The 116,654-nt window shown below is 46.6% G+C and overlaps 5 protein-coding genes across 8 annotated transcripts; 3 read left to right on the forward strand and 2 right to left on the reverse strand.

The window, feature by feature from the left end:
* Positions 1–1,317: 1,317 nt before the first annotated feature.
* Znf283 (zinc finger protein 283) lies at positions 1,318–18,139 on the reverse strand. Its single transcript, XM_076838198.2, is given in 7 exon segments — positions 1,318–3,294; positions 3,297–4,925; positions 10,649–10,775; positions 11,503–11,589; positions 15,662–15,761; positions 17,279–17,351; positions 17,810–18,139. Coding segments are annotated over 4 exon segments (1,836 nt in total). The 5' UTR covers positions 11,512–11,589; positions 15,662–15,761; positions 17,279–17,351; positions 17,810–18,139; the 3' UTR covers positions 1,318–3,223.
* A 21,685-nt stretch (positions 18,140–39,824) lies between these two features.
* Positions 39,825–42,989, forward strand: Lypd5 (LY6/PLAUR domain containing 5). Its single transcript, XM_076837508.2, has 5 exons — positions 39,825–39,882; positions 41,453–41,581; positions 41,993–42,169; positions 42,351–42,497; positions 42,730–42,989. The coding sequence occupies exons 1-5, from the start codon at positions 39,825–39,827 to the stop codon at positions 42,987–42,989; spliced, it is 771 nt and encodes a 256-aa protein (XP_076693623.2).
* Positions 42,990–54,322: 11,333 nt separating this feature from the next.
* On the forward strand, positions 54,323–65,898 carry Kcnn4 (potassium calcium-activated channel subfamily N member 4). Its single transcript, XM_076838853.2, has 9 exons — positions 54,323–54,481; positions 57,389–57,484; positions 58,797–59,218; positions 60,234–60,369; positions 62,422–62,532; positions 62,653–62,771; positions 63,103–63,172; positions 65,220–65,387; positions 65,823–65,898. Exons 1-8 carry the CDS (start codon positions 54,323–54,325, stop codon positions 65,382–65,384), a joined length of 1,278 nt encoding a protein of 425 aa, XP_076694968.2. The 3' UTR covers positions 65,385–65,387; positions 65,823–65,898.
* Positions 65,899–77,817: 11,919 nt separating this feature from the next.
* Positions 77,818–103,838, forward strand: Smg9 (SMG9 nonsense mediated mRNA decay factor). Of its 4 annotated transcripts, none has more exons than XM_076838015.2 (14): positions 77,818–78,055; positions 80,655–80,810; positions 83,571–83,645; positions 83,737–84,001; positions 84,095–84,192; positions 86,302–86,414; positions 90,508–90,619; positions 92,404–92,499; positions 92,894–92,979; positions 95,487–95,593; positions 96,287–96,394; positions 96,554–96,682; positions 96,954–97,098; positions 98,261–98,789. In XM_076838015.2, exons 2-14 carry the CDS (start codon positions 80,661–80,663, stop codon positions 98,337–98,339), a joined length of 1,563 nt encoding a protein of 520 aa, XP_076694130.1. In that variant the 5' UTR covers positions 77,818–78,055; positions 80,655–80,660; the 3' UTR covers positions 98,340–98,789. The 4 variants fall into 4 exon arrangements, with proteins under 4 accessions (XP_076694130.1, XP_076694129.2, XP_076694126.2 ...); XM_076838014.2 differs by lacking the exons at positions 77,818–78,055; positions 98,261–98,789 and adding exons at positions 79,668–79,806; positions 103,784–103,838; XM_076838011.2 differs by lacking the exon at positions 77,818–78,055 and adding an exon at positions 79,668–79,806.
* A 3,902-nt stretch (positions 103,839–107,740) lies between these two features.
* Irgc (immunity related GTPase cinema) lies at positions 107,741–109,135 on the reverse strand. Its single transcript, XM_076839215.2, has one exon. The coding sequence runs from the start codon at positions 109,133–109,135 to the stop codon at positions 107,741–107,743; it is 1,395 nt and encodes a 464-aa protein (XP_076695330.1).
* Positions 109,136–116,654: the final 7,519 nt, after the last annotated feature.

Below are 116,654 nucleotides of genomic sequence, written 5' to 3' on the forward strand. Positions count from 1 at the left end.
AGAACACTCACTAGTTCTTTCTTAAGCTGATGAGGTTCTTTTAATTTTTCCTGAAGATATTTTGTAGATGCTACTTCATAAGCCTCTTTAGCGAAAGAATATCCCTTCTTTGTCAAGTATTAGTAAGCATTCTTGAGACATCATTTCAGTGCTATAAGACATCATCTCCACATCTTCTGGTTAACATACAAATATGTACCTTGGGGATGGCGTGGGTGGGGGTAGACTACTAACTGATCAGGAAGGATGGATCCTATTATACACTTAAGTTTTTGCTTTGTGTCAAACGTAATTATTGAAATTGCAGATGTGTGGAATACTAGGTGGTGAATGAACAAGTGATACCCTGGGTGCTCTGTCTTCATAAAAAAGACAAGGGTAAGGCATAGATTTATAATGATGAAACAAAGGCATTTAGTTGTCCATACAGAAGTTCTGATGGAATGGTCATTCTATTTTGAAAAGAAATCATTTTTAAAGGGTTAACTTCTAGCTGTATGAGTGCACAAAGGCGCACTCTACTTCATAATGAATATGCTTGATGCCAGCACTGCCATGTCTCCAGAGAAGGGTCTGAGGAGTTCCCAGAGAAGGGTGGACTTAACTCGGGATCAGCAGGGTTCTTGATATACACGAAAAGAATTTCAGCACACACTAAAGGCCTAGATAGATTTCTTTAGGAAAATTTCCCTCATTGTACCAGGGCATGGGCCAATGGCAAGTTGTTCACATTCAAGATTTACAACTGTGCTTTCAACATCTCGATAATTTGTGGGCCTTTTCTTTAAGGTTCAGTATCTCTCTTTATTCTCAATCCCTTTCAGCACTAAGTCACGACAGGCACCTGGTTGAAAGTGATTTCAAGAGCCATTAATTTTAAGATGTATCCTGATTTATAATTATTTTAAAAAAATGTAATTATACATTTCCAAAAGTAGTTGGTCAAGTTTTGCCAATCCTACTGGTTGTATAATGTATCTTAATAATGAGGAATTCTTTAATCAAGTGATCAAACAGTATTGCCAACAGTGGGAACATAGATATTGTCTGCTTCTGATGTGTTGCAATATGAAGTACACATCACTATCTATAAAGTGTCCCAGGAAAATATGTTTAAGTCTTTAGCTCTACCTTCACTTTATGAGAGAAAAGAAATGCAGATATTAAATTTCACCACGAGAAAAGAAACAAGTTCACCACAAGAAAGAAACAAATACTCATCAATGGATTTAATGGAAACTAAATCCATCCAAACTCGACAATAGCACTATGAGGTAGTTACCATCTCATAGCAGTTTAAACATGATGCCCAAAGAGAATAAGCATTGTATCCACTATCCCATAGGTAGTGAGGAAGAAATGACAAGCATGATTGGACAAGGTCACTGGTAAGGGTTTTCCCATATGTGTTACACTGACAGGGTTATTATCTAGGATAAATTTGCTGAAGTTTAGCAACAATTGAATAGTCCCAATAGGCTTCTATATATTCATTAAATGAACACGTCTGGTATAAATTCTCTTATGCTGTCATGGACATAAGAAGATTGTGATTCCCTCATTTGCCATTTCTTCCTATAGTATGAATTTTTTGCTATTAAAATCAGTATGGTGCCAGATGCGATGGTATACTCCTGTAATCCCAGGGGCTCGGGAGGCTGAGGCAGGAGGATCATGAGTTCAAAGCCAGTCTCAACAATGGTGAGGCCCTAAATAAAATACAAAATAGGGCTGGGGATGTGTTCAGTGGTTAAGTGCCCTTGAGTTTAATCCCCAGTACCAAAAAAAAAAAAAAAAATCAGAGCGGTGAGCCAGGCATGATGGCACATGCCTGTAATTCTCAGCAACTTAATGAGACACTTGCAACTCAGTGATATGCTACCTCTAAATAAAATATATAGAAGGGTTGGTAATATTTCTCAGTGGTTAAGCACCCCTGAGTTCAATTCCTGGTGCAAAAAAAAAAAATCAGAGCAGTAACAAATGAAAGATTTCTTATTGGAATTCAATCATATTAACTTATATTTTTAAAAGTATGAGTGTTATTTCTAAAATTATTACTGGGGAAGGGCAAACTTTTTAATTTCCAATAGTTCATAGGCTGGTACTTTTATAAAATATAATGAAAATGTTATGGTAATACCAAATTTCTATAAAAGCTCCCAAATATTTGCTCTCATTTTCTGTATTTATCTCATGTTAGACAGAAGACACTGTCTTCTAGTGAACTTGCACTAGCTTCTGGAAAATACTTTGAACAGTACCTATCTAAAGGCCTTCCTACAGTTTCAAGTCAAAGAGTTTCTAATTTGGATGAAGTTTCTGATGTATTCTATAATATTAACCATGTCTATATGCCTTTGCACATTCCTTACAGTCATACAGTATATTTCATAGCAGTATGAATTCTCTGAAAGCAAGAACTGAATTAAATTCAGATCCTTCCCAGATTCCTTACCATTTTAAAGTATTTCTAACTTTTTTTTTTGTACCTGGAATTGAACTCAGGAGCACTTGACCAGTGAGCTACATCCCCAGCCATATTTTGTATTTAGAGACAGGGTCTGAGTGGCTTAACACTTTGTTTTTGCTGAGGCTGGCTTTGAACTTGTGATCCTTCTGCCCCAGCCTCCCAAGCCACTAGGATTACAGGCGTGCGCCACCTCATCCGGCTTCTAACATGTTTAACTCTCTGATGTTGACTAGACTTTGAGCCATGAATAAAGATCTTCACGTCTCACATGGAAATGGTTTCACATCAGTATAAATTGATGTTCATTAAGATCACACAAAAATCTAAATGTCTTTTCATATTCTTTATATTCAAAATATTTCTCACTACTACGTATCTGCTGATGACAAGTAAACTATCTATACACAGGAGGAAAAGCTTTTGCATATTCCTTACATTCACAGAGCTTCTTTTTCTTTTTTCCTGCTATATCATTCAAAAAATTGAATGAACCCAGGGTTGCTCTACCATTGAGCTACACCCCAGTACTTTTTATTTTTTAGTTTGAGGTAGGGTCTTACCAAGTTGCCCAGGCTGGCCTTCAATTTGAGTTCCTCCTGCCTCAGCCTCCTGAGTAGTTAGGATTACAGGCATGTGCCACCATTGCCTGGCATATATTCATATGGTTTCTTCCATATGGTTTCTTTGGAGTAAGCTCTCTACTCATGTTAAGCTGTCCATATACAAAAATGTTCTCTCATATCTTTTCAATTACAAGGTTTCTCCAGTATCAATTTTCTTGTCTGAGCAAGTTGTCCATATAAAGGCCTCCCCACATCTTTATATCTACAGGTTTTGATATTACCATGAGTTCTCTCAAGTTGATCCAAGTTTGCGCTATGAGTAAAGGTCTCCCCAAATTCCTCATGTTGATAAAGTTTCTCACTGGAATGAAATTGCTCATGAACATAAAGTTGATATCCATTACCAAAGGCTTTCCCACATTCTTTACATTCATAGAATTTCTCACCAGTATGGACTCTCTCATGTTTAACAAGACTTGAACCCCAGCTAAAAGCCTTTCCACATTCCTTACATTCAAAAGGTTTCTCACCAGTATGGATCCTCTGATGTTGAGTAAGATGATAGCCACGACTGAAGGCTTTCCCACATTCTTTGCACTGATAAGGCTTCTCACCCGTATGGATTCTCTCATGTTGAACAAGACTTGATCCACAGTTAAAGGTCTTCCCACATTCCTTACAGTGGTAGGGCTTCTTGCCAGTATGAAATATCTCATGTTGAGTAAGCTGATACCCGCTACCAAAGGCTTTTCCACATTCTCTACATACATAGGATTTCTCACCAGTATGAACTCTCTCATGTTTAACAAGACTTGAACCCCAACTAAAGGCCTTTCCACATTCCTTACATTTGAAAGGTTTCTCACCAGTATGGATCTTCTGATGTTGAGTAAGACGATAACCACGACTGAAGGTTTTCCCACATTCTTTGCATTCATAAGGCTTCTCACCTGTATGGATTCTCTCATGTTGAACAAGACTTGATCCACAATTAAAGGTTTTCCCACATTCATTACATTGGTAGGGTTTCTTACCAGTGTGAAATATTTGATGTCGAGTGAGCTGATAACCCCAACAAAAAGCCTTTCCACAAACCTTGCATTCATAAGGTTTCTTACCAGTATGGATTTTCTGATGCTGAGTTAGTTGATAGCCACGGCTGAAGGCCTTCCCACATTCTTTACATTTATAAGGTTTCTCACCTGTATGAATTATCTCATGTTTAGCAAGGCTTGAACCCCAAAAAAACGCCTTCCCACACTCCTTACATTCATAAGACTTCACACCAATATGAATTTTCTGATGTTGAGTAAGGTGATAGCCACGACTGAAGGCTTTCCCACATTCTTTACATTCATAGGGCTTCTCCCCAGTATGGATTCTCTCATGTTTAACAAGGCTGGATCCCCAACTGAAGGTCTTGCCACATTCTTTACATTCATAGGGTTTCTCACCAGTATGAAATCTCTGATGCACACTCAGTTGATAGGCACTAAAAAAGTTTTTCCTGCATTTTTTACATTCAAAGCGTTTTTCAGTTATATGAGTTCTCTCATGTTGAACGAGTTTTGAGCCATGACTACAAGTCTTTCCACATTCCTTACAAACACACAGTTTCTCTCTATCATGAATTCTTTCCTGTTGAATAAGAGACTTATTTTTTCTGTATGTGGGTATTTTTTCATAGCTGATAATCATTTGACTTAAGTATCCCTCTTGATGTTTCTGTACTCCTTCAAATTTATTTTTGCACTTCCAATTATTTCTGAAAATGGATGCCTCAAGACCCAGGTTTTTACTTTCTTCCTTTGTATCCCAGCGGGAAAATTTTATTTCAAAAATGTCCTTTTTGGAAAATATATTTTTGGTCTCATATGTTGAGTCCAAATCTGAAAGGAAAAAAACACATTTCCTTATTTCTTTTATCAGAAAAACAAAAACTTCTATATAGTGCAGAAGGGGGTTTGGGAGGGATCTAAGATAATACTTACCATAAGTAAACTGGATTAGATTTACTGAACTTACTCCTGAGCATCAAACTTATCCCCTTTTAATCAAATTACTTTTATTTTTCAGCTCTTGTGATCTTAATGATCTGACAGTTTTGGGGAGAATTCAGAGATCACATTGAGAAGCCATGCAGATAGTCTCTAAAACCAAAATGTGAGCTTCCATCAGTCAAGCCCTTATGTTCCTGGGTGTGGTTATCCAATGTCCCTTGCTAGGCATGAATCTTAATAGTGATCAAATTCTTACTATTAGGAACTTCAGCTGATTATGTTTTGTATAACCTGGTCGAAGTTTTCTGTAACATCTAGATTGTTTTGTTTTCCTCTTGCCAAAATCTCCTGAAAGACTTTATTCACTCCAGAGTTTGTTGTCTGAATTTCCAAACCTGATATACTGGTAGATTTATTTGTGTGGAATTTATTAGGAGATAAGGAATGATCTCTATTTTCTAATTGGCTTATATGCATACTGGGTCATAGAGCCCAGTGTAGCTGATTCACAGGAAATCATTGTCACTTTCTATACCTTATACTTGGCTCAAGTTATTGACTGTGGATTTTGGTGTCTGTAGTTTTGTAATGAATCCCACAGGTAATCAAAATTTGAGCCACACCCTATTCCATGGCAATATCACAATCTAGTGATTTACCACACTGCTAGACTGCCCTGACCATATAGTTGGCAAAATGTTCTTCATCAGTCTTTTTTTTTTTTTTTTTGGTAGTTGGACACAATACCATTTATTTATTTATTTGTTTATTTTATTGATTTATTTTTATGTGGTGCTGAGGATCGAACCCAGGGCCTCACACATGCTAGGCAAGTGCTCTACCACTGAGCCACAACCCTAGCCCTCTTCATCAGTCTTTACATCACTGATATCTCCTCAAAGCACAGAAATAATGCCTTTGTATATGCTCTGATTTAAATGAAATATCTGCAAGCACAAAACAACAACTTTAGGGCATTCAGCATTTTATATGTATATGCACTATATTTTTTTTAACTCCCAGGCATATCCAACAAAGTGGCAGCCTTTCATTCAGGATAATTTAGAACTACAGTAGCCATTTTTAGCAAATTTTAAATTTTAACATGCTTCTTCAATTTCATATAGCTCTAGAATACAAAGGAGAAAATTTTTTAAATTTTTAAAATCTAAGGAGCTACATTTATAGAGACCAACAAGTGCTTAAATAAACTTTTTTAAAAAAATATAATTCAACAATTATTTTATTTATTTTTAATTTTTAAAATTTATTTATTGCCATTGCATCAATATTATTGATTTTCATTCTGCAAAACTGGGATTGTGAACCCTCAGGTAGGGCAATCATCAGAAACCAGTCATGATGGAAGGTGGGTGGGAAGACAATCCTCAGGTAATCTGGCTGGGATCCACTGGCACCCAACCCGCTTACCATCTCCTAGACACAACGGAGACTGAGAAAGATACAGGGATACAAAAGATTTGGGCCTCAAGCTTGAGCCCTTCTTTCTCCCCAGTGCACTAGAGTGTTCCCAGGGTTCACGTCTGCCCTTCCCAATTCCCTACTGTGGATATAATGGCCTTGGGGAAAAGCCAGATATAACAGGTGTTGTTGGCCTCTTCCTAGTCAGTCTGGTGGGAGGTGTCCACACCTGTGCCCTTACTTGCCAAGACTTTACCTATGTAATCCCCAGTGGTGCCTGTAGCTGTGCAGATAACAGAGGAATGGCAGGGAGCACAGGGTAGCAGAAGGGATAGAGATGTGTCCTAGGCCCTCTTTCTGGACCAGGTGCTGGGGCCATGGCCCAACTTGAAACAATTTTTTTTAAGAGTTTTAATATTTATTTTTTAGTATTTGGCGGACACAACATCTTTGCTTGTATGTGGTGCTGAGGATCAAACCTGGGCCGCACGCATGCCAGGTGAGCGCGCTACCGCTTGAGCCACATCCCCAGCCCTTGAAACAATTTTTTAAGACAGAAAAAATTGACTCCCAGTGTTTAAAGTGTTATAGATCTTTAAGAAAATCTTTGGTGCTTGCTAGAGCTATATCTAAGGAAAAAGGGTTTGATTCCCAGTTAAAGTAATAGCTCTGTTTATAAGATAAAAAGAAAAGCATTGCTATTAGGTTTTCAAAGTTTGTAAAATAACTTCAAAAGTTTATGTGCTATGTAGATTTTTCTATATATGTTGTACTCATTAGATAAGTAGAGTTTGGCAGACTTTTTCTATAAAAGACCATACAGTCCAAACTACTCAACTCTACCCTCTTACCAAGAAAGCAGCCACAGATGTTATATAAAAATAAATAGGCATAGCATATCCCAATTCCCCTTGAATTACAAAAACAATGGCTTCCAGGACCATTCTTTGCCAAATTCTTGAGATGAAGCTAATGTTGCTTTCATAAATATTTACAATGACAAAAATGCATGCTCAATTAAATTTATATTTATTTAAATTAAGCCAGATTTGCATGAAAGGATTGATTCTGATAATGTCAGATAATGCTGCAAATTATGCAAATCTACATATTTACTTTAATTAAATAATTTTAAAGCCAGGCATGGTGGTACATGCTTTTTATTCCAGTAGCTCAGGAGGCTGAGGCCTAAATATGACAAGTTCAAAACCAACCTCATTAACTTAGCAAGGCCCTGGGTAACTTAGTGAGACCCTGGCTCAAACAACAAAAAGGGCTGGGATATGGTTCAGTGGTTAAGCACCCCTGGGTTCACTCCCTGGCACCAAAAACAAACTAACTAAATAAATAAATAAATTATAAGTTCTCTAACACACTCAGTGACAATGATCTTGACAGTAAATAATTTTTGGACATAATTAGTTCCTAAGAAGCTATTCATAAAACAGAGCAAATACTTTTAAGTTATAGTTCAGTTAGGTTTACTTATTTCTTGACTATTTTAAAACACATTTTCACTCAACTAAACTGAAACATCAACATCAATGGTGAAGATCAATGATGCCACACATCATCTTACAAAACACTAATATGCTAACTGTATTTTTTAAAATAGTTTTAGTTGTAGATGAACACAATACTTTCATTTTATTTGTTTTTATTTTTACGTGGTGCTGAGGATCAAACCCAGTGCCTCACATATTTGAGGCAAGCGCTCCACCACTGAACCACAACCCCAGCCCCTGCCAACTGTATTTTAAGATGGAAAAGTAAGTATTGTCATTCAGCATGTTATGACAATATTAGTGTAGTTAAATGCATCAGAAATGCCATGTCATGTCATCATGTACGAAAAGAGTAACAAAAGCATGAAATGACACAAAAGAACTAAGAGCAAAATGAAAACGACCTTGGGATAAACTGTCCCTCTCTGTAAGAGGAAATTCCTGTTCTTTTCTTCAGTATATATAGAAAATAAAAACTTAATTTTGCCACACCTCTGTGTATACTTTAGATTTCAAGACACTGATTTTCATGTTTTTGGCTACCTTCTACCACACATCTAAGCTATTTTTGAACAGGATAGGACAGAATATTTTACTAGTCCAGACTGTGTCTCTGTTCAAGAAAGCTTTCCCTGAACATCTTATCAAAATTATCCCCATTGCTTTCTATTCCTTTATACTGTTTACCTCTCCTGAATAACATGACTAATTACAGAATAGTATTTATTTAGTTGCTTACTTATTTGTGTTCCTGCCCCACTCACTATAAGGTAAATGGCATGAAAGTGGGCAAGTTCTCAATCCTGTTCATGACTGTATTGATAGCATCCCATGCAATGCCTGGCTAAGAGTGGGTACTCAATACGATATTTGCAGAATGTATAAATGAATACATATCTTCATTTCTCACTTAGACGCACAACTAAATTCAATATACAGGTAAAATGGTTGCACCAGTATAAATAGAATACTTTCCTCATCGAAATAGGCAGGAAATATGAAAAGAAATCAAAAACAGGTAAATGGGATGAAGATGATATTCTAGGCTGGGGGTGCAGCTAAGTGGAATAACACTTGCCCAGCATATGCAAGGCCCTGGGTTCTGCAGTGGAAAGAGAAAAAAGAAGTGACATTCCTTTGGTAGCTCAAACTGATATTTCTGTTTCCTTCTAAGTCTCAGGTCTTCACTCCATGGGTCTTAGTCCTTCACAGGGAACTTCCCAAGCCCCATCTCAGGTGCTCCTTCTTCTCTGTGACCTGAGAGGATGTTCCCTGCCTCTGCCCTGCCTTGCTTCTCCTGGGTACCACCTGCTTGTCCTCCCTCTCACACCATCCAGGGCTCTTCCCTTTCTCTAATAAATGTAGTCATATCTGCCTTAGGAACATTTTCTTAGCTCAAAAAATTTAGTGAAGTTTACAATAACGGTAAAATACAATACTGGTAAGTGCTTCAGGGAAGAGAAAATGACCGTGTTTTAGACTCATTCAAGGTTCTGCCTCTAGAGAAAATAGACAGTGATTGAGAACATATACCTTAGAACCAGACTTCCTAGTTCAATTCCTACCACTGTCTTCTACCAGCTCTGTGACCTGGCAAGTCATTTCAAATGTATGTGCCTCTGTATTCTCAACCAAAAATGGGGGCAGGTGGTACCTGAAAATGTTGTAAGGGTTAAATAATGTATTCATACTGCTTATACTGCCTGGTATATAGTAAAGCACAGTGCTATTAATATTAGCACATGATTATTGTTATTTTGCTAAGAGGAAAACCAACACATTTCATGAGATATTTTTAGGATTTAACAAAATGTGCAACGCAAAGTTCATAGGTTTGAACTTTGAACTTCAAATCTTTTGTAAGTAATGTGTTTACTATGAATTCTATTCATTGACTCTGCCCCTAAATAAAGTGCAGAGGTTCTCAAAAGTCAGAGTATATCAGGTCTCTCTTTCTAGCTGTTTTCCTTGCATGTGGGTCATAAAATAAACAAGAGCAGCACTTCTCACCTGAATGTGTGAGGATAACTGGGCAGATCTCATGTAAAGGCAGATTCTGTTGGCAGGTCAGGGTTAGGACCTGACATGCTGCATTCTGACCAGCCCCAGAAGAAGCTGATGCTATTTGCATAGGAGTTCACAACAAAAAGATAAAACTTAATGCCCACCAACCAAACCATGACATTGAAGCACTCAGAAAACCATCTATAATTCTCACAAAAAGCCAACACATCTCCCTATCATCTGGCTCCTACTGATCTCCCATACGAATTTCTTGGTCCTCTCTCCTTCACTAACTTTGTTCTGGCTTTCTTATGGTTCCTCAAACAAAAGAACCACACTTTGAGGAGCAAGGACCACATCTACAGAGAGTCTGAAAGTAAATACAGGATGTGACCTGGTTTCTCTGACCATGGTGCATGGAATGAATGTCCTCCAATGCAAACCAAGCCCCCTGGTCATTGAAGAAGAGAGGCAACTGCAGGGAAGGCCAGAAGAAGTTGTGAAGCTCACTGAGGGATGGGGAAAATCAAGGTGCTTAATGAACCTATCTCTAACCCAACAAAGTATTGAAACATTCTTGGAATTCATCTGTGTTCTTTGAAGATAGCTCTATAATGTCCTGTGGAGAAAGGTGATGTTGCAGAGAAGAGATTCTAAATTATTTCAGGCAGTTGACCTTACCCAGCGACACCCAGTTACTGTAGTTCTCCAACATCACATCCATGTACAAGTCCCTCTGAGCCAGGTCCAGGTACTCCCACTCCTCCTGAGAGAAGTCGATGGCCACATCCCTGAATGTCACCAATTCCTAAAACCAAAACCCACGTATTACTTAGAAAATGAGGGTATAAAGAATAAACTGTGAAGAAAGGGAAAATATATCAATCAAGTAAGTCTGGAAGCCTTTGACACAGCTAGGGAAAAATAAGAAAACCAGGGCAACCAAAGCAGAACGTCAATATTCTAGAATGATCCTCTTATAGCAGGAAGAAAAAAACTTCCTGGATGCAGTAAAATAACTCAGCTATCTAGATCTATCTGGAAATATATAAATAATCACAGTTTCTCCTCTATTAAATAAAAAGTGTGTGTGTATACATGTACATACAACCTATAAATTCCTTATAAATGTGAAGTGCTAGCCATCTTTTCCTTTTAAAGAATATGAAAAAAAATCACAAAAATTTTCAAGCATACTCACAAATGTACTCTAAATCTCTGTATTAGAAAAGTGATTTCCACTAAGTTAAGAATTATTGTCAAGTCTCAAGTAAATCATCCTGTTAGATTACATCTAAGATGTATGACTGAGCACACAGGAGATGTTGAATATTAGATTCAATGAATAAAACAATGATTGAAAAAGGGAGAGGCACTCAGGGCGGACACTGGGCTATTTAGCACCATCTTGACTGGTTGAGAAGTGGGTTCAGGGTTGGAGTTCTGTTAGGTAGAAAGCTTTAGGTTAACCAAGGGAAAAATTCATGTGACCAAAAAAATCAGAATATTTCAAGAAGAGAAAAATACCAACTTACATCAGTCATGGTTTTAGAATTGTGAGAGCTAATTAATGATCCATTGATTCCTCTATTGGTGAAGCACAGGATGCAGAAAAGCCAGAACTAGGGAAATAAAAAGAGTTAGACCAGCTATGCCTAAATTGAGCCCATCCTGACGTAAGCTGCCATAAGCTTTAATCTCCTTCATGACTACTTCTACTCCACACGCCACATGCTATTTATGGAACCTAAACTCTGGTCCCAAAGAGCCCCCAAGGCTCTTCAGCAGGAAGGTTTCCGGCAGCACCTGGTTCTAGGGATGCTACTCTGGACCTGTGATTAGACTACTCAGTCCTGCCCAGAGCAGATCTTCCTTCCACCATTCCCACCCCTCCAGGCTGAGAAGGGGCCTCGTGGTACAAATTAGAACCTCCTTCATGGGCTCAGGACTAAAAAAAGTTAGTCAAGGCTCAGGAGCTAGACAGTGAGGACAAGGAATTGTTCAGGAGCCAAAAAGTTGACTTTCTGAGGCATACAGACATTCATGATATGAAACTGATAAATTTTCTAATCAAGATAGACTGTCAATAGAAAAAATAGGTCATAGGATATACAGTATGATTACATTTATACAATACAAACATATATCAATAGAGAAAGACAATAAGTTGTCAATAAATGAAAACAATTTGGAAAATTACACATCTATATATTAATAATGTCTTCATAGTGATCATGAGATTCTTTTTGTTTAGATAGTCTGCTTAATTGTTGTAACCCTGGTTGTGTACTATATTAACTCCATGATTTACACATATGACCATGTTCTGCCTAGAAAAGTGGCTGAATTCTCCAAGCAATCTTTTTCATCTAATAAACTATGTCCTTTGATTAAAGAAAAAAAAAAAGAGGGTTTGCCTTAGAGACAACGGGAGACAATTAAGGTTTGTTGTTGCTGTTTTTAACTAGGGAACTAACATGAAAAGATTTGCACTTTTTTGCAAAAATAGGTATGTTTAATCTGGCTTAAACATTGCACAATGTGTACATGTATTGAAATATCACATGGTTAATATGTACAATTATTAGGGTCTGTGGCTCAGCAGTAGAGCACTTGTTTAGCTTGTGCAAGGCCCTGGGTTCAATCCTCAGCACCATATAAAGTAAAATAAACACATTATGTTTACCTACAACTAAAAAATAAATATATATATATATTTTTAAATATGTACAATTATTATATTTTTACTTATGCATTATAGTTACACGTAATAGTGGGATCCATGATGCCACAGGCACATGACATAATTTGCTCAATCTCCCTCCCTAATACCTCCCCTTTCCCTCCTCTACTTCCTCTCCCTGACCCACTTGTTCTACTCTACTGATCTCCTTCCTATGACTATTGTTATTATTTTCATTAGTACATTATCACTATATATATAAGCTGGATTCATTGTAATATATTTGTTCATGGACATAGCATAATTTGGTAGATTTAGTTCTCCAGTGCATCCCCACACCCTCTCCTCCTCCCTCCCTCTCTATCCCCTTCCTCTACTCTATTGGTCACCCTTCTCTTTGCACGAGATCCCCTTTTTTATTCCCACTCCCCACCCCATTCTCTAGCTTCCACATATGAGATAAATCATTCAATCTTTGATTTTTCTGGTCCCCAAGCAATGTTATAGATGTAATGATGAGATCTTGATCCCGTGTCCTTTTGTGTCTTCTTGACAGACCAGTTTATACATCTGAACTATCTTAGACATGACAGTCTCTAGATAAATGCCAAACTGGTTGATCCTAGTAGATTCAATTTGCAGCTACCATCAGTAAACTAAAAACTAAAAAAGTATAAGGCTTACAGAAAAATTCCATTTGCCTCCATAAAGTTGGTTATGATCTAACAGTGTTACCTACAGTTATCTTCTGGTGAGTTCTAAGGCAGATCACCTGTACTGCTATTGGCCTTTGTTGCTAGCTGCCTTACACTTATTCTAAGCATGTTATGCTCCCAAGTATTACTATCAAGGGTCTTGTATTGGGGACAAATTTTTACCCACAATTCCACTTCTAGAAATGTAAATGTAAGAAATAGCCAGTGAAGTACTCAAGATATATATATACAAAGTCATTTAACAAAAAAATAGTTTCAGAAACCCAAGAATTAGAAGCTATCTTAATAGTAGGCTGAAGGCTTAATAACTATGAACCCTTATACTCTCATTAGTTATGATAATACTGGCTAATATTAATTGATGAAGAAAGACATGCATGACCAATTCCTTATTGAGGTAGGCCACTTTGTAGCATAATGTTGGTCACATATATATGTTGAAATTAAGATAAAGACTCTGGTGTCAGACTCTCAGAATATGAATCTGAGCTTGATGGTTACCAATTTCCAATTATCAATGTACCTCTGTTTCCTCATCAATAAATGAGGGATGAGAACAGTGTCTACCACAGATAGCCACATTGAAGATTAAGTCATAAAATCCATACAAAATTCTGAATTGCATACAATAATTGCTTAAATATAAGCTTTAGCCATTATTATTAAAGATGAGGGATATTACTAGCCCTTATCCCATTATAATAAAAAAGAGACCTTAGACCACTATTTCCATTTTCCCCACTGTAAAAATGTGTGCTTCTCAGGTCTGTTTTTTTTTTTAATGCTTATTAAAATTGTAAAGGTCAGCCTTGAGCCCACTATTCTTCCTAAATAATAATATGAGCAAAACAAGTTCTCAGGAAATATACCTTCCTCCCAGAAGATCAAAAAGCTGGCGCATGAATACAACCTGGGGGCTGGGAATGTGGCTCAGAGGTAAAGCACTTGCCTGGCATGTGCTCCTACTCCTAGGTTCAATTCCCAGCACCACAATAAAATAAAATATGACCTGATTAGTTGTCAAGTAAAAACTTAACCAGAGGTTCAATCTTGTTCTACCATGCAAATTTGGGTTTACTTGAATATTTACAACTGTGTCCTTCTTACCTTACCTTCTATTATTAATATCTATCCTTAAACATTTTATTTTTGTAAAATAACTTAATGTTGGAGATTATTGCTATGTGGAAGTAACCCTTAAAATAATTCCTAAACATCTGTGTTGCCTTGGTAACTAATTTTTTCTTCTTCATATAATTATTACTTTTTTAAAATATATATATTTTGTTTTAGTTGTAATTGGACACAATACTTTTTTATTTTATTTTAATGTGGTGCTGAGGATCGAACCCAGCACCCTGCACATGCTAAGCGAGCACTCTACCATTGAGCCACAAACCCAGCTCAAATTATTACTTTTTTGAAGGGTGGGAGGTGCCAGGGATTGAACTCAGGGGCACATGACCCACTGAGCCACATCCCCATCCCTGTTTTGTATTTTATTTAGAGACAGGGTCTCACTGAGTTGCTTAGTGCCTCGCTTTTTGCTGAGGCTGGCTTTGAACTCATGATCCTTGTGTCTCAGCCTCCGGAGCTGCTGGGATTACAGGTATGCACCACTGTGCCTGGTGTATTATTACTTTTTAATAAACAATGCAGTAGATTAAAGATAATCACGTATTCCATCTTGTATTTCCATTAAGGGGCTCTCAATAGAATGCCTGTTCTGAAGGAAGCTGACTCCATAATATAAGGCTACACTGAAATGACCAAACAGAAATACCAAACCACATGGAGACACTCAGGAGCCTGGTAATTTTTAAATGGTATTTCTATAATCCTAAGTGTTGTAAGTACCTGAAGGTTTTCAAATAAGAAAGGAATCACTGATGCTTCCTCCCCCGTCCCTCTCTTTCTCTTTATTATATAGTTAAGATAAAACCCACATCTGGGTTAGATTTCTTTTTTAAGCTAAGATATAAATAGCCTTCAACTCATTTATCCACCAATACTGTGATTTTATTCTGCTGAAATAAAACCAGACATAAGCTCATAGGAAAAAAAGATTTGAATAAAAATACAATAAAATATTAAGAATGATTAACTCTAGAGACATAATTTTAACTTCTTTCTCACTCTATCTCCTCGATTATTAATTTTTTTCATTAATCCATAATGAGAAACATAAAGGCATTTCCAAATGTAATAAACTGAATGATAGAAGAAGTATATTCAATCATTAAAGGAACTAAAACAGCACTAACACTGAAAATCAGTGAAACAAATTATACCTACTAGCTCTGGAGCGTCCTTTAGCTGTCCCTCATCAATACAATGACACGTTCACTATCAAAATTCTTCAATCAACATGAAGTAGGTAAGCCACCTTCAAAGTCTATGTAACAAAATACATGCACATAAACAAAACAGTATTTGGTACACAATAGATGCTCAATAAATGTGACTATACCTCTGTCTTTCACTGGATTACCAATTAAAATAACTTTTGGATATAGTAGATTAAAGATAGTCTTTTAAAACCCTGATTTAGTGACTGGTATTCAAATATAACTTATATTCTTGAGTACTTTTATTCATGATTATAATGATTACTTAATATTATATCATTTATATTTTTCCTTCTTACTGATTATTTATAAACATAATTTTTGCTAGGTGCATAATATTTTATCACAAGATATACTGCTATTTACTTAACTATTTCCATATTAAAGGACACAAATTTTATGTATGGTCCTTCCTAGCTCCCAGAGACTTTGTTCCAGACCAATGCAGCCAGATATTTTTGCACATTTGACAGTCTCATGAAATTATAGACATGTTTTCCCACTTACAAAAACACATTTACAAATATTTAGAAAAAAATTATCTTAATTTTGAAAGGTTTATAGTCTCCAGGAACCTTATCAATGGAATAAGAAACCCTCAGTCTACGATTTCCTGTCTTAGAGCATTTGAGTGTCTGGCAACTTTTTTAACTTGCAAGCACTCATCATGATCAATTTCATATTTCTGTTGTTCCTGATCTATAACAAGTTGATGGAGAATGATCTAGAATCATAACTTTCAATATTCAGTAAACTCATATCATGGGGTAGACTCTGTTCTAAAGAGCTTTACACATATAACTCATTTGACATCCTTACAACCCCATAAAGTAGATATTATTTTGTCTGAATTTTGTAGATGTGTCAGTCACAGTCAACTAGGCTCCAAGAAATGCTCCAAACAGGTGAATAGATAAGAGCTGACTCAATTGTCCAGAAGTCCATGCAGCTAACAACATGCAGAGCCAGGATCTGACTACAGATAGTCTGGATCCATACCCTTACTCTTACCCTCAACACAATACTGTCTCTCAGAAATCACCAAAGCTGAACCTGAAACAACTCATGTTTGACAACATTACAGACTTTTACTTACAGATTATTTGAAAGTCTCTTATTGGTGCAAACCATAAATCCCTGCACTCAAAGCTCAATCATGTTTGTACTCCTAAAAACAGACAATACTGTCACTTATTGGCTGAAATCTTGCCTTCCTTTAAAACTCTCCTACCTTGCCTTACCTTAAATCATAACTGTGGAAAAGATTTTTTTAAGTTTGTACACAGTACCAGTATTTGAATGGTACTCATATTCTAAAATAAAGCTCTAACATGAATCTCCATATTTCTATAATGTTAGAATTCACTAAAAGAGTTAAACAGATGGATAATAAAACAGATGGCTAAAGATCAGGGGACTGTGTGTATGCACAAGGTGGGTAACTGTCCAGAAGGGAGACTCAGACTGACAATACTAGTCAAGATATTTCCAGCTAAGTAAAGTAAATGTTCTTTTAATCAGGCAAAAGTAATAATATGAAAAAGAAAAGAAAATGCAAATTCACCTGAATCTTGATTTCTAAATATGCAAAAAAATTCTTTCTTCCTCCTCCAGTACTTTTTAGGAACCTGGCAACACTGGTCAAAAATCAGGAATCATAATAAGACACTAGCATTTCTCCAAGCACAAACTGAAAAAGAAAAAATAAAAGCAAAACAACTTCGAGAGCCACATCTGCCTTCATTCACACAATTAAAAGGGAGACTGGAGTCTTATCTCTAAGTTGACAGCAATTCTCAGGATAGAGTCTGCTTGCAAGCAGCTCTGATATATGTAGCTGGTACCTAAAGAGCTCCTGGAGGCACCTCTTTAGGATCCTACCTCCAGGACTTCCCTATCATATCTTTCCAGGAGCCTGTCATGTGGTCACTTGCAGAACTAAGTCTCATTCTTCTTTTCTGAAGTCTTTTCAAGGACTCATACTTTCTTGTGGTCATTTATCTGTGACAAGCTCAAAGACAGCCTAAAGATAACCTAGAGCACGTGGCCGAAGTAAACCAGACCTTCGAATAAGATCACACCCGGTCGCACTCACCGTCACGGAGTCACCTCTCACGGTATGTCACGCTGTCTGTCACATACCATCCAGTTCAGCTGCTCGCGTGCACGCAGGCTTGAGGCTCTGGACACGACAAGCTGTCCCGGCCTTTTTACTTCCAGCAACTCCCGGGTGTCACCCGCATCCTCCTTGCCAGTTCTGATCCGACTCCGGCACAGCTCGCTGAGCCCTCCCAGTCACCCGGCGCTGATTTACTTCCTCGGACGCGACCGACTCAGCACGCAGAGTCCGAGAACCTTATGGACACTGGAAAGGGACCCTGAGACCGAGGTTAGTGTGGACATGGAGGCTTATGGGAAATTAGAACCGGGAAACCCTCGGAGCCTGGGAATTGGATCATAAACTTGTTCTCCGCAGGGAAACTCACCCCGCCCACAAAAGCTCTATGCCCCGGAGACTTCTGGGCAATGTAGTCCGCAGCCTGAGCGCCCCCGGAAGTTGGAGCGCGGGCGGCAGGAATGCTCCCGGCATGCAACTCGGCTGGCTTGTGAGAGCGCTTGCCCCGAGTCCGGGCCGTTGAGTTGGGGCGAGCCTCATGGCTCTGTGGTCTTTGAGGTGGTTGAAAGAGAAGCCAGATGTACCCAGCAAAGGCTGAGGAAGGCATTCTGGAGTCCAGAGCGGGTAGAGATGGGAATGGGGGCGTCCGGGGACTTAGGGCTGAGTGAAGTCCAAGGGAATGGCCTGGGGAAGACCTCGAGATTACCTGGGGGCCTTTGATTACCTGCCCCGGTGCCTGGCGGTTGCACAGATGGCTGTGTCATGGCCTGAGCTGGTGAATACGCTGTCGGGACACTGTGTGGAATTACGTTCCTGGGGTAGTGTCTGAGCTCCCGCCCTGGTGAGTCGGCTTCCTTCGGGTTTAGAGATCACGTCCCACTGGTGGAAGGTCACACCGGGGTCGTGAATGGATGAAATGACGGGGGGTTTGTGCGACGGTCTCTAGGACCGAGAGACTTGAAGAGATCTTTAAGATTCTTTCTGTTAATATCTGTAACCAAAGATGACTTCAGTATTTGTGAGATTTTTTTTTAATTTAGTTTTTAGTTTTAGGTGGACACAATATCTTTATTTTTTATGTGGTGCTGAGGATCGAACCCAGTGCCTCATGCATGCTAGGCGAGCACTCTACCACTGAGCCACAACCCCAGCCCCTGTGAGTTGTTTTTTTAAGTAGACATTTCTTGGTCTGCATACCATGAAAATGGATCACTGTCCAGCTGTGATTTTTTTTAAAAAAACTGTTCAATGTTATCTAATTTGGTATGAATTTAATTACCTGACTATTGGCCACTATGTGGAAAACTGTGGTTGTGTGTTGTGATTGTGAGCAGCAATAAACTGCAGTTACATTATCTGTAAAATATATTGGGTTATTACAATTTTTAAAAATTTTTTTTAGTTTTTAATGGACCTTTATTTATTTATATGTGATGTCAAGAATCAAACCCAGTGCTTCACACATGCTAGGCAAGGGCTCTGCCACTGAACTATGACCCCAGCCCAGTTACTTAGTGTGTGTGTGTGTGTGTGTGTGTGTGTGTGTGTGTGTGTTTTACTGGGGATTGAACCCAGGACCTTGCAGATGCAAGGCAAGCACTCTACCAACTGAGCTATACCTTAGCCCTTTTAAAAGATCCAATCTAACTAGTCCCTCTGAAGTGTGCAAAGGTGGAGAAAGAATAAAGAAGGAAGCTCACACGTAGGAAGTAAGAGTTCATTCAGCCACTGAGCCACATCCCCAGCCCTAATTTGTATTTTACTTAGAGACAGGGTCTCACTGAGTTGCATAGTGCCTCGCCATTAATGAAGCTGACTTTGAACTTGCAATCCTGTTTCTGCCTCCAGAGACACTGGGATTATAGGCGTGTGAACCTGGCTACATCTTACTGTAGCATCAAGTTTAAGATGCAGAAAAAGATTTGCAGTTTATCTGATATTATTTAGATATGTTTTATGAATCAAAGATGTTTTCTGGAAAGAGTGCAAATCAGTATATGTGGGAAGCCGTACTCGCACGTGTTTGGTCTACTTTCCTGACTGGGTGTGAGGCACTCAGACCAGCTGTGTCAGAGCCTTCCCCACCCTTTCCAGGTGCGAAGAGGGCTTGTCTGTGTGGGGGGTGTGACTGACCATTGACCTGGAAACCAATCACTGACCCTGACCTTGGAATGCTGTCCCCCTCGACCTTCATTGGATGAAATTTTCCCCTGAATTTTTTGTTCCCCAATAAAAGCCCACTCTCTGGCGTGCTCCTTCCTCTTTCCTGCTGGTCTCTTGTGTAAACCTTGCTATTGCCAGGTGGCTGGAGGCAGGAGCCAGGAGAAGCCATCTCTTAGCTGGGCAAGAAAAAGGTAAATTGAGTTTATGTGTCTGTATTTTGATCTCACTAGTTAACTTCTATGTTTGGAACCTCTAGTATGAAGCTAGCGTGCTGGTCGTGCAGCAGAAGTATAACTTTTAAAAAGAAAGAAGAAATCAAAGTAACATGAAGTCATGAAGTGGCTGAGGTAGGCTCCCATTCTTCTATAATATTGAAGGGACTTGAGCAGATAAGTTTGGAGAGCCCTGGGTTAAGGAATAGCTTTCCACTTGTAAAGACGTGGATTGAAACAGCCAGAATTAGGAAGTCAGATGTACTAGATTATAGGTCAGGTAAGGCAAAGAACCTTTCTGAGACTACATTATATGTAGTTATTCACCACATAACTACTTGCCTTATTTTTAAAAAGTAATAATTAACACGTTTTGTTACATTCTAAATATACAAAATGTCACTTCTATTTTCTAAGCAGGGCCTGATTTCTCTGTTGCATCTGTCAATTTTGACCCTAAAAATTTTGAGTTTCTTCTGACATGTCTGATGATCTCCTTTTATCTATCTGGAATGGAGGTAAAACCAGATGAGGCTGCGTGTGGTGACACACGTAGGAGGATCAAGAGTTCAAAGCCAGCATCAGGAACAGCGAGGTGATAAGCAACTCAATGAAACCCTGTCTCTAAGTAAAATACAAAATAGGGCTGGGGTGTGGCTCAGTGGCTGAGTGCCTCTAAGTTCAATCCCCAGTATGCCCCACACATACACACAAAAAGGAAAACACAAAGCTCCTAAAACTAATAAAAGATTATAACTGGGTTTTATCATATAAGGTTAACATGGAATTTGAAATTAAAGACATACTATCTTAATATTATTGTCTCTCCAAAATGAAATACTTAGTTATAAATCTGACAAAATATGTACAAGATCTGTGGGAGGCCAACCTTACGGGTGACTGAGTTACACTCCCCAGCTGGGTGCTGAGGTGCTCAGTCACAGAAATGGGTGTGTCTTGCTACAGCCCCATGGGTGAAGCTGTGCTCACCTGTTCCTTTGTAATATAACCCCTTGCCCTGTTTAGGATAGAATCTTCCATGGAAGTGCCTTGTATGTGTCCCCTCCTCTTACTGTGCCCTTGGGTGTGGCCTATCCAGGTGTCAGTCAACCTGCTGACAGTGGACATCATGAAAATAGACTCAGCCCCCTGAAACCTGACCCCTTGCCTCATTTGAATAGCTTCTTCTCAATAAAAGGGGTCAGCACGTGCTCTTGCTCTCTCTCTTTGTGCCGCCTCTTAAGGTCAGAGGAACTGTCACAGCAACCCCAAAGAAAAAGGTATTTGTGTCTCTTGTGTGGTTATTTCGTGCAGCCCAGTTAGCCCAGTTTAACTAGATTGACCCCTGAGCCTTTTAGTCGCCAGAACAGAAACCCGGCAAAGATCTATGAGGGAAACTGAAAGACCAATAAAATGAATCAAAAAACAAATAAGTGGAGAGAAATTCCATATTCACAGATAGAAAAACTCAGTCAGAATGCCGGTTCTTCCAACTTGATTCTAGATTCAATGAAATCTCAGTCAAAATTCTAGCAATTTTGTGGATATTGACAAACTGATTCTAAAATTTATATGGAGAAGCATAAGGCCCAGAATAGTCAGCACAATATAGAAGAAGGGAAAAAATCACAGGACCAACACTAAGTTATTTCAAGACTCTATAGTAATCAAGGTCGAGTTGAGTTTCTTTTGGAAATGGAAATGGGGATATAGCTCAGTAGTAGACCATTTGCTTAGTATGCATGATGCTCTGGGTTCAGTTCCCAACACTGCCAAAAGATAAAAAAGGAACAGGCAAATAGATCCATGGAATAGAAAAGAGACCTCAGAAATTGACTCATATAGTCAACTGATCTTTGACAAAGGGGCAAAGGCAGTACAATAAAGAAGAGGTAGTCCTTTCAACAAAATGATGCTGGTACAATTGGGTATCCACATGCAAGAAAGAAAAGAACACAGATATAGACCTTATACCCAATTACAAAAGTTGACTCAAAATTGATCAAAACCTAAATGTAAATTCAAAATTATAAAAACTACTAGAATATTGCAGAAGAGGAAATCTATCTGAGTGCAAGATCTTGAATCTGGCAATTATTTTTTAGATACAACACCAAAGGCAAGATCTGTAAAAGAAATTATTAAAATTCTGGAGTTCACAAATTATCACTATTTGCAGATGACATGATTCTATACCTAGCAGACCCAAAAGGGTCTACAAAGAAACTATTAGAGCTAATAAGTGAATTCAGCAAAGTGGCAGGATATAAAATCAACACGCATAAATCAAAGGCATTCCTGTATATCAGCGACAAATCCTCTGAAATGGAAATGAGGACAACCACTCCATTCACAATATCCTCAAAAAAAATAAAATATTTGGGAATCAACCTAACAAAAGAGGTGAAAGACTTACACAATGAAAACTACAGAACCCTAAAGAGAGAAATAGAAGAAGATCTTAGAAGATGGAAAAATATACCCTGTTCATGGATAGGTAGAACTAACATCATCAAAATGGCGATATTACCAAAAGTTCTCTATAGGTTTAATGCAATGCCAATCAAAATCCCAACGGCATTTCTTGTAGAAATAGAGAAAGCAATCATGAAATTCATATGGAAAAATAAAAGACCCAGAATAGCAAAAACAAGGCTAAGCAGGAAGTGTGAATCAGGCGGTATAGCGATACCAGACTTCAAACTATACTACAGAGCAATAATAACAAAAACAGCATGGTACTGGTACCAATACAGGCGGGTGGACCAATGATACAGAATAGAGGACACAGAAACCAATCCACAAAATTACAACTATCTTATATTTGATAAAGGGGCTAAAAGCATGCAATGGAGGAAGGATAGCATCTTCAACAAATGGTGCTGGGAAAACTGGAAATCCATATGCAACAAAATGAAACTGAATCCCTTTCTCTCGCCATGCACAAAAGTTAACTCAAAGTGGATCAAGGAACTTGATATCAAATCAGAGACACGGCATCTGATAAAAGAAAAAGTTGGCTACGATCTACATACTGTGGGGTCGGGCTCCAAATTCCTTAATAGGACACCCATAGCACAAGAGTTAATAACTAGAATCAACAAATGGGACTTACTCAAACTAAAAAGTTTTTTCTCAGCAAAAGAAACAATAAGAGAGGTAAATAGGGAGCCTACATCCTGGGAACAAATCTTTACTCCTCACACTTCAGACAGAGCCCTAATATCCAGAATATACAAAGAACTCAAAAAATTAGACAATAAGATAACAAATAACCCAATCAACAAATGGGCCAAGGACCTGAACAGACATTTCTCAGAGGAGGACATACAATCAATCAACAAGTACATGAAAAAATGCTCACCATCTCTAGCAGTCAGAGAAATGCAAATCAAAACCACCCTAAGATACCATCTCACTCCAGTAAGATTGGCAGCCATTAGGAAGTCAAACAACAACAAGTGCTGGTGAGGATGTGGGGAAAAGGGTTCACTTGTACATTGCTGGTGGGACTGCAAATTGGTGCGGCCAATTTGGAAAGCAGTATGGAGATTTCTTGGAAAGCTGGGAATGGAACCACCATTTGACCCAGCTATTCCCCTTCTCCGTCTATTCCCTAAAGACCTAGAAAGAGCATACTACAGGGACACTGCTACATCCATGTTCATAGCAGCACAATTCACAATAGCAAGACTGTGGAACCAACCTAGATGCCCTTCAATAGACAAATGGATAAAAAAAAAAAATGTGGCATTTATACACAATGGAGTATTACTCTGCATTAAAAAATGACAAAATCATAGAATTTGCAGGGAAATGGATGGCATTAGAGCAGATTATGCTAAGTGAAGCTAGCCAATCCCTTAAAAACAAATGCCAAATGTCTTCTTTGATATAAGGAGAGTAACTAAGAACAGAGTAGGGACGAAGAGCATGAGAAGAAGATTAACATTAAACAGGGATGAGAGGTGGGAGGGAAAGGGAGAGAGAAGGGAAATTGCATGGAAATGGAAGGAGACTCTCAGGGGTATACAAAATTAGAGGAAGTGAGGGGAAAGGGGAAAAAATATAAGGGGGAGAAATGAATTACAGTAGAGGGGGTAGAGAGAGAAGAGGGGAGGGGAGGGGGGATAGTAGAGGATAGGAAAGGCAGCAGAGTACAACAGACACTAGTATGGCAATATGTAAATCAATGGATGTGTAACTGATGTGATTCTGCAATCTGTATACGGGGTAAAAATGGGAGTTCATATCCCACTTGAATCAAAGTGTGAAATATGATATATCAAGAACTATGTAATGTTTTGAACAACCAACAATAAAAATTAATTAAAAAAAATTCTGGAGTTCATTAAAATTAAGTTTCTGGATTAAAGACACTGACAAGAGATTGAGAAGATTTGCCACATCCTGGGAAAAAAAATGACATAACAAACAAAGTTCCATTATTCAAAATGTACCAAGAACTCAAAAGAGATTAAAACCTGACAAAAACAGACAAAAGATCTAAAGAGACACCTCACAAAAGATACAAATTTAGCAAATAAGCACTTGAAAAGATGCTCAATATCATGCATGAGTCATAGAGAATTTTAAAAGTAAAATGAGATTATCACACCTATCAGATAAAACTCAAAAAACTAACAACACCAAATGCTAGTGAGGATGTGGAGCAACAGGAAGTCTCATTGCTGCTAGCATTGCAAAATGGGTACAGCCACTTTGGAAAACAGTTTGGCAGTTTCTTGCAAACTAGGCTTCTCTTACCATACAATCCAGCAATTGCACTCTCTGATATTTACCCAAATTAGTTGAAAATATGTTCACACAAATCTACATATGCATGTTCATAGCATTTTTTATTCATAGTTCCCAAAACTTTGAGATTTTTTTTTAATGTTTGTGTGTGTGTGCTGTGTGTTGAACTCAGGGGTTCTCCACCACTGAGTCACATCTCAAGGCCTTTTTTATTTATTTATTTATTTATTTTGAGACAGTCTTTCTATGTTCCCCAGATTGGCTTTGAACTTGCAATCTTCCTGCCTCAGTCTCTCAGTTTGCTGGGATTTCAGGTGTCTACCACCACAGAATTGTCAAAACTTGAAAGTAACCAAGATGTCCTTAAGTAGGGAAATGGAAAAATAAACTGGTAAATCCATGCAATGGAACAGTATTCAGCACAAAAATAAATGAGCTGATATCACAGCATAAAAAGACACTGAGGAACCTCCAATGTGTATTACTAGATGAAAGAAACCTATCTGAAAAGGCTACATACTATGTGATACCAACCACTTGACATTCTGGAAAAGGAAAAACTGTGGAAATAAAAATATCCACAGTGGCCAGAGATTAGAGGGAGAGGGAGGTATGAATAGGCAGAACATAGAAGATTGCTAGGACAGTGCCACTACTCTATATGATATCATAATGGTGGATACATGGCATTATGCATTTATTCAAACCCATAGAATGTACATTCTGTAAACTATGGACTTTAGGTAATAATGATTTGTCTGTGCTAAATCATTGATTGTAACAAATTTATCACTCCAATGCAGGATATTGATACTGGAGTGGCTGTGTGTGTGCAGAGGCAAGGGTGTTTATGGGCATCCCAGTACCTTCTGCTCAGTTAAATTGTGGACCCAAAATTGCTCTAAAAAGCAATCTTTAAAAAAAAAAAGAAGAAGAAGAAAAACTAAATTCAAATTGAAGTTTTTCTAGGAATGCAAGGTTGGTTTAACATCAGGAAATATAGGTATGTCACTCACCAAAATAGATTAAAGGAAATTATCATGATTATTCCATAAATAAAATTAGGATTTTGACAACATTCAACAATTATTCCTGACACAAAACTTTTGGCAAAGTAGGAAAGAAGTGGGAACCAGCCACAGAGACTAAGAAGAAGGAAACAGAATTGTGTTATTTCATTGACATCAAGGGGGGAACGAAGCAAGAAAGCAAGGATTGTTAGTTACAGATGAAGTCAAGTCACGTGGCACAAAGCACTGCCCATATGATCTAGTAAGGCTTGAGTTACTGAGTTTTATAGTGAAAATTTATACCGAGGCCAAATACTAAAGTAAAACTTTGAATTTTACTGTGAGGACATCAAACCTTTATTTATCTCAATTGTTACCCAGAAAAATTCAAGGAAGTAATGACTGTGCATCTTAATTATTAATCCCAACTGCCCTTGAAGGAGATAATTAACATGCTGCTATTTAATTATTTGGGTCAAGCCTGGCTCAATGGCACATGCCTGTAATCCCAGCTATCCAAGAAAGTGAAGCAGGAGGATCACAAATTCTTTGACTCTTCCTCCTAACCAGGATTGTTGTATCAGGATGGGGTGAAACAGAAGAATCTGGCAATGCCAAGAAACTTCAGTTCAGTGGTTCTCACGCTTTAGCATGCACCAGAATCACCTGAAAGTTCTGTTATAACAGATTTGTAGTAGGGTGGTGGCACCTGCTAATAGTCCCAGCACTCAGGAGGCAAAGGCAGGAGGATTGCTAGTCCTCTGAATCACATTAATCTAGCTTCAACACTCCACAGTCCTAACAGATGTTTAAAGTTGAAACTTTATCCCATGGGCGATTGATTGGGTTTCTTCTATCAGGGGTCTTTGTAAACTTACATTCATGTCCCCACCAAAAGGCCTTGTTATATATTTAAGATGGCATATAAATTTTAAATAATGTGACTAAATAACTACAAAAGTCCAATATTTTGAATATTTACACCTTTTAAATAAGACTTCTGCTGGGCACAGTGGCACATACCTGTAATCCCAGCAGTTCAGGAGGCTGAGGCAGGAGGATTTCGAGTTCAAAGCCAGCCTCAGCAACTTAGCGAGGAACTATGCAACTCAGTGAGACCCTATCTCTAAATAAAATACAAAATAGGGCTAGGGATGTGGCTCAGTGGCCAAGTGTCCCTGAGTTCAATCCCTGGTATCCACCTCCCCCAAAATAAGACTCCTACATAATTCTTTTAGGTTTAAATAATATAATTTTTTAAACCATCCGTATTAAAATAAATGAACAAGTCAGAAAGTGTATTTTAGCAATCAATGTATGTAAAATATTTCAACAAATCTAAGGTGCCACTGATTGTAGAAGACACTATTGTTTTATGTACCTCTTTATTACTCAAGGTTCAAGAAGGAATGAGAAATAATTTCAATTGTTTCACTCAGAAGTTAATACAGGAACTTGATTGCTTGAAAACCAAAGAAGCAGCTGGGTGCAATGGTGCATGCCATAATCCCAGTGACTCGGAAGACAGGAGGATCATAAATTCAAGACCAGCCTCAGCAATTTAGTGAGATCCTGTCTCAAAAAAAAATAAGGGCTGGGGACGTAGCTCAGTGGTAAAGCATTGGCATCCTGGGTTCCATCCTCAGTTCCGCAAAAAAAAAGAAAAGAACACAGAAATAATTTTCAAAATTAGAATAAACTTGAAAACTTACGAAACAGTCATTTTCCTGGCAAGCTATAACTACATTGACAGAAGAAACTTTTAGTAGACAGCCAGCTTTTAATGACATAGTATCAGTAGTTTAGAATTTAAATCCTAATCACCAGGTTTAGGCAACTGTGTGAAAGAGCTTAATTAGGGTTCATGTCATGTGTCATTTACTTGTCATTTCAGATCCTCTTGACCTCACCTGGGCCTGAGATCTTTGGGAACTTGTTTCTATTGGGGATTGGGGGGAGATTGAAACCAGGGGCACTCTACCACTGAGGTATATCCCCAGCCTATTTTAGTTTTTATTTTGAAACAAGGTCTCACCAAGTTCCCAGACTAGCCTTGATCTTGTGATCTTCCTGCTTCATGTCCCAAGTCTGAGATTACAGGTGTGCCCCACCACACCTAGTCTGAAACTCGTTTCTCTTGTTTCTCTGCAGCAGCAACCAACACTATGTGAACTCACGCCAGCCCACATGGGCACAGCAGCAGCAGCCCCTGACCTCAGGCTGCACTGGGCACCTCTTCCTAAGCCCTGGGGCTTCCCTGTGGATGCCAGCACTTGACACTTCAGAGAACCCGTTCAACTCCCAGACAAACAACCTGGAAGCACAGCAAGTTCTTGCTGTCTGGAACCTTTCATGAGTGACAAGAGCCAGTGGCTAAATTCATCTCCCTTCTTGAATCGCACTTGACAACTAGCAGTGGCCAGCTCAGGCAGACAACCTCCAACGCCCCCCTCTGCTCTCCCTTATGTCAGCTTCCCCAGAAAGGTACTGCCTGAGAAAACAGCGCAGAAACTTCTCAGTGTTCTCCTTGTGGGGAACATAAGCCAAGAGGCTTGTTTCCAGGGGAGGTTCTCAGAAGCAGACCCTTGTACTAGGACTTCGAGTTGATTGTTTACCCAAGTTTGGCCCAAGTCCATCTCACAATGAGGTCCATGAGTGCATGAATCCACCCTGTGGTTATTTTCCTCCACCTTTTAATTTATTTTCCTCCACCTTTTAATATATATTTTGGATAGATGCACTTTATCATTTGGTAGAATTCACCTCAGTGGCTTCTGAACCTGTGAATTAAGAGTGATTATGGTATAAATGGCCAAGTGGAAACACTTGAAACTTACCACTATATCATGGAAAGCCCTGTAGAGAACTGTACCTATGCCAAAAACTTAAAAGGGTACATGATCATTTTCCCCCATCATATCCCCATTGATTTATCTCTGTCTCTAAAAATTTACATGTCTAAAGCAAGTGGATGTGGTAAATTAAAAAATTACCCCAAATTGTGAGTTAAGTAAACCTATTTTCTTTGTAAATTTCCCAGCCTTGGGTATTTTGTTATAGCAATAAAAATGGAGTTAAGTCAGGCCCCAAACAAACAGAGCCAATAGTGCTTATGGAGCTGGAGTAATGTCCTGTAGCTCCAGTGCACTGCCTGGTGAGAACCGTTTAGTTGCTGGGTTGTGGGGAACAGGGGAACCCAGGATGACTGTTGAAGAACTAAGTTGGGCAGAGTGGGGAACCTGGACTGCCTGTCAGCTGTAGTGTCTCTAGGGATACCAGTCTGGGAGAGACAGGAACAGAATTACCATATGTAGCAAATAAAAACACAGGGACACCTAACAAAATTGGAATTTGGATATACAGCAAAGAACTTCTGGATTTTTTTTTCTGGTACTCATGAATGCTAAGTATGTGCTCCACCATTGAGCTACACACCCAGCCCCAACAGTTAGCCTTTTAGTATAAGGAGGCACCATGAAACACTTGGTACATAGTTTACTGAAAATTATCTATTGTTTGCCAGAAACTCAAATGTAAATTAGCATCCCATATTTTATCTGACCTCCTTATGAATCACACTAATCTAGCTTCAACACTCTACAGTCAGTGAACTTGGGAAAGAAGGGATGGGAAGTGAGGGGAAGAGAGGCTGAGGAAAGGCGGGGAGTTACAAGGGGTAGTAGAAGGGGCTGGGAGCTGGAGGAATGAAAGAAGTGGTGGGAGAGGGTGGGGTTGGAGTGTGAGGGAGGCAGGGATGGTGGAGGAGAAGTGGGGGTAGAAGGATGTGCCAGGAGGGGGTGAAGGGCAGTGAGGGAAACAGAGGACACAAGTGAGAGAAGGGTAAGAAAGGGGTGGGCAACGTAAATCCTTGGAAAAGGCAAAGAGGTGTGGGATTTAAAGGCAGCTGGGAGCTTTCAGGAGGCTGTGGATAAAAATGGAGGAATCCAGGGTCAAGAGACCCTCTGCATATTCTTCCCAGCATTTATCTAAGGCCCCTAGTCCTCACCTGCCTGTGGGTGTGTGCGACACCAGGGTGAACAGAATGTGGCCAAGTGCCCCCTGGCTGCTGCAACCAAAACTGCAGTGAGAACACACCATTCCTAGGATCCCTTGTGTCCCGGATCCATTATTCTAAGACCTGAGAGGGCAGAAGGCAACACTTCCAGAAAGAGTATGCAAAAGAAGCTCAGGGAGTCGGGACTCTCCCAAGGACACAGCAAATGCAGGGTAGAGCCTGAGTCCCTTGGCCCACAACTGGTGATCGTCCATCAACACCTACTAACTTGATTTGCCTCCTTATGACCCCAACCATCCCTTCAGATTGTCCTAAAACCCACTCCTACTTAATTCCCAAGTCCTGCTACTGTTGACTGTGGGTCTTTCCCTAAAAGCCTTCTGTCTTCTGCTTTGTCATGAGCCAACCCAACCCTCACATCTGCCCCACCTGTGTGTAGCTTTCCACTATCACCATATACCGTTGTTTATGTAGGGCACTGCACAAGAACCCTAGACCTAAGGAGGTACCATTATCAGTGCAGGCATCTTTATTATCTTGAAAACAAATATTTGGAAATGTTTGTGTCTTGTGTTATCTCTTTGCTATTTGCAAAGCCCATATGATTTGTAGTATGTTGCAACTGTCTCCAGCAGGTGGCAGTAGAGTGTTTTGTTCCAACAGGGTTGATGGTTACCATTGCATCAGTTTGGAAATGGAAAGACCTTGCTTGTATCATCTAAAATAGCTGGTGCTTCTAAACAAGGAGCTGCTATTGCACCTGATAAAGACCATCTTTTTTTAACATTTTAAACATTTATTTTTTAGTTGTAGGTGGACACAATACCTTTATTTTATTTTTAAAAAAATATTTGTTCGGGCTGGGGATGTGGCTCAAGTGGTGGAGCGCTCGCCTGGCATGCACCACTTACAAACAAAAATGTCGTGTCCGCGGAAAACTAAAAAATAAATAAATAAATATTAAAATTCTCTCTCTCTCAAAAAAAATTTAAAAACTATTTATTCTTAAGTTTTAGGTGGACACAGTATCCTTATTTTACATTTATGTGGTGCTGAGGCTCAAACCCAATGCCTCACACATGCTAGGCAAGTGCGCTACCACTGAGCCACAACCCCAGCCCCTAAAAAACATCTTTTAAGGAAAACAATCCCCTTCCAGGGTCTGCATATCAGTTGTATTTGATATTTCATGTTGCAGTTCATATTTCCAGCTACTTGTTTTCTCTGCCAGACTGGAATTGTTAAATTCCAAATTTAAATCTACAAGTCTTTCCCTTGGCATGAATCACTATACATTAACTAATATCCAATTGCCATTAATCATCCATAAAGAATGTGAGTGGGTAGAAATCAGGATTATGCAATAATCAGTTTGTTATATTATTATAGCAATTGTCTATTATCATTTTAGAAATTTCATCAGTATAAAAATAAACTATTACTGAAACCTAATGACTTGTTACTTACATATTATTTTAAGATGTTGAAAATCTAAGATAAAGTAGTAATCCTATTGATATCTATCAAGAAGGAAAACTAATTAAGATCAGAAAATGGAAAGCAATTATAAAATCAATTGGATCATTGAAAATTTTTTTGAGAAAATAAGATGACAGAGGAAATTTTTCCCCCACATTTGCTATTCTGGCCAAACATAGCACAGATTCATTAATGACAGAACATACTCTACCTTCCACCTCGTGTAAACCAGGAAGGAACATTTTCAAGAAGTGCCTGGACAAGGGAGTGGGGGTAATGAAGAATTTCTTTATTTATTTATTTTTAGTTTGTGATGGGCCTTTATTTAATTATTTTATTTATTTATCTGTGGTGCTGAGAATCGAACCCAGTCCTCACCCCTGCTAGGCAAGTGCTCCCCCACTGAGCCACAACCCCAGCCAATTCAGATACCCAGCCATCTAATTCAAATATTAAACTCTTAAATTTTTAATATTAAACCTGAAAAAATTAAAAAATAAAGGTCCATTGACAACTAAAAAATATTATTTAAAAAGAAGTTTCACTTTAAAAAGAATGTTTAACCTCCAAGAAATGGTAAGAATAAGCATTTTATTTCATCTCAAAATATCCTGTAATTCATCCTTATTTTGAGCTCTGGAAGTGGAAAAAATACACAAAAGCTAAGGTGGGTGGTGAGTGGTGGGAGGATGGTGGGTGCTATGATTTCACTCTGAGATGTTTTCAGGACCAAGGATACTTTCAGCTGCTGCCACTGTCAGCCTGCTGTAGTAGATGAGAGTCCACATGCCCAGTGCCAGCACCCTCCCTGGGGCACACTGGGCCCTTTGTTGAGACAGATTTACAGCCCAACTTCACACTCAATTTAACCTAGCTTCTTTAAATCCCTTCTGCAGCTACTGGTCTTGAAGTCCTGTATGCTAATCTTGGCCTCAGAGTCTACAGCAACAATAGAGATGTCTCAGTCAATTCATGTTGCTATGACAAAATACCTGAGGCTGGGTCCTTTATAAAGAAACATAAAGGGCTGGGGCTATAGCTCAGTTGGTAGAGTGCTTGCCTCACATGCACAAGACCCTGGGTTCAAAACACGAAAGAAAAAAGAAATATAAAGAGATTTAGCCTGACCCAGTGGTGAACACCTGTAATCCCAACTACTCAGAAGGCTAAGGTAGGAGGATCACAAGTTTGAGGCCAGCCTGGACAACTTACTGAGACCCTGTCTCAAAAAAAATTATTTTTTAAGGGATAGGGACGTAGCTTCCCTAGCATGTGCAAGCCCCTGGGTTCAATCCCCAGTACTGGGAGGGAAAATGAAGAAGGGGGAAGAAGAAGAAAATAAGTTTTTTTTAAGACCCACATTCCAGTGAGTGGAAGGTTTAAACAGTATGGCACCAGTGTTCTGGCAAGGGCCCCGTTTTTTGTCAATGATAGAGAAGCAGAAAGGGAACCAGCCTCGCGCACGAGGGTCAAGCAGACAGAGTAGATTTTCTATGTAACAACCCACTCGGATGAGAACTAATCCAGTCAGATAAGGTCGAACCCTCTCCAGCATTAATCAGTCCAAGAGGGTGGAGCCCGCGTGACCTAGTTAACCTCCAGGAGGCCGGACCTGCCTCCAGGAGGCCAGACTGCCTCAACACTGCTACACTAGGAACCAGGCTTCCAGCCCAGGAAACTTGGGGGACGAACGGCATTCAAACTATAGAGGATGAGCAGCATAGTATTTGAAAATGAGAAGGTGAAGGTTGCAACTAGAATAGTGTGACACATCCAGAATAAAGATCGTGAATAATAATAATAATAATAATAATAATAGAAGAAGAAGGAAATGCATAGAGTAGATAAGAGGACGGAGGGAGGCAGTGAAGGGAAGATCCTGGGGATGAGATTGATCAAATTTTGTGCATGTATGAATCTGGCATAATGCATCTTATTATTATGCACAGTGGTGATGCTCTAATAAAAAAAAAAATTTAAGCCAGGCTCAGTGGCACACACCTGCAATCCTAGCATCTCAGGAGCCTGAGACAGGAGGATTGGGAGTTCAAAGTCAGCCTCAGCAAAAATGAGGCACTAAGCAAATCAGCAAGACCCTGTCTCTAAACAAAATACAAAACAAGGCTGGGGATGTGGCTCAGTGGCGGAGTACCCCTGCATTCAATTCCTGGCACCATAAATAAATTCACTTATTTTAAAAATGAAGATCCAATATAGTATATATCCAAAACATTTCAAAGGCAGAATCTCAAACAGATATTTGTGTACCATGTTGATAGTATCATTACTTAAAATAGCCAAAATGTTAAAACACCCAAATGTCCATTGACGGATGCATAGATAAACAAAATATGGTATATCCATTCAATGGAATGTTACTCAGTCTTTAAAAGGAAGGAAATTTTGACATATGCTACAATATGGATAAACTTTGAGAACAATATGCTAAATGAAATGAACCAGTTACAAAAGGACAAATACTATAAGATTCCACTTATGTGAGGGGTGTAGAGTAGTCAAATTCACAGAAACAAACTAGAAAATTGTAGTTGGTGGACATAGTTCATGTGTTGGAAATATAATCCCCAAACTTGTATATGAATGGAATTTGGAGGTGAGGCCTTTAAAAGGTAATTAGGGTGAGATGAAGTCATCAGGGTGGAGCCCCCTGATGGCATTAGTGGTTCTATAAGAGGAAGAAAGACGGTGGTGACTAGCACACCCACTCTGTCTCACACTGTGATCCCTCTGCCCCTTAAGATGCAGCAAAAAGGCCCTCCCCAAATATCAGTGCCATGGTCTTTGGCACTTCTCAGCCTCCAGAACCATGAACTAAATAAACTTCTCTTCTTTATAAATCACCTAGTCTATGGTATTAAGTTATAGCAACAGAAAACAGACTAAGACATCAGGGACTTAAGCAAGGGTGGATGAGAGAAAGGGGAGTTGTTTAATGAGTGTAGAGTTTCAGTTTTGCAAGATGGAAAGTTCTAGATGTTGGTTGCACAATAATTTGAATTTATTTAACACTACTGAAATATTTTTAAAATTAAGATATGCTTTGAGAAAGAAATATTGATGCTGCCAGTACAATCTGTGAAAACAAAAGAAAAAATTGGCACACAATATACATGATTCAGATTTTGGCAAGGTAATGACTAAAGTTCCAGAAGGAAATTCCACAATTCTGATAATATACGGAGAACAGTTAATGTAGAACATAACGACTGAAAGCAACTGATTATACATTACTAGGGCTTAATATTTTAAACGATCATTGTGATTATGAAATGCTTGATTAATGGAGTAGTTTCAAATAAGGCAAGAAATACTGAATATTTCTCAACTATTTGGGACACAAAGACTGTTTACAATCAGTTAAAAATTATTTCAAGAGCCTGGGGCAGTGGCACACACCTGTAATCCCAGCTACTCAGGCAGCTGAGGCAGGAGGGTCACATGTTCAAGACTAGGCTGGGCAACCTAGCGAAACCCTGTCTCAAAATTAATAAATAAAAAGGGCTGGAGTTGTAACTCAGTAGCCTCTGGGGTCAATCCCCTGTACTGAAAAAGAAAATTCTACTTTTTAAATATTTTTTATTGTAGTATATAGAATACTTTTTTTTTATATGTGGTGCTGCCGAGGATCGAACCCAGTGCCTCACACATGCTAGGCAAGTGCTCTGCCACTGAGCCCCAGCCCCAGCCCCCAAAAACTCTACATTTAAATGGTGTTTTAAGCAAAATTAATATTTTGAGCAAAATAACACCAGACCCCACATTAATACACCTAATGCTCTGACAAGCACCAACAGGGAAAGGAGAACAAGATCAGTGACATTTCAACAATTGTGGAGCCTGCATGATGTGTACTTCATTCTCTGTACATTGGCTTGTGTTTAAAAATTCCTAAAATAAAAATGTTTAAAATAGTACCTTAATGGCTACCACAAAATGGCCTCAGTTTTCCCCTGGCTCTTAGTAATTAATGACTTCATTACTAAAGTTTAATTACTAAAAAGTGATTATGAAATAATAAAGAATCTCTAGGTTCGTAGGGTGCCCAGGGTTCATTGTATAGCTGTGTGCAAACCCAAAAGTCCCAACCAAAATGTCTAGCATTAATAAAACATGTAGGAGACCATCAGTTTGGATTGAGGTCCGGCACTAAGTTCAGAAGACCAAACTACAATGGAGTCACTCATGCCAAAGTCCCATGCTACCAAGTGAAATTAAATTAGCTCATCTTCCAAGAAATCGGGAGAAACAAAGATAATAGACAACTCACCAAACAAGCCATTTTAGCCAGTCCAACAAGCCTCCTTTAACCTGTAGAAAAGAACAATTGTTTTGAAATGATTGATCTGCTTTTTACCTGCTGTTAATGCTTCTGTGTACAAAGTCAACCTCCTTTGCTCAGCTCATTAGAACACTCATTTTATTTTAAGGAATGAAGTCTTGCCGGATTTGAGAACAACAAATAAAGTCCATTAAGATCTCTAAGCTACATTTATTGTAATTTTTGTCTTTTGACACTAGTAATGGTCACTAGGTCCATTTTGGTTTGAGTTTTGGGGCTTAGAATAGGATTTCTGTTCAAACCAATGGCCCCCTATACATTTCATTTAATGCTAGGGCTTTTGGTAGGAATCTTGTGTTGCAGAGGGCTATTCAAGGAACACTGAGCTCCCTGTGAACCCAGAGATTATGTTTTTATAATCACTATTTCCTGTGATCACTACTTCCTGTATTGAGGAACTTCCTATCTGATAACCTGAAAGACTCTAAATGTTCCTAAAGGTTACCAGAGTCAAAATCCACCCCAACCATTGGTCTGCCTTCTCCATAAACCTCAGTCTCTAAAACTGTGAACTCCTGTGACGACCTCCAACTCCTCCACCTTCCACAGGGGCTTTGGAGAACCCAGATTCCTTCGAGGCAAGACTCCACTTTCCAGAGGCCCTAAGGTCCACCCTGCCCTCATCTGGATGCCCCCCCACGCACACAGACAGCCTGGGGCAGGAACCAGAGAAGCAGGAAGAGTAATTTAGGTGCTGAACAGGTTCTGGGAAGTGAGGCCTGATGGGAGGGACAGAGATTTGGCAAGATGAGGTCAGGGGAACTATGTGAGTGTCCACGGTGGCTGGGTGTCTCCCGTCAAAGAAAAATTGCACCAGATGAAGTTCAACAGGCAAGGGAGATGTTTTTCAAGATTGCCACAGAGGAGGGAAGATAAACTCAAGTCCACGGAAACAAAAGTGGGAGGGCTTTTGAAAGTTGGAAGAGCTAGTGGAAAAGTACTGGAGAAAGACCGAAGGAAGCTGGTCAACGGATGTGTCCAGGACTTAGAGTTATTCCTGAGGTTGCAAAAGTTTATCTCTCTGATTGAGCCAACTGTGCTTGCTCATTGTCCCTTATCAGAGTTAGGCTCCTAACTTCACACAAGACTGGGAGATAGGGGCCCGTCTCCTTTGATGATTATATTTCACAGACCTGGCTCCCAGGTCCTTAAGGAAGACAATTCTAGGTTGAAAAGTCAGCCAGGGGCCAGAAAACATTCACCTCCATTTCAAAGGGGGCAGAGAAAGAAATTGAAATGACAAGTTTTCTTAAGCAAGTGCTTGTCTTAATTCATTTTCTGTTGCTATCACTGAACACCACATACTAGCTAATTTATACATAATAGAGTTTTATTTATTTATATAGAGGTTGGGAAGTCCCAAGAACAGGCACCGGCATCTGGTGAGGCCCTTCTTGCTGCATCATAAGAGGCCGAGGTGGGGGGCTGGGGTTGTGGCCCGGTGGTAGAGCACTTGCCTAGCATGTGTGAGGCACTGGGTTCGATTCTCAGCACCACATATAAAGAAATGAATAAAATAAAGGTCCAAGGGCATCACATGGTGAAACAGAGCAGGTGCACTAGCTCAGGTCTCTTATTATGAGGTCACTAATGCCGTCACGGGTTCCCTACCCTGAAGACCTCATATTATCCCAATTACCTCTGACAGACCCCACCTTCAAATTCCATTCACACATGACTCTGTGGATTAGGTTTCCATCCAGCACATGAACTTCTGGGGGACACATTCAGACACAGCAGTGCTCTAAGCAACTGGAGGCCCTGAGTCAGGAAGACCTGTCTAAAATTTAGCCAAACCAAGAGGACTCTAAGACCCTCTTGGTCGCTGCCATCATGTTGACTTGATATCCCATCCATCTGTGGGTCCAGGATTCGCGGACTCTGCACGTGCCCAGTGCCCACCTGACCCACCTGGCACATGTGGATGTGTCTGACCCAGGCAGCAGCATCTCCAGGCAGCAGGAAGTGAGACAGGTCAGAAGACCTAGCTCAAGGTCTCTGTCCCCAACTCCAGCAGCCTACTGGGGCATCCATGTAGACACCCTCACCTGTTTAATGTCAGAGTGTCCACATGATTCTCTGTGTGTGTGTCCTCCAGTGCCAGCGTATTCCTCTCCCTGGTGTTTTTATTTTTTTTTTATTTCATTTTTTGCATTTTGGTATTAAGAACTGAATCCAAGGGGACTTTACCACTAAACAACATCCTCAGCCCTTTTAATTTTTTATTTTGAGATAGTGTCTAATTGCCTAGACTGATATTGAGTTTGTGATCCTCCTGCCTCAGCCTCCTGAGTTTCTGGGATTCCAGGCACGCATCGCCCCACCTGGCTACTTCATTTGTCGTTTATGTAATCATTAGGATGTAATTTTTTAAAGCTATTTTCAAAATTACACATATGATCTGGGGGTAGAGCTCAGGGATAGAGTGCATGAGGCCCCAGGCTCCATCCCTACCACCACAAAATACAGTATTAATAGTAACTTCACACGGTTGTCCACCCACACAGAAGCAAACTCTAAAATAACATGATAAAAATCAGTGATGGAGGAGCCACAGATTCGTACAAGTGGGGTTTATCGAAAGCCTCAATCACAGCTTTGTTGGGACAGAACCAGAAGGAACAGTGACACAAACCACCCACTGCTCTTAGCTCTGTCTGCATCATCCCTGGGAGAAAAGAAGGCATCAGAGCCGGCAGAAAGCTCACTTAGTTTGTCAGCCCACCCCTCAGCTCCCCATCCACAGACTTCCTCGGACAGCACCGCCTGCTTTCTCAGATCTTCACCCATGCTAGGATTTGTGCTGGCAAAGCAAGCCCTGTTTCATTCATTTAATAAACTCTCATTAAACACCCTCTGTGGTCATGTACCGTGCATCAGGTATCCCTCTTTCCCTCTAAGTTTGTCTCTGTGTCTACATTTACATCTGTCCCCATCTGGTTGTGTGTGTGTGTGTGTGTGTGTGTGTGTGTTTAGTCTGGGGCCTGGACCCCTGGGTCTGATTGAATTCACAATCCAGCTGGGCAGGGTGGCGCACACCTGTAATCCCAGCATCTCCAGAGGCTAAGACAGGAGGATAGTGAGTTCAAAGTCAGCCTCAGCAACGGTGAGGCACTAAGCAACTCAGTGAGACCCTGTCTCTAAATAAAATACAAAATAGGGCTGGAGATGTGGCTCAGTGGTTGAGCGCCCCCAAGTTCAATCCCTGGTACTCCCCACCCAAAAAAGAGGGTAGTTGAACTCTCGATCCTCTTGCTTCAGCCTCCTGAGCCACTGGGATTACAGGCATGTGCCACCGCACCTGACTCTTCTCTGTCTTCTTTCTCTCTTGTGCCTCTTTGTGTATTGATTGATTAATTGATTGATTCATCCATTCATTTATTCTGCAATATGACAGCCATCCCTGGAGGCCCCTGAGGAGGTCAAAGCCTGGTGGAGGAAACAGACACCAGCCCAGCCTAGTTTGATCGGGGCTGGGAGAGAGGGAGGTGTTGGAGGCCGAGGAGAGACGCTGAGCGGGGAGGTGAGGGTCAGAGATGGCCCCAGGGAGGGGATGATGTGTGCGTATCTCTAAATCTGGAGACGTGGCCCCAGGATTGGGAGCTATGTGTGTCTGATGTGCAGGAAGCGTGTGCTGGGGTAGGGGAAGAGAAGAAAAAGCAAGAGGCTATTCTCAGACTGGAGTAGAGTATGGGGAGGAGGGGAGGAAGAGACCACAAACCCCACCACTGTGCCCCACAGATTAAGTCTTACAGGCCCCTAGCTCCTTCCTTGGGACAGGAATCCAGGAATCCCTTCTTCCTTTAGCACCCAGGACTCATCCTGGCCAGGTCATGATTACCTAGGAGATCAGCCCACATAAGGGAGGGTGGGGTGGAGGAATCCTGGCCAGGCTGGGCAGCCAGGATGCCTGGGCTCATTAAGAAGAACCAGCCAGACAGCAAACCAAGCAGCAGGAGCTGTCCTGGGTGTCTCAGCGCAGATCCACACTCTGGCAATGGGGGTCCCCAGGGCCTTTCTGCTCTGCCTCTTAGGAACTGTGCTCTGTCGGACAGGTACTTCAACCTCAGAGCCCAATATAAGAAGGGTTTGGGGGCCTGTACCGCTGGGTCAGAGGAGGAGGGCTGCAGCCCAGACCTTGGGTCTGAGGAAGGGGGATTAGGGCCTGGACCCTGGGTCTGAGGGAGGAGAGTTGGGGCTGGACTCTTGGGTCTAAGGCAGGGAGGAGGCTGGAGGCTATGTTCACTTCATTTCTCTCTCTTCCTCTCTCTTCTTCCCCTTCTCAGTCATTTTCTCCAGTAACTATCTTCTCCATTGCTCCAGCCTTCCCTCTCCCTGCCCAACCCCACATTCAAGGGTATTTCTGGGGAGTCACCAGGGCCCTTTTCCAAACTCTCAGGGACCTTGGCCTCATCTCCAGGTTTCCTCTTCCCCTAACTGGTCTAGGACGGGGACATGTCATTTCAGAATGGCAATGGCTACAAAGAGAAAGTCAGAGAGGCAGGAGGAGGCTATTCCTTTCACACGTGTGTGTATCTGTGCATCTCTGGAGAGAGTGTGGGCTCTGTGCGTTGTCAGTGTGTCCTTGGGGTCTCTGAGCTTGTGTGTGTTTCTCTGTGCCAGATTTTGATGTCTGCATGTTTTTAAAAAATGCTTTTGTCACTGTTTATCTCTGAACTTCATTTTCTTTGTATAAGAGAGATGCATATAATTAGGTGTAACTGTGTCTCTGGGCATCTCTGATTTGTGGGTCTTTCTCCATATCTACACACACACACGTGTGTGTGTATATTTCTCTGTGTGCATCTGTTGCGTGTCTATATATCTTGGATCCCTAAATGATTTTAAACTGTATATTTTTATGGTCTCATTTTCAATAATCTCTAACTTTGCCTAATTGTAGTCTCTTGTTTTATTTGCATATATGTGATTCTCGGGTCTGTAGTTCTCTGTCTCTTGGTATGATTTCCTGCGCTTCTGAATCCCTCAAAACAATGTATACAAAATCATACTCCCAAGCCTGAGGTTCTGCGCCTTGGGCTGGAGTGTTTGTAATGGGCGTCCAGGTGAACACTGGTTTTGTGTGAGACTGTAGAACCCTGCATGGGTCCGTTCAGGCTATTCCATCTGTGTTTATGAGATGTGCATGGACCTGTGTCAAGTTCAGTTTGCATTTACCTCAGTGTTTAGTGTTCTGTGCGTGTGTTACTGGGCTGGCTGTGTGTGACATTATCACACCAAACTGCACCTCACTGGACTTAACTGGGGCACCTGTTTCCCGTCGGAAGTCTTTTAGTGCTACTGTATCTAATGTGCTTACTTGGGGAGGGATGGACAGAGGCAATGAATCACTTCCTCCTCCCTTATCTAAGTCTTAGAGGGCTTCCTGGATGAGGGTGGAGACCTGGAACAACTTGGAGGGAAAAACTGGAGGAAAAACTGCAGAGAGGCTCTGCGGTGACACAGACCCAACCGTGACTGGCTGCAATAACAGACCCTGTTCTCTCAGGGAATCGAGGCCCAGCTTCCTTTTGGGCGGAGGGGCCTGGCCATGTGTGGTCCCTGAGTCCCTAGGAAAGGCTTCTGCCCTGACCCTGCTGATCCCACCCCCTACTCCCCTCCTAGGTTCCGGAGCCCTGCAGTGCTACAGCTTTGAGCACACCTACACGGGGCCCTTTGACCTCAGTGACATGAAGTTCCCCAGTATCTCCTGTCCCCACGGATGCTCTGAGGTTGTCCTGTCTCTGGACACTGGTGAGGGCCTCACAGAGGCTAGAAAAGGAGAAGGGCGTGCAGAAGAAGAAAGGAAGAGGGGAGAGGAACGGGAATGAGAAATTAAAGAGAGAGAGGGGAGGGAAGGAGTGAGGAAAGAGGAAAGGAGGGGAAATTGCTAGCGAGGCAGCCAAGGATAGGGACAGGTGGAGAGAGGAGGGGAGAGAGAAAAGAGTGGACGGGGCACAAGAGAGAGATGGGTAGGGAGAAGGCAATGGAAAAGGTAGGAAAAGGAGGTGGGAAGGAGGGAGAGGAGAGGGAACGATTAGGTGGAGAAGAGGGGAAGGAGGGAGGGAGGAGCAGGGGAGAAGAGCTTGGCGGAGGTGGGGGAGAGGAGAGCTAGGAGAGAAGGAGGAGAGTTGAACTCAAGGCCCCTCCTCCTCGCGTCCCCAGGGTATCGCGCACCAGTGACCCTGGTTAAGAAGGGCTGCTGGACGGGACCCACGGCCGGCTCCATGCAGTCCAACCAAGACGCGCTGCCGCCGGACTTCTCGGTGGTGCGAGGCTGCGTGGGAGACTTTTGCAACAACCACCTCGTGACCCATGACGTCATCCCCAACCTGAGTCAAGGTGGAAAGCAGGGCGGGGCGGTCAGAGGCCGGGTGGGGCGTGGCCTCCGCTGAGCACCTGCCGCGGTCGCGCCCTTGGCCAGCCTCCCCTGTGGGCTCGGCGGGCACCCCCGTGCAGTGCGCAGCCGCGGTACCGAACCTGGGAACGACTGCCTGGATGCGCGTCTACTTTCTCTTGTTAGCACCTGACCCACCGAGGCTCAGCGGCACCGAGTGCTACGCCTGCGTGGGCGTCCACCCCGAGGATTGCTCTCCTGACAAGTCCCGACGGGTCCAGTGTCACCAGGACCAGAGCGTCTGTTTCCAGGGCAATGGCCGAATGACCACCGGTGAGGGGCTGGAAGGGGGCATGGACCTGGGCAAGGGATGTGGAGGCCAGGCGGGTCCCAGGGCAGAGACACAAGACGGGCCTGACAGGGAGACAGCCCCAATCTGCGGGAGGAGGCGTGGCCCTGGTCGAAGGAGAAAGCACTGAAGTTGTGGCACTGGCCATGGCCTCTAGGGTGGAGGCTCAGGTGCAACTGCCTCTCTGGTTCTGATCCCTCCCACTGCCCACCCCAGGCAATTTCTCAGTCCCTGTGTACATCAGAACCTGCCACCGGCCCTCCTGCACCACCATGGGCACCACCAGCCCCTGGACAGCCATTGACCTCCAGGGTGCCTGCTGTGAAGGGCATCTCTGCAACAGGGACTCCGTGACCCAGGCCTTCAACACCCCTACAGCTGCTGCTCCTCCCCGGGTACCCCACATCATGATCCTGGCCCTCCTAGCCCCTCTTCTGGTCAGTTCTCTGGGAGGACCCCTCTGGCTCTCCATATAGTTCCCACGCTCCCAGGGTGTTGGGCAGGGTACACACACCTCCTTCTCCTCACTGCTTCAGCCCGGCTGGAAAGTGATGTCAAAACAAGGGCAGCACCCCTGTCCCTCTGGCCATGACCATCCACCTCCCTCTCCCTCCTGCTTGCCTACCACCACCCTTCCCAGGGCTGGTTAGCCAGCCTGGAAGAAACTGGACCCAGTCACCAGCACCCCAAGAAACAGTCACACCCTGCCCCACCAGAGGAGCAATTCTGACAATAGCCATTACTACAGGAACCTGTGACAGTTTCCCAGGCTCTTCCTCTAGAACCCAGTCACAGTGCTAGGAAGGATCCATGATGCTGTCTCTGTTAATATCATCAGCAGCCCCACACAGTGGCTCATGGGAGTATCTGAAATCCCAGCTACTCTGGAGGCTGAGGCAGGAAGATCACAAGTTCTTGATCAGCCTCATCAATTTAGCAAAATCTTGTCTCAAATAAAAATTTAAAAGGGTCAGGGATATAGCTCAGAGCTAAAGTGCCCCTGGGTTCAATCCCCAGTATTGAAAAATTAAATTAAATGGCTGGGCATGGTGGTGCAAGCCTGTAATCCCAGCAGATCAGGAAGATGAGGCAGGAGGATTGCAAGTTCAAAGCCAGCCTCAGCAACTTAGCAAGGCCCTAAGCAACTTAGTGAGACCCTGACTTAAAATTTTAAAAATAATGGGCTGGGGATGTGGCTCAAGCGGTAGCCCGCTCGCCTGGCATGCATGCGGCCCGGGTTCGATCCTCAGCACCACATACAAACAAAGATGTTGTGTCCGCTGAGAACTAAAATAAATAAATATTTAAAAATTCAAAAAAAAATTTTAAATAAATAAATAAAACAAAAAGGGCTGGGGATGTGGCTCAGTAGTTAAGCAGTCCTGGGTTCAATCACTGGTACCAAAAAATAATAATAAAATTAATTGATTAATTAAATTTTTTAAAAAACTTTGTTGTCAGAGTTTGCAAAAACTAACATATGAAATTAGAAATCTGAACAGTGATTATCCACGGGGATTAGTGACTAGAAGAGGGAATACAGAGGTTCCTGGGGACTCAGTCATTGTATTATTTGATCTGAGAATTTATTGAGCTGTTTACTTATGATATGAGCTCTTTCTATATGTACATTATTTTCCACAAAAGGTTTAAGAGATTTAAAAAGTTTTCTTGGGGGACTGGGGACATGGCTCAGTGGTAGAGTGCTTGCCTAATATGTGTGTGGCCTTGGATTCAATCCCCAGCATCACCAAAAAGATAGATAGATAGATAGATAGATAGAAAGCTTTTTTGGTGCAGAAAAGGCAAATGAAGAAAGAGGCAAAGAGAAAAACAAAAAGCCTTTCTTAAAAATTATGTATTTAATTACAACTAAAGGAGCAAAGGGGTAAAGACTTCCAATAGTCAGTCATCTTCTCACATGAACTCTTAAATTTTAGGAAACACATTAAAGAAAAGAATTGGCAGGTCATGGTGCTGTAGGCCTGTAATCCCAGCTACTCAGGAGACTGATATAGGAGGATGGCAAGTTTAAAGCCAGCCTTTAACAATTTCAGCAATTTAACAAGGCCCTAAGTAACTCAGCAAGACCCTGCCTCAAAATAAAATATAAAAAGGGGCTGGGGGTGTGGCTCAGTGGTGAAGCAACTCTGGGTTCAATCCCCGGTACTAAAAACAAAAAAGAATTGACTAACAGATGCAGTGGTACCCAGGAGACTGCAATTTTGTTGTTTGTTTGTTTGTATCAGGGATGGAACTCAGGGGCGCTTAACTACCCAGCCTCTTTTCATGTTTTATTTTGAGACAGGGTCTCACTGAGTAGGTCCTTGTTAAATTGCTGAGGCTGGGTTTGAACTCATGATCTTCCTGCCTTGGCTTCCTGAGCCCCCCACTGGGATTACAGGCGTATACCACCATGCCTGGCTTGAGGATGGCAGGTTTAAGGTCAGCCTGGGAAACTTTGTGAGATCCTTTCTCAAAAGAAAAATTAAAAACAGCTGGGATATAATGCCCTGGTAAAGCACCCCAGGTCCAGTCCCCAATACCAAAAAAATAAAAGAAAGAAAGGGATTGACTAAAAGATCCAGAAGACATGGTCTGCATTTTGTTGATTGGTTTTGAATTACCCAGGGAATGTTTAATTTTTTATTATCTATTTTCCGATTGAAGTTAAACTTGCATACCATTCATTTTTGTCTACCCCATTCACATACATGTCTTGTCATCTTAATTTGTGGTCATCTATAGTCCTTTTTTGTACTACTCTTTCAGCAAATAATTACTGTTGTCTCATAATGTGCAGGAAATATTTGGTTTTGATGGAGCAAAGGAGACAGCAGAGAAAAAGCATGGATTCTATTGACAAAATTTTGATGTCTAGACACAAGGACCAACTAGGTATAGTGGTGCCTGCCTATACTTCTAGCCACTCAGGAGGCTGAGGCAGGAGGATCACAAGTTCAGGTTCATCCTCAGTAAATTATCGACACCCTGTCTCAAAATTTAAAAACATAATAATACGGGCTGGGGTTGTAGCATGTGTGAAGCACTAGGTTTGATCCTCAGCACCACATTAATCAATAAGTTAGCTAATTAATTTAAGTATTGTGTCCATCTACAATTGAAAATATTTTTTAAATTCTTTTTAGTTGTTGATAGACCTTTATTTATTTATACGAGGTGCTGAGAATCGAACCCAGTGCCTCACACATGCCAGGCAAGCACTGTACCACTGAGCCACAACTCCAGCCCCTACAACTGAAAATATTTTTTTAAAAACATAGTAATAAAACAAGACTGGGAGGTAGCTCAGTAGTAAAAAATAAAAATAAACAAACAAAAAACACCACAAGGGCCACGACCTACTACAATCCTTATATAAAACAATAAAAGGGAAAAAAGAAACAATACTAAAATAAATTAATAGATGAACATAGACATGAAAATATTTTTTAAAAAGGAAGGAAGGGGGAAGCCAAGGAAAAGAAATGTATCTGCTACAGCTTGCATTCCCATAACTGGTCACAAGGTCAACATTGATGTGTTTAATTTCCTTCTTCTATTATTCATCCCATGTTTCCTTTGCCCTCAGCTGGCTGGTGGTCTTTACTTAGTAAAATGACCCAAGAGTTCATTCCTACAAGGTCTGTCCCCTCCAAATCTCATGCTGAATGCTAATTCCCAGTGCAGTGTTTGGGGCCTTTGAGAGGCGATTAGGTCCTAAGGAGAACCTGAGGCCTTCTGGTGATAGTGGGTCATCACAGGACAAGGCCATCCCGTGTGCCTTGTGTCCTTGGCATGAACTGGCTTGCCTTTCTGTTTTCTGCCATGAATTGGAGCAGCCTCTGGCCCCTACCAGAAGCCAAGCAGGTGCTGATGCCATTCTCTTGGAACATTCGACAGAGGCTGTCATTTCAGATCCTCCTGATCTCACCCATGTCTGAGGCCTTTAGAAACTTGTTTCTATTTGGGGGTGGGGGAGGCACAGGGGACTGAACCCAGGAGTGCTCTACCACTGAGCTACAGCCCCAGCCCTTTTTATTTTGCATTTTGAACATGCTAAGTTGCAATCCTTCTACCTCAACCTTCTGAGCAGCTGGTGTGTGTGCCACCATGCCCATCTTATTTTATGTACTTTCTGCACATACGACATATTCATTAAAAATAATAGTGTCAATAGCAAAGCCAAAGCTAGAACCCAGTTCTCTGGATTTCCACATTGTGACTTTTAAAACTCTGGTGACAGAAGTTCAAAATGCTTGCTATCTCTGGAAGAGGGTGTAAAAGGACCTTTTGAGAAGATGGAGACACCTAGAGGAGGGGGGACCACACAAATCTACATATAAGTAGAACTGCACCCGTTTATACACTTAAGACTTGTGGATTTTACTAGGTATGTCATATCGCAACAGAAAGCAAATAATTTAAAATACAACATATAATTAAATGATATCATTTCTGAGATTTGCATTTAAATAACATAGAAAGTGAGGAAGCGGCTGGAAGCATAGAAGGTATTTTAAAATGTATTCCTGGAAGTTTATTGTACTCTTCATTTCTCTATGGTTGAAGCTCTCATATATAGTGAACCCTGTGTATCCACAGATTCTTCATCTGTGGATTCGATCAACTGCAGATCGTGTATAAATCATCCGCACTGGGTTAGGCATCATAAATAACCTAGAGATGATTTGAAGTGTACAAGAGAATCTGCATAGGTTATATGCAAATACTGCATCATTTATATAAGGAACTTGAGCATCCCCTTATTTCAGTATCCTGGGCAGGAGGCAGAGAGGGATCTGGAATCAATCCTCTGCAGATACTAAGGAACGACCGTGTAAGTGCATACATATATATGAATAGATGAAAGAGAGTTCAGATCCCCACTCAACTCTCAGTGACCCGTTGGCTCCCTCCCTTGGGCACTCAGGATGTCTGCCTTTCCTCAGTTATGCAAAGGATTCAATGCCTGGGTCTTACAGGTGACACTGCCCCTTCCTAAGATCCCCCCACCCTCCCTAGTTTAAGGAAACTGGAAGCCTGGGTCAGCACCAAGGACAGATCCATGGTGTTGGGTCTCAGAACCACAGACAGCAACTTGACTAATGGGGCACAAAAGATGGAAAATGGAGAGACGCATCCTTCCCACCTGGAGTCAAAGAAGAGTCATTCGGTATCATCAAAAGAGAGTATTACTTCAACAAATATTCCTTGAGCATCTCTACATGCCAGGCACTGTTCTATACACTGGAATAGCAATCTCTGTCCTTAAACAACTAGACAATTAAGAAAATAAAGTCGTCAGGCATGGTGGTGCATGCCTATAATCCCAGCAACTCCAGAGGCTAAGGCAGGAGGGTTGTGAGTTCAAAGCCAGCCTCGACAACTTAGCGAGGCCCTAAGCAATTTAGTGAGACCCTGAAGAAAGTGAAAAATTTTTTAAAAGGCTGGGGATGTGACTCAGTAGTAAAGTACCCCTGGCTTCAATTGGAAGGAAGGAAGGAAGGAAGGAAGGAAGGAAGGAAGGAAGGAAGGAAGGAAGGAGGGAAGGAAGGAAGGAAGGAAGGAAGGAAGGAAGGAAAGAAAGAATAGAGTCACTTTACATGGTTATAATTTCTATAATGAAGATAAGACAATGAAATGGGACACAGGATGTATAAGGGGATGAAAGAGACCATTCTGGAAGGGATTATCAAGAAAGAGAGTATATTTGAGCAGAGAATTAAAGAGAGGGAATGACACATGAAGAGGTTCAGGGAACAGAAAACACCAAGGCCCTGAGGTAGAAATAGCGTGGCCTGTTGGAGGATCAGCCAAAAAGCCAATGGGAGGACACAAGTGGAAGTCAGGGGAGAGAGGTTGGGCAAGGTAGGTGGCAACACCCAGAAAAAGATGGAGAGAGACAAGAAAGTGTATAAGACAAGCAGAGATTTACTGGAAAGACTCTGAGGCAAACAGAAGCAAAACTGTACTGGCTACAATTCATACAGTGCAATTTCCATTATTGATTCATATGTATATACATGTATTATGTATACACACATACGTATACGCATGTTCATATATGTACCCTTGTGTTGTGGAAAACTTCAAACATACAGAAGTGAACAGAAGAATATACTATTTGCTACTATTGTATAACAAGCCACTCTAAAACTTAGTACTTAAAATCAACAACAAAAAAGTATCATTTCTCATGATTCTGAGGGTTAGCTGGGCCCTTCTTCTGGTCTATCTCATGAGGTTACTCATGTGGCTACTTTCTACAAGGGCTATATTGGAGGTTTTGCTCAGGATGCCTTGATTCTCCTCTGATAGTCCCTCCCCCAAGGGATTAGCTTGGGCTTCCTTACAGCATGGTGGCTTTATAGTTTGAAGAGCACAAAAACAGAAGTTTCTTGTGCTCTTGACAACTGGACCTGGAACTAGCTGGCATCATTTATGCCACATTCTATTTATCAAAGACAGACAGAAGGAGAGGGGACTATACTTCTTAGTGGGAGAAGACACATGCCAGGACAGCCAGGGAAGGAACCATTAGCAGCCAGCCTGGGACCCAATGTACCACAGGTGCTAAATACATACCAGGTCCTGTGTTGCAGGCTCCTGACAGTGTACCTCACCTTATCCTCAAGGAACCCTATGACAGAGGTAGATAATTATCATCCCCATTTCACAAGGCTCAGGACACCCAGCTAGGGACAGCAGCTGGACTGAACTCAGGTCTCTCTCTAAAGCAGGCTGTATGTATGTTAGATCCCAGGCAGGGCATAGTCTGAGGGAGGAGGAGCCCCCAGCCCCTCCTCCCTCAGACCCAGGAGACATGCTCCAGCCCTCCTCCCTAAGATTCACATCCAGACAAACTAAAGTCTCTAGGACATTTTTGTGTGTGTGTATGTGTGTGTGTGTACATGTGCATATGTATGCATGTTAGTATAATAACTTATACGATTCTTATTTGGTGGGAAACACAGATAAAAAAGGGGAAAAATCAATAAACACAGAAAGAAAGAAAAAGGAGGAAGGCATGCTCTTGGAGATTCAGAACAAAAGAGAAACAGAGAAGTCAGTCCAGTGACAGACTGAGTGAAAATGAAAGACTGAGGTCAACTAACCACGAGGTCTGTCTTCCGGAACCTGGAAGCATCACGAGGGCAGGTCTGTTGCCTACTTTGTTAATCATGATATTCCCCAGTTCTTAGAAAGAGAGTGCCTGGCACTCAGGAAGGCTCAATTACAAGAACTGGGTAAACAGAGGGCCTGCAGTTCCCAAAACCACCACAAGGTGGGAGTCTCCTTATTCCCCTGAGCCCGCCAATGCCAAGGTCCCAAAGACAGTGGTTGGAGGATTGGCCCCCACAGGCCTCTGACTTTCAGGATGTCTTCCCCCCGGGGCTCAGCCCTGCCGCCTTCCCCTGCACCAGCCCTGGGCGACAACTGACCTTTCCACTGAGACACCCTCTTCTTCAGTCCCCTCCACCACCCTGCCCAGTTAAACAACTCTTTGTCCTTGGCCCCTTCCGGCTGGGCCCTAAGGCACCTGGGTCCCTTCCAGACCCGGAGATGGGGCTAGGTTGAAGGTGGGGCAGCTGGGACCAGGCCAGGGAGAAGCCCTGGGAACTTCTGAATGAGTTCTTCTGTCTTCCTGGACCAGAAGTGTGGGATCCAGTTCCCTCTTCCCTCAGACACAGAAGTCCAGGCCCCCAGCCTCCTCCCTTGGACCCAGGGGTCCAGGCCCCCAGCCCCTCCTCCCTCAGACCCAGGAGGCCTGCTCCAGCTCTCCTCCCTCCGACCCTGGGGTCCAGGCCCCCAGTACCTCCTCCCTCAGACCCAGGGGTCCAGGCCCCCAGCCCCCCTTCCTCAGACTCAGGCGTCCAGGCCCCCAGGCCCTCCTTGGTCCTTCTCTTACTGAGATCCTCTGGTGTTCCTTCTCCCTTTCTTTACAGAGACCCCGTCTCCCTCCACTCCCCCCTTCAGGGTTGGGATCAAGGCTGAGTCACAGGAAGCTTTGGGGCCCTGAGTCACAGCCCCCACCGCCCCTCCCTGGGCTGGAGAGCGCTGGCTGATAGTGCTGTTTCCTACCCGCGGAACCCTGCTGCCCAGAACTTCAGCAGCTGAAGGCAGGTCCCCTTCCCACCATGTCCCTCAGGGCTGCCCGCTCAGGCCTCTCCCTTGTCCGTCTTCCCTGTTTTTCTTTTTTAGTTGTGGTCTCTTTGGAGACAAAATTTCTAGTTTTTTCTTTCTCTTCACTCCTGAGTCCCTTCTCCCTCCATCTCTCTGATTTTCCTTGTTCCTGTCTTGTGTGTCTGTGGTGCCAGGAGTGGACCCCAGGACCTTGTGCATGCCAACCACACTCTACCGTTGAGCTGACCTCCCCCCTTTGATTCCTGCATCCCTCTTGGCTGTCCCACTCAGTCTCTCTGCTTATCCTCTCCCAGACTCTGGGTCAGTCTCTGTCAGTTTCTCAAAAGTACCTGAAGCTGGGGACAGAAGCTGTGGAGAAGCTGGAGCTATTTTGTGGCTTTTGACTCTTAGATGGGTCATAATGTATCTCTGGGCCTCAGCTCCTCAATGGGACCAGGACAGAGTTGGAAGGAACGGGGCTGTCCACAGGGGAGCCAGTGAAGAGCAGAGGGAAACCCAAAGACAAGCTGGGGGGGGGCCGGCAAAGGGAGACCTGGAGGTAGGGAGTGAGACAGAGACCTCAATTCAGCAAGAGACAGACAGAAAAAGAATCCTAGGGACAGAATGAAGCCCGTGGAGCAGAGACAGGTGGAAAAAGAAACAGACAAGCAGCGTGGGGTGGCACGCGCCCGTCATCCCAGCGGCTTGGCAGGCTGAGGCAGGAGGATAGCAAGTTCAAGGCCAGCCTCCCTCGGCAATTTAATGAGGCTGTAAGCAACTTAGCAAGACCTTGTCTCAAAACAAAAAATTTACAGCTCCCAAGGCTGAGGCAGGAGGATCATGAGTTCACAGCCAGCCTCAGCAATGGTGAGGCGCTAAGTGAGACCCTGTCTCTAATAAAATACAAAACAGGGCTGGGTATGGGGCTCAGTGGGCAAATGCCCCTGGGTTCAATCCTTAGAGAGAGAGAGAGAGAGAGAGAAACGCAGACAATGGCGAATGCAGAGGTGCAGAGAGAGAGAGAATGAAATAGAAAACCAGGGACCAAAGAAGGAGACCCAGACAGAGATACAAGGGAGACCCAGAGACACAAAGAGGCTGAGACACAGTGAGACAGGGAGACGGAGAAGCAATGGAAACAGACGGATGGACAGGGGCATAGTTAGAGAGGGAGCGTGGCCGAGACAGACACAGGAGAGAGAACCCAGAGGTACCCAGAGCAGGAGAAGTTGAAGAAGGAGTCAGAGGTGAGAGCCAGGGACAGGAAGAGGGAGGAGAGGTGCCGAAGGAGGGTGCGGGCGGCCAGGCTGGGACGGGCTGGCGGCCACGGACTTTCTCCAGGAGCAGGAGCGCCCGCCCGGTGGCTGCACTTTCTCCAAGGAGACGCAAGCGTGGTGTCTGGGTGCGCTGGGTGTGTCTCCATCTTTCTCCCGCCGTTGGCCGCATGTATGTCACCGAGTGGTAATCAGGAACAGTGTGCCCGGCCCCATGGCAAGGCACCCCCAGGGGTTGTGTTTTTGTCACCGGGCGTGTCTGAGTGTGTGGTTTGGTGTCTCTGGGTGTGTCCTTGTGGGTTGCCTTGGTGTGGTGCCAGACGTCTGTCCGCGAGTGTTTGATTTCCCTGGGGCTGGCAGGTCCTGGGTCCTGCGTGGCACAGGACACGGGAGGGAGAAGGGTTATTTCTACACGCTCCTCGGAGAGCAGGAGTCCCGTGCATGGTGAGGTTGGTGTGCGCTGCTGTGTGTTTTGTGTGACCACATCAGTGTGTCCCTGTGTCACCGTGGGTGGGTTCTGATTTGTGTGCAGACACAGTGTGTGGACATATGTGTTCCCTGCTGCACATTAATCTGGGAGTCACTCTGGGTCACACTGCACCGCATTTGCTGCTGTGTGTCTGTGTGTTGTGTCTCTTTGTGGAACTTGGTGTGTAACACTGTGTATCACTCAGCGTTGCGACCCTGCATCTTACATCCAGGTGTATGCCCTGTTGGGGGCCTCTCCCTTCCCTGCCAAGGAACACTCAAGGTGTGCTGTGTTTGTGTGGTTGTGGATGAGCTTGTCTGGGGTCCTGGGTGGTCTTGTTGTCGCCCTGGTGTGGGCTGCAATCAGTGGGGTCACATCTGGTGTTTTATGTGACAGGTGGTTGTTTGTGAAAGGTTGTTTTTCTTGGGAAATGGGTCAGTATGTTGTGTTGCCATATGTTTACATACGACTGTATATGCTTTGTGGTTGTGCAGCCACACATCTTGGAATACAGCGCGTGTGGGTGTCATATGTGACGCTCAGTTGTGGCTTGTGGGTCAGAGGGGATGGCGTGTGTTACATTTGGGGCATAATCCCTCCACCTCAGGGGCATCATCCCCGGTTGTGTATGGTGTGGTCAAGATGTACCAGTCTGGCCAGGTGTGGTGGCACACGCCTGTAATCTCAGCAGTCTGGGGGACTGAGGCAGGAGGATTGCAAGTTCGGGGCCAGCCTCAGCAACTTAGGGAGGCCCCAAGCAACTTAGTGAGACCCTGTCTTAAAATAAAAAATAACAAGGGCCGAGGATGGGGCTCAGTGGTTAAGTATCCCCAAGTTCAATCTCTGGTACCAAAAAAAGAAAGGATACATTGTGCTGCTTGGGTCCCCTTAGGGTATTGTCCTGTGTCTGTCTCAGCAGGCATCCATTGATCCGGGTCTCTGACCATGCATTTGAACCACGCTGTACACTGGGGCATATTGTGTGTCCGGGTGAATCAGTGTGTGTTGTGAATCATCCTCATGAGCATGTGCGTTGGCGTGGCCATGCACTGCGATGTGTGTCAGTGTGTGTTTCTCTATGAGCTGGGTGGCTGGGGGGTGCCATGGCCGTGTGCCTAGGTGTTGTGTGTTTGTGTGTACTGGGTGTCGCTACATGGGTGTGTGGAGTGCGGAACACCATGACTGCCTTGTATGTGTTGGGTGTAGTGGCGTTTGGGTATCACTGTGTCAATAGTATTGTGTGTTTGTGTAGTGCTTGTTCTGTTTGTGTGGCTACAGATAGGCATTGCCCTAGGTGTGATGTCTGGGTGTGACTGTGTCAGAGAATATTGTGGCAGTTTTGAATGTAATGCTTGTGCTTGTGTGGGGACAATATTTGGGTGGCCATGTGGGCCGGAGACACTGCCTGCCTTGCTAAGTGCCGGCGTGTGTCACACCATGTGTGTGGTGTCTGGGTGTGGTTGCAGATTTCAGTTTGTGGGGAGTTGTGAGTCACTCTGAAGGTTGTGTTGCGGGCCCCAGTGTGTTAGGCTCCCTCTCCTGTGTCCTGTGGTGTCTGGGTGTGGTGGGTGTAGGTGGTATCACAAGGTGCAGACCGTTCTGGTCACAGCCCCTGTGTGGCAGTGTGTGTCTCTCCCACGTGGATGGATGCCTCTTTCTTGCTCTGCCCCAAGACACACCCCAGCCCCTCCTTAGTGTGGAAAGGGGGGGTTGGGGAGCCTCCCCCTACCCAGGGACCTCCCCTGCCCCTCCCCGCCCTGCCCAGCCGCCAACGTTACCACTCCCCAGAGGGCACAGGGCTCCGCGGTGCCTCGGAGCCAAAGCCCCAGTGCGAGCAGAGCCGGCCGCCCGCCTGGAAGCCAAAGTGGCTGCCATTTGCGTATTACGAGGTGGGGGACCCTGGGCAGGAAGCTGGCTGAGCCCCAAGACCTCAGGGGCCATGGGCGGGGAGCTGGTGTCTGGCCTGGGGGCCCTGCGGCGGCGAAAGCGCCTGCTGGAGCAGGAGAAGTGGCTGGCCGGCTGGGCGCTGGCGCTGGCGGGAATTGGCATCGGACTCATGGTGCTGCACGCGGAGATGCTGTGGTTTGGGGGGTGCCCGGTGAGTGCAGCCTTCGCGCACGGGAGGCTGGGCCTGGATCCCTGGCTCTGAGAGGGGAGGGCTGGGGTCGGACCCCTGGGTTGAGGGAGGGGGCTGGAGCTGGACCCTGGGTCGGAGGGAGGAGGGCTGGGCGTGGACCCCTGGGTTGAGGGAGGAGTGAGTTTCTGGGTCTCTGGGTCTTAGGGAGGAGGAGACTTGGGGCCTTGGCTCCTGAGACCTTGGGGAGTTCAATGTGGGGGTCTCTCCCTGCAAGAGCTGGGGAGGGAACAGGGTCACAGTGTTTCAGTCCTTGAAAAAGTTGTAACCGGACCCCTGGAGGTGCAGGCCCCGTGGAGGTCAGAGGAAGGCTGACCCCATGGCCCCAGCCTGGTGAAGGGAGGGTGGAGAGAAAGGCGAACTTCTTCCAGTAGGCGCGGCTCCTTATCTAACGTTCGCCCAGTGCCTGCACTGCCAGGGGCAGAGCCCAGAACAGTGACCGGGTGGGGGTGGGAAGTGGAAGCACCTCCTGTCCCCCATCACCTCACTTAGAAGCCCAGCTTCCCCCAGATCTGCGTGCTGCTCACCTGGGAGGCAGTGAGAGGCAGGTTGGTGTAGCCTGAACTCCTTGGTCCCGGGGAGAGGGGCTGAACCGAGGCTCCGGAGTCTGAGGGAGAAGGAGGCTTAGGCGCTCTCACACTTCTTTGGGGGAAAGGGCTGACTCTGAGGGGGGTAGGTGGGGCCAGAACAGGTCTCAGCAGGCTACAGGCACATTCCAGCCCTGGTCAGGGCAGTGATAGGGACAGATGGAGGACAAGGGTCTGAATCAGTGGCTTGAGAAGGAACAGAGTTGCCCAACAGGAAAGGAGAGGTTGAAGCCCTGTCTGGGCTTAGGGTGGTGGACGGGGGCTGCTAAAGATAGGGACGTGAAGCTCAGCCTTAGATTTGGGGATGGGGGAGTGGGCAGCTCTGGAGTAACCAGCAGCCACATGGAGGTCAAGGCAGGCCAGCTTCCTCTGGCCAGGCGGCCAGGGAGAGGGCAGCGGCAGTGAGGAGGTGGGGCAGCCGAAGCCCATGCCAACAGGAAGCATGGCCGGGGCCTACGCGGCGCTCCCACACTTCAGCACCGCGCCCAGCAGGGGAGGTGGGGCAGGGGAGCCTGGAAGATGGGAAGGGGCAAGGGCGTCCTTCCTACCCCACTCTCTTCCTCCCTGTCCTCACCTCACATTTCTTCCTTCCCTCCACCACCTGCCACTGCGTCCAGTCCATGGGTGGGACCTTGGGAAAGCTGCTGCATCCCCGATCCGCAGTTCTCACACAAGCAGCGGGCCCTCCTCCGCTTCCTTTCAATGACTGCTTTGATAACTTCCTTGTCCCCTCTGCACCTCCATCTCAGCTAATGAGCTCATTTTGCAAGGTCCCAGACACCTGCTGTCCTGGGGGAGGGGCTGCAGGAAGAGGCACCAAAGCCTGGGAAGGACAGGGGAACAAGATAGGTGTCTTTGGGGCTGGGGTTGTGGCTCAGTGGTAAGCGCTTGCCTCACATGTGTGGTCCTCAGCATCACCTAAAAACAAATAAATAAAATAAAGGTATCGTGTCCAACTACAACTAACAAAATATTTTTAAAAAATGATAGGTGTCTTGGCTTGGGAGGGGAGGAATGGAGAGAGAGACAGAGACAAAGATAAAGAGGCAGTAAGGGACAGACAGGGACAGCCACCAACATCAATAGAGCTTGGGAATCACTGAGAATTCCATATGGAGTGGCAGAAAGTCCACCAGAAAGAGAGATCTCAAAACAACCATCCCCAGAGAAAGGGGAATTCAGAGGGGTAAAGGTCCAAGTAGAGACAGTTTCAGTGGGAGAGTAGAGAGGGCCACCCGAGAGGTGCACTGCAGTGTGGGGAGGGGGGTGCTGTTGAATGAGATGAGGTTGAGACACACTGAAGACAGACAGGGAACCAGGGAGCCCTGGAAGGGTGAAGGGGTGGGGGAGGGCTAGGGACAACAGCACCATTGTTCAGGGAGGGGATGGGGGGAGGCCCCCCGGGGCAGGAAACTGGCCCTCTTCCCCTGCTCAGAGGCGGAGCCCTGGCGCAGGCCCAACCAGGGGAGCTGGCAACCTTAGGAGAAACAGGTGCAGGGCTGGGGGGGGGAGCCCAGGTGGCCCCCTCCCCTGACAGTATACCCCAAACCAACCCTTCTTAGGGAATTCAGCAGTCCCCTCTAAATCCCTCCCTCTAGAATTCTAGATTCCTCCAAGGTATTGTCACACAAAGAGAGGAAAAAAGAGTTCTCGTGGTTTCTGGAGGCCCTGTGCTTCCGGCCAGATCTGCCCTGGGCTTGGAGCCAGGAGAGAGGGGAGGAGGAGGTGCAGGGGACAGAACTGGGGGGCATTCTAAGACCTGGGGCTGGGGTCTCAAAGATTCAGTCTCATGGAAGATAGCAGGGAAGGATGTCATGTTCTTGGGGGTTGAATGGTGGTTTCTAGTCTCTTCTGGAATTGGGTGGGCATTGACATTGATTCTAGGGCAGGATCAGTTGGGTAGGAGTGAAGGGGAGGCCAGAGGTCTTTTTCTAGACGCTCTGAAAAATAATATAACCCAGGCAGTATTTTTTTACTGGAAGGGGACAGGAGAATAACAAAGCGTGTGAGCTTCAAGGTCTCCCTTCAGGGGGTCTGAATCCAGGGAGAAGAACGAAGGAAGATGAACATGGCATCTGGGACAGGACTGTCCATTTGGGAAGGAAGACAGCATCTCCCTGGGGTCCACATAATGGTTCTGAGATGTCTCTGAACTGAAACACCAGGAGTGACTGGTCTAGGGGCTAGGAAATGGGGAATGGAAGGGATGGTGGTTTCTAAGGAAGGTACAGGGAACTGGTGGACTGGAGACCTGGACCTCACGTGTTTTCTGTCCTTCCCACAGTGGGCCCTCTACCTATTCCTGGTTAAGTGCATGATCAGCATTTCCACCATCTTGCTCCTCTGCCTGATCCTGGCCTTCCATGCCAAAGAGATCCAGGTAGGGTCATTGCTATCCCTGAGCTTTGCAACCCTAAACCCCAGTGTCCTTGTGCCCTTTCAGCCCACATGTTCTACCTTCTCCTGATCTGAAGCTTCTCCACCCTCTGATGTATTCACACCCTTGCCCACTAAGAAGGACTGTAGGACAGAACCTCCCAGGGCAGCCCTGGCCCTTCCCCCACCAGCAGCCCCTGGTCTCCCCCTTACACACTCCTGATGCAGAGAATCCTACCCTTCCAGCCCTGCTGCCTGCTAGCTGGGCTCTGCCCCAGGCCACCTTACTCCAAGCCCAGCCTCCCAGATCTGTCTTTCATCTTTGTTCCCACTAATTCCAACTGCCAGTCACCTAAGGTCCTAGCTAGTACCTGCCCCTGATTTCCCTATTTCTGGCTCAATATTTCCCCAGATGGAGGAACTCTTTGCACCCCCATGCCCCCACCTCCGGTCTCCCCAGACCCATCTTCCCAGGTCCTATTGCTCCATTTCCTCTCTCCTTATACCATGGCCTTAAAATTAGAATTATTGGTCATGCATGGCAATGCTCCTGTGCAGTGCCTGGCACATGAGAGGTACTTAGTAAAAGGGTACAGATTATCATTCTCATTAATTGCAGGTGTTAGAGGGGCTGGGAGCGTAGCTGAGTGATAGAGTGCTTGCATAGCATACCAAAGGCCCTGGTTCCATCTCAGGCATTGCAAAAAATGAATAAAAATAACAGCCATAGTTAAGTGGCTTTGGCTGCCACAGCATCAGCACTCTCAGCAATAGTTAAGTGTGCCACCGCCCACCTGAAGCATCTGGGCCTCGGTTGCTGCATCTATAAAATGGAGGTACTATCCCTTTCACTGTGTCATAGCATTACCGAGGCACAACACATAAAGGGGAGAAGTGCCCCATAAATCTTGACTGTTGTTTCCCCTGATGTTATTGCTAGAACAATTACTACATGTGTTCCCAGAACAGGATTAAAAGCCGCCTCAGGAATGTGCCTATAAACTCCAAAGAGGAAGAGGTTTCTGTTTTGTTCCATTCGAATCCTCAGCATATAGGACATGGCCCGGCACACAGCCTGCGTTCAGTGAATGTTCATGAAAGTTCTGGAAGGGGGCAGAAACTAAGGGTTGGTGGAGAAAGTGGAGAGAGGTCTTCGGATCCTGCCCAGCTCCCTCCCCAGCCCTGTCCAGCTCCACGCCCTATTGCTATCTCTCTCTCCAGGGCCCAGCAGACGCCCCACCTTATCTCGGGGTGCAGAGTGGGCGGGCTGCCGCCCGGCCTGCACCTGACCCCCTCCCTGTCGCCCTTCCCCGCAGTTGTTCATGACTGACAACGGGCTCCGGGACTGGCGCGTGGCGCTGACTCCGCGGCAGGCGGCGCAGATCGTGCTGGAGCTGGCGGTGTGCGGGCTGCACCCTGCACCCGTGCGGGGCCCGCCGTGCGCGACGGGGTCGAGCGAGAAGGGGACGCAGCCCTGGCCAGGCTTCCTAGACGAGGGGGAGGCGCTGCTGTCACTAGCCATGCTGCTGCGCCTCTACCTGGTGCCCCGCGCGGTCCTCCTGCGCAGCGGCGTCCTGCTCAACGCGTCCTACCGCAGCATCGGTGCTCTCAACCAGGTCCGCTTCCGCCACTGGTTCGTGGCCAAGCTGTACATGAACACGCACCCGGGCCGCCTGCTGCTCGGCCTCACGCTTGGCCTCTGGCTCACCACAGCCTGGGTGCTCTCGGTGGCGGAGAGGTGAGGGTCCTGCGGCTTAGGGAGGGAGGCGGGTGGCTCGGAGTGGTGCACGTGGACGCCAACGGTGGGGACAGGTCAGTTTCCATCCTTGCTCACGTCCCCATCCACACAGCAGTCCAAGCCAGTGCTCCACAGATGACCTTCAGCGCCTGCCCCGCCCCCCCAGACCCCAGGCAGCCCACCCTTCTGGCTCCCCTTCTCCCATCTCCAAACCCAGGCTACCAGTTACATCTGCCTTGGCGGAAGGGGACTGCTGATCCAAATTAGCATAGCGGTCCTGTAGGAATTTGCTGTGAGCCTGGAAAGGAGGTGTTCGCAGCTACTCTGGAAAGTCCCTGCAGGGAATTGGGTCCTGGCTGCCACCTGGAAACTGTATAAAACTCAGGGTTTTTATTTTGTTCTGTCACACTGGGGATTGAACCTGGGGTGCTCTACCACTGAGCAACATCCCCAGCCCTTTATTATTATTATTTTTATTTTTGAGAGAGGGTCTGGCTAAGTTGCCCAGGCTGGCCTTGAACTTGCAATCCTCCTACCTCAGCCTCCCAAGTCACTTAGATTACAGGCAAGTGCCACCACACCTGGTGATCTTCAGCAAGGGACAGATTTTTTAGAGTTCCACCTTTTGGGTTTTTATAGGGCCACTTGTAGGCCATGCAGCACCTTTGTGGAAGTTAGAAAAAGGCACTCCTTTCTCCTGGTGAGTGCAACCCTGTCAGGTCTGACTTCAGGCAGAGTTTCAGTCCCCTCTCAGTCCTTGGCCACACACTCTGTGCCAACCCCTTGACCGCCTCGATGCAGGCTTTGGAACTGGCCAGACTCAGGTTCAAATCCCACAGCCCAGAGTGGCTCAGCATAGCAGAAAGGAGGCTCTCCAAAGCCTGGAACTTACTGCCCAAGTTCATCCTGGGACTAGGTGTGGATGGGGAGGGAGAGCGCATGGCGGGTGGAGGGGAGCAAACATCTTGGACATCTCTAGGGTGGGATTTCAGAACTAACCTATCCTTTCCCATAGGCAGGCTGTTAATGCCACTGGGCACCTCTCAGACACGTTGTGGCTGATCCCCATCACGTTCCTGACCATTGGCTATGGGGATGTGGTGCCAGGTACCATGTGGGGCAAGATTGTCTGTCTCTGCACTGGAGTTATGGTGAGTCCAAGTCCCTAGAAACCCTGCCCCCTCCAAACTGCTTATCCTCAGAGCCCCAGGAAACCATGGAGCCAACACAGGATCTCAGGGACACCCCATGAAAATGTTGTTCCCCACCCAGCCTGTCCCCTCTCAGGGACCCAGACACAAAACCATTTTCTTTGAGACCAAGGAATCCAGCCACTAAGTCCTTGCTCTCTCCAGAACCTGGGACCATAGACTGTGATCCTAGGACCTGTTCCCGCCCCAGGGACCTCCGCCCCCTGATTTCCCAGCCCCTTTGCTTCTAGAACCTGGGGATCTGGTCTCTTAACCTCTATCAAGGGTTTAGGGTCATCACCAGGATCATGCCTTTGGGACCAGGCTCCAAGGGTTCAAATCTCCACTTCTGCTTCTCCGCTGGGGATCTTAGGCAAGCTGCAAAATCTCCAGGCCTCAATTTCCTCATCTGTAAAATGGGGATGCCGATGCTGGTGTACTCCTCATCAGGTGCTGAGACAATTACATGAGTTAAACCATGTAAAGGGCTTCAAACAGTGCCTAGCACACAGGAAGAGCTCAGTAAATGGGACTTTGGGAGAGCACCATTACTATAACTGGTCCCAGACACACAGCTACCCCCACCCCAGTTCCTGTGCTCTCAAGGATGAAACTGAGACCCCCTCAGCCCCAGGCTCAAGCTTCCTGCTGAACCCAGCCATCCAGCTCCTTCGCACCACAGCCCCATCCCGCTCCAGGGCCCGGCCCCCAATGCCTTGGTCTTCATCTCCCCACAAGATCTGGCTCCCTCTGCCCTCCCAGATCTGAGTCTCCAGTTCTGATGTCCTAGGGAGGACATGTTGAATGCCTAAGCCCTGGGTCCATAGGGACAGGGGCTGGGGGGCAGGGAAATGTGAGCCCCCACCCCCGCCCCAGTGGTGAGTCTTCAGGACAAGGAAAGAGGGGCAGAGACTTAGCCAGGAAAATGCTCCCAAAGGGCCAGGCCCCTTGGGACTGAATGGGACCTTCTCCCTCACCTGACAGAAGGAGAAACTGAGACCCAGAGAGATAAGGCACGTGAGGCTCACAGCCCCCTCCTGGCCCAGGGTTCCACCGTGCGGTGGATGAGGGCTTACTTTTACTGGGGACGTACCTGTGCCAGTCTCTGCCCCCAAACGTTTGCCAGGCGTCAGCTCATGGAGTTCCCAGAGACACTCCACAGGGGGCATGCCCATTTTCAGATAAGAAATGGAAATACCGAGAGATAAATGACTCGCTCAGAACTGGGCTTGGACCTAGTCAGTCCTGGGAGCCCGTGTTGGTGACTAGTGAACCGCTCTGAGTGATTGAGACTTGAGACACGGGACACGGGGAGCTTCCAAGGAGGATTCATTCCAAGTCCAGGGAGAGAGGGCAGAGGCCACGGAGCAGCAGGGATTTGACCGGCCCCTGAAGGCCCAGGAAAGTGTTCAGCAGAGAGCACTCAGGCAGGTGGGGAGAGCACAGCCAGGGCTGAGGCCTGGACCGAAGAAGGCCTCCAGAGCCAGGCTGAGAAGTTAGGGAAGTGGGAGCCCAGGTGGGGTTTAGAGTGAGGGGCGCAAGGTCATAATAGGGTGTCAGGACTCCCGCGGGTCAAGCAGGGTGAGTGGGGGGCTGGGCTGAAGATTGTCCTGGAGGGAAATGAGTTGGGAAGAGACCTCAGGAGTGTGAGGGTCACTCCCAGGGACCTGATGGCCGACTAAGAGTGAGTAGTGAGAAGGGGCCCCTTGGGAGCCCGTGGTCTGCCCCTCCCGACCAGCTCTTCTCCCTCTTCCAATGTAAAAGAGGCCATGCTGGTGGGGTGTGACCGCTATGGGAGCCTCTGGACTCGGACACGTGCACTTTATGACCCTGTTTTGGGCGCTCGGGGCTGTGGGTCCCTGGCTCTCCTCTCAGAGCCTCTTTTCCGGTTGTCACTTGGGGATGGTTCCCTGCCCCCCGTGACTGCTGGGAGGTTTTTAGAGAGGGTTGGTGGCACAGGGCTGGCCCCCAGAGTCCCATAGCCTGACGCCACAGTGCCTGCTGTGCCCACAGGGGGTGTGCTGCACAGCCCTGCTGGTGGCCGTGGTGGCCCGGAAGCTAGAGTTTAACAAGGCGGAGAAGCACGTGCACAACTTCATGATGGACATCCATTATGCCAAAGAGGTAGGCTGGGCGCGGGCCACCCCAGAGCTTGGCCCTTCCCTCCCCGTGCCAGCCCCCGGAAGTGCCCCTTCGCAGAGCCCTCGGGTCTGTGTCCACTGACTCTGTGCCACCCGCTGCCAGATGAAGGAGTCAGCTGCCCGCCTGCTGCAGGAGGCCTGGATGTACTACAAACACACGCGCAGGAAGGACTCCAGGGCTGCCCGCAGGCATCAGCGCAAGCTGCTGGCCGCCATCCACACGTGAGGGCAGCTGTGTGTCCTGTCCCCTGTCTGCGTGGCTGTGTGTGTGCATGCCCATGCGTGTCCAGGTCAGGACACCCACGGGTGGTCTCGCTCAGCAAATGTCGGGGATCTCGGTCTGGATGTGGCTGGATGCGTCTGCAGGCCTGGAGTCTCGGGCCGCTGCAGAGTGGGGGCTCCTCTGCACCTTCAGGCTCTCAGGCAACACCTCTTCTTTGTGCTATGTCCATGTTCGTCTCTGCTCCCCTTGTCCCACGCCTCAGCTAAGGCCAGCTGGGGACCAGGTTGTAGGAAAACCGACTCCCAGCTCCCCCCCCCCGCCCCCCTGCAGGTTCCGACAGGTGCGGCTGAAACACCGAAAGCTCCGAGAGCAAGTGAACTCCATGGTGGACATCTCCAAGGTACCAGGTCTGGAAGAAGGGGAGGCTGGGCCTCTGGCAGGGACATCTGGCTCTAAAATAGGGGATCTTACCTGGGCCCGGTGGCCCACACACAACCCAGTGACTTGGGAGGCTGAGGCAGGTGGGTTACAAGTTCAAAGCCAGCCTCACCAACTCAGTGAGACCCTGACTCCAAATAAAATACAAAAGGGGCTGGGATGTGGCTCAGTGGTTAAATGCCCCTGAGTTCAATCCCTGGAACCAAAATAATAATAATATAAAATAGTATTGCCAGGTGCAGTGGCACACGCCTACAAGCCCAGCAACTGGGGAGGCTGAGGCAGGAGGATCAAATGAATGAGGATCTAAGCAACTTAGTAAGATCGTCTCAAAATAAAAAATAAAAAGGCCTGGAGATGTGGCTCAGTGGTAAAGTGCCCCTGGGTTCAATCCCCAGTACCAAAAAAAAAAAAAAGGGAAGGTTGGGGGGGCCTTGGCAGGAGCCTGGTACACATAGGTGATCAGTAAAGGCTTATGGTTGAAGGAATGAAGAAAGGAATAAAGCAGAACAAAGCTACTTATATTTATGTAAAATTCAGATCCTCTTCTGAACTTAAAAAAAATAAAATTGTGCCAGGCATACGCCTGTAATCCCAGTGATCTGGGAGGCTGAGACAGAAGGATGGCAAATTAGAGGCCAGCTCCAGCAACTTAGTGAGACCATTTCAAAACAAAATTTTTAAAAAGGACTGGGGATGTAGCTCAGTGGTAGAGTGTTTGCCTAGCATGTGTGAGGCACTGGGTTTCATCCCAAGTACTGGGGAAAAAACAAAAAAAACAACCACCCCAATGTTTGATTTCAAATTATCTTTATTATCAAGTTACTTACATGTGGACGGATATAAAATTCTTTCCAACAATGACTCTTACACAATAAAACCAAAGCAAATTTACAAATCAAGAACAAACATAGATGGCAAAATTCAACTTAGGATCACTGACAAGAATACAGGTGACATTGTTTCAGTAAAAGTCTATTGTGAAGGGGATGCTCACTGTTGAAGGGGCCCCGTGCTGGGCCAGGCTGCCTGCCAGCCTAGGTGTGTCTCACCTGGCTCGATCAAACCATTTGATTCCACCAGTGCTGAGGGACAGTGACGTCACTCGCCCTTGGTCTGGTTCGTGGCACCTTTTCTTCATGTGGTGGCCTTTGCTTTTTCTCATTAGGCCACGACAGTTCAAACAGTGGCTCTTGGCACCAATGCCATGGTAAACACAGTCACAGATTCAGGCCCCAAAACGGCATGGCCAGGCTGGGGTTGTGGCTCAGTGGTAGAGCGCTTGCTTGGCACGCATCAGGCACTGGGTTTGATCCGTAGCACCACATTAAAAGAAAAAAAAAACTGAATAAATAAAATAAAGGTATTGTGTCCATCTACAATTAAAAATATTTTTAAAAAAACAGCACGGCAGGTGTTAGTGAGGAGGTGATGGCCCAGGTCTGCCAGAAAGGGCCGGTTGTCATTTCTGAAGATTATTGAATTTAAAACACAGCATTCAAGAATTCCCATAGGAAGTTCACACAGGGACTGGGGATATGGCTCAGTTGGTAGAGTGCTTGCCTTGTATGCATAAGGCCCTGGGTTCGATTCCCAGCACCTAAAAAAGAAAAAGAAAGCTCACAGAGCCTCAGGAATCAGACTGTGAATCCCCAGTTTGGGAGTGCAGTAAATGGGCTGTCAGGATTTCAAAGCCAGGCCTATCAATTGCACAGATATTTGATGCACATTTTTATGTGCCAGGTCCTATTCTAGGTGCTCTGTGCCTCAGTCTCCTCAGCTATAAGATGGGAACAGGATTCCTGCTCCCTGTGGCTTTTAAGAGGCTCTAAATCCACACAGGAAAAATCCCTGGCCACGCAACTGGGCTTTGGGTGATTAAGAAAGGGCACCAATTATAACTGAGGATAATCTTCAAGGGTCAGTAAGGACTCATCAGTGCTGGAGTGGGGAGGAGTCCACCCTAGCCCCTGACAGCCCCTGACACCTGACCCTCTCTTCTCACCCAGATGCACATGATCCTGTGTGACCTGCAGCTGGGCCTGAGCAGCTCGCACCGGGCCCTGGAGAAGCGGATCGATGCCTTGGCAGGGAAACTGGACGCCCTGACGGAGCTGCTGGGCACTGCCCTGGGGCCACAGCAACTCCCAGAACCCAGTCAGGAGGCCACGTAGCTGGTGAGGGGGCTGGGACTTGGACAGGAAGAAAGGTCGGAGGAAGGGGACCTGTGGCCAGTGTCATGTGGCCACACTTTCTCTTGGGCTGTGGCTCTGCCAGGAGGAAAGGACTCTGAGTTCAGGGCTGGACTGGGAGAAAAGGAGGGCGCCCCTCCTTCTCCCCTGGACTCCTTCCTGCCCCTCAGTGACCCCCTCCTTCTTTGCTTGGTCTCTCTCTCTCTCTCTGCCTGTCCCTGGGCACTCAAGCTCTGTGCAGCCTGCGCTTATGTCCAAATGCCCCCTGCACCTGGTCTCCTGGTGCCAGCCCGCCCACCCTCTGCCTCCCGCCTCGCCCACTGCTTCTGTCGGCTTCCATCTTGGTAAGTGCCACTCTCACTGTCCTTCTCCCGTCTGGACTGCCTGTCCACCCATCTCTCTCTCTTTCTCTCCCCTCAGGATCCATGGAGGACAATCAGGCTCCTTTCCCAAGATGGAGGTCAAGGGCATCCTCCCTGCCACTCCTGACCTAGCCCTGTGAAGAAAATACCTCAAGGTGTGAGGACTAGCGGGGGCGCCTTGGGTGGGTTGACTTTCCGATGGCAGTAGCCATCAGGGGATGCGCTGAAGGGGAAGCCTTGGACCTCCAGAGACCCCAGATGGGAACATGGCCAGCACTACCCCCCACGCCCTCATCAGGACCACTCTCACTGTGCTGCTATAGAGGACCTCTGGCTTTCGGTTAGAAGTGGAGGTACCTGCGCCTCCCCACCCACTCCAGCTCCCCAGGGAGAAGGGCAGGAAGGGCCCAGAGTCCAGGATGCTAGGAGGCTTCAGTTACCGCTGGACGGAAGAGCTGAAGGAACCGGGTCTGGGAGGCAGGGGGCGGCGCCCCCTGGCGGACAGCAAAGAGGACACTATTTTTTCCAGAGCTGCAGAGAATACCTGGTGGGGAGGAATGGCGAGGGGCACACAACTCACCGATCTCTGCTCTTATACTTTGTAATAAATGTTAAACAAAGTCAGAAGTTGCTGTTTCTTTATAAATGCTCCAAACTGGCAGATCCTCCCGTGGAAGGCTCTTTCCCTGTCTGAACCTCAGTTTCCCCACCTATTAAAAAAGGCCTCCTGAGTGCCCTATCAGCTCTATAAGTTGGGTGCTCCTCAGTGACCCCAACCAGATCTGAGGCTAGGAGAGAGTCTTGACTTGAATTCAGACAGATGCGGGTGTGGGGGGGTTGCACATCCTGGTTCTGCCATATATTTGCAGTGTGACCTAGGGAAAGTGGCTTTACCTCTCTGAACATTTACTTTGCCCATAAAATAGCACTACCTCCCCACGTAGCTGCTGTGAAGATTAAAACAGGAAGTGGCACAGACGGGCATTTAGTAAGAACCAAATACATGAGAGAGAATCGTTGTTAATTACTGTTACTGATTTTCACACCCAATGTGTGGCTGCTCTTGCTTTTCTGCCGAGCCCCCTTCTATCTGCGTCTCACTAGAACCTAGAGGATGACTCATTCACTTAGCAGGAGCCCAAACCGCCCGCATACTGGTTTCACTTCTGGTCAGGAGGCGTCTGTCAGGGCTCAGACAGGAAAAGGAAGGGGGCTGCCACAGAGCCCTGTCAGGTGCCCAGTTTTGTGTTCTCTGCACAATCACCGTTAACCACTCCCCGCCCCACCCTACCCCATCGGACAGATATAGAAACTGAGTTTCAGGAGTGGCCAGGCCTGGTCCCAGGTCCCCAGCCAGGAAGCCAGGCATCCCGGTTGCAGAGGCCAGATTCACACCCAGCCTGTCCCTGCTGTGCCTTCCCTCCCTGCCCGGCTGGCCCTGCCCGGGGTGACTCAGAGGCCAAGTAGCCTTGGGGCCTCGAACCCAGGTCTGACTTCCTACGGCAGCTCCACTCCTGCTGGAGACACTGATTCACCCCTGCTTCCCCCATTCAAGGGGAAACTCGGCTGCAAGTCATCCTCCTCTGCTGAGCTTGCAAGTCACCCTCCTCTGCTGAGCTATCTTTGGATTTCCCTAAAAGTTCCCGGGCAGCCTCGCCCCTTGGCCCTGAGAGCTAAATTGAGGCCTCTACCACATGCTGTCTTCCTCTGGATCCCAGCCTGGCTGGGGAGTAAAGGGGGGCTCCAGGAAGAAACCAGATACCCACCCCATCAAGAGGCCCGGCTAGCCGTGTAGCCAAGTCCCGGGCCAAACTTGTTCCTCCATGAGCACCTGTGCTCCACTTCCTTTCAGCTGGACTCCTTCCTAGGCCTCTTTCAGGGTCAGCTTAGATGTCCCCTTTTCCATGAAGCCCCTCAATGGACCTGTCCCTGGCCCACTAATAACTATTGGGCCACCATCATGCTAAACCCTTAACGATCTTACAAAAGGAGGCAAGGTGGGCACTTTGGTCCCATTTTATGGATGAGAAAACTGAGCTACAGAGAGATTAAGAAACCTGCCCTAAGTCATAGTAGAGAGGTGGAGGGAGGGTAGGATGAGACTCAGGCAGCCTCGCTCCAGAGCCCCACTGCTTAGCCAGCTAGCCCAGGCAGGCTCGGGGACAACAGCTGTATTTTCATTTTTGTCAACTACCATGTTGTCAAGGCCAAGGGCCTGGCATAAATGTCACAGAATGAACCCTCTGACTACCTAGGGCCCCAAAGTCCCTCACCTTCACAGTAATCACCCTTCTGTGTTGGTTTTAGCTGAAACTGGGTCAAAACCGGTTAGAAGGGGCCTTAAGCCAACCACCCAATTATGAAGGTTGAACCCTTACCACTGAGTCACATCCCCAGTCCTTTTTATTGATTAACTTTTTTTAAATTTTGAGACAGGGTCTTGCTAAGTTACTGAGACTGGTCTCAAATTTACAGTCCTCCTGTCTCAGCCTCCCATCACCAGGATTACAGGTGTGCACCATGGTTCCTGGCTAAAAGGAGCTTTTGAATAAGGAACGAAGAGGGTACAGAAGAGACACCATGTTCTAGATTTCCTTGGGGGTGCCTGGCCTACCTACCCTCCCCCACCCCAGCGGTGCTCAGATCCTCACGACCCCCTTTTAGCAGGCTTTCCACTCCCTGTCACCAAATCAATGCTTCTTACTGTGCCAGGAGTTGAGGTGCAGACACAAATCAGAGGGCTGTTCCTCCTTCTAGGGGCTCAATCTCTGGCAATTTTGGTGACTTCTCTCTCTTATTTCTGTTCTGCTTCTACTCCCATGAAGACTGGGTGGAGAAGAGAAGGCCCAGAGGTAGGTGAGAGCTTGCCCAAGATTATAGAGAGAATGATATGTCAAGATCATTGTACTATCATGTGTAACTAATAAAAAAAGAAAAAAAAAGATTATATAGAGACCAGCCCCCTGGCCTCACCCCTTTAGGCATCTCCCATAGTGGCCCTAGGGACCTTTATAATACTCAGAACTGACCAGGGCTTTGCTATTTTCAACATCTTTCACAGCCCCCACTGCCCTCCTATTAAAGTCTAGCTCCAATTAATTTTTACAAATACATTCACCTGAGCCATCACCACTCAGATCAGGCTAGAAGTTCCCAGCCACTTAAAACTCTTCTGTAGCTGGGTGTGGTGGCGCATGCCTGTAATCCCAGTGGCTCGGGAGGCTGAGACAGGAAGATCATGAGTTCAAAGCCAGCCTCAGCAACTTAACCGGGCCCTAAGCAACTCAGTAAGACCTTGTCTCTAAATAAAATACAAAATAGGGCTGGGGATGTGGCTCAGTGGTTGAGTGCCCCTGAGTTCAAACCCCAGTACCAAAAACAAACAAACAAACAAACAAACAAAAAAAACCCTCTGTGTCCCTCCTAGTCAATATCCTCCTCCATTCCCAGTGACCACCATCCTGACCTCTATGGTGATTCCTTTTGCCGGACTTTGAGCCTTGGAAGGAACCCGGAGGCCTCCCCTGCTGTGTACTTGCTCAATGTTTGGAAGACCCTGCTCATCTTTTCCACAGCAGAGCAGAGTTCCACTGTGTCAGCAAAACCTGAGCCTCACCTGGGGACTCTTTAGGAGGACCCCATCCTCCTCCAACCTCCCCACCTCCCCATCCTGGCTGCCTCAGACCCTGGGCTCCTCTTCTTTTCCAGTCTCTCTCTGACTGTCCATGGCTCTGTCCTCCCCGCCACATCCACTTAAAACAAACATCTCCAAAATTCATCTAGGTCTTTACTGTGGTCCATAATGGAAGCGGTTCAAATCAAGGCCAGAGCAGCAGTTCAAAGACTTATGTGGAGTTTTTATGCTGCGTGAAATACTTACCAACATACAAAACCCAGGAGAGTGCTTTTTGCTGGAACTTTTGGTTTGGTTTTGTAGTCCTGGGGAAAGGCAGGAGCTCTCTACCTCTGAGGTATATCCCTATCCCCCACCTCCACCATTTTTTTTTTTTTTTTTTTTTTTTGTACCAGGGATTGAACCCAGGGACGTTTAACTTCTGAGCCACATCCCCAATCCTTTTTAATATTTTATTGGAGACAGGTTCTCACTGGGTTACTTAGGGCCTCACTAAACTTCTGAGACTGAGTTTGAACTCTTAATCCTCCTGCCTCAGCCTCCTGAAGGAGAGTGGCTAGGATTACAGGCATGCAATACCGAGCCGGGCTTTTTAAATCTTGAGACAGGGTCTCACTAAGTTGCCCAGGCTGCCTGGAGTTTGTGATCCTGCCTCAGCTTCCCAAATAGCCGCGATTGCAGGCGTGCACAGTTCTACTGGAACTTTAAAAAGAACTTTAAAAAGAATTTGATCCTTTCTCCTTAAGGCTCATTACTTATTCACTAGCCTGCAAGACATCTGGAAGTGAAATGCAGAGTCTTTTTGTTTTAAATACTATAAAATTATCTGTATGTGAGTATCCTTTCAGGGCTAGACTCAGGGAACAATCTCCTCTACTTGCAATGCCATGGAAGACTTTCCCAAGCAGAGAGCGCTGAAGTAGCTCTCTGACACACAAAGCAAGCTGTCAGCTTTAATTTGTATGAAGTTCCAAATGGTGCGACTAATCCAGAGTGACAGGCCTGTGGTTGCTTCTAGAGTGAGGGAACTGGAGGGAAAGGGCACAGGGAAATCCCGGAGGTCCTACCAATGCTATCTGGCTATCAGTGGTTACATGTGTATATATATTTGCAAAAATTCTCTGTCCTTACACATCACATTTGTGTCCTTTACACACTTTACAATCTAAGTTTCACCTCAATCCCCCAAAAGATAAACAAATAAGTACTTATAAACTTTTCCTTATAGAATCTATACTATAATATTCAGAAGTGTCCATGATATAGTTAAGCCTGGGGATTAAAAAGCATTATCTTGGGGCTGGGGTGGTGGCTCCGTGGTAGAGCGCTTGCCTAAGCATGTGGGAGGCACTGGGTCAATTCTCAGCACCACATATCAATAAATAAAATAAAGGTCCATTGGCAACTAAAAAATACTTTTAAAAAAGCATTGTCTTTCTCAGGTGACCTCGAGTCAATCCCCCTCTCTGGGAGCCCTTTGTTCCCTTGGCTCTGGCTCCTGGCCTCCCCTACGGGTGCTGCTCTTCCCCTGACCCCTGCGCGCACAGGAGACCCAGCTTCATCTCTCATTTTCTCCAACTCCTCAGCCTGGATGATCTCAGCAAATCCCAGGGTTTTAAATATCATCTAAACATGATCAACCTCCAAATTTAGCATACCTGGATAATTATTGATAAAAGGACAGGACATCTGTGACTTGCTTAAAACAAACAAAACTGCAGGAAAATAGCAGTGTGTTTATATGTGAGAGAGGCAAATAGAAGACACCAGCAAAGAGGAGATGACGGTCCTGGCCCTGGGTACTAGGAGTCCCTTACATGTAATACGCTTATGTGGATTTCTAGAATTCTGTAATGAAAAGACAGAAAAAATGTCATGCTCAAATTCCAGCTTCTCCTAAAACTCCAGCTGCTGACTAGATGTCCAAGGTGCATCCCAAAGCTAAGTTCACAGCCCGTCCATCTCTCTGCTGATAAAGAATGTCACTCTTTTTCTAGTCGGTGAGGCCCAAAACCTGGAGCACTTCTTTCTATGGTGTCCATCGCGATGTTAGGATACCTGTATTCATGTGGCACAGCTAAATCACAAGTGCATTACCTCATGTGCTTATTTTTTTTGTGGTGAGAGCGTTTGAGACCTACTCTTTAGCAATCTTCAAATATACACTACGTTGTCTATAACTACAGTCATTATGTATAATGGCTCTCGAGGATAACTTTCAAGCACCCTGAGTCACGCTTCCTCTTGTCTCTTGACTCTTCCTTCAAAACAAACTCCAGCTCCTGACCCTTCTCACCTGATCAGTATCACCATCCTCCTGAGCCCTCTGGCCCAGGCAGGAATGTGGCTTTGCCTCCTGTGATGTCCCATTTCTGCAGGGAGCTGCAGGCGCTGTTTCCTTTTCACTTTTTTTGTGTGCGTAGAAACTAGTCACATGGCCCAAAAAACTTACTACATTCCTAAAGTCTTCCCCTCAGCCCAGACCCACCTCTGCCTATAGGCAACCACTGGGGAATCTTTAACACACACTGGAACATGTCAGTCCTTGGACATAGCCCTCCGATGGCTTCCTGTTGCACTTGGAAGTTCCAAATTCTTATCACAATCTGTAAGGGCCTAAGTGATCTGTCCCTGTCTACATCCTGTCCCTAAATAATCTTGTCCCTCTTCCCTTCCTGCTGTTCTGCTCCTGCTAGTCTGACCACCGGGACAATCCATGAAGAGCCAGACTATGACCTTGTGAAATATGTATTTGGTCCTTGGGCCCAGTGGTATGTACCTGTAGTCCCTGCTACTCCAGGGTTTGAGGCCAGAGGATCACATGGACCCAGGAGTTTGAGGTCAGCTGGACAACAGAGTGGGACCTTGTCTTTAAAACAAAACACACACACACACACACACACACACACACCTCCACACCACCTCGTTTCCTGCCATAGAACTCCTAAAATCCTTGGAAATCTCCAAACTATATTTTTCCATGCTGATGAGCTGACTGCTGGTTGGCAGCCCCTAAGTAGCTACAGGTTGGGGGCTGGTTACCAAAAGACCAAGGGAGGATTAGAGGGCTGGAAATTTTTATCCCCACACCCTAACCTCTGGGGAGGGGAAAGGGCTGAAGGTTGCATTGATCAGGAATGGTGTAATCAATGATGTAATCAGTGGTGTACTCAATGATGTGTATGCAATCAAGTCTCCATAAAAATCCAAAAGAGCCTGCAGGGTTCAGAGAGCTTCTGGATCCTAGGGTGGCGTGTCCAGAGGGCAGGAAACTGTGAGACCCTTCTCCTGTTCCTCACCCTCGACCTCTCTTCATCTGCACCCTTTATAATAACTGTTGTTTCCCTGAGTTCTTTGAGCTGCTCTAGCACATTAAATGAATCCAAGGAAGAGGTTGTGGGGATCTGGATTTCCAGACTGTTGCTCAGCACAGGTCAAACAAGCCGGGGTTTGTGGCTGCCATTTGAAACAGGAGGCAGTCTTGGGGACTGGACCCACAACCTGTGGGATCTGATGCTCTCTGGATAAACTGTCAGAACTGAATTGCACTAGGGGACACCTGCTGTCTGCTGCAGGTCTGCCGGCTGCTCAGCACACGGGGAAAACCGCTGCACACATCTGGTGTCAGAAGCTGCTGCAGAGGACAGTGGGAGAAACTGAAACAGAGTTGGTTTTTTCCTCTCTCGGGCCCACCCCACCTCAGGGCCTTTAGGTTCAGCTCTTCAGCATCTTCCTGAAGGGCTCATTTCAGGTCTCTGCTCCAGTGTCACCCCTACAAAGTAAACTTCCGTTGACCACCTGCTATGCCTTGTGACTTCTGTCACTTTCAATTCCGTTATCTTTTCTTTTTTTCTTTTCCACTTGGCAAAAACTTTTATATCTATAGTGTACGTGTCTTGACAAAGGTATACCTTGCAGAATGGCTACCTCAAGCTTTACCTCACATATTTCTTTTTGGTGAGGACACTTTAAATCTATTCACTTACCAATTTCCAAACAAATGACATGTTGGCTATTAATTGCAGTCACCCTGCCGTACTAAGTGAACTCATTCCCCCCCTTTTTTTTAGTTGTTGATGGACCTTTATTTTATTCATTTATTTATATGTGGTACTGAGAATCAAACCCAGTGCCTCACACATGCCAGGCAAGTGCGCTACTGCTGAGTCTCAGCCCCAGCCGCAAGAAATCTTGTATCCTTTGACCAACATTTCCCCAACCCTCCCCCAACAGTTCTTTGCTTCCAAGCATCTCCCCCCGCCCACATGTCATCTGCCCCACTAGAATAGGTGCTCCTGCAGGTGCTCTGTCCTATTCACTGTAGGACTCCAGTCTACAGCTGTGCCTGGCAGACGACCAGAATTCCATAATTCGTTCAATTTCTGAATGAATGAAATGAACAGAGAAATTAATAGAGATGAATGGACCATTTGGCTGTGACTCACAAAATTCCCAATGCACATACCTTTTGACTCAGTCATTCTACTTCAAACAAGACATTCTATTGATAATACTGCCATATATGTGTAATCAGGTTTACAAGGATATTAATGGCAACAAGTGTTTGTAAAAGCAAAATCTCAGAAACAGTGTAAATGTACATTGATGGGGAAATCATTAATAAAGGATGGCACAGCCACACCACAGCATACCATGCTGCTAACATAAGTAGCTCTCCGGGCGGTGGAGTGCTCTGCTGACTCACCAGCAGGCAGGCTGCCTGCACCAGGGGAAAATGTGGGCTCGCCCCAGAGTGACACAGGCTTGGGTTTGAATCCAGGCTCTGCTGCTTCCTAGCTAAGATTTCAAAAAGGCCCTTCTCTCTTTCAGACTAATCTTTCTGTGTCTGTTAAAGGAGGAAGCAGGGAAGGTTGCAGTGATATGTGTAAAGCAGGAAAAACAGAAGCTGACATAGTGGACACAGTTGGCCTAGGGTCAATGTGGGGCCTCTTCTGTTCCCTTTTTATTTGGTACTGGGGATTGAAATCAGGGGTACTTAACTACTGAGCCACATCCCCAGCCCTATTTTGTATTTTATTTAGAGACAGGGTCTCACTGAATTGCCTAGTGCCTTGCTATTGCTGAGCCTGGCTTTGAACTTGCAATTCTCCTGCCTCAGCCTCCCAAGCCGCTGGGATTACAGGTGTGTGGCACCATGCCTGGCTCTTCTATTCCTTTTCTATGTCCTTCCCACCTCTGAGAGTTCCCCAGATGTGAAACTAGCAATAAGAGGTAATCTGGGGTTGATGAATTCAGATTAAAGAAAACAAACAGATAATGGCCTGGGACAAAGATGCAGAAAGGAACACTGATAGTCTTACGAGATGGCACGTGTATCTTCATTGAATTAAATATACACTAATAAGAGAAAAATTCTGAAATGTTCTAAATTTAATTATCAGAGAATGGAGGAGAGATGAAGGAGGTTAATCAGTTAAGAGTTAAGTACCAGGGACTGGGGTTGTGGCTCAGTGGTAGAGTGTTTGCCCAGCACGTGTGAGGCCGTGGGTCCAATCCTCAGTCCAATTTTTTTTTAAATAAACAAATAAAGTAAATAATCCATTGGCAACTAAAAAAATATTTTAAAAAAAGAGTTAAGGTCCAAAAGCCACAAAAGGCCATTTCACATTCTCGAATGTTTGTTAAAACCTTGGCTCAAACCCTGTCCTGAACCCAAGGTGCCACTGTATGCTGCTTATAACTCCAGGCAACCCAGAAGCAACGTGCACTTCTTATGGACTTCCCTCCTCCCCCCAAATTTACCCCTCTTCATGTTATCCCACCTCTTCTCTATAGCCAATATATATTAAATGTAAACAATTTGTTTTCCTTCTCCAAATTTTCATTATAAAAATATTCTCTAGTCCAGCATTTTCCCAATTCCTATCTAGATCTGCTGCTGGAATTTTGGGAACTTGTCCCCAGACCTGGCCGTTTTTTTTCCTGGCTAGCATCAGCTCAGTAAAGCCTTTTATTCCTGAATACTTCTTTCTCAACTGGTTAACGACAATCTCTCAGATGAATCCACACATAACAGAACTCAAGTCAGTCTGTGTGATTTGTGTTCACCTAGCAGCATGGAGACACGGTTCTATCTGACACTGAGGGATTTGATGGGTTCAGCAGAGACAAGGCCTGAGAGGGAGCAGCTCAAAAATCAATCATCACCATCATTCCAGATCACAAAATGATGACAACTCGTAGTGTGGCTATGTACCTGGCACTGTTCTAGGCACTTTCACCCACTTAACCCTGACGGCAACATTGTAAGGGACGGTCATTTGCACTGCACGTGGGAAAATGAGGCAGAGAGTGTCAAGGATCTTGGCCAAGGTCTGCAGCTATTTATATGAACCAACACACGCTATTAACTCCAATGCTTTGCTATAACAGGAGCTCCAGAGGGAAACTGAGAACCAGTGCTTTAGGAATGGAAAATGGGGACCAGAAGTGAAGACTCACTTCTATTATTTACCCCGTATGTACATGTATTATTTGTTCAAATGTAGCTTCTTCTTGCTTTTGTTTTTTGGTACTAGGGATTGAATTCAGGAAAACTGAACCACTGAGTCATATCCTGAACCCTTCTTATTTTTTAATTTTGAGGCAGGGTCTCATTAAGTTGCTTAGCACCTCACTAGGTTGCTAAGGCTGGCCTTTAACTTGCAATCTTCCTGCCTCAGTCTCATGAGTTGCTGGGATTAAAGGCCTGCATCCCTGTGCCCAGCTTAACTTTGTGTGGTACTAGGGATTGAACCCAGTAGCACTCTACTAGGGGGCTACATCCCCAACCCATTTTTATATTTTTTTAGTTAGAGGCAAGGTCTCATTAAGTTATCAAGGCTGTCTTTGACCTTGTGATCCTCCTGCTTCAGCCCCCTCAGTCACTTGATTCTTTGGGTTACTGGGGATTGAATGGCAGAATCACTTTACCACTGAGCTACATCCCCATCTATTTTTTTTTTTTTTTAAAGAAAGAGTGAGAGAGAGGAGAGAGAGGGAGAGAGAATTTTAACACTCATTTTTTTTTTAGTATTTGGCGGACACAACATCTTTGTCTGTACGTGGTGCCGAGGATCGAACCCGGGCCGCACGCATGCCAGGCGAGCGCGCTACCTCTTGAGCCATATCCCCAGCCCCATCCCCATCTATTTTTAGTTTTTATTTTGAGATAAGGTGTCTCTAAATTGCTGAGGCTGTCCTGGAACTTGTGATACTACTGCCTCAGCCTCTGAGTTGTTGGGATTACAGGCATGTGCAAAAACTAGCATTTTCACAAATCTTTTTTTTTTTTTTTTATCCTGGGAATTAAAGTCAGTCTAATGCATCATAGGTGACTACTCTGCCACTGAGCTACACCCCCCACCCAGTCCCTCGAATATAATAAAAAACAAACTTAAAAAGGAAACTAAATCGGATTTCAAATGAAAAGTAGAAGTCGGGCGCCCTTCATATTTCCAACGTTGAGAGGCTGAGGCAGGAGGATTGCGAGTTTGAGGGCAGCCTGGGCAATTTAGTAAGATCCTGACTCAAAATAAAAAAAAATAAAAAGGGCTGGTGATGGAGCTCAGTGGTAGAGGGGGCCCTGGCTTCAGTACTCAATGCCATTAAAAAAAAGGAAAAGAAAAACCACATTCACCACCCCCATTCCCCGGCCCCCGCGCGCCACACACACACCAAAAAAAAAAAAAAAGGGAAATTTTCCATGCACCTCCCTATCTTGCCGCTTGATGACCACCTGCTCTAGCTAGGGCCGCACCATACCCTTTGCGCATGCGCCTCCCCGCACCCCGGCCGCGCCCTCGGCCTTTGGCGCGCTCTAGGTTCTGCCCCGGGACTTATGAATTTTTGGCCTTTGATCCGGCGCGTCCTCCTCCGCCGCTGCCGAGGAATTTATGACGTAGTTCTGCCCGAACCAGGCAGCTTCTCCCACTGACGTCAGGATTCGACCCGCCCACCTCTGCTGGCCCATCTGGTATCCGGGGGTCCGGGGGCCCCTCGATCCAAGGCTGCACCTTTCTCCAGGGGTTCCCTCCGCCTGGAATACCCGTGCCTTCCCTTAAGAGTCCAAACGCACTTGCGCCCTTTCCGAAGTGATTTGATCCCCTAGACGCTTCCTCCCTCAAACTGGGACTTCTTCCAGGGCCCCCGCCAGCTGTGATTCATGCAGAGGACATTCAAATTTCTCCCTGCCGCTTCACTCCACAACTTTAACACAACGTAAGAGGCGGGCCTCGAACCCCAAATCTCCAGAGCCGCGCGCCCTCCCTCTTTTCTGTTTAACCCACTGGAAACCGTGCGCCGAAATGACGCGCACGCGCATGGCGCGCTCCCGCCTCCTCTGTCTTCCGCATGCGTCCTGAAGCCAACTTTCTCATCAACGCATGCTCAGCTTGCAGCGCATGCGCAGCGAGCCGATTTCAGCTTGGCCGCACGATATCCCTTCTTTCTTCCTGCTTCGGGACGGCTTTCCTTAGGTGCCCCTTCGGGAACGCCGAGGCCGGTACCGGAGGGACCGGTGTCTGTCTGTCACACTCCCGACCCCCAGGCACCTTTTACGGGCGGGTGGCTTGTTTTGGAACCTCCCCGCCCCCACCCGATTCCCGTCACGGGAGAGCGCGCGCCGCGCCCCAGGAGCCAATCAGCAGCCGCCCTAGGTAAGGAGCCTGCGAGCCTGCGCGAGGCGCGCGCACCGGCGGGGAGCGGGGACGCGCCGCAAGCCCCGCCCCTCCCTCGACCGTTAACGGTTCCTGGGACGTCGGCGGGTGTGCGGAACTGAGTAGCGAGCGGAGAGCGGCGGCCAAAGGCCGGATTGGCGAGAGTCAGGGCGGGAGACACGAATAATGTGTAAATAGAAATTTAGATTCTGGGAGACCCTACTGTAACCTACCCCAAAAGGACTGAGCAGGTCCCTCCGATAACATGTAAAGAGAAACTGAATTTCCGAACCTCCCTCTCAGAAGGCCCAGACCGATTCCTGAATCCTAGGGCGACCTTGCAAGCGCCGTGCAAATGGGGTCTGGAGTGGTGGGGTTCCCTAGGGGAGGCCTTTTAAACCGATGCCTAATTCCGGGAGGACTGTCCCCACGTAGGAGCCTGTAGGGAGTCCTTTACAGAAAAAATGTGTGAAAAGGCTATTAATTTCTGGCGCGCTGGGTGCCTCAAGAGGATGGGCCAAAGTTCACAAGTTAGGAACTGGGAGTCTCCCCGAATAACTTGCAAGTGTACAGTTCTGCAGGATTCCCCCAAAGGGAGTCTGTGAGGAAATGCTGAATGCCACCCCCCAAGGATGTGTAAAATTAGACTCAATTTCTGGGAGGTCACTATAGGAGCCCTGTAAATAGACACTTAAATGTGCTTCTTAAGTGGTGGGGGTAGTCCCCAAAGCAGCTTGGACACAACATTGGTATCCTCAGATTGCATCTAGGTGGGATAAGTTCAGGGAACTTAGGGGAAGAAGAAGCAGAGCATGTCAGGGATCTTGCCAAGGTCTGCAGCTGTTGATATAAACCCAACACATGCTTTTAATTCCCAATACTTAGCTATAACAGGAGCCTTGTGCTCCCCACAATGGCAGTTAGATAAGCTCAAATACTGTACATGGTCCTAAAGTAGTGTGCAAAAGGACACTTATTTTCCTGGGAAGGAGACCCTCATAGGTACATAAACAGATCCTTTAGTACCATTGAGGCTTGAAAAACAGACACTTAGGCACTGAGGTTTTCAGAATAATATGTAAACAGACACTTAATTGCAGGGGACAAAAGAGTGACCAAGTTCAGGGGAGAGCTCCATCAGAGACTGTAAACAGTCATTTCAGTGCTGAGTGAATTATTTTCCATAAGCATCCGTAAACAGGCCTTTGTCCTCCTGTCTAGGAAGACGGCCTTCAATCCAATTTGTGGCTGAGGGAGAGGTCACATAGCAAGCAGTGAAAGGGGCTAGACGAGTTGCAGTCTGGCTAGCAAAATTGCTCCTGTGTCCTGTAAATAGATACTTCAGTCTGGAAAGTCTCTCTTAGGGCCTGTTTGTGTCATTAAGAACTGAAATATGGGGGTAGGGAGGATTCATAGAGTGATTTAACAGGCACTTAGCAGGGTCAGCAAACTTTCTATAAAGAACCAAAGAGCAGTTATTTTAAGCTCTATAAACCAGTGTCATCTACTCAACTCTGCCATTGTATCAAGAAGGCAGCCATAGATAGTTTGTAAATTGATGTGGCTATATTCTAATAAAATATTGTGTTTGCAAAAACGAGACAGATCAGATTTGACCCACAGATCAGTTTGCTAAGCTGACTTCTGAGTTAGATCCTTATATGGTCAAGTAAATAGTTTACTACTCAAAATACCTCACTGGAATGATGTACAAACACCTGGGGGAACTGTTCCTAAGGACCTATGAACAGGTAATTGAATGGTGGAGACTGGGTCAAGTAAATAGCGATATATAACTAAACACCGATGGGACCATTAAGTGAAATTCACAGTGTGAGGGATGGCAGACCATCAGGAATGAAAGGTGAACTGACACTGAAATGCAGTGGGTTATGAGGTAAACATAGGCCCATGATGCTAGAACCCCAGCCACTTTTATATAGTAACAGGTAATCAAAAGAGGAGCTGTCAAATGAGGGTCATGTTACTCATTTGTAAGAAAATGACTTGCTGCATTTTGAGATGGAGAATAATTTTTATGTGAATCTGTCCGTATAAATTGTGTTGTGTTAGAGCATTTCAGTAGTTGAAAATGGTTTTGACTTAGAAGTGAAAGAAATGTTTCTCACTGCCTGCAGAGGCATTTAAGATTAATATGGGATTGCCAAACCTTGGGTCATGTTTTACCATGCCTTCTATTAACTTGCTTCCCAGCCCAAGATGGCTGTCTGAGCTCCAGACTTTACACCCACATTCCTTTTCAGCCAGGAGGATAAAGAAGCAAAAGGCAAATGCCAGCTTCTATAAAGGAAAGTTTCCTAACATTGCCAAACCGTACTTTGGTATCATACCATTGGCCAGAACGTACTTTAGTCATGTGGCCACACCCAGCTACAAACAAAAGCTGAGAAATGAGTCTCAATAAGCCATCTACCTAGCTCAGAACTGAGAATTTGGAAGAAGTAAAGAATGGGTATTGGGAGCCAGCTGGCAGTTGTGCCACAGTTATAGAGCTCTCTTTTGAAAGAAATTCCTGGGGAAGCCAAGTGGAGTGGGAAGAAACTCTCTTTGTCCTGAAATCCCCTCATTCCCTCTGTAGGTGAGCATGTCTGAGTCTGGCCACAGTCAGCCTGGACTCTATGGGATAGAGCGGCGCCGACGGTGGAAGGAGCCTGGCTCTGGTGGTCCCCAGAATCTCTCTGGGCCTGGTGGTCGGGAGAGGGACTACATTGCACCATGGGAGAGAGAGAGACGGGTGAGTGTCTTGACCCAAGAGCAGCATTCATGGTCCATTTGTTCCACAAATGTTCATTGAGCATCTGCCATGTGTCAGGCTTCAATCTAGATGCTGAGGATGTATCTGAGCTGACTTCTTATGGAGTAAGAAGGTGGAGAATGAAAAAGGGGGATGTTTTAGATGATGGCCCCTCTGAAGTGTTGACTTCTGAAGCAGAGACCTAAAGGAAATGAGGGAACAAACCATACCCAAATCTGAGTAGACAGAACAGCAAGTACAAAAGCCTTGAGGTGGCCTGATCTAGTATGCTCAAGGATTAGTCAGGAGGCCAATATGGCTACTGTAGATGAGGAAGGAGGGAGATTGATAAATGAGGACAGAGAGGTGGTAAGCCTTAGGAAGATTTACGGATTTCACTCTGAGTAAAATTGTCATTAGAGGGTTTGAGCTGCCAAAATCTCATGTTTTAAAGAGTTGGTAACAATAACAATAGCAACTGTGTCTATTTATCGAGCAGCTTACAGTATGTTGGTACTGTGCTAAGTGCTTTATCCTGTGGGTCTTCCTAAACCCTTATACCTACCTACTCCATGAAGTAGAACCTTTGACAGTTCTCATTTTCTCTATGAGGAAAATGAATTTAAAAGGCAAAGGGACTTGCCCAAAATCACAGTCAGTAAGCTTTGGGGCCAGGCCTCAGATGCAGGTCCAGATTAATCTCAAGCATAACATCATTCTGACTGGGAATCAGGAGGCCTCAGTTGTGCCTCAGCCTTGCTTTGCTCTGCTGTGGAACCCAGAACTGGTCCTCTGGTGCTTTCTCTCTGTCTCTCTCTTTTTTTTTTTTTTTTGGCATCAGAGATTGAACCCAGGGGCACTTAACCACTGAGCCACAGGGTCTTGTTAAATTGCTTAGGGCCTTACTAAGTTGCTGAGCTGGCTCTCCTGCTGCATCCTCCCCAGCCACTGGGTTTACAGTTGTGTGCCACCAAGCCCAGCTCTGGGTGCATTCTCTAAGGCCCTGCCTATGTTTGAGATACTTGGTGGAAGAAAGAAAAATTTGGGACCAGTTTCTGAGCCATAAAACTAAAATTATTAAGAATAATTTTTTCAAGATGAGCTGGGCTTTTTTTTTTCCCTATTCTTGGGTCACAGCATAGACTATTCTACACACATCCTTTTGGAGAATGTCACTGTCTTCCTACACCATCAGCTTTCGTCCCTAAGCAAGCAGCTCCCTCTGACTTCGCTCCCAAGTCCTGGCAGCTTCCTGACTCACCATGGGTTCCTCACATCTTACACATCCCCTACTGACCTCAGCAACTTCCTGCCATCTCTCCTTGAATTTCTCCTCCCTATGTTAATGACGGTCCATTGGGCCTCATCCTAGGATGCTCCCTCCCTCCTGCTTCCTCTGCTGGTCAGGTTCCAGTGCTGTACATACTGCCTTCCATACATATCTATCCATGTCTCTCCATCCCAGGTGTCATCCACTTTTCCTTCCCCTCCTGGAAACCTTCTGCCCTTCAGGTTTTCCCTTGAAATGTTTCTTCTTTCCAACACACTTTCATGTCACCCTTTTGTTGGTTCTTCTTTGAGCCAAGGAAGTAAGCAGGGTTTAGGTATCTTCAGTGACTGGGTGAAGAAGCAAATCAGTGAGTGGTCAAGGTTTTCCCAAGTTACTCAATTAATCAAAGAAGGAATAGGACTCTCCCCTCTTGTAAGAGTGGAGGGGAGTCAGGGGAGTCAGGAAGAGGGCAACATGTGGCAATCAGTCCAGAGCCCTCTGGTGCAGGTCTGAGGAATAAGTGATCCAGACAGCAAGTACTGCCAGTGGCGCTCACATTGGAAGCACTTGCCTGTATCAGGGGCCATGCTGGCAGTTTGCAAGTTCTTTCATTTTTGACTTCATAATAGTCTTGTGAGGAAGAAACTACCTAAACCCACCCACTAGAGGGGGAAACAGGGGTAGTTTCTTATTTAAGTTCATAGCCAAAAATAGGTTAGACCAGGTTTGAGCCGATCTGTCTGGCCTCAGAGCCGTGGCTTCTTTCCCCTGGACTTGTTTAACAGAGACAGCTGATCAGAAAGTGTGGGGAGCCAACTGAATGACCCACGCCTTCCAGTCCTGAAGCAGGAGGCTCTGACCAATCATTACATTTCATGGTGACTTGGGCGTTGCCCTGTTCGGATAGAGTTGAAGGTCTTCAGATGTAGGTGTCACCCCTGGGGTTGAGGTACTCCCAGATACCCTGGCCTTTTTTGGATAGAACTTTCTAAAGAACAAGGGTCCCCCCAATAAAAGCTCACTTCCAAATGTGCTCTCACTCTCTGGCCAGCCTCTCGTGACTTTCTCTTGTTCTCCCTTTTGGGGAGCCTGAGGCCAAGAGCAGAGAAGCGTCCTGAAGCTTGTGTAAAGGTAATTTGTGTCTGTGTTTTATTTGGTGTCCCTGCAAATTCACTGAGCAACCTTAAGTTCAGCTGCCCGCACAGGTTGGGGGCAGCAAGAATGGATGAGGACATGATTCTGGAGCCAGGCTGCCTTGTTCAAATCCTGCTCCAGTGCTTATTGACTATGTGACTTTGAGCAAGCCAATTAAGCCCTCTGTGCCTTTGTTAAGTGGGAGTAACAGTATCTGTCCCCCAGATGTGTTGGTAGGATTGAAGAAGGTAATATGCGGAGGTTTTTAAAGTGATACCTGGCCCCTAAAGGCCATCTGGAGTGTCTAGGAGATCCAGGGGAGCCATTCCTGAGTAATTGCCTTCCCTTGACCACAGGATGGCAGTGAAGAAACGAGCACTTCCGTCATGCAAAAAACCCCCATCATCCTCTCGAAACCTCCAGCAGAGCGGGTGAGCTGGGAAGCACCTTTGGAAGGAGGGAGAAGGGGAGCCATTAGGGAAGAGATCGCCTCCGTTGGCTGAAACCTTCTTACTCCCACAGTCAAAGCAGCCACCACCTCCAACTGCCCCTGCTGCGCCACCTGCTCCAGCCCCTCTGGAGAAGCCCATTGTCCTCATGAAGCCACGGGAGGAGGGGAAGGGGCCTGTGGCTGTGACAGGTGCCTCTACCCCTGATGGCACTGCCCCACCACCTCCTGCAGCCCCTGCACCACCCAAGGGAGAGAAGGAGGGTCAGAGACCTACGCAGCCTGTATATCAGATCCAGAACCGGGGCATGGGTACTGCCGCACCAACAGCCATGGACCGTGAGTTGGGGCCAGGCAGGCAGGTTGGGAGCTGGCCCCCATCATACGTAGACCTTCATCGCATCCTCTGACTTCTGCTTTTCCTCTCTCCAGCTGTTGTGGGCCAGGCCAAACTACTGCCCCCGGAGCGTATGAAACACAGCATCAAGTTGGTGGATGACCAGATGAATTGGTGTGACAGTGCCATTGAGGTACTGGGTTCCCTGCCTACCTGAGCTTCCCTGGGTCCCACACCTTCTGTCCCTTCACCCCTACCTCTGGCTCTCAGTAGGCAACACCAGACTAGACAACTTTCGGGCAGCTACAGCAGTGATTAGGGTCAGAATCAGAAAGTTCTTGCCTAACCAGCCCTGGGTGTCTACCAGCTCAGCTGTGCTGGTTGTTAAACTACTGAAATACTTTGATACTACTTGGTAGAGAGGTATTCCCAGATACCCTGGGATCTCTTGTGCCACCTCACAGCAGTGTCTCCTGGATCATGCTGCAGCACTCCTAATTGGTTGAAACTCTTCACTGTCTCAGTGTAGTTCTCAGTCTCATTCCCTAGAGGTCTCCCATTCCAGCTACCCCTGTTCTGGTTCACACCTCACATTCCTCGACAAAAATACCTACCTCCTCTTCTCTGTTGGTTTTTCTCCCCCAAACCTGTCACATCACACTCCTGCTCAGATTATCCCTATGGTGTCCCCCAACTCATAGCAACCTGGACTTATTAGGACAATATGCCTGGCTCATGTAGTACCTATAATACTAGCAGCTCCTGCTGCGTTTATGTCCACTCTCACATTGACATCAACTGGAGATGTAAAAAAAAAAAAAAAAGCCTGGCACAGTGGCACACACCTGTAATCCCAGCAGCTCTGGAGGCTGAGGCAGGAACATTGTGAGTTCAAAGGCAGCCTCAGCAAAAGCAAGGCGCTAAGCAACTCAGTGAGACCCTGTCTCTAAATAAAATATAAAATAGGGCTGGGGATGTGGCTCAGTAGGTGAGTGTCCCTGAGTTCAATTCTTGGTACCCCCCCAACCCTCAAAAAAAAGTGTTCAGGCCCTATCCTTCAGCACCATCAAGTAGAAATTTCTGCAGTGATGGAAATGATGTATGTAATGTAGCCACTACCTCTGTATTGGGCTGTTGGAACACTTGAAAGGTGGCTAGTACAACTAAGAATCAGATTTTTTTTTTTCATACTAGGAATTGAATCCAGAGATATCAGTGAGCCACATCACCAGCCCTTTTTTCATTTTGAGACAGATTCTCACTAAGTTGTGAGACTGGCTTCCAACTTGTGATCCTCCTGCTTCAGCCTCCCTAGTCACTGGGATTATAGGCATGGGCTACCATGCCTGGCTAGGAACAGAATTTTTAATTTCCTTTAACTAAGTATCCACATGTGATCAGTGCCCACCATTGAACAAATATTATGCTTTAAGGTATTAAAGCTCATTAACTACTGAATAAGCCCAGTTCATTTGTTTGTTTTTTGGTACTGAGGATTAACCCAGGGGCACGCTACCACCCAGCCAAACACCCCCTACCCGCATTGAGAAAGGGATTCACTCAGTTGCCTGGGTTGGCCTTGAATTTGTGATCCTCCTGTTTAATCTTCCCAAGTTGCTGGGATTATAAGCCTGTTTCACTGCACCTAGCCCCCCCCCCGCCCCCCCCCTTTTTTTTTTTCATAGCTCTTCCCATGATTCTAAGGAACCAAAGTTCAGGGAAGCAAGATTTTCCTTGAGTATCTCTTCCGCCCCCTTGTGGTAAAAGGCAGCAAAACTAGTGGACAGAGGCAAAGGTCTCTTTAGAGAGCCTGACTGTTCTGATCTCTGCTTCTGCACACCACTGCCTTTGTCATGCTTCCTAATGTTTTCTACACCTGCCTGAAGCAGGAAGCCTCTCAGAAGTCTGTTTCAAGAGCCCTCAGTTACCCATTCCTGTCTTTCCAAACCTGCTCTTTAGTTTCTCTGCCTCTAACCTTCTCTTCCGCAAGATCAAACATCCCTTTTTTCTCCCACGGTGTTTCAGCCACTTTGACTTCCTTTTCATTTCTTGACCATGCCAGGCTCTTTTCCACAGAACTCTTACAGATATTGTTCTTTGTATCCACAATATTCCACATAACTCCACCATGACACAGAACAGAGGCCTTTTGCCCAAATGAGGAGATTGGGACCATAGACATTTTTCTTCCTATCTGATAAAGCAGGTGGGCAAGCCCCAAATGTTTCTGGGGTCTCCAATCTTGCTTCAGCACCAACATCTAACATATTTGTGAAAGTCATATGCCTATATTTTCCCACAGTACCTATTGGATCAAACCGACGTGTTGGTGGTTGGTGTCCTGGGCCTCCAGGGGACAGGCAAGTCCATGGTCATGTCATTGTTGTCAGCCAACACTCCAGAGGAAGACCAGAGGTGAGGGGATCAGTTAGGGATGCAGGAGGCCAGGAGGGAGGTGGGCATTCACTTGGGGCAGGGACAGAGTGGGTCTGAGTATTATAAGTGATGTTACCAAAGCAGGTGCTTCTCTTCTCTAGGTCTCAGTTTTTCATTAGAAGAGGATAATTGGGCTGGGGATGTGGCTCAAGTGGTAGCGCGCTCGCCTGGCATGCGTGCGGCCCGGGTTCGATTCTCAGCACCACGTACAAACAGAGATGTTGTGTCCGCCGATAACTAAAAAATAAATATTAAAATTCTCTCTCTCTCTCTCTCCTCTCTCACTCTCTCTTTAAAAAAAAAAAAAAATAGAAGAGGATAATTATGGGCTGGACAAAGTCTGCATAGCCAGTTTTGTTCCTTCTTCCCTCCTTTCCTGCTTTTGATAGAGCCCAGGCAGGAAGTTGGATGATAAGTTGGATTTGGGATAGCTTCAGGCTCAGCCCTGATTGCTTATCAGCCACTTGACCTTGGGCAGGTCTCTTTACCTCCCAAATCCCACATTCAAGTGGATTTGGGGAAGAGGAACCCCAAACCTGTCATATCACACTCAAGAAGGCATAGGTTTCTCATTGTTGTGGTGGTAATGGTGGTTTGTTGTTGTTATTGTTTTTGTGTACTGGGAATGGGACCCAGGGACATTTTATCACTGAGCTACATTCCCAGCCCTTTAATTTTTATTTTGAGATAGGGTCTCATTCAGTCTCTGAGGGCCTTACTAAGTCGCTGAGGCTGGCCTTGAGCTGTGATTGTCCTGCCTAAGTCCCTTGAGACACTGGCACTCAGCAAGAAGGCAAAAGTTAACAAGAACTTGGCACAGTGCCCAAGTGCTCACAGGATGGTGGCTGATGTGACCTGAGAAATAGAGTGGGGGAAAGAATTCTGGACCCAGGGAGTGGGTTCTATACCAGCCTTGGTCCTACTGGATCTCCCAACTTCTCTATGTTGAGGAGGACCAGAACTGAGAGTCCCCTGGCTTGAACAATATTCTTAAGTAAGGACGAAGCGTGATTATGAAGATAAAGGATAAAGTTTGAGGAGCAGATTTTGGAGGCGGGGGGCGGGGGGACCTTGGGAAAAAAGGCTTAAAACGGGGCAGAAAAGGAAGAAAGGCAGAAATTAGGGAGGGGAGATAATTAAGGAAGACTCAGTATAGAGCCTGAGAAGGGATAACAGCTGATTCAGGAAGTAAGGGACAGATTCATTCAAATTATCTTAAAAAAATAGGCGTTTATTTTATAAACCAGGTGATGTTACCCATAGGATGCCACAGGTAGGAATTAGGGAGTCCGTGAACCTCCTAACAGTATATGCAGAATTTTATACCCATCTTCACTCAGGCTATTTTAGGGAGAGAGTCCATACTTTTCATCAGGTCTCAGAGGGGGCTGATGGAGATCTAGGAAAGGTTAGGAATCACTGTTGTGAGACTATACATCCTCTGGAACTGTAGCTGCGAGGTTCCTCTGCCATTTTTCTCTGTTCTCTGCTCACTCATGCAACTCAGCTTGGCTGCACTTGGGAACAGCTCAGATTTCTTGAAGAGCTTTGTTTCCATTTTAACTTTCACCCCCAGGTAGCAAAAATTTCCTGTGGTCCTTTGACCAGATTCCTGAGCTAGAGAAAATCCCATTGGCCCAGCTTATCTTTTTGAGCTATCTCAGCCTATGTAGTGGTAGACTTTAGTACCAACTCTGACTTCAACTTTGATACCATCAGGTCTCATAGGTTGTACCTCCTGAATGTCTTTATAATTCATCTGTTTTTTCTTTCCTTCATTCCCACCTCTCTGGTCTAAGTTTTTAATATCTCCCTTGAAGGATACCAAGAACCTCCTATCTGATCTCTGCCTTGGTTCAATTCAGCAAGTTGTTTCTTGTTGTTTGTTTTTTAAGTTGTTAATAGACCTTTATTTATTTATTTTTAAAATAGTTATTTTTTAGTTGTAGCTGGACATAATATCTTTATTTTATTTATTTTTATGTGGTGCTGAGGATCGAACCCAGGGCCTCGCATGTGCTAGGTGAGCGCTCTACCACTGAGCCACAATCCCAGCCCGATAGACCTTTATTTTATTTATTTATATGTGGTGCTGATAATCGAAACCAGTGCCTCACACATGCCAGGCCAGTGCACTACCACCGAGGAGCCACAACCCCAGCCCCAGCAAGTGTATATCAAATGCTTAGTGTGTGCCAGGTATTGTGCCAGGTCCTGTGGGACAACGGAATGTAAAACTGACAAAAATCTGCTTTCATGGCATTTATATTTGGGGAGATTGAAAACGAAACAGATCCATCACTTGCCATGTTAGATGATGATAACAAAAGAGGAGGTATGTGGAAGATGGTTGGGCCTAGGTTTGTTTTGAACAGGGTGATCAGGAAGGCCTTTGTAAAGAGAACATTGGAGAAAACTCAGACTTGGGGTGGAGTGTTCCAGTGAGAGGCAATGGCAAATACAAGTCTTTGAGGTGGGAACTTCCCAAAGTATGTGCAAAATAGTGTGGAGGCTAAGGAGCTGAAGCAGAGGAAGCAAGAAAGGCAGTCAGTAGCTGTAAGCACTTGCTCAATATGAGCAGGGCCCTGGGTTTGATGCCCAGCACCACAAATAGAGAACAGGAGTTGGGGCTGGGGATGTGGCTCAGTGGTAGAGTGCTTGCCTCGCATGCGTGAGGCACTGGGTTCGATCCTCTGCACCACGTAAAAATAAATAAATACAATAAAGTTATTTAAAAAAAAAAAAGAACAGGAGTCATAGGACATGAGGTCAGAGAGACAAAGGGAGGCTTCAGTCCTGGGCCTCAGGAGTCATTCTCTGTTCTTGCCACCCACAGTCCTTACCTCAGAGCAGTGAGGGGGATTTTTTTCAAATCAAAATTTGTTCCCATTATACCTCTACTTATCAGGGGCTTCTCTAGGCTCAAAGACAATAGCCCCAGCTCCTGACCATGTCCTACAAGGTCCTTTGTGGCCTCTTTCTGCTGCTACCTCTTCCTGTGTCCCACTGTTCCATTCTTTCTGCTCTTACCAGTACTTTCTACAAGCCACCTTTCTTTTCCTGAAATAGCCCTCTACATCAAACTCCTCTCTCTCTCTCCTGCACACCCACCTAATTAACTCCCTCTTTGTCTCCCCACAGTGTCATTTCCCTCTTCATGGCAGCTCTTCCCGGTTCCACCAACTGCATTGTCCCCCCTCAGTGCTACACACCTCTTCTTTCTACTGCCCACAGTTACCAATTTCCTTTGATTTCTAAGCTCCACAGAAGCAGAGACTGTGTCTTTCTTGTTCACTGCTCAGTCCTGGTACCTGGCAGATAGGAGGTTTTCGTACAGTGTTTGTGAAGTGGGCGGATGCCTGCTCTGTGACAAGACAATGGAGCATCTTCAGGAGATAGAAATTACCCTTCAGGAGGCAGATACTATTATTCTGGTTTTTCAGGTTGAAAGAGAAAATCATTCGGTCACAGAGTTGACTTTAGTAGTGGAGGGCAAGACCCAGCTCTGCCTCCTTTACCCTCATGTTCCCAGCACCCAGCACAGGTAGAAATGAGACTTGCCTAGGGGAGGAATTGAGAACCAAGACTCCAAACTGTCTTTCACCATGGGGCTGGAGAGCGTTCAGTGCTATCCTTGTGCCTGGCATATAGCAGGAACACTCGGTAACTAGGAGCAAGAGACTATGTAATTGCTGTATACTAGGCACTGTTCTTAGGGCTTTGCATACATTAACTTCACAGTAATCCTAAAAGTTTGGGTACTGTTGTTATCCCCAGTTTATAGATGGGCAAACTGAGGGGAAAGGGATCAAGCCACAGAGCCAGGAAGAGAGAGAGCTGAGATTTTAATCCTGGCAGTCTGGAAGAGTCTCTGCTCTTAAACACCTCAGTCTACTAATCTATGGGCAGAAGTAAAGGCACGAGTTACAAAACATGACCCCCTTTAGATACGAACCCCAGATGGAAGGCTTAATGGGCAGCAGGAAACTGCATCTCCCTGCTTATGGGGTTCTACTCTGAAGGCATCAAGGCCCAGAACCAGCAACTCACCACTGCCTTCTCCTCATCACAGGGCATATGTTTTCCGGGCCCAGAGCGCTGAAATGAAGGAACGAGGGGGCAACCAGACCAGTGGCATAGACTTCTTCATCACCCAAGAACGGATTGTCTTCCTGGACACACAGGTGCCAGCACCACACTTGCCTCACCTTCCCACGCTCAGCCCCATGCTAGGGGGTTATGAAGCCAGAACCTTGAGTGGCTTCCATGTGCGCCCGGCCAGGCCATGCTCGTACTGGATGCCCCTGGTCAGGTCATGTCTTTTCTTGGCCCTTAATCTCTTCAAGTCAGGTTTTGCCCCTCCCATTCACTGCTCACTGTGGTCTGAAGGCTCTTCTAGCACATTTCCAGTGCTTTCAAGTGTGAGCCCAGAGCCTGACCCTTTAACTCTTACCAGCTGGGAAACTTGACATTTTAACCCCCTTAATCCTCAAGTCTTTATCAGCAAATGGGGATGAGAGTTGTACTTAGCATCTTAGGAGTTTTGAGGATTCAGTGGAGCAGTCCAGGCCCAGTGCTTGACTGGGACGTGGCATGAGATTAGTGCTCAGACTTGTTATCGTCGTTAGAACTGACCTGTCTTGCATTTGCTTGGCAGCTTTCCTCAGCTGCTCCCTAACTGTCAGGCAGAGTCCCGGTTCCTCAGCCTGACATTGAATTCTGTGGTTTGACTCCTTCAGTCTTCTCTCCTCAACCTCTCTGGAGTCACCAGCCTCACACACAAGAGCTCTTCTCCAGGGCCCTCTCCTCTCTGGCCTCTGTGCATCCTGTTGTCTTTACCTGAAACCAACAGTGACTGTTGCAGACATGATCACGTTGTTCAGCATTTCCATTCCTCAGTTTTTTCAAGTGGGGAAATATATTGCCCACCTCCTAGGGTGTTTGTGAAGTTTCAAAGACCAATACAAGTGAAGTCCTAATGGTAGTGCTCAGCTTGAATTGAGTGCTAAATGCACTTAGTATTGTCACGATAGACGCTAAACCTTCTCCCTGAGGAGTCCCTCGGGGGTGGCCTCCTCTCAGAAGCCTCCTGCCTCTGATGCCCACTGTTGCCCAGGTGCACTTCCCTTCACAGCAAGTGCTTTGCCAGTGTGTGCTGCCACTCCCCACCTGTCATGCTTTCAGGGCACAGGGCCTGGGCCATAGTTGGTGCTCATACTTGGTAGAACAGCATTCTGGTCACTAGGTATTGATGACAGAGAGTGGAAAACCTACAAATATGAGGTGAGCACTGTGTGCCAGGCCCATGCAGGGGCCACCAGGACCTAGAGACAAACCCACCTGGCTGTGGGCTGAGTCCGAGGCCTGTGAGGGGAAGAAAGGAAGGTAAGATATAACAGAGTCCTGCTTGGGTTTTAGAGTCCTAGAAAGCGAGCAGTTGTGAAAGCCCTTGCCAAAAAAATTCCACTCACCACAGTAAGTAGTGGTGACTGTGGAGGTGATTTAACTCTTATCAATTTTCAATGGAATGGCCCTTTAAGAAAAGTTGTCGAGCTCACCACTGAACTTTTACATGCACTGATGTAATTTTTAAATCCTCACCGGATTTCACACTACTAGTTGTTTTTGACCTAAGTAATTATCATAGCACAATTTTGAAAGCATATGAAATAACTAACAACAAAAAGAGTCTTTAAGGGATGTGACTCATTCAAGTAAATGATAAATTTATTAGCACCAGGAGACGTCTTCTCTTTGGGCCTGAGGTGCTTTCGAGCAGTGATGATTTGTAAAGGAGCTGGGGGAAGCGTATCTGCTTTGAAATTTTTTCCCTTTACCCTCCTCCTGCTTCCTAGCACTGTACTAATTAGAAATTGCCTGCTCCTGTTTCTTTGTCTGAAGACTCTATGGAAGTCTGGTGGCTGTGATCGGCCCCTTCCCTCACTTTGTCTTCTCTCCTGTGCTCCAGCCTATCCTGAGCCCCTCCATCTTGGACCATCTCATCAATAATGACCGCAAACTGCCTCCAGAGTACAACCTTCCCCACACCTATGTTGAGATGCAGGTAAGGGAGCCTAGCCAGACCAGGGGTGAGGATTTTACACTCCCCTCCCACCCTCTCAGGATCTGTGATGGGAGCTGCATGTGGTTGTTGACTTAGTGTCTGCTTCATAAGAGCCCTGGGTGCCCTGAGAGCTGTAGAAAGAGGACAGCATGAAGAATCAGATCGGCTCCTGCCCTTTTCCCTTCAAGCTGCAGCATCCTGCTTTGTAAAACGGGGCAGTGCCTACTGCCTGCCCTAGTCAGGATTAGCCTGTAAGGGAAGTGCCTGCACAGCGCCTGGCAACAGAAGGTGCTTGAAGGCTCTGAGGCTATTGCCCTGCTTAGTTCTAGGATCAGGAACCATAGTCTGGGCATCAGAGACCCTCAATTCTGTTGTTCCTTCCTACCTGTCTTAGTCACTCCAGATTGCTGCCTTCCTCTTCACGGTCTGCCATGTGGTGATTGTCGTCCAGGACTGGTTTACAGACCTCAGTCTGTACAGGTGAGGAGCGGGTCAGGAGGGGGAGTGAGGTGTGAGACAAAGGCCCTGAGACTGAACCCACAGGCCCAAGGTCTCACAAGTTTCACACAGCAGCCCGTTGGAGTGGGTCTTCCCCACCTAACTCCCTCCCCAAAGATGCACATGCACTTGAAACCCTCACTGACTTCACATGGCTCAGAATAATATTCAAAGGCCTTCCATGCTTGCCTTACAAGCTCCTATGCATCTGATCATCTTGCTGAGCTCTACTCCTGCTTGCCCTCACTTCCTCCATTAAAGACATATGGGCTTTGTGATTCTTCCTCCTCCAGCTCAGGATCATTGCATGCCATTCCTCAGCTGGAAACACTTTTCTTGCAGATCTTCTCAGACTCCTTCATACTGTTCAGGTCAACCTCAGGCCCTCCCTGACAATATATAACAACGTCCCCTGGGACTTCCCCCACCCACTGTTTTCCTTCATTGCACTTACCACTCCAGTGGGAGGTTATGGATCTCCTGATGATCTCTCTCCCCTACAAGAGTGTGAGCCACAGGAGGGCAGGGTCCCCGGGACCTCATACAATGCTTGGCTTGGCACAAGGTAGATATTTAATACAAAGTTGTGAATGAAGAGCACAAGGACTGGGCTTGTCTGGTCTTTGGAGTTTTGTTTTCCATCTCCTCCAGGCATGCATGCCATCCCTCTGCTGCCTTGGCAGGTGAGTAAAAAAAGATAGGACCTGAGGAATCCTGCCTGCAGCAGCTGTAGGTTCCAGAAATGCACCTAGACAAGGCCTGCTCAAAACTTTTGGCCTCAAGGATCCTTCTTGGCCTCAGACTCCAGAAGGAACCTTAGAGGACGAGGGTAGCAGCTTTGGGCACAGAGCCCAGGCAGAGGGAAGGGACAGGCTCACAGGGAAGGGAAAACTGGGAACATGAAGCAGATGTCTTCAAACTCAGGCAGTTGAGGATTTGAGTCCTAGTTCTTATTAGATGTCTTTGCTTTCCGTAGTTCCTCATCAGCAGAACTGTTGGTGCAGATTGAGTTTAAAGAAATCAAAGCAGTCAGTATAGCACCTGTAACAATTGGTGAGGGAGATGAGCTGTGGGCTTGGCCACTGCTAGAACCAGATCTGTGATCAGAACTGAGTGACTTAATTCTGAAACAGTCCCTCCTGCCACCATCCTCTGGGATTCATTCACATGACAAGTACATTGAACATTGTGGATGTCAGGTGCCGGGATACATGGGTGAACGAAACAGATAAAGCAGACTGCTCTCATGGAGTTTTATGTTCTGGTGGGAATATTGGCTCCCGAGTAGGCACATGAAAGAGCCTTGTTGTTAAGCCATTTTCTGCAGGTGGGTTTCTCAGAGTAGGTGGGCCCCTTAAAATTGTGGTAATGTGTTTGTTTATGAGGAGAAAGTCCACACATTTTATTAGACCCCATTATCCCTTATGTTGGATAACAGGTTTATTTTATTTACTTTCACATACTGGGAAAGTTTATTTCAAAATAGCACAAACTGAAAACATGCCCACATAAAAACCTGCACACAGATATTTATAGCACCTTTATTTGTAATTGCCAAAACTTGGAAGCAACCAAAGTGTCTTGCAAAAGGTGAATGGATAAAGAAACTGGTGCATCCAGACAATGGCATATTATTCAGTGCTAAAAAGTGAGCTATTAAGCTATGAAAAGACACAGAGGAAATTAAAATGCTTATGAGAAAGCCAATATGAAAAGGCTGTGTACCATGTGGTTCCAACTTTATGACTTTAACTTTACAAAAATGCAGAACTGTGGAGACAGTAAACAAATAGTGGTTGCCAGGGTCTGGGGATGGAGGAAGGGAGGATTTGGCAGAGCACAAAAGACTTTTTTAGGGCAATGAAAGTACTCTGTAAGGTGCTGTAATGGTGAGTACATGTCATCATAATTTGTCCAGATTCAGAATGCGCAACACAGAGAGTGAACCCTAATGTAAATTATGGGTTTGGTAATAACCATGTGTCAGTGTAGGATCATCAGTAACAAACGCACTGCTCTTACAGGCGATCTTGATGGTGGGGGAGGCTGTGGGGGGAGGCGCAGGAGGTATAGGAGAACTCTGTACTTCTTGCTCAATTTTGCTGTGAACCTAAAGCTTCTAAAAAATAGTCGTTTTGTTTTGTTTTTGAGCCAGGGTCTATGTTGCCCAAGCTAGGCTCAAGTGATCCTGCCACCACAGCCTCCCAAATAACAGGATGTGCTACAGGTACATGCTACCATAACTGGCTATTTTTTTAAAATATGGTAAACACATAAAATTTTTGTACAGTTGACATAGTTCCATGGATTGGTGTCTGAGAGGGTTGTCTCTGAACTCCTTAAAATTGTGTGAGAAATATGGCATGTATGTGACTATAGCTTTCATCAGAATTTCAAGGGGCACCCCACACCCAGACTGGGGGGTAAGGAGTGCAAGTGTTTATTGCTCCTGCAAAACAAATAAACAGCCTTTCACTCCAAACCCCCAGGTTCCTCCAGACAGCAGAGATGGTGAAGCCCTCCACTCCGTCCCCCAGCCACGAGTCCAGCAGCTCATCAGGCTCTGATGAAGGCACCGAGTACTACCCCCACCTGGGTACGAGGTTTCCTGGGGGCTAGAGGAACGGGCAGGAGGAAGAAGGAGGGAGTGAAAGCCATGAGCCTCAGGAAGCAGGGAGAGCAGATGTGGGATCTGGAAAGAGCATGTAGGAGAGTTGTGAAGAGGGAAATCAAAAGGGATTAGCTGCTGCTTCCTTTCAGATTCCCGCTGCCTCAGTACAGTCCTGGCCACCAAGCCTAGGATCAGAAAGGATCTGCCTATTTCTGGGTCCCTGGCATTTCTTGGTATAGGGCTCAAGAAAGGAGTGTTGGGTTGATTGGAGGAGTCCTCAGGTGCCTATTCTTCCTCATCCAGCCTTTGTACCTGCCACTCCTTTCCTGCGACATCCTCGGTTCACCTTCTGCAAAGATCTTGTTCATTATGACCCTCTACCCCATGCAGGGTCTTCCCTACCTCTCCGGCCTTGCTAAGCCCCTTATGCTGCTTATCACACTCCCAATTGTATGGCCGTCTTCCTCCTCATCTTTCCATTAGACTGGCTGCTCCTTGAGGGCAGAAATCAGTTCTGACTTGTCTCTGGAACTCTAGAATCTCCCTGCACAGGGCTTGGCATTAAGGTGAGGTTACATAAATATGAACTCCAGGTGAGGGCAGATCTTTAGGGTGAGAAAGGGGACTCTGAGAGCCAGCACTGCTTTCCTCACGCAGCCTGTCTGCTCCCGCCCTCAGTCTTCCTACAGAATAAAGCTCGCCGGGAGGACTTCTGTCCTCGGAAGCTGCGGCAAATGCACTTGATGATCGACCAGCTCATGGCACATTCCCACTTGCGTTACAAGGGTGAGAACTACCTTCTAGCTAAATAGCAGCTTTCTAACCCATGGTATGATCCCCTGGCAGAGACCCCCAGACCTCCTGACTCTGGCTCTAACATTATCTACTCTCACCCCCCTGACCCACAGTGTGGTACCTGTAGGCTGAAGTGTTTTCCTCCTCTAGGTACTCTGTCCATGTTACAGTGCAATGTCTTTCCTGGGCTCCCGCCTGACTTCCTGGACTCTGAGGTCAACTTGTTCCTGGTGCCCTTCATGGATAGTGAAGCAGAAAGTGAGACCCCACCAAGGGCAGGTATTCTTCAAGGGAATCGGGGCCATGAGGAGATAGCCTTCCCTGGGGTAGGAGATGAAATAGGCTGTCCTGATCTGGGAGTGACATGGACCTGAGAAAAGATATCCCTAAAGTACTTGGACCCTTTCTTAGAAACCTGTTCAGAGTTGTGAGGGTATAGGAAGAGTTGGATTGGGGCTGAACTCTGAGGTGTTCTTGAAGCCAAGGATGCTGATTGCAGGGAGACCTTCCTGCAGTCTGCCTGTCTTATTCTCCCCACCCCGCTCTCCAGGGCCTGGTTCCAGCCCACTCTTCTCCCTGCTGCCTGGGTACCGTGGCCACCCTAGTTTCCAGTCTTTGGTGAGCAAGCTCAGGAGCCAAGTGATGTCCATGGCTCGGCCACAGCTGTCACACACAATCCTTACTGAGAAAAATTGGTAAGAGCTTTTTGTAGAGGGTCAATTAGAGGTGCTCCACCCTACTGCAAACTAAAGGGGGGTCTCAGAGATCTGTGTGACTTCATTTAGCCCTCCTCTCCAGACCTCAGCATCCTTTCCTGGAGCAGTGATAATTGCTGCCGTCTTAGAAACACCTTATCCGTGCCAGGCAGCATGCCATTTCATGACTTTGGATCCTACTGATTAGCAAGTGGGGGGTGGGTAACAGGTCTTTTCACAAGATTTTATTGGTTGTAAATTTAGCCTCAGAGAAAAGTGTCATATAGCAAGGTCACACTTGATTGTTAAGAGAAGGATCAATGAGCCTAGTTAAACCTGAAGATCCAAGGACCTGAGTGAACTAGCCTTACAGGAGACGGGAACCAGAAGCCAACAGGAGCCACAGGCGCTGTGTTCAGCTCTCAGTGGGTAGCTCCGTCTCACTGTCTTCCTCTACTTTCCTCCTTCCCTGCCTGCTGACTCTCCCCCTGCTTCCACATGCCTCTAAACTTCTTTTCTAGCCAATACTTTACATGACTTCTGTGTCCAGAGCCCACAGCAAATGGGTCCAGGCCTGCCTCATTTTATTTCCAAGAGAAACAAATATGAAAAATAGCTTGGCTCCGTGCAGCCCCTCTTCCTTGGCTCCCCACGGCCTGTTTTCAGTTGGCTGTGGCCAGGAGGGGCTAGGAGTGCAAACACAGCAGGAAGACACTCAGGGCTTATAGGGGGCCAGCTGGTGTTCAGTCTCACTCTGCTGCTCCTGCTGGTCTGAGCCAGGGCCCAGTGGGGATGGGGAGGACCTGGCTAGTAGAGGTTGTGCAGCTGCTGCAAAAATGTTTTCCACCATCACAACATTGGAGGGAGGTAGGAGTAAAAACCTTCCCCCACAGAGGCCACAACTGAGAGGGGTAGGAGGTTTGACTCAGATATGGCACCTGAAGTTTTCCTTGGAGCCCAGCACCTAGCTCCAGTTCCCTGGGTGAGGTGAGAGAATCAGGGCCGCCTTCCATTGGGGTTGGCGTCTTCCCTGTGTCTCAGTCAAGGGGAGTGGGCTCTGAGAGACTCTGGAGTCATGTGCTGGGCCATACACGGCCTCCATTCTCCCACCTGCCCAGGGGCCTTGGCCATAGCCACCCTGACTGTTGACCTCCTCTCACAGGTTCCACTATGCTGCCCGGATCTGGGATGGGGTGAAAAAGTCTTCTGCTCTGGCAGAGTACAGCCGCCTCCTGGCCTGATGCCAAGGGGAGGAGAACGCCATGCAGGGAGCCTCCCGGGTCCTCAGTGGACAGTGAGGAGTACACACGTCCTTCCCCTGGTGGGGTGGAGAGTGGAGCAGACCTGACGGATGAGGGATCGTGACTTCCCCGCCCAGAGACATGAGGTGTCCAGGACCAGGCTCTGCACCCTCAATTCCTGGGGGTTTGCTCAAGGGGTGACTTTAAGAGATCCCACCCCAACATGGGATGAGCAGCCTATCCTAAGTCCCCCATAGGGACAGGCAGTGGGAGGAGTTAAAGTGGTCACCAGGAAGCCCCAAGCCTTGTCTTGACTCCCTCTTTAGGGACAAGAGCATCAGGCCCCTCTCCCAGGCTCCAGGACCTTCCCTGGAAGGTGAGATGGGATCTAGAGTGCTCTGTGTTGGGGCGGATGTGGTGGTTCGAATAAACATGGTCATGCAAGTCTGTCATCGTGCTCCTCTTATTCCATCCCCTCCACCCAGCGTCCGGACCCGGGCAGCAGGGCAATTATTCTTGTCTCCCCATTGAATCTTAAATGACCTTGCCTCAAGGACACATCCATCCAGTATAGGGCACCGACTTCAGGAACAGAGATCAGTGTCTGCTAAGATAGAAGCCCCCAGAAAGGGCTGTTCTGCTTTCCCAGGTTGCATGGAGTCTCCCATCCCTGTGTTTGAATGGGAGAGTACACTGTTCAGCTAAATGTGTTGACCACGCTCTTCTGCTCTCTTGACAATGGCTGCCTTCGGGTTAAATGCCTAGTTAAATAGAATACTTTTGTTTTAAAACAGAACTTGTCCTTAGTTAAATACAGTACTTATCCTTAATTCAAATATCTTACCTTATCCTTACAGACAGTGCCTGCTGTTGGCTAAATACAGTGGCCTCCTTCCCTTGTAAAACTCATTTTCTCTTAAAACTGGAGCCCCTACCTTTAATTTAAATCTGGAATCTACCCTCAGTTAAATGTACTGTACAGTTCAATATAGAGCCAACCCTCATCTGCTCAGTTAAATACAGAACATGATCTTAGTTCACTGTTGCCCAAAGCATGTCTCCAAATTGGCCTAGCACCCCAATTAGTTCTCATCCGCCAATCATGCCAGTCACGGTCCCACAAAGCAGTTGTTCCAGTCCGGCCAGCAGAGTCTTGTTCGTGCACTTGTCTCCCTCGCTTCCTCCTCTCAGGCATACTCATCCTGTCCTAGTGTCCATACAGGGGGTATCCTGGGGCCTCCTCAGAAAAAAGCAGGACTGAAGCGAGGACAGTGAAGAAAGCAGTGGCAGGCCAGCCATCAGGATGGAAGGGGCAGTTCCTGCTGATCCCCAGAGAGCAAGGCTAAAGTTTAGAAGGGAGACGAGACCTGGGGCAGGCTCTGGTGCTACTGCTCCCTGACTCCCCTCGCTGGCCATTGTCCCAGTGTTAAGTGGTCCTCAGGGGCCCTTCAGAGCTGTGACATTTCTGCCTCCTGACAGAAATGCTTCTAAATCCTTCACTCCATGCCTCTGCCTGTGTACAAACCCTCCCAACCGCCACCCGCAGCTGCAGACTAAGCTCCTCCCTGTCAAAACCTGTGGATCCTGTCCCACCCAAGGGGTCTGCTGGGTGACATGGGGGGGTTGAGAGAAGGGAAAGTAGGGCAGTGATCAGAAGAGGGGAAAATGAGGGAGTGGCAGGGCAAAGAAAAAAATGAGCCCATAAGTGAGATATAGGTTGGATTCCCTGAGGATCTATTTGTTTTAAATTTTTTTTAGTTGGACATAATACCTTTATTTTTGTGTGGTGCTGAGAATGGAACCCTGTGCCTCACACTTGCAAGGCAGGCCCTTTGCTCTATCACTGAGCCACAACTCCACCCCTCCCCTAGGATCTTGAGGTTGGCACGTGGAGGAAGGCCTGACTGGGCATCACCAGCTGCTACATCCAGGGCCACGCAACCCGGCTGGTAGATGGTGGTGAGGGCGATTCCGCAGCTAGTTGGGGGTGCCCACAACAGTGAAAGCAGGGCCACTTGGCCTCCCATTTCTTCTACTAGCTCCTTGGTGATCTTGCTCCAGAGGCCCAGTTGCCACCAAGATTTTTTTCTTTTTCCTTTTTTGCAGTACTGGGGGTTGAACCCAAGACCTTGCACATGCTAGGCAACCACTCAACCACCGGGCCTCATTCCTAGCCTCGCTGCTGAGATTTTGTACCGAGCTGGCCTATCTGCTAATCAGCAGTCATTGAGAGAGTTGGCAAGGGTGTGCCGCACCCTGTGCACCGGCATGGCACTCAGGCTGATGTTGCAGACCTCAGTGGCCACCAGCCAGACGTGCTGCTGCAGGAAAGCTTCCTCTAGGATGGGCTGCAAGATATTGGGCATGGGCACCAGAAATGCTGCCTGTGGCTCCGCAGTCCCTTCACCATCATCTCTTCCAGCCATGGGAAGTTGCCCTTGCCCAATCCAACTGTGGAGAATAGGGAGACCTTGGGTTCCTTCATGCTGTCCACTTCTGCAAACAAGCACCCCCCTCAGTGCATGCTAGAGCACTGTCATACCGACAGCTGCCTGGGCACAGCACCTGCCTTGAGCACAGCATGTGACTTTAAAATGGCAGCCCCAGGGTCAGGCTGCCTCAGTTCAGATCCCAGCCTCACTGCCTGTGTGGGTTTGGGCAAGTTACCAAACCTCTGGGCTTCTCTCCCTGTCTATAAAGCAAGGTGTGTGGTAATTGTTCCATTGCCAGATCTAAACTGAAAACAGCATCTGCCCTATTCTGACTTTGCAAACGTAGGAGCTAGTACCTACCCGTTTTTTCTTTAACCATTAAGTCCCCAATTCAATTCTACATAGGACAGTAGATGTTTACATTATTTTTCTCTGTCATCAGTGACTGAGAAGAGCCACCTCTCAGGAAATGGCAGCTGTAAACAGGATTTCACTGTGGGGCCTGGTTCAGTCACACAGTGTGGCCTTGGGCAACCCCTCTTCCCACTCTGAGCCTCAGCTGGAAGATGAAGGGGAAGGGGTAGACAATCCCTTAAGGATCCAAGTCTCCAGAGCCTGCAACTGACCCCCTAGCTATTGCCCACAGCTATCCCAAATGTGGCTGAGCAGTCTTTTGGAGAAGGTGCTGGGGTAGTGGCTGTGGGAGGTAATGGAGTCCTTAGCTACCTCAAAACAGGGGAGGTAGAAGTGTTCACCCTGTTGCAGGATCTTCTTTTTTTTTTAATTGCTTTTATTTTTTAAATACATGACACTGGAATGTATCACAATTCTTATTACACATATATACCACAATTTTTCATATCTCTGTGTATAAAGTATGTTTACACCAATTCATGTCTTCATACATGTACTTTGGATAATGATGTCCACCACATTCCACCAGCATTGCTAACCCCCTACCCTCTCCCTTCCCCTCCTACCCCTCTGCCCTATCTAGAGTTTGTCTATTCCTCCCATGTTCCCTCTCCCTACCCAACTATGAGTCAGCCACCTTATATTAGAGAAAACATTCGCCATTTGTTTTTTGGGGATTGGCTAACTTCACTTAGCATTATCTTCTCCAACTATATCCATTACCTGCAAATGCCATGATTTTATTCTCTTTTATTGCTGAGTAATATTCCATTGTATATATATGCTACGTTTTTTAATCCATTCATCTACTGAAGGGCATCTAGGTTGGTTCCACAGTTTAGTTATTGTGAATTGTGTTGCTATAAACATTGATGTGGCTGTGTCCCTGTAGTAGCTGTTTTTAAGTCCTTTGGGTATAGACTGAGAAGAGGGATAGATGGGTCAAATGGTGGTTCCATTCCAAGTTTTCCAAGGAATCTCCATACTGCTTTCCTTATTGGCTGCACCAATTTGCAGTCCCACCAGCAATGTATGAGTGTGCATTTTTCCCTACATCCTCACCAACACTTATTATTGTCTTCATAATAGCTGCCATTCTGACTGGAGTGAGATGGTATCTTAGAGTAATTTTGATTTGCATTTCTCTAATTGCTAGAGATAATGAACATTTTTTTCATATATTTGTTGATTGATTGAATATCCTCTTCTGAAAAGTGTCTTTCATGTCCTTAGCCCATTTATTGATTGGGTTATTTGTTTTTTGTTTTTTGTTTTTTTTTTTTTTTTTTTTTTTTGGTGTTTAGCTTTTTGAGTTCTTTATATACCTTAGAGATTAGTGCTCTATCTGATGTGTGAGGGGTAAAAATTTGCTCCCAAGATGTAGGCTCTCTATTCACCTCGCAGATTGTTTCTTTTGCTGAGAAGAAACTTTTTAGTTTGAGTCCATCCCATTTATTGATTATTGGTTTTAATTCTTGTGCTATTAGGAGTCTTATTAAAGAAGTTGGGGCCTAATTCAACATGACGAAGATTAGGGCCTATTTTTTCTTCTGTTAGATGGAGAGTCTCTGGTTTAATTCTGAAAACATAGCATCTGCACTTTGAGTTTTGTGCATGGTGAGAGGTAGAGGTTTAATTTCATTTTGTTGTATATGGATTTCCAGTTTTCCCAGCACCATTTGTTGAAGAGGCTATCTTTTCTCCAATGTATGTTTTTGGCACCTTTGTCTAATATAACTGTAATTATGTGGGTTTGTCTCTGTGTCCTCTATTCTGTACCATTGGTCTACCAGCCTGTTTTGGTGCCAATACCATGCTGTTTTTGTTAGTATTGCTCTATAGTATAGTTTAAGGTCTGGTATTGTGATTCCACCTGCTTCACTCTTCCTACTAAGGATGGCTTTAGCTATTCTGTGTCTCTTATTTTTCCAGATGAATTTCATGATTGCTTTTTCTATTTCTATGAGGAATGCCATTTGGATTTTGATCAGAATTGCACTAAATCGGTATAGTGCTTTTGGTAGTATGGTCATTTTGATAATATTAATTCTGCCTATCCAAGAGCAAAATAGATACATCTTCCAAGGTCTTCTTTGACTTCTTTAGGGTTCTGTAGTTTTCATTGTTTAGATCTTCCACCTTTTTCATTGATTCCTGAGGGTTTTTTTTGTTTTGTTTTGTTTTGTTTTGTTTTTGAGGCTATTGTATATGGGTAGTTTTCCTCATTTCCCTCTCAGAGGATTTGTCACTGATATACAGGAATGCCTTTGATTTATGGGTGTTTATTTTATAACCTGCTATTTTGCTGAATTCATTTACTAGTTTTAAAAGTTTTCTGGTGGAGCTTTTTGGGTCTTCTAGGTATAAAATCATATTGTCACCTGCTGCAGGATCTTGCTAGCTAGTCACACATGTAGCGAGATGCTCTGAGGTGCATCCAGCATCACCCACCATCTTGTCAGTCTTCCAGGAGGTTGTGACTGTACCCAGCAGGCCCTCGATGATGGCTTTGGGGTACTTGGGGAGCAGGTACAGTGCCGGCTCCACAGTCCTTTCCACCAACCCCATGCATGCTGAGCAGGGGTCTTGATTTCCCAGCCCCTAGGTGGTGTTGGAAAGGTCAGCTCGCCAGAGTCATCTCAGCTGGTGTCGAGCCTGACTCTCCAGCAAATGAAGTGTGACTGCGACTTGGCAGCAAGTGCTGCCAGGCTCCCATCTTGAAGGCCTTCAGAGCCCTGACCTCCTCTGGCAACAGCATTAATATCTTGAACTGGCTGAGGCTTGGCTCAGCTTTGCCAGGGGTTGTCAGACCCCTGGTTCTTGGTCTTCAGCACTTGACCTTCAGTTGGACAGGTAAGGTAGTGTTTTCTGGGTTGCCCTCTCTCTAGAGGCCTCTGCATGCCTATTACTGACAATTCTGCTGCCTCTGCATCTGGTTTTAGCCCTGCAGAAGTTGTTGGAAATTCAGTTGTACCTTATCACTCCAGCTTGGTGAAACTTCCCCTGCATTGTATTTATGATAGAGCCCACTTGTTCCTTATCCCACTGACCCAAAATCCAACAGGTCCCCCGGCAGCTGACCTTGAAACCACCTGCAAGGGGCAGGACATCAGAGTCGTGTAAATGAGTTCGCTCTTCAAGCTTGTTTTAAACTAGTCAACCCACAACACCCGAGGACACCACCCGTGAGCCTCAGCCCAGGCCCAGTCCACAAGTCCTCTGTCTTCCCCATGCTCCCCACCTGCTGGCTGCCTTCTCCAGACTTCTCATTAGCTCCTCTGTAATAAATTTCTGTGCATTTTGGTTTCGCCTCCTCATTGTGTCTCACCTGACACACACTTGAACCTGACTTTGCCCTCTTAGAGGGTGGCTATCCTGACATAGTTCACTCTCAAGGAAACCTCAAGACCAAACTAAAAAGAAAGCATAAAAGTAGAATCACAACCATATCCAAAGCATTTGGGGCTTTAGCAGTAATAGTACTGGAGAGTAACAATATGCCGGGTTAAGTGCTTTTTTTAACATTTATTCATCACTGCCAGATACTCCTGGCTCAATAGCCTAGGAAAGAAGATTCTCTGCTATCCGTGTTTGGCAGCAAGAGGATGAATAACTTGCCCAAGACTGCCAGCTAGGGAGTGGGGTGATGGGAATGGATCTGAGGGCTTCTAATCCTAGAATTCAAACTTAAATGTTTGTTTTTGTTGTTGTTGTTGTTGTTTTTTGTATTTATGAAGCACCAGGCACTGTGATTGACAATATAATGCAGTGATGAGCTGGAACCTTCATCATGGCTCATAGTCATTCACATTTACTCTGTGCTGGTCCCTGTTCTAACCACGTGAATCATTTCAGTAAGTCCCTAATTTCACGAAGAGGAAAAGACCAGGAGGGTGAAAAACGCCTGCTAAATGTCTTTCAGCCTCCTCCAGAGCCAGGACATAAACCAGCTCTTTCAGGGTCCTTTTGCCATATCACTCCCACACCCCTGATCATGGACACCCTCTACATGCCAAGACCTTTGGGTGCTGCAGACCCGAAGAGCGTCCCAGTGAATCTGGTGCATTAGTGGAAACGTGGCCCGCCCTCACGGCCTGGCCTCTTTGAGTACCTGCATCTGCTCAGAAACCACAGCGAATGGCTAGGCAAGCCCTGTCCTGCCTCTGGGCCTTGGTGTCCTCACTGGGATGGTGGATGGGGACAGCCAGGTGCAGACATACTAGAATTGCTTGACTGCATCTAGTCCCTTCCATGTCAGGGACTTGCTGGGTGACACTGCCGTCCCCACTGCAACCTTTGTCCCCTTTCTGTGAGGATTAGGACAGAATGCAGGTGTCAGTTCTCACTTGTAAATGCACAGCCAACTCCTCAGAGCCCACTCAGTTTTGCTTACTGGTGAGGATTAGGTAGAGGCCATCTGGGAAAGGGCCTTGAACATCGGGCTGGGCAGCTTGATGATCTGTGATTGGCCACAAAAGGTTTGAGCAGGGGAGGAAGATCCTTCTGTGGCCTTATCTAGAATGAGATGAACCTGGTGGAGAGGGGAAAGCCTAAGCTAGAAAGGACTGTGGGTATCTGGATGGGAATGGGGGAGAGGGGAAAGCCTAAGCTAGAATGGGTGGAGAGGGGAAAGCCTAAGCTAGAATGGACTGTGGGTATCTGGATGGGAATGGGGGAGAGAGAAGTGGAAGGCACAGATATGGGAACAAGTTGGCTGAGGGGACTGCAGCGGGGAGAGAGAAAAGTAACTGTGTCCCATTTTTTGTGTGTGCGCGCGCCCCCTCTCCACCCCTGCTTTCTACTGAGGTTGGCCTCAAACTTGAGATCCTCCTGCCTTGGCCTCCTGAGTTGCTGGGATTACAGGCATGCACCACCATGCCTAGCCTACTCTGTTCCTCTTAACCGTGTAACCAGTGTTGAGAGCATGCAGTGTTCATTCCTGACCTTTCCAACCAAATCCCAGATGGAGCCAGGATGCCATGCATTTGGGATAATGTCTGAGGGTCCACAGGGCCTGAAGATGTGGACTGGTCTGGAACACAGATCTGGGAGCATCTCAAGGTCTGGGATTTCCCTACCATGATCCCCCCCACACCCCCTCCTTTTCTGTATACAGAAAAGCCCATGTGAACCCCAAGTGGTTCTGGCAGAGGCCTCTCAGGAAGAGAGAGTTCTATTGCAAAGCAGTAGGAATTGGCACCCCCAAAATCCCCCAGGAAGAAACTGGACCCTCAATCTAGAACTCTTTCCTAGAGTTTAGGGGTAATCTGAGACTAGAATTATCTGCCAGCACTAGGGAGGAGATCACCTCCTTGCACCACAGTCCCACCTCTGCCATCTGCCTTGCACACAGTCTCCGGAGCCTTCTTGAGAGCTTCAAGAATCTTGAGGGTTTTCCCCCAGTGTGACCTCCAAGGCTGGTCCTGGCCCAGCCTTCCTCCTCAGCCCCACGTGAAAGGCAGAGCCTAGGAGAGGACTCGGCTTGCCAGGAACTGCTTCCCCAACATGGCAGGGGCTGCCGCCTTCCCTCCACCCCAGCCAGGCATCCCTGGGACTCTCCAAAGGGAGTCTAGTTCGCATTTCTGTTCCGCAGCCTATAGTAGAGGAGAGGTAAGTCCCCATAAGAGTCCTCCCAGTTGCAGACACACCAGACACACTGCCACACGCTTTTACATTCAGAGATGGGACCGCTATCTTTCTGCAAGAGGCTCAGGTCTGGGCATGGAGTTGGGCCCTTGCCTCTGCTTGCTTTTTGGGTGCTCATGGAGACCATCCACTGGCCCTCTCACTTTGGTCTTGCCCAAGCTCCATTCTGAGGAGAACCCCAAGGCCACATGGCCTCCCTCTCCCTGCCACCCCTGCCCAGGTCATACCTAGGCAGCTAGGCAGGCCTAGGATGCCTGCTGTCCCCAACCTCTGTTTGACCTGTTGCTAGGCACCGTTGTGTCAATCCCAGGCACCCATTGGCTGCCTCTCCAGAGTTGGATTTTGAGATACTGGGGTTTTCAGAAAGGGACATGGGATTGAACTAAGTCCAAGCCAAGGGCCGGAATGTACCTCAGTGATAGGCATGTGCTCTGAGTGTGCAAGCAGAGTTCAATCCCCAGCACTAAATAACTAAGTACCTTAGCAGGACCCAGCCACTTCTCAGCCACCCACAGCCATTGACAGTTGGCTTCTGTCCTGGAACCAGGCAGTGCAGTCCCACCACACAAATCCCCCTTGGCCACGTGGGGGCCAGGGAGACAGACACCACACCAAGGCACCCTGGGCCCACCATCAGAACCTTAACCCACCCCCCCACGCCTCCAGGGTCAAGTCCTGGGCCAGGGGTTCAGTATTTCCCTCTTAGACTGGGGCCAGCCTCCCTGCCTCCCTCCTGGCGGTCCACCACACCCCGCCCCCATCTAGACAGCAAGTGCTGGTCCCCCAGCGCCTCCCGCCCCAGCCCTCAGCAACTGCAGGTCTCATTTTCACCACATTGGCCTTGTTTGGTTGGTTGGCTGGTTTTGTTAAGACTTGGTCTGGGGGTGAGGCAGGGGTGGGGCTGCACTTTTATTTTTCTTCAGACACATCACGCTTCTTCCAGCTGTCAAGAATGTACTTGAGAAGGAGGCCGAGCTTCCTGCGGGCTGAGAGTGGGGCGTCCTCGCCATTTCCCTCCCCGGATCCCCGCTTTTCCACTCCACTGTCACCAGCTGCCTCCAAGCTGACCTCGGACTGGGGCTCGTCTTCCTCCAGGGCCTTGATGCGGACCCGCTGGGCATCCTCGGCCATCTCATTGAGGCAGCCCTGGAGCATGGTGTAGACAGTTCCAAAGCTGATGCCACCAGCCACCAGTGTCCCGAACACAGGGATGCCCTTCTCAAAGGCACGGGCCACCCGCATGGCGCCATCTGACGACTGAGAGTAGAGCCGCAGGACCGTCTCGGGTGAGACCTCGTTGGCCAGTGGGGAGCGGATGACGGAGCGCAGGTCCCCCGCCTGCTTACCCACCTGCTCGGCCAGCTTGGCCAGCGAGTCGTCGTCCAGGCCGAAGCTGCGGTGGTAGCCGCGCAGCGAGCGGATGAGCAGCGCGTCATCGTAGGCAGCAGCCAGTCCGGGGACCGGCAGGGCCTGGATGACCCCCGACACCAGGGCAGTCTTGAGCACTTGCTCCTGGAGCATGTCCTTCTTTTTCTGCAGAGCCTCCAGGGAGATATCGGGCAGCGACAGCAGGCCAGCGTGGCGCCGGTGGGCGGGCAGGTCGTGCTCCCAGGTGGACATGAGTATCGGGAAGTCATAGCGGGATGGCGAGAGGTTGGACACCAGGAAGATGCGGGGTTCGGCCACTCCAGCCGCCCGCAGCCGCTCGGCACAGTGCTCCCGGATCTCCTGCAGGACGGCAGCTTCGCTGAAGCCTGAGGGTCGCTGGGTGCGGGTGGCCGCCAGGTCTTCGTCCACCTTGGTGCGCACGAAGTAGAACTTCTTGCCCTGGCGCAGGATCTCCGCGGCCAGGCGGGTCTCCACGGCCCCGCAGCGGCGGGGGGAGACCAGCAGGAAGAAGTCATAGCGGCCAAAGTCCACCTGCTTCAGGTACTTGTCAGCCGGGCAGCCCGGAGAGCCGGCCCCTGGCAGGTCCCACAGGGTCACATCCGGAAACTGTGGGTGCGGGTAGGGCGAGGGTTGCATTGTGGTTTCCACGACACCCGTGAGAGCTGCGCCTGGGTCCTCGGCCCCCAGGCCGCGCAGGGCATTGATGAGGGACGACTTGCCGGCTCCCGATTCCCCCGTGACGCCCACCTCCAGCCGGGTGCTCTCCGAGGCGGCCAGCAGCTCTCGAAGGCGAGAGGCGGCCTGGGGAATGTCGCCAGACTCGAAGGCTGTGCGCAGGGCCTCCAGCTCCTCCTTGGCCATGAGAATGGTGGTCTCCTCCTCCCCGGGCGCTGAGGGCAACTTGGAAGTAGCCATGGTGACCAGTGGTTCAGAGTGCGCCAGGGGACAGGGGAGAATCACGTGATCCTCAGCGTCTGCAGAGGAGAAGGGACCTGGTCATACCTCGTGGGCTTTGGCAGGAGTCAGGGAGAGCGACACTGAGCATGGGAAGGGAGTCCTGGACCCCAAAGCTGCTTTCCTCAAGAACCCAGGGTGTCTTTTGGCATTAATGAGGGGGCTTTGGAGCCTCTGAGGCCCAGGTTCTCTGTCATTAACTTGCTGTGGGACCTGAGGCAAAATGAAGCACCTCTCTGTGCCTGTTTGCTTTTCTGGGTCATGGGCATGATATACCAAGCTGCCTCCTGAGGTGCTCAGGTTTAATCCCTGCTGACACTGGCTGGAATTCTTAATACCATTTGAACCAGGGGCCCTGCAGTTTTGTTTTGGTCTGGGCCTCACACATAACCCAGCCAAGCCTTCACCAGAAAGGGCTTAAGCCCAGATCCCGGCCCTGGCGTGGGCCCAGAGATCATCTGCAGTCCTGTCACAATTATTGGGAAGCAGCAGGAAATGACCTTGAATGGGACCCAGACCCAGAGCAGAGCCTCTGCTTGCTGAGTGAGGGGCAAGTTCCTTCCCTCGGTCTCACTCTCCTGGAATTGTTGAGAATTAAATGGACTATGACATTTAAGACAGTGCCCGCACACCACAGGTGCTCTGTCATTAGCATCGTCACGGCTGTTACCAGTCCTATGGCTAGCCTCGTGACTGACTCCAAGCAAGTCCCTGCCCTCCTGAGCCTCAGCCCCTGGGCCATGGAGGCTAATTCTGCACACCTCCCAGGGCTGGCGGGACAACTGAGCCTCCTTCCCCTAACCTGGGCCAAAGTGGAAGATATTCTTGGTTTGGCTCCTGGAAGAAGCCAGGCACAGGGAGTCCTTCTCACTCAATCCTAGCCTGGCCTCGGCTGGCCTTGCTCTGCTGCCCCCTGGCCTCCTGGGCCTCGTGTCCTCCCACCCTCTGGAGCCTTCACGATGGCCCCCTTCTTCCCACCTTGGTGCCTCCCTGGTCCTCCTTCCCATCCTCTCTACCTCCCGGCCCATCACCTCTAAAATAGATGGACTCTTCAGAGAGCCGCGGAGAGATGCTCACATCTGGGATAGTGTCCCCACCCCCCACAGGGAGAGGGGCTGAGGCTCAGACAAAACAGGTGACCTCTTCCCACCCAGAGGCACAGCCAGGACTCCAACCCAGACCCCAGGCCTCCTCTGCTCTACTAAAGAGCTGCTCTGTTAGGCCACATGCCATGGTCTCCCCCCTTGTCTCCTTGCCCTGCCCTCCGTTCCCCCATCTTGTGCCCCCCATTCCCGGCCCTGTCCTCTGCTGACCCCCCTCACCCCTACAGAAATGCACCCATATTACATTGTTCCTACCAGGTCCCATCCCCATAGCTGGTAGGTTCATTGCCCCCCACCGAGCTCTACCCGCCCCCTCCTGTGTCTTCTCCCTAACCCAACTCAAGGTGGGACCCACCTGGGGAGGGGATGGTGGGAGCCTGGGACCGGTCCTAGCAGGTCCTAGCAGCGAGAGGCAGACAAGTCTGTGGCTGTGGGGCTGAAATTAAAGCTGAAGGGGTTAAGATTGGGACCTCCCCAGCCCCTGCCTAGGGCAGGCCCACCCCCACAGGCCCAGCCCTGGAGACTGGAGAGCCCTGCCCTGGAGACTCACCTGCCTGCCCTGCAGGCGCTCCCTCCCTCTCCCCTCACACTCTCCCGCTGCTGGTGTGCTCTCCTCCCCTGTTACCCGAGCAGACCCAGTTGCTAGGACCCATTGTAATAGCAAGCAGCAGCCTATTGGTCTGCCAGGCCTGGTGCAATAATGTGACAGTGATGTCAGGGGGCGGGGCCCCAGGGGAGCAGAGACCCCACCCCCAGTTGCTCCTAGGGCCACCACCTGGTCACACTGGGCCCTCAGTCCCCTTGCAGGCCTTGGGCTCAGTCTTTGTAATACTGAGACTTTTTCAAAACCCTCTGAGGTCTGTCTCCATGATCCTCTTACAAAATCCCAAGTGCACAGTCCGGCTTCAGAGGGCCTGGACCTACTCACCACTTTACCCCTACGCAGGCCACCATGGGGTTCCCAAACTGGCCATTCCCTAGCCCCTCTCTACACCTGGGGTCATGATTCAACTTGGCCAGTGCAATTCCAATGGGGGACCTGTCTACTCAGTCCCTGCCAGCACCGCCGGCTGGCCCTGGCCAGGACTGAGGACCACGGTGGCTCAGCAGCAGCCACACCTGACTGCATGGGGCCTCAGACTCCCTGGGCTCTGGCCTTCCTTCCCTCTTCCCCTCCACCCCACCGCCCCATCCCCTCAGTCAGCCCCAGGCCAGGGGCCAGCCTTCCTCAGCCTCTCTCCCTTCCTCCTGTCCTCCTCTGCTTCCTTTTGATCTTTTAAAGTAGCATCAGCGTGACAAAAGAGGAAGATGGAAATAGACAAGAATGAGAAAAGAGGGAGAGACAAAAGCCCCTTAAGAAAAGCAGAGGGGCCGGTGCAGTGGCCATACCTGTAACCCCAGCTGCTCGGGAGGCTGAGGCAGGAGGCAGGAGAGTTCAGAGCCAGCCTCAGCAACTGAGCCAGGCCCTAAGCAGCTCAGTGAGACCCTGTCTCTAGATAAAACATAAAAAATGTTTGGGGACGTAGCATCCATGGCTTCAATCCCTGGTACCACAAAGAAAAGCAGGATGACAGGGTAGAGAATCCCCAAGAAAAACCAGAAGGAGAAGATGGGCAAGAGAACAAATGGGTATAGCTCAGTTGGTAGAGAGCTTGCCTCACATGCACAAGGCCCTGGGTTCAATCCCCAGGGAGAGAGAGAGAGAGAGAGAGAGAGAGAGAGAGAGAGAGAGAGAGAAACAACTGGGAACTAGAGGCACTGAGCTACAGAGAGAAGGAACGGATTCAGATCCAGGGCAGGAATCAAGAGGGAGGGCTGAGGGGCTGGGATTGTGGCGGCTCAGTGGTAGAGCATTCACCTGGCATGCATGAGGCCCTGGGTTCGAACCTCAGCACCACATAAATATAAAATAAAGATATGTGTCCACCTAAAACTAAAGAGGTGGGGCTGAGACACAGGGAGGGAGCCCAAAGCCCAGAGAGACAGTCACCTGAAACCAGCCCCCTGGGTACCCGGGCTCCAGCAGCGCCCTGGACCCTGTCCTCGCCCTGCAACCCCTGGCACCCCCTTTACCCTCCAGTGCTTTGACAGTTCTCTGCCTTGTCTCCTCCTGGCTTCCTCTCTGTCTGGGCCAGGCTCCAGGGGGGCTTTCCTCAGGGGCTGAGGAAAGTCCCTGGATGGACCATAGGCCCCCATTACTCCAAAGATTTTCCTGACCACCTGCAGGTCAATTTTGGAGAGAAATCTCTAGAAACAACTGAGGAGACTGAGGCCCCAAGAGGGAACAGCCAAGAGTTGGGACCCGGTAGCTGCAGCCACAGGAGGAGGGAGATGCAGAACCTCACATGACCCGCACTCACACAAATGCTCAAAGACCAAGAGATTAAAAAATATCCTCAGACATTTCCGGACACCAAACCCACAGAGCCACAGATCCAGGACTCCCTCCCTCAAACCACAGACATGCATGTCTGGCCAAGGGAAAGGAAAGACACAGTAAGACCCCCCCAAGACAGAACCATTAAGCCAACCACAGATACACAAGCCCTAAAACATGCATGTTCAAACACACACAGATTTGCAGATCTCGAGTGGCAATTACAGACATCCACGCACTGCACCCTGGGAGCCCACTGTGTCCTGTCATGAGCCTCCTCACTCTATTCCAGCTCTGAGCCAGGACCCCAGAGGGGTATCAAACCCAAGCACTGCCCTGGATGCTCCACTTCTGAGAACAGGGAGGTGATCACAGCTCAGCGTGACAGTGAACCAAGCCTGCCACAGGGCACCAGCACACATGAAGGCTGGCAGAAAGTCAGCACCCTCGCCTACTTGCCAAGCCTTCTCTCCCTGTTCACCCATCACCCATTGCACACCCCTCCAGACCCCTTCCAGGGCTGGATGCTGGGAAAGCAGCAATGATCAAGGCAGCCCTGGGATCCACCCCCACTGGGTTCAGAGTCTGGTGGGAGAGGGAGATCTGGTCCAGACCATGAGCTCACAGGACTGGGATGGGGGGCCCCAGTTGGGGTATGGGAGCACAAAGTAGGTGCCTGACCCAGCCTGGGGGGTCAGAGAGCCACTAATACTGAGATTTGAAGCCTGCACAGGAGTGTGTCACAGCCTCTAGGGAGTTGCCTACCCAAAGACCCCAAGCTGAGAGAAGGTTCATTCATCCAGTGATTTGCTCAGTCTTGACCCTAGGCCACACCCTGCCGATTCAGCTGTGTGACTCATGCGGACTCCTGCTCTCCTAAGAGGCCCAGGCTGGTGGGAGCAAGGGTGGAGAAGGCAAGCTGATGAGTCCGATGGTGCCCAGTGAATATTTGCAATAACGTGTGTCAAGGTTTGGAGGTGAGGTGTCCCCTGAAAGCTCGTGAGTGAGACAATGAGAGAAGGTTCAGGGGGAAATGGTTGGGTTGTGAGAGCCTTAACCCAATGAGTGAATTGATCCCCTGATGGGATTAAATGGGTGTTCACTGGAGGAGGTGGGGCATTGGGGGCGTGGCTCTGGGGTATACATTTGTATCTGGAGAGTGGAGTCTCTCTCTGCTTCCTAATCATCAAGTGAGCTGCTTCCCTCTGCCACGCTCTTCCACCATGATGCCTCACCTCGAGCCCCAAGGAATGGAGCCTGTTGCCTAAATAAATTTTTCTTCTTCTACAGTTGTTCTGTTCCAGTGCTTTAGTCACAGCAGGGAAAAAGCTGACTAAAACAACGTGGCACTGCTTTAAAGCACATCGGGGGAGTGATTCATTTCACTGGGAGTAGAATTCTTTTCTTCTGACTGTCATCCCCAGACAGACAACCCCAAGCTGGGGCTGGGGGCACAGCTCAGTGACAGAGCATGTGCTTAGCATGTGTGAGGCCCTGGGTTGGGTCCCCAGTGCTGCTAAACAAAACAGCCCAGGGGCCGAGACTGCTAAAAGCAGTAATTTTCTATATATGTTCCTTATTAAAAATGATGATGTTCGGGGTTGGGTGGGCAGATTTATAAACGTGTACAAATGAGAGTCACACATTCCCTTCTTCCACAGGCTTCACATATAACTAAATCCAAGGTGCCACTGCTTGTCAGACACCTTCTTTTTGGTCCCACTAACAAAGATATCACCAATAGAATGATGCCACGAAATTTCCTTACTGTTTAAATTTTTATTTTATAGTTACCGGAGAGCTCCTGGTAAACTTATTTAGGAAACACAGATCCTTAGCATACATCAGTTGGGTGTACATGTAACAGAACAACTGCGTCTCATTCTTTGGAGTCACTTTGCCTCTGAGTCATTGACTTCCACACTGCTCAGCCTCCTCACCTCAGAAGCCCAGATGATGCTACTCCATTGTCACATCCAGGCAGTGACAGCCACGTCACAATGGCTTCCTGGCTGACAGTAATGACAGCACCATCATCTGTTACACTTCCTGATTTCAGAATTGTTACGATTAAAAAAGAAAAGAAAAAAAGTGCATCTTAGAATCAACAAAAGGTGTTTCCTGAGTGTTCACTTTGTGTCCGGCCAGGGTGGGGACCCGGAGTGGCCATGCCCCACCAGGAGGAAGTCAAAGCAACGTACACTTGCCAAGGACCCGTTGGTTGATGTTCAGGACCCATTGATGATTGTGACAGCCCTGACCCTGTACCCACAGGACTCAGAGTCCAGGGGTTCCAGACAGTGACGTCGTGCCTGGTTAAGGTGGGAATGGAATTACCAGGTGTATGGGAGCCAGGGGGTTATCTGATCCTGTGTAGCAGGCCTGTGGGAGAAGGCCTGTGGGAGAAAATTCACCTGTCCAGCTTAGCCAGCCACCCATAGACTTGTGAGACAGAAGCCAGAAATGAAAGGGGGGACCCTTTTGCATTCAGTACTGTAGTATGGTCAGAGCTGGGTCAAAGACTGAGGCAGTGGCTTTGAATGCAAATTTTAAGGGGATGCCAAGATTAAGATTTTTGGTTTTTTGGTACTGGAGATTTAACCCAGGAGACTTTGACCATTAACCATTGAACTACATCCCTAGCTCTTTTATTTATTTTTTAATTTTTTGAGGCAGGGTCTTGTTAAACTACTTAGGGTCTCACTAAGTTAACTGAGATCCTCCTGCCTCAGCCTCCCAAGTTGCTGGGATTATAGGTATGCACCACTACACCCTGCAAGATAAATTATTTTTTATTTTTTGGTTCTAGATGGACACAATACCTTTATTTATTTATTTATTTATTTATTTTTAAAAGAGAGAATTTTAAAATATTTTTCAGTTTTCGGTGGACACAACATCTTTATTTTATTTTATGTGGTGCTGAGGATCAAACCCAGCGCCCTGCACAAGTCAGGTGAGCGCGTTACCGCTTGAGCCACATCCCCAGCCCAATATTTAATTTTTATGTGGTGCTGAGGATCAAATCAGTGCCTTATACATTCCAAGCAAGAGCTTTACCACTGAGCCACAACCCCAGCCTGAGACAAATTATTTCTCATGTAATCTTCTTTTTTTTTTTAATTTTAATATTTATTTTTTAGTTCTCGGCAGACACAACATCTTTGTTTTGCATGTGATGCTGAGGATCAAACTCAGGCCGCACGCATGCCAGGCAATCGCGCTACTGCTTGAGCCACATCCCCAGCCCTCTCATGTAATCTTCTAACAAATCAAAATTATTCATGATGTTTTCCTGAATAAAATGTCAAAAATTTTAATAGAGATCTAAGCCATGTCCATGTCAAAAGCAAAAGGAAATGTGTACATGCCAATTCTGGGAACAAACTCATGGATAAGTTTTAATTCTTATAATTCATTATAATTATTTTCTTTAATCATGAAAAATTTATTAAAGGGACTGGGGCTGCAGCTAAGTGGTACAGCATTTGCCTAGCATGTGTGAGGCACTGGGTTCAATTCTCAACACCACATATAAATATATAAATTAAATAAAAGTTCAACAACTAAAAATATCTTTTAAAAAATTTATTAGTTACAAATGTGTGAAATAAAAGATTTCACACATAGTGTTTGTGAACAGGTATAAGTTACGAATCTGCTAGTGTTGAATGTTAAGCAAAATAATAAAACTATTGAAATGTTAGTGACTCCCCACCCCCAGTGTTGGGGATTGAACCCATGAGTGCTCTATCACTGAGATGCATTATTTTTTATTTGTTTGAGTCAGAGTCTCTCTAAGTTGCTGAGGCTGGACTCAAACTTATGTCCTCCTACTTCAGCCTCCTGAGTCACTGGGATTATGGGCATGGGCCACCATGCTCAATTAATGTCTGGTTTTATTTTTCAACTTACTTTTAGCCTATTATTTATATAAGGCCTGTTTGAATGCTGAAAGCAGTAATTTCCTATATATGTCCCTTATAAAAAAAGATGTTCA

The sequence above is a fragment of the Callospermophilus lateralis genome, chromosome 18, assembly GCF_048772815.1.
Source record: "Callospermophilus lateralis isolate mCalLat2 chromosome 18, mCalLat2.hap1, whole genome shotgun sequence".
In the NCBI taxonomy this organism is placed as follows: domain Eukaryota; kingdom Metazoa; phylum Chordata; class Mammalia; order Rodentia; family Sciuridae; genus Callospermophilus; species Callospermophilus lateralis.

Bases quoted from the DNA above. Each gene is read 5' to 3' on its own strand.
- Lypd5 (XM_076837508.2), top strand. From the start codon at position 39,825: ATGGGGGTCCCCAGGGCCTTTCTGCTCTGCCTCTTAGGAACTGTGCTC. The intron at 41,582-41,992 runs GTGAGGGCCTCA...TCGCGTCCCCAG, and splicing joins TGTCCTGTCTCTGGACACTG to GGTATCGCGCACCAGTGACC. The intron at 42,498-42,729 runs GTGAGGGGCTGG...TGCCCACCCCAG, and splicing joins CAATGGCCGAATGACCACCG to GCAATTTCTCAGTCCCTGTG.
- Kcnn4 (XM_076838853.2), top strand. From the start codon at position 54,323: ATGGGCGGGGAGCTGGTGTCTGGCCTGGGGGCCCTGCGGCGGCGAAAG. The intron at 62,772-63,102 runs GTGAGGGCAGCT...GCCCCCCTGCAG, and splicing joins CTGCTGGCCGCCATCCACAC to GTTCCGACAGGTGCGGCTGA. The intron at 63,173-65,219 runs GTACCAGGTCTG...CTTCTCACCCAG, and splicing joins CCATGGTGGACATCTCCAAG to ATGCACATGATCCTGTGTGA.
- Smg9 (XM_076838011.2), top strand. From the start codon at position 79,759: ATGATGTACAAACACCTGGGGGAACTGTTCCTAAGGACCTATGAACAG. The intron at 79,807-80,654 runs GTAATTGAATGG...TTCCCTCTGTAG, and splicing joins TCCTAAGGACCTATGAACAG to GTGAGCATGTCTGAGTCTGG. The intron at 97,099-98,260 runs GTAAGAGCTTTT...CTCCTCTCACAG, and splicing joins ATCCTTACTGAGAAAAATTG to GTTCCACTATGCTGCCCGGA.
- Irgc (XM_076839215.2), bottom strand. From the start codon at position 109,135: ATGGCTACTTCCAAGTTGCCCTCAGCGCCCGGGGAGGAGGAGACCACC.